Source organism: Leiobunum rupestre, chromosome 11, assembly GCF_980474605.1.
Source record: "Leiobunum rupestre chromosome 11, qqLeiRupe1.1.hap1, whole genome shotgun sequence".
In the NCBI taxonomy this organism is placed as follows: domain Eukaryota; kingdom Metazoa; phylum Arthropoda; class Arachnida; order Opiliones; family Sclerosomatidae; genus Leiobunum; species Leiobunum rupestre.
The window spans coordinates 3,571,420-3,715,598 of record NC_143394.1 but is presented as its reverse complement, the minus strand read 5'-3'; the positions used below and the strand labels follow the sequence as shown (position 1 = coordinate 3,715,598).

The window sequence follows — 144,179 nt, the reverse complement described above, 5'->3', positions numbered from 1 at the left end:
CGAATCATCACATTAACTGAACCCAGAAATATTTATCTCTGTTAATAGTACTCTACACAGCTATTCAGACGTGCTAAGTTTTTAAAGTGATTGTTAAATTAGAATAAAAAAAATAATATGTAAATGATATAGGGTAGATACAAAAAAAAATCTTATTTAAAAGCTGAAGTAATTTTCTTTTAAATTGAACACTACAAATGTAGTTTTCGCATTTTAACTTTAAATATAGACTATTTTACCATTCTCGAGTATCTTGCATATTGAAATTGTTACGCATACAGGGGTGCCATTTAATTTTGGAATAGATCACCGAAATGTTTTAATTAAAATATCTTTTATTTTCTACAATAATTACCCTTTATAAATATTGCAAAATACTCTTTACGTTCAATACGTTTAAATAGCTTTCCAAAATGTAAATATAGGTAGTAAAATACTATAAAAACCCCTGACTCTACGTTCAATACGTTAAAATAGCTTTCAATACGCCAAATATAGGTGGAAAAATAATAGAAAACACACATACTATTATTATTTTTTAATTTTTGGAAATACACAACATCCACCAGTTACTTCGCAATATGACAAATTGGCTGCTCTCTTAGTCCCTAACATATCACAATTTAAACACAAATATATGCGTGGTAACGCTTTTAATACACCTGGAGGAATTCTTATACTTAGAATTCTTTTAGATTGGAAATAAACAGCTTTACCGTACTTCAAACAGATTGAGTATCCGTCACAGTACCATGCTAGCCGTCCGACAGTTGGAACATGAAAAACTGAACCGTCACAATATATACAGAAGTAGTCACCAGTTCTTAATAATGACGTGATTCCGTCTTTCTTCAATTCTTCGACTGATATTGCATTCACTAGTGGTAAATACACGCTTGGTTATAAATTCATATATATTTCGTATAATAGTTTCTAGTGAAGGCTATCAGTAATTAAGAATTAACATTACAACTAAATAATTATGTATAAAAATAATGTGATTTCTAAGGTAGCTTTAAAAAAAATAACCTAAAACAATCTTACTTTTGAGAAATGACTCTTTAATATCAAAAATCGTCTGTCATACTCGGAAACAATTAATTGATCACTGATGTCGTTTCTAATATTTCTTCAGCTTTTAAAGAAAAAAAGAGTTACTCGAGAATGGTAAAATAGTCTATACTTAAATTTAAAGTGCGTTTTAAATTGAAGTGATTCTTATTTTGTATTCCACTTTCACAATGGGAAAAGTGTCTTTCTCAAATGTTGTAGTTGTACTATTGTTAGAACTATTTAAATCCATAAGATAGAATCGTTCAGTACTTTGCTGATATAAAAAGAGGGACTCGTTCAAATGGAAATATTTTTAAACTTCATTTGAATATCATTAGCGTGTAAGTGGTCCATGTACCCAAAATTGAACCGCAAGTTCAGATATGCTAATACATAGAAAATACTATAAAAGCATCTTAACTCTACTTTTAATACATCAAAAAAAAATTCCGATATTAAAATATTTCAAAATACTCAATTAATGTACTAAGTTACGTTAAAAAAGAGCCTATCGTAAACACGAATTCCTCCAATTGTTAAACATAGATTCCAGATTAGATGGTGTATGTATGATGGGTAAGACTCTTGTCAGAAAGATGAATTTTTATTTTAGTACGTTAAAATAAATTTCGACTATACAAATATAGTTTTCGCATTTTAACTTTAAATATAGACTATTTTACCCTTCTCGAGTATCTTGCATCTTGAAATTGTAACGCATACGTGGTTACCATTTAATTTTGGAATACATCGCCAAGCTAAAAATATAAAAATTGATAAAAACTTAAATGGCTACGTCCTCATCATTTTTGGTGGGAACAATCGTTTGTTATAACCATTTTAGCGCGAAGAATCCACACCTGATGTAAAAACGACACTTTTAGCTAGCGAGAGGGGACACCCGCTGTGTCTATTTTACGCGCTGGGGGCAAGGGCCATCCTCTATCTACCCTTTACCCCTTAGGGCCGATATTCCTTAAGACGGATAGCTTTGCGCATCGTAAAAGTGTTTGAAAATAATGTTACACGGGGAAAGTGTTTGTCGGTGAAAATAGTTATGAATAGATACACAAAAGGCTCGACCCATTGAACTATTTGGATTTATTTCATAACGCCACTCGCACGTGGAAAAAAGTGTTTGACAGATGCCGTAGGGGGCCCATTACTCGGGTTTATAGCTACTGGCTGTTTGCATAACATCATGTCAGATGATTCCACCAGCCCTACCGAATAGGGACGATCCCGCCTTTCCCGTTACTCGCCTTATCGCGAGCAATCCTAAAAACGCATTACTAATCGCGTTGATTTTACTTTTAATGGGTCTTGTAGAATTTCTATCTCTTTGGTTTACCAATATGGCCGTCGCTATACACATAACACCGCAAAATTTGACTAATCGCGTGAGTCATTGAGTCAACCCATTACGTCATCCTGATTACGTCATCAAATTATTATCGCTATATAAGGGATTCATCCCCGTCATCCATCGGCAGTACACTACAAACCGTTTCTCGAGCATCATGTCTAAACGAAGCTGTGTAGATAACGTTCCAGCGCCTACTAAAATATCTAAATTTGATCCGACTCAGCGGAAAGTTAACCCTCGGTATTCACTTTCATCCGAGCTTTTCGTTACTACGGGTTTTACGTCTGAGCTCGATATATCTGTAGCTCTATGCAATAAAATCACACACCAGGTCTTTGAAATGTCTTCGCGCGCCTGGGATGATTTATACGGCCACTGGGAACAAATAAATGATCCCCAACGGTTGCCCTTTCGATCACCGTTCCCGCTATCTGATGCGCTAGTGACCGCCGCCATGTCTGACCAAAAAGAATTAACCTTGCAAAGTACGATATCCGAAGCGTCGGTCGTAATCAAAGCGCCGGAAACTCGAGAATTGGACAGACTCAAATATTTCATTAATTCGCACATTCAACTCCTTAAAGTGAACCAAAAACTCTTTGAATTAATGGGTTACGTTATAACCGATAATTATCGTAAAATTTACGAAATATTGTATAAAGAACCATGTGCACCCAACAATTTATTTCTATCGGATGAACATGAAAGGTATGATACCGTTGTCCGCTACGCGTCCAATTACGTAACAGCATTTAAAATTATTGACGATTTTAAAGAAACAGTGGCCAACCAAAATATGTTTTGTGTATTTAACTTTTACAATTTGTTTAATATGGTATCTACCAACCATAAATATATTAAAAATAAATTGTTTTATCTTTAAACGTTTTCATCCGCTTAATGTACTGTAACTTTGAATGTATAAATAAAACCTTATAATTTGTATACACTCTGCTCTTTTTTTCCAAAACACTTTTACCGATGACCGCCCGCTATTTTACGCTACCCTTAGGGGCCCGAAAGTGTTTGTCGGCGAAAACCAAACCAACTCGAATGACAGGGGGGTGACATTCACTATGACGGGTAGGCTGTTTGCATAACATCGTGTCACCGCCATAGGGGGGGGGGCAGATAACCTATTGACCTATAATGGGTTAGCACCTGGGTTTTATGGGTTATAACCCGGGTTTTATGGGTTATAACATCGTAAATCATCTAACCTTTTGACCTAAATTGGATTACCACCTAGGGTAACATCGTAAATCAACCTCGTAAAACAGCTAACCTTTTGACCCGCCGAAAATGTACGCAAAAGGGGGGCCCCTACATGGGGCCCGTTCCACCCTATTTAACGGTTTATAGCTGTTTGCATAACATCGTTATCCACACCTCCTGTCGAATAGGGGCAGATAACCTATTGACCCACAATGGGGGGTTACCACCTAGGTTTTATGAGGTGGTATAACATCGTAAATCATCTAACCTATTGACCTAACCTTTTGACCTGTCGAAAATGTACGCAAAATGGGGGCCCCTACAGGGGCCCGTTTCACCCCCGTTTCCCCCGCCCGCAGGTGCCCCCTTATCGGTAGACAGACCCACTTATCTCTTATAGTATTTAACCGTGTCACTTGGGTTCCTTTAGCAGCTCACTTCGCTACGGCGCATTACCAGCTCATCTAACACGTTGATTTTATAAATAAATTACTTTCATATTTTATTTATTGTTTCTGGTCATTTCATCACTCTGCTGGTTATTGAGATTAAAAGCTCCAATATGTTATGGACCCAGCACGCTTCCACTGCACCATTGATGTTACGACTACGAAGACAAGCACGAATGTTCCTGGTAGTAACACGTTCCTGACGATCAGTATCCTGGTGACGACATGTTCCTGACGATTCGCATCCTTATCACCATGGAAGGGTTTCCGCAGAATGACATTGAGAAGTTGACTGGATCAGGAAACAGGAGACGCTGGACAGTGGCGGCGCTAGGGGATAGGCCAGGTAGGCCACTGCCTACCTTAAAATTTTGAGGGGCCCCAAAATCACCCTATAAGGGGCCCCAAATTGATCTAGAAAGGGTCTCAAAATTGTCCCAAGAGATAAAATTATTTATAAATAACAATGAAACAATTGTCGATAATTAATTTCGAAATTTTTGAGGTATCTTCTAGTAAATAAAACCAGTTCTGTTATATTTGGACTCGTTTTACTGTTAGAACTTTTTTGTTCGTCATGTACATCACTACTTTATTTTATTGAAGCATTTCCTTGAGAAAAGGGGGGTCCCGGGTCGGTGGCCCATTTATTTGATTTACCTACCCTCGCGAAAATACCTGGCGCCGCCACTGAAACTGGAAACGGCAAGTCATCGAGATGCTCACGATTCGAGATGTCTTCGACATAGTCACTGGCGAACGCGTTGCACCGACAGCAGCGTCTTCAACTGCAGCAGAAACAGCAATGATAAAGTATGCCGCCGGCAAGAAGAAGTTTCAAGTAGCTTTCACTGTTGTCTGAACACTCATCTGGTATACGGTGTCCAACAAGATCCGCAACATGATCACGAACTGTGAGGAGCCCAGCGAGATGTGGGATAAATCTGTCGTCCATGCCGGCATTGTGGGCCGATATACTAACGAAAGAAAAAGATGAATATTTTGATGAGACGATCCTCATAGTTTGTATTTTTTAATCGCTGCCACAAGAGGAGTTTCGGGAGTTTGAAAGCGACCTGGCCGTTCTGTTCCGCGTCGGGAAGCAAAGATTCACAATATCCGGCACATAAAAGGTTTCGCTTGCAAGGATTTTTCCTCGTGCAGTTACTAGAAACAAGGACCTAGAGCTCCGAGCTACAGCAAACGTCCTGCGGCTTATACGAGAAGCACAAAGGGAAACAAGTTTTGCGTCTCGATATCACAGTTGAACAACTGGAAAACGTGACATGACTCGCCACAGATCCGAAGAACGAAAGAAAGGCAGATCTACAAGTCTGGCACAAGCGTATGGGTCACTAAGACAAGCGTCACGTAGCAGCTACAATGAAGAGACTCGGCTACGAGGTTGTGGGGTCAAAGACCGACAACTGCTGTGAAGGCAATGTCTTTGGAATGTTGACGAGGCAAAAGCCCCATTGGGAAAAATCAATGAAGGCTTTGCCCCCATTGGTAAAACCGCCGATGTTAAAGGCCGTTTACTTTAAAGCATCCCTAGCAAGAAAGTGTTGCCAGCAGCCTCATTCCAAGTTTATTAGTGAGCTTCGGCCCTCATTGAGAAAAAGCGATCGACGCCACTGACTGACAGCACAAAAGGGCCTGAATCATTGAAAGGCAATGTCATACACACATGAACAAAACGGAGTAGCAGAGCGTGAAAATCGCAGGATCATGGAATCCGTCAGAGCAATTTAGTGAATACCACAACGTAAATCCTAAACCACACGGCACCGACACGTATTGCCGGAAAGACACCATACGATCTATGGACTGGAAAGCCGAATCCGTCCATTAAGCATCTCAAAATCTTTTGAACAGAATGTAACGTACAGATTCCTAAGGTAAAGAGGAAGAAATTCGCAAAGAAGGCGTTGGATATAAAGAAAACTCGGTTGGATATCGGATCTACGTTCCTGAACTCAACAACGTCTTATGGTCTTATATTTTTAATCCAAAATCTCTGGCTTCCATAAGTTATGACTTATACGAGCTTAGGATAAAAAAAGTATGATGAATTATATATAGTTATTTAGCTTTTGTTATTAATCCAAGAATATCCAAGGTTAAGGTATGTTAAAAATTTTTTTAAATGATACTAAAAATGGCTGAATGTATGTAGCAATGCCAATTGCAAAGGCTTAAGTGAGCTAGGTGTATTAAAAGTAATGGAGGTATTTGTATTAAATACGGAAAATTCATGAGGCGATTTGGATTTAATTAAAATTTATTTAACAAAATGAAAATTGAAAACAAACATTTTAAAACGTGATGTTTGAATCAACGTGCGACACTACGTTTCGGGTCTTACAAGACAAAGGATCTTTAAAATAAGCACAAAGAAATAGCATTCAGTAAATATTTCTAGTTTGTTTTACACGCTATTTCTTGTATATTTGAAAGCATTTACATTTATAAATAAGTTTATTAGCAAAAACGCCGACTTTAATCCCTACATTCTTTCTATGCTCTTGAGAACACAGCCAACTGGTGCAGTCATTCGAATTTTTACCTCTCCGAGGGGACAAAGTCCCCTCGGAGGGGTTATACAACCACCGTGTCTGTCTGTGGGTCTGTCTGTCAGGCCTGCGAACGCGTTTGCATTTTCGGTGCAAAGTGTAATCACTGCGTTCGCAGTTTCTCGAAGGGTTGGCAAAACCACCGTGTGACGGTGAGCGTTAACGGATTCATTTGCGGTTTGGTTTGGATGGTGTTTTTTCGCTCACCGTCGTGACGGTTTGGTGTATTACGTTTTTGTAATGTTTATGCGTAGGTTGTGAGTGTTGAATTTGTTGCGTTTGTGTTCTGATGGTTGTGCATGTTGAGTCTGTTGTGTTTTTATGGGCGTTTTCTCTCAAACTTCTTCTTAATGACTTTGGGACGGACCGAGTGCTGAGTGTAATGCTACCTCTCAACGTCCAATGGCAGGGTTTCCACCAGTTGTACACGGTATTCGTCTTAGTATCAATTTGCGATCGCATCGGGCGGGATTTGAACCTGAGACCTCCTGCTTGACAGGCGGATGTTCTACCACAGAACCACTGACACTTGTTGCGCCTTATTGAAAATTAGACCTTCAGCTTTATCGGAAGCGTATTTAATGGAGTTCGAAATTTTGGTTTAATTGAAATAGAATTGAAATTGAAATTATTGCATCGAAGAAATTCTAATTTAGCGTTTCTCTATTGATTAAAAACAAATGCGCCACCCAGGTTTCGAACCCAGACCATTCGGCTTGGCAGTCGAGCGCTCTACCACAGAACCACCGATAGCTGCTTAGGTTCACTGAAATTAAGACACGCATCGTAAGCATAATAGGTAATAAAGTCTTTTTTTATTAATGAATTTATGAAGGCCTAATCTGGTTTTTTAAAGGTTAAATCTTGTTTTAGCGCAGTCAGCCGAGATAAGAGGGTTAAAGGGTAGACCCTGTGGGTGGTCCACTTTGTTAGTTTTTTGTTATTTATTTACGGGTATTATTAACGACCTATATATAGTTGTGTTAATTCAAACGATAATTTAACGTTTATTGCTTTAAGAGCTGGCGGTTAGTCAAGTGGCTCTCGGTGCTTTGTTGATGGTAAGGTTTTTGCTTCTTGTAAATATATTTGGTGTGGATATTTGGATATCTACGATTTCTAACGCAGTCAATGATTTCCTGGGTGTGCGAGTCATTATATGATATTGGAAATTGGACGGCATTGGTCTTTTTCATGCGGTATGTGTCACAACGTCAACTGGAAGTCTACGAGTGTTGAAATAAAATGAGCGTTAAAGATGCGGCAAGTATTTCGTAAGCGAGAAAAATACAATTACCATCTGTAGATATTTCTTTCATTAAAATTTGCTTAGTATTATATTCAACTGATAAACATGTACTGTAAAAAGGGTTAAATTCAATTGTGCATTGTTTTAGTAAGTCTAACTCGCTGTTGTAACTACTTAATTTATAATATTCTGAATAATTAAACTCGATTGTTTCGTCTCAATTATTTAAATTAAAATTAAAATTTTTACCGGGCAGGGTTTGAACCGAGAATACGTTTTTCGTAAATAACTCTGAATTGCGGAGATATCTTTGGGGGTCGTGTCGAGAAATTAATACCACTAGGGACAATGCTTCCGAGGAGAGGTATATTTTGGCTTGCCAACTTGTTTATCTATATACGAAGTTATTTTATCTATGCCCAGAACCGTCGAAACGCATGATGACGTGACTCCCAGAACCGTCGAAACACATGATGACCTGACTCCCAGATCAGTCGAAATGGATGACGACGTGACTCTCAGACCCGTCGAATCGCATGACGACGTGACTCCCAGATCCGTCGAATTGCATGAAGAAGCTGCAGTCGAAATGGATGACGACGTGACTCTCAGACCCGTCGAATCGCATGACGACGTGACTCCCAGATCCGTCGAATTGCATGAAGAAGCTGAACCTCATCGCATACGAAAACGTTTTGTATCGAGGGCTAGTGTTGACGATTCCGATGAAAGACTTTTTTATGTATATGTATAAAAACCATCCACGTTACGATGTTTTTTTCTCATGGTTATATCAGATAAGAAGCTGCCTTGTTTTTTTTATTTTATAGTATATATACTCGCCTGGAGCTCATTTAACCGTGTCACTTAATTGGGTTCCTTTAGCCGCTCACTTCGCTACGGCGCATTACCAGTTCATTTAACATGTTGATTTTATAAATAAATTACTTTTTACCTCTCCGAGGGGACAAAGTCCCCTAGGAGGGGTTATACAACGACCGTGTCTGTCTGTGGGTCTGTGGGTGGGTCTGTGGGTGGGTCTGTGGGTGTGTCTGTGGGTGTGTCTGTCTGTCAGGACTGCGAACGCGTTCGCATTTTCGGTGCAAAGTGTAATCACTGCGTACGCAGTTTCTCAAAGGGTTGGCAAAACCACCGTGTGACGGTGAGCGTTAACGGATGCATTTGCGGTTTGGTTTGGATGGTGTTTTTTCGCTCACCGTCGTGACGGTTTGGTGCATTACGTTTTTGTAATGTTTATGCGTAGGTTGTGAGTGTTGAATTTGTCGTGTTTGTGTTCTGATGGTTGTGCATGTTGAGTCTGTTGTGTTTATATGGGCGTTTTCTCTCCAACTTCTTCTTAATGACTTTGGGACGGACCGAGTGCTGAGTGTAATGCTACCTCTCAACGTCCAATGGCAGGGTTTCCACCAGTTGTACACGGTATTCGTCTTAGTATCAATTTGCGATCGCATCGTGCGGGATTTGAACCCGAGACCTCCTGATTGACAGGCGGACGTTCTACCACAGAACCACCGACACTTGTTACGCCTTATTGAAAATTAGACCTTCAGCTTTATCGGAAGCGTATTTAATAGAGTACGAAATTTTGGTTTAATTGAAATAGAATTGAAATTGAAATTATTGCATCGAAGAAATTCTAATTTAGCGTTTCTCTATTGATTAAAAACAAATGCGCCACCCAGGTTTCGAACCCAGACCATTCGGCTTGGCAGTCGAGCGCTCTACCACAGAACCACCGATAGCTGCTTAGATTCACTGAAATTAAGACAGGCATCGTAAGCATAATAGGTAATAAAGTCTTTTTTTATTAATGAATTTATGAAGGCCTAATCTGGTATTTTTTAAAGGTTAAATCTTGTTTTAGCGCAGTCAGCCGAGATTAGAGGGTTAAAGGGTAGACCCTGTGGGTGGTCCACTTTCTTAACGACCTATATATAAATCTGTTAATTCAAAGGAGATAATTTAACGTTAATTGCTTTAAAAGCTGGCGGTTAGTCAAGTGGCTCTCTGTGCTTTGTTGATGGTAAGGTTTTTGCTTCTTGTAAATACATTTGGTGTGGATATTTGGATATCTACGATTTCTAACGCAGTCAATGATTTCTTGGGTGTGCGAGTCATTATATGATATTGGAAATTGGACGGCATTGGTCTTTTTCATGTGGTATGCGTCACAACGTCAACAGGAAGTGAACGAGTCGTCCACTACCAGATATCTACGGTATCTTCATCAAGGGCGAGTGTTGAAATAAAATGAGCGTTAAAGATGCGGCAAGTATTTCGTAAGCGAGTAATTCCAAAAAGCCTCTGTAGATATTTCATTAAAATTTGCTTCGTATTATATTTAACTGATAAACTTGTTCTGTAAAAGGGTTTAATTCAATTGTGCATTGTTATAGTACGTCTAACTTACTGTTGTAACTACTTAACTTATGATATTCTGAATAAATTAAAATTGGTCGTTTCGTCTCAATTATTTTAATTATAATTAAAATTTTATACCGGGCGGGATAGAAATGGGTTAATATTTTTAACAAATAACTCTAAATTGCGGAGATATATCTTTAAGGGTTATCTCGAGAAATTAATACCACTAGGGACAATTCTTCCGAGGAGAGGTATATTTTGGCTTGCCAACTTGTTTTAACCAAAGTTTCAACTGGATTAGGTAATTCGGTTTCAATTATCGTTTCAAACAATCGTAATTTGGCTTCACCAACTTGTAAATTTTTCAAGCTCGAATTTTCACTGATAAATAAATTGTTTTTCGTCGAGTGAACAATTTTTAAGGGTTTTCGATGACGGCCTACAACTTTATAATAGAAATTTTTTATCTCGCACCTAGTGGTCGAAAAATAATTTTTCAAAATTGGTGAAAAACATTACCGAAAACGCTCAAATTTCTCAAACTGATGTCCCCCGGTATAGAGAATTGACCTTCCAAATTTGAAATCGGTACTATAAATAGTTTTTGAAAAAAAAACACTTTTCCGAGCAAAAAAAAAGACCCTGTATATCAGCTAGGCTAATTCTCAAGGCACCACCTTAGGTCCAATTCATTGAACAAGTTTTAATGCCATATACAATTTTTTTAATTCAAGTTCAGTTTTTATATTTTGTTCTGATCATCACAAATCGTATTTTCAAATGCGACTAATGTTATACTCATAACGGTAATAGTTAGTGTAGGGAGCTGTTGGCTCGACCGCGTGGCATGCAGGGCTTGCCGCCACCCTCCTACGCATTGTAACCCGGCCACCTGAATTAAGGGCTTCAAAAGTCGCATGATGACTTAAGCTAAGGGTGGTGCCTTGGGTGTTAGCCTAGCTGATTATTATTATTATTATTATTATATTTTACGTTCTCTATATTTACTTACAATTTGACGTGTCGCATCAGCCAGGTAATCATTCTGTTCATTTTCGTAACGTAAATCATTGATTTGTTTCAAACTAAGCACAATTTGGTAAAGCTAAATAGCTTGTAATCTATAGGTTAAAAAATTAAATATTCAGAGGGTATAGGTTAATTAATCATATTAATCGATGAGGAAACCAATCGTTGAGGAAAAAATTAATTTTTACCTCTCCGAGGGGACAAAGTCCCCTAGGAGGGGTTATACAACGACCGTGTCTGTCTGTGGGTCTGTGGGTGGGTCTGTGGGTGGGTCTGTCTGTCTGTCAGGACTGCGAACGCGTTCGCATTTTCGGTGCAAAGTGTAATCACTGCGTACGCAGTTTCTCAAAGGGTTGGCAAAACCACCGTGCGACGGTGAGCGTTAACGGATGCATTTGCGGTTTGGTTTGGATGGTGTTTTTTCGCTCACCGTCGTGACTGTTTGGTGTATTTCGTTTTTGTAATGTTTATGCGTAGGTTGTGAGTGTTGAATTTGTTGTGTTTGTGTTCTGATGGTTGTGCATGTTGGGTCTGTTGTGTTTATATGGGCGTTTTCTCTCCAACTTCTTCTTAATGACTTTGGGACGGACCGAGTGCTGAGTGTAATGCTACCTCTCAACGTCCAATGGCAGGGTTTCCACCAATTGTTCACGGTATTCGTCTTAGTACCAATTTGCGATCGCATCGGGCGGGTTTCGAACCCGAGACCGCCTGTTTGACAGGCGGACGTTCTACCACAGAACCACCGACACTTATTACGTTTCATTGAAAATTAGACCTTCAGCTTTATCGAAAGCGTATTTAATAGAGTACGAAATTTTGGTTTAATTGAAATAGAGGAAGATTTAAATTATTGCATTGAAGAAATTCTAATTTAGCGATTTCTCATTTGATTAAAAACAAATGCGTCACCCAGGTTTCGAACCCGGGCCGTTCAGTTAGGCAGTCGAGCGCTCTACCACAGAACCAACGATAACTTCAAGCTATACTGCAAATAAGACACTCATTGTAAGCATAATAGTTAACAAAGTCTTGAATTTTTTTACGAATGAAATTGTGAAGGCCTAATGTGGTTTTTTTACGAAAAAATTATAAAGACTTAATCTTGTTTAATATAATAAGTTGCTTTATTTCAATTTGGTACTTTTGTTTAGGGTTTTTTTAATGAATGGAGTTAAAGATTATTTTCTTCTATTATTTGACGTTTTATTTTTGCGGTTGTATATTTGTTTTATCTTTTATTCTTTTAAAATTATTTACTTCTTCCGCAAAATGGTTCATTTTTTGGAGGAACCTTTTTACTTATTTTTTGTGTATTAATGTTTTGAGAACCTTTACGTTTGGGAAAGGATAATTTTTGACGGAACCTTCAAAGTGTATACGTCGCATTTTCAAAATATTTAATGGTCAAATCTTGTTTTAGCGCAGTCAGCAGATAAGATAAAGGGTAGAACCCGTTAGTTTTTTGTAATTTATTTAGTTTTTTCAGTCGTATATTCTTATCTATTAGGTTTAGCGTATTGGTTTTCAAGCTTAATAATTCATTTATTAACAACATATCGAGTTGGTCTGGTTTTCATCTCGGTCGTAATTTATTTTAAACGTTTTCTCGGCTGATTAAGATGTTTAATGCAGTTCATCAATTGGGTTCGTTTGTGTTTATTTATAAAGAACCCTAACTATTCCCTCTACGGTCATTTATTGATATACGTTTAGTCAAGTGACTTTCTGTGCTTTGTGAATGGTAAGTTTTTCGCTTCTTGTTAATAAGTTTTTTGGTGGTGTGGATATTTGGATATCTACGATTCCTAATGCAGTCATTGATATCCTGGGTGTGCGAGTCATTATATGATATTGGAAATTGGACGGTTTTGGTCTTTTTCATGCGGTATGTGTCACAACGTCAACAGGATGGTTCCGACAGTCTACGAGTCGTCCACTACCAGATATCTACGGTATCTTGATCGGGCGAACGTTGAAATAAAATGAGCGTTAACTATGCGGCAAGTATTTCGTAAGCGACAAAAATACAAATACCCTCTGTAGATATTTCTTTCATTAAAATTGGCTTCGTATTATATTTAACTGCTAAACTTGTACCGTAAATAGGGTTAAAGTCAATTGTGCATTGTTTTAGTACGTCTAACTCACTGTTGTAACTACTTAATTTATAATATTCTGAATAAATTAATCTCGGTTGTTTCGTCTCAATTATTTTAATTCAAATTAAAATTTTATACCGGGCGGGATTGAACCGGGATTACGTTATTAGTAAATAACTCTGAATTGGGGAGATATAACTTTGAGGGTCATCTCGAGAAATTAATACCGCTAGTTGTATTTTAATTTTGATTGTGTTGAGCTTTTGGGCGGTATTGTTGGCTTTAATTATCATTTTTTCGTGTGAAGTGGTTTAAAGAAGGTTTTCTGTGTTGTTATATCGTAAGCGATAAAAATACAAATACCCTCTGTAGATATTTCTTTTATTAAAGTTTGCTTCGTATTACATTTAACTGATAAAAATTTTCTGTAAATAGGGTTAAATTCAATTGTGCGTTGTTCTAGTTCGTCTAACTCACTGTTGTAACTACTGAATTTATAATATTCTGAACAAATTAATCTCGGTTGTTTCGTTTCAATTATTATAATTCAAATTAAAATTTTATACCGGGCGGGATTGAACCAGGATTACGTTATTAGTAAATAACTCTGAATTGGGGAGATATAACTTAGAGGGTCATCTCGAGAAATTAATACCACTAGGGACAATGCTTCCGAGGAGAGGTATATTTTGGCTTGCCAACTTGTTTTATTTTTGGATTCTGGTCATTTCAATACTCTGATGGTTATTGAGATTAAAATCCTCAATAGAATATGGATTATCTGCTATCTTTTAGTAACTTTATTTGAACGCTTCCTCTCCGAACTAGATAACATGGCGAATGTAGATGGTCTCACAATCATCTACACAGACGCGTCGGGTAGGGACGACACAAGCCGCGCGGCCAGTACCCCCGCCAGGAATTTTTAACACACAGGCCCGGTCTGATTTAAAAACCCCCCCTATCTATACAGGGTGTTCACTAAAAAATGAACCAGGGCGAATATCTCAAAATCTGTTTTAGGTGCGATTTTGAAATTTTCAAGTTGTATACAAGATGTAGGGGGAAACCTACTGCGAAAATGTCGATGATCTTGCACCATGTCTTCAAGGTCAACCAAAAACTAACTCGAGAACCGTAAGTGTTAGAAAGTTGGTTCCAATTAAAAAAGTGTTCCACGTGACTTTATAAGTACAAATAACTTTGACCTGCTCGGATTTGTCCAATAGGAAGCCGCAAAATGCTAGATGAAAAACAAGAAGGTCGTTAAGTTGATAACGTGTCGAAAGCGAGGCTCGGGAGCTGATAACTCTAAAGATACTCGTGTTAGAGTACTGAAATTTGCTACACATCCTCATCAGGATTGAGGGTCTTTAGTTTAAAAATTTAAATGACCTTGAATCATGTCTTCAAGGTCATCCAAAAACTAACGCGAGAACCGTAAGTGTTAGAAAGCTGGTTCCAATTAGAAAAGTGTTACACGTCACATTGTAGGTCTAATTAGCTTTGATTCGATCGGATTTGACCAAATGGAAGTCAAGGTCATTTTTGAATGTCTTTGAAGACACGGTTCAACACTACTTTGACGAGAAAGTGGTGATTCACAAATTTCCTATTGATACCTAGTTTCTAAACCCAATGGATCGCGAGATAATGTTTTCACACCTTAAACCACGTCTTCAAGGTCATCCAATTTTACAAAATTGAAAAACTCCCACCATATTGAGTTTGTTTAGCAAATTTCGATGTAACACGAATTGGTTTCGAGTTATGTGCGTTTTCTTTCAATTTTCATTTTAACGACCTTTGTGATTCTGAAAAAAGAGTTCTTCGACTTCCTATTGGTCCAATTCGATCGAATCAAAGCTAATTAGACCTACAATGCGACGGGGAACACTATTCTAATTGGAACCAACTTTCTAACACTTACGGTTCTCACGTTAGTTTTTGGATGACCTTGAAGACATGATTCAAGGTCATTGAAATTTTTAAACTAAAGACCCTCAATCCTGATGAGGATGTGTAGCAAATTTCAGTACACTAACACGAATATCTTTAGAGTTATCAGCTCCCGAACCTCACTTTCGACACGTTATCAACTTTACGACCTTCTTGTTTTTCATCTAGCATTTCTCGGCTTCCTATTGTTCAAATCCGAGCAGATGAAAGCTATTTGTACTTAAAAAGTCACGTGGAACACCTTTCTAATTGGAACCAACTTTCTAACACTTACGGTTCTCGAGTTAGTTTTTGGTTGACCTTGAAGACATGGTTCAAGGTCATCGACATTTTCGCAGTAGGTTTCCCCCTACATCTTGTATACAACTTGAAAATTTCAAAATCGCACCTACAACAGATTTGGAGATATTTGCCCTGGTTCATTTTTTAGTGGACACCCAGTATATTTTAATTTTGAAATGTCCGATTTTAAAGAATTTTCTTGACTATTTTAAAATTATGACACTAATATGTTAATTTAAACGTTTTCTTAGGAAATATAAAATTTTCTGCCCTCGCAATTTAATCAAAGAATGATACTCTTCGATTAGAGCTTTTACCAAATTCGTCAACCACTAAATTAGGGTTTTCTTTTAAACAATTCGACAAATCCCGATTAATGGACAACGTAGCCAGATTTGAAAGTCTAAATTTTCCCATAGTTGTTCGAAGACGTGTTTCTATTCTTTTCAGGGAACTGAAACTTCTTTCTGAGATGGTGTTTGCGACAGGAATGCATTGAACAACCTTGTAGTACTTAACAAAGTCAGGGAAGCCATCTTCCATGGGCATTAAATAGTGGAAGCAGTCGCTTACGCTGTTAAATTTTTTGGGGATAATTAGATTTCTCGCCATTTTAATTTGACCTTTTAAGGAATCAAGGTCGAAATGAAACCTATCGTATGTGTTACAATGTGTTAGGATATCGATTTCGTTTAGGAAGTTCTCAGAGTTAGGGTCAGACGCCATGATACCATTATATAGACCAGAGTTTTCTAATAGCCAGATTTTCATTTCAGAAATAAATTTGTCTATTAATTCGAAATAGGTGGACCTCATCTGGTCTATTAGGGTTTCTGCTTCAGTTTCCCTGGTCCCCGTTGTAATTGTTACCACACTATGTTTTAATCTCCTGTTAGGGATAATTTTACGTTTACGTAAAGCTAATGGTTCGCTGTTACGGTCAGGTATTGCAATAAAAGCCGATCCCGCGATTTTAGTAGCTTCTTCCCAAATAGAATCAAAGCGTTCAGAGTTTCTACGATCTTCTAAGGTCTTGACAGTAGCTTGGCAAATGGCAACGGCTTCCGTAAAAATAACTTTGGAACTTTGTAAATATTCCGAGAGGGAATTTGTTACGCCTAAAACTTCGTCTAATGCAACGACTAATATTTAGTTGTTAAAGTTATGTAATTGGGATATATACCCACGACACTCAGCAGCCTCGTCGGGTTTTCCGTTTTCAATCAGATTCTCTAAAGTTAAAACTACGGAATCGAGTCTATTTCTAAAATAGTGAATCCCTTTTTTTGCTCCACCATCGAGTGTCGCAGCTTTGTGGCATTTTCAGTATGTCGTACCCTAGATCTTCTTGAGAGTTTTAAAATATTCACTTCTAATAACCGAATTGCTTTGAAAGTTGTAAATGGCTTGAACCAAACCAAGTAATTCCCTAACTGTCGATATTTGGGAGCAACAGTCAACTAAAACTAAATTTAAGCGGTGGGCGTAGCAATGAACGTACGGACAATGGGCACCAACTGCTTCTTCTACTTTAACCCTTACTCCTTTTACGTGTCCACTCATTACACAAGCTCCATCATAAGTCTGTGCAACACAATTCTCCAGTTTGAAACCACCCTCTTTTAAAAGATTTATAATTGCCAAGCTGATACTCTCAAAATCAAACTTGTGTAAATCTGTGAACCCTATCAATCGTTCTACGACACCTATTTCTGCTTTAGTATATCGAATACAAAGACTTAACTGCTCTACTCCCGCGTTGTCTCGTGTTTCGTCAGCTATTACAGAGTAGAATCCACCGGATTCGTTGACCTCTTGAACAATAATTTTTCTCACTAAACTTTTGCCAATTATTTCGTTTTGTAGGGTGCTGTGCAAATATTTGGCATTATTCAGCATATTATCGCACTTGGCTTTTAAATCAAGATATTTTCTTTTTAAAAGATCTAATATTGCAATAAAGTTTCCCCTATTCCCAATATTGTCGGCGGATGTGTAAGTGTTCCCCTGAAGTGCTAAATCTTTTTGGGCACATAAAATAATCACTTCCACGTGTGTAGATAGGACCTCTCTGCAGTAGCGGCGCCAGGATTTTTGGGGAGGTAGGCCAACCATTTGGAGGGCCCACCAAAATTATGGAGGCCCCCCCCACCACAATTTTTCAAATCCGTCCACGTGGTATATTAATTGTTTTTTGAAGCAAGTGGTGAAAGTTTTGGGTAAAATGGGTACGCGACGAAAAAAGTAGAGTGATTTATGAATTTAAACATTATTAAAAACTGAGTGTGTGTTGATCCTTTTTTTGTGTACCGATAACACTTAACAAATGAGTGGTTATTTACTTATTTTTACCACTGAATTCCAGTCTATGAATTTACATTCATACAAACAATGCCGAAAATATTTCAAAATTGATTGAAATAATTTTTTTTTCAAAATTGAAAAAAAATATATAAAATTGAAAAATATTGATCAAAAACAGTAGTTTCGATCAAAAATCATAGGAATTGACGGAAATTTATAAGTTGTGTAAGATTTGATTAATGTATAGATAAATTGCGATTTTTTGAAAAACAAAGTATTTATTTTGGTCAATTTGATCAAACTTGACCAAAATGGCAAAATAATAATAATTTTAAAGTTTTGTAAAAATTATATAAAAATAAACTAAATTCGACCAACTATCTCAAAATTGTTTTAAATATTTTTTTATAAAAATTTAAAAATTATAATAACACTAATTTTTTTTATCAAAATCAATAGTTTCGATCCAAAACGATCAAAATTGATGGAAATTTATTTATGTAGATAAATTGCTTTTTTTAAATTATTTTCCAAAACTATTAATATAATCTATAATTTAAATTATTTCCTATTCACTCTTTTACGCGCTCTCCAAATCAGCCGTCATTGTCTTACAGACTCCTAAAACCGGTTTTAGGGGAAACATTTTAACGGTGGAGCTCAAGTACTGTACGAAAATGGCGGCGCCTAAATAATTTCAACTGTTTCCTTTTAATTAATTTTATTTTTAACTATTTTAGATTATACTATTTTTTTAATGAAAATATTTACTTTCGTTATATTATTTATTAATTAAAATTAAATTAAATTTATTAATAATATAAATTAAATTAAATTTATTAATAATATAAATTAAATTAAATTTATTAATAATATAAATTACATTAAATTTATTAATAATATAAATTAAATTAAATTTATTAATAATATAAATTAAATTAAACTTATTAATTAATGCAGGGCTTGCCACCACCCTCCTACGCATTGTAACCCGGCCACCTGAATTAAGGGCTTCAAAAGTCGCATGATGACTTAGGCCTAAGGTGGTGCCTTGGGTATTAGCCTAGCTGATTATTATTATTATTATTATTATAATATAAATTAATTTTAATTTAATTTAATTTAATTAATAATTATATTTTATTATACATTTTAATAACTATTTTACTAATAATTTTAATTTATTTAAAATAGATTACTATTTTACTAATAATTATAATTTATTTAAAATAGATTTCAATTTTACTAATAATTTTAATTTTATTTATATTATTTTCCATAATTTAAAATCAGTTTATCATAAATTTTAAAAATTAATAATTATTTTATATGAAATAAATTATTACAGTAAAATTATTATACTACCTAATTTTTTTAATATTACAATAACAATTAGTTTAATACGTAATTTAATAATTATTACATTAAAAAGATGTAAATCGAAAGTAATTTCTACTAAAAACAAAATTAAATATTTTTAGTATTATTTGTAGTTTTATTTTATTTTACGTGTTTCTACTACTACTGTTAAATATTAAATCATACCAACTAGTTCTTCCACTAGAAATGTGTATTCCATTAAAATGTTACACAGGTTCTTTAATAACTCCTTCGCAAAAAGTTTTTCACAATCATTAAAAGTTGAACTTTTACTGTATGATGGAATTTCTAATTCCACAAATTGCTTTAAACATTGCACATCATTTATCGAATTAATATACATCGCGGATTACTGGTAGCCAAGATTTTAGCATACGCGCCAATTTTCCTGCTGTTTTTTAGGTATTATCGTATACATGAAGAAACCAATATTGACGGTAAAATATACTAACTGAACAAAATTTATTTCGCTATAGTTAATATTTATTTTAAAAACCAAACATTATTATACTATGGAACGCCAAACCGGCAGAAAAGGAATATAATCGCAAATAAATAATAGGGATCGCGAAAAAATGATAAGACCGTGAAAAAATGATAAGATCGCGAAAAAATGATATGACCGCGAAAAAATGATATGACCGCGAAAAAATGATAAGACGACGAAAAAATGATAAGATCGCGAAAAAATGATAAGATCGCGAAAAAATGATAGGATCGCGAAAAAATGATAAGATCGCGAAAAAATGATAAGATCGCGAAAAAATGATAAGATCGCGAAAAAATGATAGGATCGCGAAAAAATGATAAGATCGCGAAAAAATGATAAGATCGCGAAAAAATGATAAGATCGCGAAAAAATGATAGGATCGCGAAAAAATGATAAGATCGCGAAAAAATGATAAGATCGCGAAAAAATGATAGGATCGCGAAAAAATGATAGGATCGCGAAAAAATGATAGGATCGCGAAAAAAATGATAAGATCGCGAAAAAATGATAAGATCGCGAAAAAATGATAAGATCGCGAAAAAATGATAGGATCGCGAAAAAATGATAAGATCGCGAAAAAATGATAAGATCGCGAAAAAATGATAGGATCGCGAAAAAATGATAAGATCGCGAAAAAATGATAAGATCGCGAAAAAATGATAAGATCGCGAAAAAATGATAGGATCGCGAAAAAATGATAAGATCGCGAAAAAATGATAAGATCGCGAAAAAATGATAGGATCGCGAAAAAATGATAGGATCGCGAAAAAATGATAAGATCGCGAAAAAATGATAAGATCGCGAAAAAATGATAAGATCGCGAAAAAATGATAAGATCGCGAAAAAATGATAGGATCGCGAAAAAATGATAAGATCGCGAAAAAATGATAAGATCGCGAAAAAATGATAAGATCGCGAAAAAATGATAGGATCGCGAAAAAATGATAAGATCGCGAAAAAATGATAAGATCGCGAAAAAATGATAGGATCGCGAAAAAATGATAGGATCGCGAAAAAATGATAGGATCGCGAAAAAATGATAGGATCGCGAAAAAATGATAAGACGACGAAAAAATGATAAGATCGCGAAAAAATGATAAGATCGCGAAAAAATGATAAGATCGCGAAAAAATGATAAGATCGCGAAAAAATGATAGGATCGCGAAAAAATGATAAGATCGCGAAAAAATGATAAGATCGCGAAAAAATGATAAGATCGCGAAAAAATGATAAGATCGCGAAAAAATGATAGGATCGCGAAAAAATGATAGGATCGCGAAAAAATAATAAGATCGCTAAAACATTATTAGACCGCATATAAAAAATAAGAACCAGACGCCCTAGGAGACAATATTTTATTTTTTAGAACCTGTATTAGCAGATGGCGTCAGTGTCGCTAACTGACATATTAGCAGGGTGAAGGAGCAAAGGAAGGTAGACGAAACAAAAGGACTGAACGCGCCAGCATCCTCTGGAGGTTATTAACAGCGACCACCGTGCTTCGACCAAACATTTAGAAAAAATGGCAGCCATTGCGAAAGATGCAGCGGTGCCATTTTTCCTCACCGAGCGTGCCCTAAACTTGTCGCAAGGATACTGGAGCTTTCAGCTCTCTTGCTTCGTCTCCCTTCCTATCCTCCTTGCCAGGCCGTGGTATCGGCTCAAGGTTGGTAAAATTTAGACTAGAAAAGTCTGCCTCGAAAAGGGGGTTTAGGTTTATGCGTCGTCTTATTCTAGGTCGGTTACTCAGCCTTATATTGTAGTACATGACGTCACTGGTTCGTAAAATGCTAGCTTTCTCAAAGTTACAGGTGAAGTCACCTGGTTCGGCCAAAAGCATTTTTTATTCGAACATGAGGCCCCGCTGGTATCGTCTCAATGAAAACTTAGCCCCTGCGACCGAGTACGTATTTAAACGGATTCAAGTGCACAGAAAAGGATGGTCATTTTTATATTAATTACTGTTAAAAGTGTGCATTCAGTTTGTATAAAGTTATTTTAATCGTAGGGCCCGCTCAATAATTTCAAATTCTTAATTTGGCCCGCCTTCGAAACTAATTGCACACCACAGTGTCAAAGTATTTCAAATCTAGCAAAACAAACGGCATATAAATATTTTTCGGAAATAAAAAGGGAAACGGACTTTGGGATATACTGTATTTCAACCTTATGTCCCACGTTTCTTGTTTTAATATAAAAATGCTTTTCTTTTATGGGTTAGCTATATTAATTTTTTTGCATCCATTCAGGTCAAAATTAATAAAAATTGAAATTTTTATCATTTTCTCAAACAAAAATTAAAAATATAGCCGTTTTTCAAAAAAAAAGGTAAAATGTTGATATTTTTTCAAATTTTACACAAAAACAAATGTGTGTGAAAAATATTTCTGTGTGAAAAAATATAATTTGTGTGAGTAAAAATTTGTGTGTAAAAATATATTTGTGTGTGATAGAGTATTTCTGTGTGAAAAAAATATTTTGCTGTGTGAAACCAGTATTTCTGTGTGTACATGTTATAAAGGGACTTAGTTATAAGCTTTAAAGATGGACCTACAAGGTAAAGAAATCGGTGATAGGAGAAACGCCAATCACGAACTGTATATAGGGATAGTGAAATGAGAACTTGATTGTAATAAGATTGAGCCCTCTAGTGGCGACTTTTAAAACTATCGAGCGAAGATAAAAAAAATTGCGGTCGATTCGCTTTTCCATAGCGGTGTTTTATGAACCTTGAAAATGAACTTCACGGTAATTAATTTCACTTAACAAATTGAAATAGCTGATCGTCTCCAGACAACGGGGGCGCATTCGCCGGATCGCGACGTTAGTCTCTCTCATTTTGGCCGTGAGAGAAAAACCCTGCGAGCGCAGGAGCGTACTACGTCACAAATTCCAAAGTCCTCTGAGGAGCTAGTAATTCGGGAGGGCTAAGGCGATATTTACGTTTGTCTCATTGTCTGTCTGCCGCAGGTTTTTTTTGAACCACTATGATAAAACAAACATAAATTTTTAACTGTATTATTTTTTTATTACAATTTATATTTACTTTTATATTACAATTTATATTTAATATTATATTACAATTTATATTTAACTGTTTTCATTAAAATTTATATTTCATTGTTTTCATTAAAACTTATATTTAATTGTTTTCATTAAAATTTATATTTAATTGTTTTCATTAAAATTTATATTTAATTGTTTTATTACAATTTATATTTATTTTTATTCTTTTACTTATCATTCTATTTAATTTCATTAGATAAGTACATAAAATGTGTAAGACTTATTTAAAATTCATAAGAAATAAATTATTAATTAATTTGTACTTAATGGTTTAAAAACATACATATTTTTTGTTAAAAACTATTACAAATGATATCATAGCCAAAGCCACTTCTAAACAACCTTATTATTTTACAATTTTTAATTACTCGTATGTTACTCTTATCCGCCCTTCGTTGAGCGTCGCTCTCTTTATTGAAATGTCTTGAACACTCTCTAGCATTTTTAATATTGATGCCTTCTGGTTTACCACATTGTTCTAACTACTTATTTCTATTATTTATATCTCTATGGAAGTTGTTATTTGTAGTATCTTGGTCACTAGTTTCTTGGTTGGAGTTGTTACAACCCAATACGCAACCGCAACACTTCATTATTGGCATAATTGAAATTTTAAATAGCGCAAACTATTCCATATTTATCCTGATATGAAAAATAATTATAAAAATCATTAACGGTAAACCTAAAGATTCATATAGCTAAGAATTGTTTTAGACTTGTTAAAAAAAGTATTATCTGGGATTAATATACCTTTACAGTTCTCAAACAATTACATATTTTAAACTGAGGAATAATTAACAATAAATATTTATTTCTGTACTATATATTCTATTTATTATTTATTTAACGTACCTTTTATCTTCCAGAGTTCCAAAAGTTTATTTCATATCGTGCTGCGGGCCTGCGGCTTTGTTTGCATAGACGCAAAAATATTAGGCCTAACGGAGATTTTCGCGTTGCCGGCGGCCGTCGCGTGGATTCGGACGGGGTGATCTTGTTTCTTCTCTCTCGGAATTTGTGACGTCAAAAGCTCGAGGCATGCCTCTTCTTCCCGCCCCAAAGGTTTTCCCCCCACAACCGGCGCCCAGCGCGTCCGCGTGAGCCAACCTTATAGTGCGGCTAGCATTTTTACGAACCTTGGTCTCCAGATATGTACTAAATACAATTATCAAGTGGGAAACTTTAAAAACGTTTTCTCGCTCAAAAACCAGCGAAAAATATTACACCCGTTTGCTAAGCGTCTAACCTTTTTAAAGTCTCAGATTGGTTAATAGTTTAAAATTTATAAATTTATGGTCAATATCTACTAGTTTTTTTTATTTATGCCGCATTTTGGGGTCTTCGAAACACTGTGGAGGCGTGTGTTGAATTTCACACACAGAAATGCTTGTTTCACACACAGAAATACTGGTTTCACACAGCAAAATATTTTTTTCACACAGAAATACTCTTTCACACACAGAAATGCTCTATCACACACAAATATATTTTTACACACAAATTTTTACTCACACAAATTATATTTTTTCACACAAATATTTTTTACACACATTTGTTTTTGTGTAAAATTAAAAAAAAAATCAACATTTTACCTTTTTTTTGAAAAACGGCTATATTTTTAATTTTTGTTTGAGAAAATGATAAAAATTTCAATTTTTATTAATTTCGACCTGAATGGATGCAAAAAATTAATATAGCTAACCCATTAAACAAAAGCATTTTTATATTAAAACAAGAAACGTGGGACATAAGGTTGAAATACAGTATATCCCAAAGTCCGTTTCCCTTTTTATTTCCGAAAAATATTTATATGCCGTTTGTTTTGCTAGATTTTAAATACTTTGACACTGTGGTGTGCAATTAGTTTCGAAGGCGGGCCAAATTAAGAATTTGAAATTATTGAGCGGGCCCCACGATTAAAATAACTTTTTAGAAACTGAGTGCACACTTTTAACAGTAATGAATATAAAAATGACCATCCTTTTCTGTGCACTTGAATCCGTTTAAATACGTACTCGGTCGCAGGGGCTAAGTTTTCATTGAGACGATACCAGCGGGGCCTCATGTTCGAATAAAAAATGCTTTTGGCCGAACCAGGTGACTTCACCTGAAACTTTGAGAAAGCTAGCATTTTCCGAACCAGTGACGTCATGTACTACAATATAAGGCTGAGTAACCGACCTAGAATAAGACGACGCATAAACCTAAACCCCCTTTTCGAGGCAGACTTTTCTAGTCTAAATTTTACCAACCTTGAGCCGATACCACGGCCTGGCAAGGAGGATAGGAAGGGAGACGAAGCAAGAGAGCTGAAAGCTCCAGTATCCTTGCGACAAGTTTAGGGCACGCTCGGTGAGGAAAAATGGCACCGCTGCATCTTTCGTAATGGCTGCCATTTTTTCTAAATGTTTGGTGGAAGCACGGTGGAAGCTGTTAATAACCTCCAGAGGATGCTGGCGCGTTCAGTCCTTTTGTTTCGTCTCCCTTCCTTTGCTCCTTCACCCTGCTACTATGTCAGTTAGCGACACTGACGCCATCTGCTAATACAGGTTCTAAAAAATAAAATATTGTCTCCTAGGGCGTCTGGTTCTTATTTTTTATATGCGGTCTAATAATGTTTTCGCGATCTTATTATTTTTTCGCGATCCTATAATTTTTTCGCGATCCTATCATTTTTTCGCGATCCTATCATTTTTTCGCGATCCTATCATTTTTTCGCGATCCTATCATTTTTTCGCGATCCTATCATTTTTTCGCGATCCTATCATTTTTTCGCGATCCTATCATTTTTTCGCGATCGTATCATTTTTTCGCGATCTTATCATTTTTTCGCGATCTTATCATTTTTTCGCGATCTTATCATTTTTTCGCGATCCTATCATTTTTTCGCGATCCTATCATTTTTTCGCGATCCTATCATTTTTTCGCGATCCTATCATTTTTTCGCGATCCTATCATTTTTTCGCGATCCTATCATTTTTTTCGCGATCTTATCATTTTTTACGCGATCCTATCATTTTTTTCGCGATCCTATCATTTTTTTCGCGATCCTATCATTTTTTCGCGATCCTATCATTTTTTCGCGATCCTATCATTTTTTTCGCGATCCTATCATTTTTTCGCGATCCTATCATTTTTTCGCGATCCTATCATTTTTTCGCGATCCTATCATTTTTTCGCGATCCTATCATTTTTTCGCGATCCTATCATTTTTTCGCGATCCTATCATTTTTTCGCGATCCTATCATTTTTTCGCGATCCTATCATTTTTTTCGCGATCCTATCATTTTTTCGCGATCCTATCATTTTTTCGCGATCCTATCATTTTTTTCGCGATCTTATCATTTTTTACGATCTTATCATTTTTTCGCGGTCATATCATTTTTTCGCGGTCATTTCATTTTTTCGCGGTCATTTCATTTTTTCGCGATCTTATCATTTTTTCATGGTCTTATCATTTTTTTAAGATCACTATTATTTTTTTACGATCCCTATTATTTATTTGCGTTTCCTATCATTTTTTCGCGATCCTATCATTTTTTCGCGATCCTATCATTTTTTCGCGATCCTATCATTTTTTTCGCGATCTTATCATTTTTTACGCGATCCTATCATTTTTTTCGCGATCCTATCATTTTTTTCGCGATCCTATCATTTTTTCGCGATCCTATCATTTTTTCGCGATCCTATCATTTTTTTCGCGATCCTATCATTTTTTCGCGATCCTATCATTTTTTCGCGATCCTATCATTTTTTCGCGATCCTATCATTTTTTCGCGATCCTATCATTTTTTCGCGATCCTATCATTTTTTCGCGATCCTATCATTTTTTCGCGATCCTATCATTTTTTTCGCGATCCTATCATTTTTTCGCGATCCTATCATTTTTTCGCGATCCTATCATTTTTTTCGCGATCTTATCATTTTTTACGATCTTATCATTTTTTCGCGGTCATATCATTTTTTCGCGGTCATTTCATTTTTTCGCGGTCATTTCATTTTTTCGCGATCTTATCATTTTTTCATGGTCTTATCATTTTTTTAAGATCACTATTATTTTTTTACGATCCCTATTATTTATTTGCGTTTCCTATCATTTTTTCGCCATCCCTATTATTTATTTGCGATTATATTCCTTTTCTGCCGGTTTGGCGTTCCATAGTTCCATATTATACCTTATGTTTAAAGGCCTAGGTTTTCTTCTGCCTGTTTTCCTTTAAGTTTACCTGGTGGTAGGCCAACCGCCGAACACGTTGGCCTACCATAAGGATATTTGCGCGGCGGGAAGTAAACTTAAACGAAAACAGGCATAAGAAAACCTAGGCCTTTAAAAAAAATACCGTTTCGTTAAATACAACATTTGGAAAATTAATTTCCTTGATATTTCCAGGTTTTCTCCTGGAAATTTCCCTGATATTTCCCGGTGCTAAAACACCGTATGTTTTCGTTTAATCGAAAAAAATTATATATCATTATTAAGGCGCTTCCAGACTCAAACGAATTTCCCTGATATATCCAGGTTTTGGTTAAATATTTAAAATTTCCCTGATATTTCCCTGATTTTTTTGGAATTTGATCAAATTGACCAAAATAAATACTTTGTTTTTCAAAAAAATTGCAATTTATCTATACATTAATAAAATTTTACACCACTTATAAATTACCGTCAATTCCTATGATTTTTGATCGAAACTACTGTTTTTGATCAATATTTTTTTTAATTTTTTTTTGTATCAATTTTGAAAAATAATTATTTCAATCAATTTTGAAATATTTTTGTCAATGTTTGTATTTTTTTTATTTTTTTCTCACATTTTTTAAATTTTAGCCATATCGATTCATTTTCACTTATTTGGTTCAAATTGACAAAATGTGATCAATTTTGATTTTTTTCGTCAATTTTTATCAATTTTTTATAATTTTGGTATTTTAAATTTTTTCAATTTTTAAAGTTTTTTATTGTTATTTTCAATGGGAAAATTTTCATTTTGTGTTGTCAAAAACATTTTTCGTCGATATGTCAAAACCGTTGCCCATTGAATAAAATCACTTTAGGATTTTTTCATGTTACATGAAGGTCCAATCCCCCGAGTTTGAACAAAATCGGTGTGTAACACCTCGGGTCGTCTCCTTGTAAGCAAAGATAATATTATCTTTGTTGTAAGTAAAGTAAGTTTAAGAACCATTAACTTGTAAAGATAAAATTAAAGATACAATTTCGATATAGTAGCGTTCAAGAAAAATTAAAACTAAAAAATAATCTACTGTCCAATAAAAGTTACTCGTACCTTTGAAAGGAATAAAAACATCAGTGTCGTTAAGCCAATAACTCGCATTGAATATTGGAAAATTAATAAATAAATAAATTATTTCGCAAACAAATTACAGAATTTTTTATATGAAATAATTTTGAGGCCCATATATTAAATTTTGGAGGCCCCTTAAAGGCCGACTACATAAATCTTCGGTTTACTCTGTCTTTCACTGGAAGTAGGCTTACTGCAATACACGTGTACCATGCAGTACGTCCGCCTACTTCCAGTGAAAGCCAGAGTAAACCGAAGATTTATGTAGTCGGCCTTTAAGACCACTTTTGGAGGCCCCTACCAATATTTCAAGTAGGCCCAGGCCTACCCCGGCCTATTGCTGGCGCCGCTACTGCCTCTCTGTTTCTAATAACGTCTAGTCTATTGATCCACGGGATTTGGATTCCATGTAGTCTAAGTACATTTTGTAGGTTAGTTGGTGAGAAGATTTGCTGGAAGTGAAGTGTTCTTCGAATTGTCTCCCCATATTTTTCCAATCCGAAAATCCCTTTAGAAATGCAGTGTTTCTACTGCCTAAAAAATTACGGCAACAAAAACAATACAGTACTGCATCCTTTGCAACTGAATATTCAATCATTTGATATTTGTCATACCAAGAAGAATTGAAACCTCGATTTTTACCGCCAATTAATCTTTTAGGAAAAGGATTTAGTTTAGGCTGAACTGGAAGGCAATCTTTATCTAGACTAATATCCAAGTTATTCAACGCGTGTAAGCCCATTTCTTTTGAATTGGACACGTTGTTTGATGTATTTTGTGCATGGTTAGAGTTGGGGTTTGCAATTACTTCTGCAATTTCTCCTTCATGAGTTAGTTCCATTTCCATATCAGTACTGACGTTTGGAAGAACTTCAGCAGTATTACTAAAACAGTGACTGTTATCAGTCCCCAAAGATTCTAAACCCTTTCCCAATTCTTTGACTAGGTTTTTCTCAGAACTATAGTTATGGCTTTGCGCCGACGATTTCAAAAAACGTGCCATTGCACCTTTCTGACTACTAACGAAACTATATCTTCCCTTTTCCGTTTTTCTCGTTTTTGGGACCCAGATAAAAATTTTCTGTTACTCATATTTCAAAATGCTACTATTATATACTAATAGTTAAAGCTTTATGTAGTCTTCAAACAGACTTTTTAATAATACCAGCTATATCAAAGCCCTGAAAAAAGCTGTTTAAATATTTTTTCTATAATAGCTAATTAGCCTTAAAAAAGGCTTTTTGAATAATTTAGCTAGAATAGCTAATTAGCCTTGAAAAAGGCTGTTTAAAAATTAGCTTAAAACAGCTAAATAGCCTTTAAAAAGGCTGTTTGGCAAAGTTAGTCTCGGAAGAGACTTTGAAAAAATTTGACTGGGAGAGAATCGAAATTGAGAACTACCAGAAGAAAATAGGAGAAGTACGTATCTGTAGCTTTGAGCTGTAGAAGGCGTCGTGTGACCCACGAAAACACCTTTTTACGCATAATTAACCAAAATGAAAAAGTAGTTCCACTTTTGTTTTGTTTCAACACGGCGATAAACGACGAGAGTAAAGACGCCTTAGCTCATTTAGCAGATAATGAAAAGGACAATATGTTACGATTGTTCAATTTGATAAAAATTTATTATTTAAACGATGTATTCATCCGCGATTTCCCGCCAAACCGTTCTGGCGCGAAAATTCGTGAAAAGTGACGCCTTTCCAATGCTGACTAGAAGCGTACTTCCCCCTATTTTCTTCTGGAACTACCTGTTTGTTCAGGAATCAGGAGCAGAAAACGAAATGAAGAAACGCGCGTTATCTGGGACACGGCCGTCTCGAGATCTGCTTCGCGCTCATAGCGGCCCAGGCGATCGTACGAAAATCGCGTATGGGAAATTAGTTCAAAAACTTCTCACATCGTTTTATGGCGCTAGTCTGGCCCCCCCTTGAGAAAATTCACAGCCATGTTATCGAATGGGAGGAACGGCGCGGAACTTTGGAATTTCAATTATTATCGCGTAATGTGTAATTTTTTGTAAAATATTTTTTTTGTAATATTTAAGTTAATTAATAATAAAAAAATTAAACACCTCTTCAGATTTTTTAACGCAAAGTAAAGTTTTGAAAAACGTTATTGAAATTTGGTCATTCTGGAGCCAGAAGTCACCGTCGACGTTTCTGTATAAAAATATAAACATAAACTCCTTACAGCTGTATTTTTGTTATGTAGTAACTTCCAAAGGCTTGTGTTTTGTATTAATGTTTAAAAACTTAATTGAATTAAACTAGTAAAATAAATGAATTTTAAAAGAAAACAAATGTGACTTCTCTTGAAGATTATGTAAAAGTTTATTATTAAGGTATTAACTTGTTTTTTTAAGAGCCAAAATAAGTTTAATAATACATAATAGTTAGAATATAGGATGATGTATTATAATGATAATTTATACAGGACTAGTTGGAATATTGTTTAACATAGTATGATTATTTATTCAAATATTGACTAGTTGAAATATGGGTTAACGTGTGATAATTTATATGTGTTGACTAGGTGGAATATGAGTTAACATATAATGATGATTATTATTATTATTATTATTATTGATGAAGGGGTGAAGGGCTTTGGGAATGCCCGTTCGCGCACGTCGACCAGAGGTCCATTGTGCAAAACCCGAACCTTAAGACTTAAAAAGTCCAATATCCGACACAAAACGGAGAATCCTCTTGGCCGGCATATTATAGAAATCAGAAGTTTCCAGTTGATGCATACCAAGATGCTCGAATCTTTGGGCCGCGTAGTAATCGCACCTACAAAGCACATGAGAGGCGGTTTCCTCCTCAGCCTGACATGCCCTACAGATTGGATCATCACTGATTCCAATCAGGTGAAGATGTCTGTTAAGGAGACAGTGACCTGTTAGTAGGCCAATGACCAACCTGATATTAGATTTGGAAAGCGAGAGCAGCTCCTTAGCTCTCTGCCTAGAGGGGCCCGAGATAAACTCTTTAGCCTGCCTTTGGCCATCCATCTCAAGCCAAAGCTTGAGTTGACGGTCAGTCATGGAGTTAGAGATAAGGCCGCGAACTATGCTAGAGGGGATAGGAACGGCAGGTTCAGGACCAAAGAACCCAGCCTCTGCCCCCTTCTTGGCTAAGACATCGGCCCTCTCATTACCATAGTACCCCCGATGGCCAGGAACCCAATAGAGCTGAACTTTATTATTGGTGCCTAGCTCCGAGAGGAGGTTCAAACAGCTGTAAACCAGTTTTGAAGAGACCTGAAACTGGTTGAGAGCCTTGAGGGCTGCTTGACTATCCGAATAAATTTGGATAACCTTGCCATGAAGCTTCTTCTTAAGACAAAAATCAACACAGAAGCAGATAGCGGCAATTTCCGCCTGGAAAACACTAGCATAGACACCAAGGCTTTCAAAGAAGCCGAGATTGCTAGTAAGGCAATACATCCCCGAACCTGAGCCAGAGCGGGTCTTAGACCCATCGGTAAACCAGACGATTTCTCCTCTGGCCCCGAGGGTACTATGATTGGCCCACTCTGTACGGCTCGGAAAATAAGTATTGAAGGACTTACTAAAATGCAGCTTCGTAGTCATCAAATCAGAACCCATGAGATATACAGGTAACTGACATGAAATTTCCCGAAAGATCTTGGTGTGGCTATTATCCCAAGTATTCGCCTTCCACCAACCATTCTGGTTGAGCCTATAGGCTCCCATAGCAGCAGCTTCTTCTATAAAAAGATGAAGAGGAAGAATGTTCAGGAGAATTTCTAGAGAAGCACTTGGGGCTGTTCTCATAGCTCCTGTGATGCTGACACAAGCCAGCCTTTGAAGGGTGCGCAGATCGCTCTGCACAGTCTTAATTCGGACTCTTGGCCACCAGACCACTGCAGCATAAGAGAGCAGTGGTCTGATGATCATGGTGTACAGCCAGAAGGCCACTTTAGGGCTAAGCCCCCATGACCTGCTAACTGCACTTCTAGTCCTCCAAAGTAACATCTTGGCCTTCTTAACTACACAGTCAAGGTGAGGCTTCCACGTTAGTTTGTTGTCAAGAATAACACCAAGGTACTTCACCTCCGTGCTTTCCCTCAAAATAGTCCCAAATAAGGAGATATCATTAAAAGAGTTTTGCAGCCTTTTACGAGTAAAAGGAACAAGTACCGTTTTACTAGGATTAACCGTAAGACCAACTTCCCTGCACCATTTTTCCACTGATGCAAGAGCCCTTCTCACTAAATCGCTAGTAGTGTTGGGGAATTTTCCCGTAAAGATGATGGCGATATCGTCGGCATAGCCGAAGCAGCGGCACCCATCCCTGTCTAGCCTCACCAAAAGCTCATCCACAACCAGGCACCACAGCAGAGGTGATAGAACACCACCTTGCGGGCAACCACGGCTGGTGGAGATCATAAGGGATTCACCGAGCAGGGAGGATACCACCACACGATTCGTCAGCATAGCTTTGAGCCAGAGACACAGAGTGTCATTAATGCCAAAGCGCTTAGCAGCCTTCATGATGACTGCGCTGGACACCTTATCAAAGGCGCCCTCAATATCAAGGAAAACAGCTAATGCTATTTCCTTAAAGTTAATAGCCCTTTCAATGCAATTGGTTATGCCATGAAGGGCAGTCTCAGTAGATTTGCCTTTTTGGTAGGCATACTGAGCCGTCGAGAGAGGTATATGAGAAATAACCTCTCCCCTAATATAGTTGTCTACCAATTTCTCCAAAATCTTTAGAAAAAAAGAAGTCAAACTGATTGGTCTAAAAGCCTTAGCCTCGAGATAGTTAGATTTCCCTGGCTTCGGAATAAAGATCACCCTAGAAAGCTTCCAGGTGCTAGGAATATATCCAAGGGCAATACAAGCCCTATAGATTCTACTCAGCATTGGGCAGACAACGTCAATGCCCTCCTGCAACAGAATGGGAAGTATCCCATCCGGCCCCGGAGACTTATAGGGCTTATAAGACTTTATAGCCCAAATAAGTCTCGAGTGCGTGACAATTTTATTCGCCACCGCCCAGTCCTCCCTTTTGGTACGTGCAATCCTAATAGGAAGGGGGTCAGAATCAGTACTGTTTGTAATTCTGGAGTCGGGAAAGTGTACATCTAACATATGAGTTAGTGTCTCCTTACCCGACGAAGAATGACTGCCATCTTTCAACTTGATAGTGTCAAGATGTTTAGTCTTATCGTTGGCCATAATTTTCATTAACTTTGCCGTACTAGGAATATCAGAGATATTCTCACAGAAATTCCTCCACGAGTCCCTCTTGGCCTCGCGGATGGCCTTATGGTACGCAGTGAGGGTTTGCTTGTAGGCAACCCAGTCACCCGACCTCTTAGCATTGTTAAAGAGCCTCCTAGACTCTTTGCGAAGCCTGCCAATCTCAAGGTTCCACCAAGGAACTAGCCTTGGCTGGTTGGCAGACTTCACCGGACAGTTACGGTGGTAGGAGTCGATAATGGCATGTTGCATGCGATCAACAGCCAAATCAAAATCCAGCACCGATGACAGCCTAGGCTTATCATCCTGCAGATGAAGATTTAGATCATCCCTAAAACCAGGCCAATTAGTTCGCCTGGGATTACGAAGTTCGGTACAAACCTGAACCACTTTCATCCTGACTGTATAGCAAATGTGTCTGTGATCCGACAGTGATGGTTCACTAGACACATGCCAGTCATTAATAAGAGCTGCGACATTTTCTGTGCACAGCGTGAGATCAATGACCTCACTTCTGTTACGAGTAACAAAAGTTGGTTCATTGTTCCTATTAAGAATATGGAGTTTCGTACTAACCACATATTCCATTAGTTTATCACCACGATCGTTGCAGTTACTGCTGCCCCAGATAACATGGTGAGCATTTGCATCACAACCTATAATGAGTTTCTTTCCCGACCGCTCACAGTGGTTGACCAGATTGGTCACCTCCTGTGATGGTGGGGGCAGAGCATCATCGTAGGGAAAGTAAGCAGAAGCCAGCGTGAGTTCATCATTCCCATCAGCAGAAGGGGAAATGATTTTAACCACTGCAGTGTCCCTAGAGTGATAGATTGAGAGCGGAAGGGCATGAATGTCCTTGCGTACCAAAATACAAGCTCTAGGAGAAACGGAATTATGGTCATAATAGATATTACCTGCACTATTAAGACCAAGGATTTTACCCCTGGCAATCCAAGGCTCCTGAATAAGAGCAACATCAATTTGCTCCTTAGCAAGCCTTCGACAAAGTACAGCGGAGGCTGCCTTGCAGTGATGAAGATTTATCTGCACCACCTTAATGCTCATGGCGACGGGCCTAGATTGGAGGTTGACCAGTGACACCGCCCCCTCCAGTTGGGGGTGTGGAAACCACACCACTCCCGCTGGTTAGGTTAGTACCACCAGTCTCCCCCACCACTGCTCCATCTGGCTGAGCCACCATGCCTTGGACCTCTTCACCGTCCGAGACACTGAGGTTCTTGATGTCCTCTGTCAGCGTATCCCCTTCCGAGTAATCGCTGAGCAGAGGCTCTAGGTCCTCTAGTCCTGAAATTACCGAGTCGTTAGACTTGGAATCATTAATAGGTGTAGGATTATCCACACCCTCTACAGCACTTACGACTGAGGTTTGATTTGGTTGACTGAGTATCTTAAAGATACCCCTATCCAAACCTGTCTGAGCGGCAAATCCTGCCGCTTTGATGGCGTTGACCGACTCACCATCCATTAGAAAAATCCAACGGATGGCAGCCGGTTCCTCGGATTTGCCCAGCACCTTCCAGCGGCTGGTGTTCAGCGCACCGTTGAAGGCTTGAAGACGCCTGAGGAGCACTTTAGGGTCCTTCGTCCAGACGTCCCTTGTACGGAGAGCGACCTTAAAAGGTTTCGGCAGGTCACTGGCTTTTGTTACCAAAAGCTTCGTTCCCTGGAGAACCTGTTCGTTGCGGTCGAACTCCTGGCTTAACCATTTACCTGTGAAGTCATCCTTACACAGGTAAACCAGGGCACCTCCTTTCAGCTGGAATTGCAGGAATTGAGGAAGAGGGTTACCCGAAGGTATCCCGTCAATCCTCTCCAGAACTCCACGCTGGATGGTGCCCATTTCTGCCTCGGTTAAGCCGTTCGAGGGAAAGCCTTCTTTAATGATGGCCATCCGCATCGAACCCACAGCTTCACTGAAGGTTAGTGGTTTGGACTTCTTGGCAGCCTGTTGTTGAGAGCTAGGAGAGTCTTGATCTGACTCCCTTGTTCTCTTGTTAGAAGAGGAGTTACCCTTTGGAGAGTCGTCTGCCACCTTCTTGTTTGTCTTACGACGCCTGTTCCTCTTGCGAGTACGAGCATTAGAAGCACTTACCTTGCTTCCCTCCGTCGGGGTACTGTCTTTGGTAGACTCCGGCTTCTGATGCTGGGTACTGCCAGAGGCAGACCCTAGCACCATGGGCTCGGTATCCTCCACGACAGACCCACGACCTGAACTTGTGGAAGGGAGGGTAGTATCCTGAGATACACCCTTCCCCTGGCTAGAGCAGGGTGCTGTCAAAGACAGACCCTTGCCCGATGGTTTTTTGTTTTGTTTTTTGTTGTTGGAATTCATAAAAGATCCCACGAGAAAAGAGGAAAGTAGAAGGTCACCGCCCTTAATCCTCTGTCCGGGCGGAAGGCTAAAATACAACGGGGTGTCGCCTGGTTCCCCGAGGGGATCGTTCACGATACCGTAATTTCGCTTCCCCGGTACCACTCAGCCCTCAGCACGATACCACCCACCTTAGCTTAAGGAAGAAGCAGAGCCTTAGTTGGCCAGCATGAAGGGTTGCCCCTCCACCTGTTACTCCCTTCCACCACGAAGAGGTACAAGGTTGCAGTTTATGGAAGAGTATAATGATGATTTATACTGGCATGGATTAACTAACTGTCACTTGGAAGATCTCTATGAATGAAAATAGTGATGGAAACTTAGAAGGTATTTAAATCTGATAAATATAATAAACCAAGGTGGATTTCCCACTGAATGATACACAACTAAACAATAGATAGGAAAAATTTAGAATTTACGACTTGAGTACTTTTGCACAAGTTCTTTCACTTTCTAAAATTTTGCGGACAGAGTTTTGGTAGTATTTGTGATAATTAGGGGTACGACCTTTCTACAAATTAAATCAGCAATTTCATTCGGGTGATTATTATTCAAATCACATTGGATGTAAGGGCATAGAGCAATTTTTGGCCACAAGTGGATTTCAATGTTTTTAAAAATTGCAGGTGAATCCCAAAGATAGGGTACAGCTCTCTCTAGAATGTTGTTACTATATCCAATATTAGCCATTAACATGATAAAGCTTTGCTGGGGATACCTAAGGTTTCCTCTGTCGGATAATTTAAATGGTGAGTCAGAATTAGGCACAATTCGCAAAAATGTTTTTCTTCTAGGATTTGTACTACATAATCAGCCAAGTATGCGATACTTGCTAGCCGTCCAAAGCATTTAGTATGTCAGTAACTTCAGATGGTAATGTAACTTCATTGCCGTTAAAAATAGTGGAAAATTCATCGAGTCTAGTATCAATCATGGCTGATAGATCTGTGAAGCTGTCTTGGGGAACGTTAGATGTTTTAGGTTTTTGACTAAATTCTTTTTCCCATAGTTTCAATACCGATTGGAATGCTTTGCCATCAAATATTGTGACACAATCTAACTATCACAAATTCCGCTATTTATTATCTGAACATTTATCTGCCTGGTCATGATCTCGTAATTATTTTTTACTCGTTTTCTTAATGTTGGCTTTGCTTTTTGCTTTTAATTATTCTCATTATTATTACTATTATTATTTTTTTTTTGCTTACTTTTATACAATTTTTTATATTCTGTTCATTTTTAATCCTGCGATTCTGTAAGTCTACACATAAGTTGGCCTATGCGGCTTTGTAGATAACCTCTAAATAAATAAATAATGATATAGTGCATCTCTTAAGGATGGATTCCAAACTGAATATAGTGGCTCTTGCATCCAGCATGTCATTCCCTCCAGCCATTTGCCTGAGAATGCTGAAAAACATTTCAATAGCATCGCTCGTTACATTTCTTGTCACGACAAACTGGAAACCATATTTAAGGAGGTATGACACGCAAGATATTGTAGACAATGAAGTTATTCTAATAGATTCATATGTTTCCTTTGTCAATATTTTCTTCTCGCAGTCGGTTTGAACTTTTTCTAGATATTGAGGAAAATAATTTTCTAGCAAAGAATGGACACTTGTTCTGATTTTAAAACTAAAGTTTGAGAAATGTGAACTTAATTTAAAGAATAATAAAGCTATTTATTAAATAATATGAATAATATTTTGGTTATTTATTTAAAATTCTGATAAAATAAATGTGAATACTGGTTTAAAAACTTGAAACCTATGAAAAACAAAATAAACTTTGGTTAGGCTTAGCAATTAACTAATATAACTCAATATAAGCATATTACTTTAATTAAATAAATGTTTTAAATGAAAACTTATTAGATAAAGATCAAATCATAAGTTGTATATCCCAAACTTTCCAAAAGTTTTTGAAAAACAATGCAAAAATGATTAACTAGTTGAATTTACCGCCATAGAAAACTATTAAATATCCCGCTGATTTTTTACATTTAAGGGGGGGCTCGGACAGCGCTCCTAGTGTTAAAAAAAGGTATTCGCGGAAATACATAGGAGAGGAAATCTTTGCCTGCTGGGCCGCTATGAGCGCGAAGCAGATCCAGCGTTGCCAGACGTACCATAATTATTGTACAAAACAATAATTTTAGCTAAAAATTTTGGTCGTACCATAATTTTAGGCTTGTACAATATTGTACGCTTATTTACAATAATTTTAAAGTTGTGTACTATAATTTTAATAATTTTAGTTTAAGATGTTTTTTCATGTATCGTCAGTTTTTTATTTGATTATGGCAGTTCGGAGAACTTTGGCTTCGGCCTCGCCCATAGATCTAAGATGTAGATATATTTTGTTCGAAGACTCGCATTCCTATTTTAAAAATTTATATTTGTAGTTTTTTAAATATGTGCAATAAATTTTGGAATACTTATCCTTTAGCGTTATAGTGTAAAATAAGTATAATGCTTGTTTTCCACTGGCGCGCGCAACGACGCGTTTCTCAGCTTTGAAACGTTCAAACGTTTTTACGCGCGTAAAGAAAATAACATTATGACGCGCGCTAGTGGAAAACAAGCTTTAACGTAGATAGCTGAAATTTCAATATTTACTCTATTTTATTTTTGAATTTCCCGCGGCTAACGCTAAAATTGGCCGTGTGAGAATTGCAATAATTTATCCCAAGAATCAATAATTTTTAAGCAAGAATACAATAATTTCGTTTTTTAAGTCTGGCAACGCTGAGCAGATATCGAGACGGCCGTGTCTGGGACAAGTCCGACCACCGAAGGTCTAGGTCCTTTCTCTACGATCAGTGGTCACTGATATCACGTGATTTCGCAAAAGGGACAAAGTGTAAAAAAGAAAAAACCCTAAAGCCCCATTTTCATGCTCGCTGGTCGCGGATAAAATCGTCAAAATTCGCTTCCGCCACTCGCAAGCGTGAAAATAAAGCTAAAATATCTGTTTGAAACAGATCGACGCGGAAAGTGAAAAAGTGTATAGCTGAAGCGGATTTGGTCGATTTTTACCCGCTACCAGCGAGCATGAAAATGGGGCTTTATCCTCAGTACGCTCTCTATTCAAAGTAGTGACTGGTACGATGCTTTACGCTTCGACTTCAGCTCCGCGGGAATTTACCTTCGTTTAAGCGTTGCAAGGGTTTAAGTCGTATTAAAGAAATCTAGTTTCTCACTTTATGCCCCTTTTGTAGAATTCCTTGAAACTAAGCTTATGTTTATTGTGTTGGTTGGAGCTAAGTTATCACTGAGGCGAACAGGTGGTTTTTTTTGCTGCTTTCCTTGCACGACGGACTTCCCCATCCCGGGCCAGTCTTTTGTCACATACTCTATATCAATGTTAACAGAGTACACTACCAAAAGCAGAAACCACAGAGTTCGCTGCCTTTGGTTGTGTACTCAAGTAATATTGATTTCGAGTATAGGTGGTTCAAAAGAGAACGTTTTGTAAATTGTTAGGGCCATTTAGGACTCTTGGAAATTGGAATTGAATGGGAGTTCTTTTTTTAGGGGGCTAGATGACCAGTTTTTAAAAATAAATAAAATTTAAAAATCACATTTGGAGGCCCCAGAGGCAATTGTTTTTAACTTATAGAGGGCCCTAAAATAGGCCTAATTTTTTTAACATAGGCTTGTGCCTACTACTGGCGGGGGCACTGGTCGTACGCAGTGGCGGTACTTTTGTGTTTGCGTTTTTAGCGTTTTTAAAATTCAAAATGGTAAAAAATTGCGTTTTTTCTGCACTGTAAAAACTGATTTCGGGAATAAATAAAATGGCTGTAATATGGGTAAGATAAGAAGCGGGAATTTTCAAAGTTAAAATTTTGCTTCACCCCAAGCCTTAAAATATCAATGTAATTATGAAAATATAACAAAGTACTTTATCACTTAAAGCATTTTTGATTGTGAAAATATCTCAAAATACTTTATCAGTTAAAATATTTGATTTTAAAAATATTAAACAAGTGAATAGAGTGAGTAATATCAATATAATATAATATAATATATCTCAGCACATGTTTGTACAAAATTCTAACTAGGAAATGCTTACTACAAATACGCTGATTTTCGTCTAAGTTCAAGGTAACTGGTTTATTTTCATTGTCATTAGGAATCTTTTCTAAAATTGTCCGTTCCCATTTCCGTCGAAGTTTTTCATTTTTAGGAAATTGTGAAAACTAACTTTAGTTAAAGCAACGTCAGTTTGCTCTTTAGTCGACAAGCAATTTTTGATCAAACAATAAAGAACCATGTTGGAACTAAATAAAAGCAGACAATTCTTTCATGTCAATTGCATTACATGTGTAACGTTATAATTGACCGATTTCAGGGTTCATACAATATTTCAAAAACCATTTTCCCTGATATTTCCAGGTTTTCCAGAGTAGTTTTGAATATTTTCTAGGTGTACTTTTTAAAACAATAGGGGTCTCTAAAATGTTAAAAGCATTACTGTTACACTTTCTAATATAATATAGTCAAGATAGAACGTATGAATTCAATACCAAGTAATAATTTCAGTAATACTAAAACAAATTTTATTTTCCCTGATTTTTCAGGAAAATTTTCATTTTCCCTGACTTTTTTGCTTTAAATAAATTTAACTGATATTTCCAGATTTTCACTGATTTCCATGTTTGTATGAACCCTGGATTTCAAAATTACGTTTTTGCGCGTGACAGTACTTTTACATTGCGAGGAATAGCAGGCTTATTTACCTGCTTTTATACCATAACATGGCTTCGTATTTTCACGCACAAAATGAATTTTAAGATCCCCCAATAAAAAGTAAACAAATAAGCCTTAATTTGATGTATTAAAACGATGGAAAAATCACACGCGCCACCTTTAAATGAAGCAGTTGACTAGCAAGCTGACGTCACACGGGTGGTTTTTTCTCCATATTACCGACACCTGGCGGTTTTCAATTGCGGAAGCTAAGAGCCAATTTAAAAAAAATTAATGTTCATATTACAGACGGCTATGTTCCGAGGCTTCGAGCAAGGCCAAAATCATGTTTTAATACGATTTTAAACACGTGATCGCCAAAAAACGGATAATAGGTGCACATTCCAAATGTCATTTAAAAAAAACTCCATTGCAGCTAAATACACCAACCTTTCACATCCAGTTATTCTGAAAAAATTACTTTTATAAAACTACGAAATTTATAAATTAAAAAGTTCTAAATTTCAGAACTTGAAAAAAAAAAGACCTGAGACACCCTGTATTTAGAATATCATATAAATAGAAAATAACAGTTTATAAATAAAATAGTCCATTTTAATTAACCCTCAATATTACAAATTATATAACGCAATAAATATTATTTACATATTGAAGTACAAAAAGCGTCCTTCTGACATTGTTAAAAAATATATTGATGTACAAATATCTTTGTACATCAGTAGAATATGTTATGTTTGACACTTCAGTATTATTGGCATTTATCGCACAAAAATAAAGTGGTATTTTTAAAGTAGCTCATAATAATAGCACATGATTTTCATACCTTTTTTATAGCCTGCCCATTAAGGGATGCCCTCTTTTAGGGGCATACCTAGAAATTTATAAGCATGTGTAATTATTTACACTCGTATAGAATGACTAAATTGAGACGTTTCTCCCAATCCTCATGCTCTGTCAGTATAATTCGCCATTAAATCTCAATTTGGTCTACATCTCATGTTTCCTAAAACTTATTTTTCCAACGCATGTCATTTTTTCCTTCTCCCATCTTGTGACAGGGAAAACTTGGCTATGAAGCCTTGGATTAGATGAAGCCCATCCACTCAACATATTCATTCTCCCTAAGTATAAATACATAACATTCTTGGTCCAACCAAGTTACAATTACACTGTTATCAAATTTAGTACAATGAATACAACTATGGAACTAATTAATAAATTTACTTAAGTGCCTATACTCATTGCTCCAGAAGATAAATAGTAATCCTCCTGGCCATATAGTGGTTAAAACATATGCTAATGGATATAGCAGATGGAATTTTAAATTTGGTTTTTAAGAAGAAATCACAATGCTATGGCATTCAGGCTTAGAAATTGCATGGTAGAAATATAGAAGGACGATACATGACACAATGTTTCATTTTCGTTTTTATTAAAAAATGGACAGTTAAACTAGAGGACCTAATTAAAAATTACGTAACTTTTGACTGTGCACTTGTATGAGAGATATTACGGTAGTGAAAGCAGAACTATTAATTACTTGCATGAGACCATGAATTGAAAATTTTAATTCATATCTCTGCAAAATTTTCCCTATCCCATTTGCGACCGAAATGAGTCTACGTGGCGTAACAGCACTAGCTTCACAGACAAATTAAGAAGTCATAAGAATGTTTTTTCTTAAATAAACATAAAGATATAAGCAAATGATGCCAAAATTTTATACAAATGCAAGTATCATTATTTTTAAAGACAAATTTACGAATAAAGATGAGGAAAACCTAATAGTGTCTGCTTAAGCCGCTACCTATCTAGGTTTCAATGGCGAACCAAAAGGGATGTTGCGATAATTTTTGGTTGCGAATTGCCACTGGGGCCTGTTGTATTTGTAAAATAACTGCTTAAATCCTTTTAAGATTCATCAGACCATTAATATCTATTATAAGAATGACAGTGGCGTAGCCAGAAATCCTTCAAGGGAGGGGCTCAATCTATGTAAACAACCTGAGAGGGGTCAAGAAGGGGGTGGAATTTTAGTACACTGAAGGGGGGGGGGGGGACTTTGGACAAGGAAACCCTGACCTTGTCTACGCCACTGAAGAATGAGTATAATATTTAATTGTAGTAGAAATAGAAGGCAAGTCATTACCAAACAATTATTTTGCATTGTTATTGAGTAAGCCGTTGTTAGGAATTAACATATTGGCAAAATCAACAAAACACTGAAACATGCCACTTCCAAATCAAACAGGGCTAAGACCTGGTCTAGTATGCAAAAGAAAAATTTTTAAGGCAGCTTTGATGTTACTAATTCTAATTAGTTGGTATACTTAACCAACATGTAATTTATGCTGAATTTACTATCACATGGCGTACAATAATGTGATATTAGTGTTAGATATTTTCCCGCGTCACAAGCTCTCATTGAACAATTGCTATTGACCTATTATGTGGTGTTTACTTTTGATACTTATAACACAGTATCAATATAGTTGCGCATAGAAAATAAGGTAATTTTCACAACCTGCTAATTGCAAAGCCAAACAACAAAAATTAAGACATTTAAAATTTAAAAGTTTTAAACTATATCTACGGTACTATAGATTACAAATAAAAAATAAAAATAAAACCATTAAGTATTTTAACCTATTGATATTTAAAAAAAACCCGGATTTGTATGTTCTATAATGCATCTTTTACAGAATTTTTTTACAGTTCTATATCCTTCAATAGTAATATGACAATCCTGAATATTCAATTGTTGAAGGCCTCGGCAATAGTAGGCTATCGCTTGAATTCCTTTATCAGTAATCATGTCACACGATTTCACACTCAATTTCTTTAAGTTCGGACAATGTTCTGATAATAATTTAAGTCCTTGGTCAGTCACATCACATTTTCCAATGTCCAGAGCTCTTAATCTCGGGCAACTACGAGCTAACATTTCCATACTGTCATCGGAAACTGCTTCGCAGCCTCTGGCATTCAAATACCTTAACTTGTAGCAGTGCCTGGCTATTTGTTTGATGCCAGCATCTGAGATTTGATCACATTTGGCAACACTTAAATATCGGAGATAAGGACCCAGCTTGGCCAATTCGTACATCCCAAAGTCAGTGACCTAAAAAAAAATTGAAAATAAGTTTTTAAAGAATGTACAACAGCACCTTTATTCTTGTACAAATTAATATTTTAGCTGTTAAGGTAAAAGGGTTCTATAAAAACATTTTTGCAGGGGCAGAACAATTGGGGTACCAGTCGATTAAATAGAGGTTTTGCACCATCATCTTGGAGACTTTTAATGTGGTCAGGTTACAATGTCCACATGAATTGCAGTAAAATGTGTCAAGTAGGAAATATCAATATCAGTTACGGGCATTCAGGGGCTTTTGTAAGAGTAATTAGTTTTTGCTGAATATCTTAAAGTGTAAAAACTATTATTAAAGCTTGATTTCCAAAGGCTCTTGAATTAAAATAAAACTGAGCTTCTGCCAATGCGTTTCATTGACCCGTTGAATATCCTCATAGATAAAGCTGGATGAAAAGCCCAAGCCTGACTTTTTACAGTTTCAAGCACCATTGGAAACTTACAAGTGTTAGTGTTATATCTAAAATAAAATAAGTGTAAATAATGAATAGAAACTAAAGTAGGCAACGGCCCCATAATGATGAAGATTTAATCCAAGATTTTTGACAAAAAGGTTTCTCTAAATAGATCTGGAAAATAATTTGGGGGTAAGGGATTAAATAGATACCACGGACTAATTAATGCGCAAAGATATTCCAGTTAACGTTTGCTAGAGAATGTGAGAGAAACTGGGCACAAGATTAATTCCATGCCCTGTTTTCAAGATTGCGTAGATATAGTTTTTGCCATTAGCAAGCGTTTTTGTGTTTTATCTGAGACAGAATATCACTGTGCAATAATTATTAATCCATTGCAAACATCATAATTTTAAGAAAATTATTTCAAAAGCTGAATTGAATTTGGAATTATCACTAAACTACCTAGTGTACTTAGTTGTGATCATTTTGATTAGAAGTGCCAAAATATTTCATTATTTTCTCATTTATTGAAAATAGCGTACTTTAGGGACCAAATCTAGGTTAGATCAACTAACTTTAAAAATTTTATATGTTGAAAGTAGTCTAATATATGTACATACCTGCATACAATCACTGATGCTAAGCTCCCTTAGCATGATGCAATAGCTGGCGACAGCTTTAATACCAATGTCGGTAATTTGTACACATCTTCTTAGGTAAAGGTGAGTCAGTTGGGGACAAATGCTTACAGCATTTTTGAGACTGGAATCATCGAGTGCGTGGCAGTCAGTTAAATCTAAGTGTTGTATTCTCAGTCTCCTAGAAGACACCATGCCCATCGGTTGTTCTAGCTGTGTTTGTTGCTGTTGAGCTTGGTTGGTAGACAAACCCCCTACAGAACCTTGATCAGCATGATCAGGACCGCTGTCAGATGCACTGCAACTTGCCCCTAAAGTAGGGGGTCTCGGGGAAATGTTGGTCAACAGAAAGCAGCCTAGAAATATTGAAAGATTTTTTAAAATATTAATTATCCTTCGAAAGTTGGATTCTATCATAAAGGAAAATAAAAAAATTACCTGTAACTTCTAATCTTTCCAAATTCAAACATTTTGTAACAATTTCTGAAACTCCTGAATTAGTGACATTCCCACAACCCCGTATTTCCAATGAACGCAGTTCGGGACATCGTCTGGCGATGGTATTTAGTCCTTTATCAGTGAGTCTAACGCAACCATTGAGGGCAATCCTTTCCACCGTTAAACACACAGTTGGGGAATCTCGACAGAGTAGTCTGAATAAAGTTTTGAGGCCTTTGTCTACTTGTATTTTTTCACTACTAAGGTTAATATTGACCCATAGCTGGGGCTCCCAAGCTAAAAAGTACCATCGTCGGCAAACACGTGCACAAGTACACAGTTCATTGCTGGGTAAAAATGAAAATATCTTTAAAGTCACTTCGTCCGGTAACTTGTCAAAGAAAGAGCTTCGGGATGTCTTTTTCCCTGAAAAAAAATTTACACACACTGGTAAGACTTAGGAGCAATAATTGACCATTTCAGAAAAAAACTCACAAATGTTTCAAAACTATAAAGTATGTTTTAAATTTACAAAAAATCATTGCAATGCATTATAGAAAGTTGAAATAAATTCCCTAAATTTACGCTGGGAAAGCACTTGAAAAATAAAGAGGTAAATTAAACTCACCTTTATACGTACAAGCTAAAAGCTTATCGGTGTCAGACAAAGCTGTTTCTGTGGTAATAGCACTTCCAAATGAACTGGGCATAGACAACACCGAAGAAATGGGAGATGAACGGATGATTGCATTATCATGGAGTCGCGTTGAATCCATGGGTAGTACAGGGGGATTTGTCCGTGGAAATGACACTCTGGGAGACATTAGATTAGTCCTATTCGTTGGCCAATGAACTCCGGGTTCGCAAAAGAGATTCTGAGAGCCACTGTCATTTCGCAGACGGTTGGTTGAGGAGAAATGAGCTGGAGCATAACAACCTGGGTTTAAATTACTGTTCACTGTTTTATTTGGTTTGGGACTATAGCCGGCTCTGTAAACGGGAGCCACTGGTTGACTCGTTCCTTCAACGGGTCGCCCAGCCAGTAAAGTATGATAGCCAAGATCGTTTCCTGGAGAAGGGGATCGGACATTTTCTTGCCCAAACATCTGGCTGTTTCCAACTTCATTATTATCACAGTCTCTTTCCAAATCAATACAAATGCTTCCAGCTACAAAATGACATGGGAATGGCATTAAAAACATGAAGGCAATAGTTTTACATTTATTCGTAGTGTACTTAATGGGTGGTACGTTTAAAAAAAAATTTGAAACGGTTCATGGAAAAATCCAATAGAGATATAGTTGAACAAAAACATTCAATTGCGTTGGATGGTTTTAGGGAAGGCACAAGATACTGGGCTCATTTAATTTTTTAACTTAGTTTTTAAGCCTTAACCAGTCATTATCCCCAAGGATAAATAAATACATTCCCAAAAGATTAACTCAAACCCTTTAGACGTTTTTATTATTATTTTACCTTATTCATAACTACGATAATTTCCTTTTTGGAAAGGTGTCCTTTACACATTACTGCAGCAAGTTTTAGGAATTTTTGATAGTTTAAAGGAGAAGAGCCGATTAAGGTATTAATTTCCGATTAATTCCATAAATAAAACATATTGGGAGGTGTGGGGTGACGGAGTAGTTAGAACTTTAAATACCAGATTTTGGTTCAGTACTGGATGAAAACTCTGAACTACTCCCACGTTGAGTTTGCAAGATCTCTCCTCACTGGTTAAAGGGGTTTTTCCCAGAGTTTAGAGTTTCCCCTTTCCATAAAGACTTGTTGAGTTTAATGGTAATACATGTAGTAAGTGTAGATAGCTATTGGCCGCGTGACATGAAGGGCTTGCCGCCACCCTCCTACACAATATAACCCGGCTGCCTGAATTAATGGTCTTAAAAGTCGATAGAAGACTTGGCCCTAAGGTTGAGCCTTTGGTATTATAATTAGAGTGACAGTTGCAAACTGGCAAATGAAAAATATATAATGAAAATCGGGCTACCTAGAGACAGTAACGCGAAGGGAGTATACCATTGATTTGGCAGAAAACATTAAAAATTAACTCATTTTTAATATAAAATTGTGCTGATTAGATTTTTTCAGAGGGATGGATCTTACTTTTGGAGCATGAGGGGTTTTGGAAAAGGATAAACATAATCTCAACATAGTAATTCTCGGTCAAGCTTTATAATAAACGTTTTAACACTGATGCACAAGAAAATTTCGTTGTATATCTTTTATTATACTTTAGCAGTAAGCCTAATTTTATTATTTTTAAATTATAATATTAAGCTTACTGCTAAAATAGCTGAAAACCATAAAAGATACATGCACCTAATAACGTGGAAGTTTATGGGGATTGGACATTATATTTAAATACAGGTTTAAATTGTTAACCGCCCCAACTTCCAAGATTTACACCGCCCCAACTTCCAAGATTTACACCGCCCCAACTTCCAAGATTTACACCGCCCCAACTTCCAAGATTTACACCGCCCCAACTTCCAAGATTTACACCGCCCCAACTTCCAAGATTTACACCGCCCCAACTTCCAAGATTTACACCGCCCCAACTTCCAAGATTTACACCGCCCCAACTTACAAGATTTACACCGCCCCAACTTACAAGATTTACACCGCCCCAACTTCCAAGATTTTCACCGCCCCAACTTCCAAGATTTTCACCGCCCCAACTTCCAAGATTTTTTAACCTTAATTCAGGATTTTTAAGGAGATTTAGAAAATTTTCAAACCTTTATTTGGTACATGTACAAGATTTTCAGAAATGTTTGATCCCAAGGAAGTGGATCTAAGACATAATCCCCATAATGTGCGTTTTTAAGACCAAATCTCCCCCAAATGCAATGAAGTGTTGGCATCCCCCAACCCCATTCTTCATAATCTTCGTGGGTGTATATCAGGGATGGCCAACATGCGGCCCGCCATGTTATAAATTGCGGCTCGCTAAAGTAATCGATAATTGTATAGTGGCTCGTACTTAACTTTTATTCATTTTGAATTCTAATTTTAAAATCTAGCGCGCATTTTGTAATGTTGTCGTTCCCTTTGAGAAAACAGCCGAATTGTAACTCTTTGAATTTGGCCCTTGAACTAAAAAGGTTGGCTTGCCCTGGTGTATCATCATTTACTAACATCGTAAATAGTGAATCGTACCTACTGACTTTGAAACTAGTCCCAGTGTACCTACTGAAAACGAAAAAACTATGCTCCATTTGGTCCGAAGTCATCTTTAAGGGGTGATTTTGTCCAATAAGTCAAAGTTAAAGGGGGGATTAAGTCTTGGCAAAATATTGTTCATATTCCCACTGCCTAGACCCGTCACCACAAAAAAAACACATTACCTCTACTGCTGTCTGTTCCACCACCAAGATGCACTTTTCCAGAGCTTCTATCTCCGAAAGACGAAACAGAAGATCGATCATAAGCTGCTACGCTTGAAGTGGAAGTCACTGAATAGTTTTCACTCTGGTCGATAGAATGCCCATCAACCCCTCGTCCAAAATAGAAATCCATGGCAGAGGATGAACTTCAAAAACTTCCTACTATACATGACCTATAAAGAGAAGTTAATCTTCTCAGTTAAAAAATCACAAAGTTGTGTAGATGATTTAAAAATATTACAGAATATTTCAATGCAAGTTCAAATTTAATATTTTAACATTCATTAAAATTTCAGTAAACCTTGGCAAATCATAACGTTCATAGAAGCATCCATAGATGGCTTACTTTTCCCTTTTCAAATATAAACTTATTATCTTATGTGGTGTTTATTGTATATTTAATAACCAGGATTAAATTACTTTGGATCATAAAATGAATGAACACAGGTGTGTAAATTAAACTTTTATTCAATTATGGGCCTTGGCATCAAAGGAATGTCAAAAAAGAATAATTACCATTTCCAGGACACGAGTCAGCTTCAAAATTATGTTCAAGTAAAGTCCATAAACTAGAGAACTTGACCATTTCTTACTATTGCCGCTTTACAAATGTTTATAAAAGGATATAGATAATTAGAATTACTATAATAATTTGTTTAAAATGAGATTAAAAGATCAATTGATTATCTAGGTCTAGTTTAGCCGAAGGGGACATCTCGGAGACTCGGACTCTCGGGGCGGCGAGCTTTAAAGGGGAGGGGAAGGCGACCTTCAATAAACTTGTTCATTTAAACTTTTGTTATAAACCATAACGTAATAACCAATAAACTGAATGACTCATAATCGCTATTTCCACCATTTGAATGATAGAAGTATTTATTAAAACTAAACTTTCAGGTGTAAATCGCCAGAAACAACTTGAAACATGGCTGCAATCTTTAAAATTAGATTTTATGATGTCAACGTTTTAAGCTATTACGTTGTCTGTTATAATATAGCTCTCAAGCAGCAGGGCGATTTGCAGAGGACATGCTAACCACTTCAAATGTAACAATTTCAATTAGTTTTGAAATACTAATGTGATATTAATGAACATTAATATTAAATAACGCGCCTTATAATTTATTTGTGACTTAACAGATGGCGCTAGAGAATGGCGCGTAGTCACCAAAAAAGATGTACGAGTTTAAACAAAAATAAATAGACAATCAATCAGCGTTGCCAGACGTACCATAATTATTGAACAAAACAATAATTTTAGCTAAAAATTTTGGTCGTACCATAATTTTAGGCTTGTACAATATTGTACGCTTATTTACAATAATTTTAAAGTTGTGTACTATAATTTTAATAATTTTAGTTTAAGATGTTTTTTCATGTATCGTCAGTTTTTTATTTGATTATGGCAGTTCGGAGAACTTTGGCTTCGGCCTCGCCCATAGATCTAAGATGTAGATATATTTTGTTCGAAGACTCGCATTCCTATTTTAAAAATTTATATTTGTAGTTTTTTAAATATGTGCAATAAATTTTGGAATACTTATCCTTTAGCGTTATAGTGTAAAATAAGTATAATGCTTGTTTTCCACTGGCGCGCGCAACGACGCGTTTCTCAGCTTTGAAACGTTCAAACGTTTTTACGCGCGTAAAGAAAATAACATTATGACGCGCGCTAGTGGAAAACAAGCTTAACGTAGATAGCTGAAATTTCAATATTTACTCTATTTTATTTTTGAATTTCCCGCGGCTAACGCTAAAATTGGCTGTGTGAGAATTGCAATAATTTATCCCAAGAATCAATAATTTTTAAGCAAGAATACAATAATTTCGTTTTTTAAGTCTGGCAACGCTGCAATCAATCGAGAACCTAACAACTAACATTATATAGGGCACTTTTTTAGTACTATTTTACAGAATTTAAATAATACTTTGAAAATTATTTTTGAGCAACTTATTCAATGAAAATTGCTTTGGAAATAAATAAATCTATTGATAGTAAAACATTAAAGGGCAACGCAAGCTCTGTGGCAAAATAAAGAAAAAGTAACGTGCTTTTTAACCCCCTATACCCACCCTCAGTACTGGCGAGACCACGCAGAGTTTATCGTAAATTTCGCACTTTGCATACATATTCACACAAATGCCAGCTCACTTGTGTTGCCCTTTAAGACTTACAGGCTGTTGCAAAAGCCCTAGCCAAAGTGCTAGCCCATAGAATTTAACATGTGCAATTCTAGCAAAACAGACTTTTGCAATGGGCCCTTAGGTAGCATATAGGAAATGATAAAAGTACTAGAAAATTTAAAATGTTTTTAATATAAATAAGAAAATAACAAAACATAAAATTAAGTAAAAATAAGTTTTGACCTTAACATTTATATAATCTGGTTATCCTTTAAACAAAATAGGTTTTAGTTTATTATTATTTAAGGTCTACTTTATATAGAACAATGGTATTATTCCTTCTTTCGTTAATTTACATACATTAAAAACACTATACATAGCACAAATGCGTTAAATTTCTCCTCAATAACTATAAATTAACTCGTACAGACTGGCATCTTACTCCATGGAAAACAATTTAATTTTAAATAAAGTTTGTAAAAATAATTTATGGAATGTTTTAGAAAAATATATCCTGAAGGAATATTGCACTAAATAAATAAAAATAAATTATTAAACTTAGTATTAAGTACTTCTTTTCCAATACATAAATTTCATGAAGGAATGATTAAATATATCCATAAACTTTTGTTACGAGTAAGGCACCCAGCTTTCTAAAATCAAAAGAGAATAAGAGTGCCAGTTCGTTATATAATATCTAATTGTGAGGTTATGAAAGCTCAGCCAAAAGGGGTCAGTGACTCTTATTAAACTTTCTTCAAAACGTGCGATATATTCAGAGCGTCTGGAAGAGAAATATCTTCTAAACAGATAGACGAAGGATTAAAGGGAAACCTAATGGGGAACGCGTGCTTTGTGTCCATCAACAAAGTGGACGAGCTGCGACTAGCCAACATGGGGTCAGATGTCAATGTTTTCTCATCTCGTTCTTGGAGACAGGCTTGAATTAAACGAGTGAAAGAAACTGGAACTCTTTCTTCGAACTCATCAGCGGGAGTATATAAATTCAAGATTTTTATTATCTAGATGAAATATAAAAGTTTATAGTTCCAATGCAACTTTCAAAAATAAAATTTAGATAAAGCTACTCACTTGAGCCGTGGTTAGTTTATCACACATCGCACAGACACTCTGAGCATCGTCGTCAGTTTTCCTTGCTTGCAACAACTGAGAAGCTTGGATTATGGGCTCCAGTGTCTTGGTAACCTCAATTTGTTGAATTTTCTGGTCTCGACACCACTGCTCCAAGTGACTTAAATTGTATCTAATTTGCATGCCTTTGGACCAGTGACACATGTCCTTCCGTAACAGCAAATTATTTAGTGCTCCAGCACAAATAAAATAGAAAAGCTGAAAAATATAAAAGTAGGTGTTCGAACTTGTTTTAAAAGTTTAAACGAAAATACAACTAGAGCTGGGTTAAATTGCGTAGGAGGGTGGTGGCAAGCCCTTCATGCCATGCGAGCCAACAGCTCCATACACTTACTATTACCGTTAACCTCTACAAGTTTTTATGGAAAGGGGAAATCTTAGAACTCTGAGGGAAAACCCCTTAAATATTCATACCTGCTTAAAAACCTGAGTCACAAGTTCAGGGTCAACTCCGTGCAAATTTAAAATATGATAGAAGCTGTTGAGTTCACGAAGAAGAGCATCCATGGCTTTATGAGGATCAACAGGGGAATCAGTTTCTCTAGCTACACTGGAAGATCTTCCCCTCATAAAAGGCTTGTTTCCAGAAATTCCTGGAATTGCTTCGTGTTCAAGCACCGCAGGAACTGAAATGAAATAAAAAATAAAAAACACTATATTTCATCAAATGTAATTTTATATTGTCACCAATTAATGGTTGCACATTTTCTTCTATAATTTTGATGACAGCCTGATAAATCCAAACAGCTACATCACTTAAAACTTGTCGATACTCTGAGAGGTCAAAATTTCTCAAGCACTGTTCATTTTGTTTCGGGGAATTTTCCGGCTGAAATGCCTGATAAGCAATGAATGTTATTAACGCTTTTAGTCATTCAATCAAAGGGTGTTCTTCAACTTACAACATCTCCACTATATTGTTTTAGATTATGAAGTAATCTGCAAGTATTAGCAAGCCAAAGAACAGTATATTCAATGTCATCGTGCCGTTTCTTAATCACTCTTTTTATAGCTTGCATCCCACTGTTTAAGAGGCTTCGTACTTTCTCATCATCATTTATATGATCAGTGTGGCGTATACACATGAACAAGATATATGCTGGCAATCCAGGAAGAAAATTAACGGCTAATTTTGGCTTCAAGTCATGGATTAGAGCCCGAATTATAACCGACTCTTCTTCTTTCCTATACTCTAACATTCCTAAATATTCAACTTCTTTATGCTTAACAGCAGGCATTATACTGTGAGAAGTATCAGTATCTCTCGTAGTATCCATCGGTGCAGAGTCAAGACCTAGATAAAGATAATTATTGAAGTGAGAAGTAACCAAGACTTAAAAAAATCTGTTTAACTTACCACCTGATTCTTTTGACTTGTTAAGATACATCTTCAAATGTTTTTTTAGCTTCTTAACTTGCTCAGTAAGACTATCATTCTTTTCTCGTAAGTCCTAAAATTGGTATAAAACAAGTCTTACATGTGCCAAAATTTACAAATGTATTGACTGTACATTATTTTCATCCGTTAGCCGATTAATTTCATGTTGGAGTATGGCTTCAGTCTGAGCTTGTGGTGATTTCTTCAAGTTCTGACTGATTAGTTTCTGTTGTCTCTCATTATCTTCTTGCAGGCGAGAAATTTCAGCACGAAGATCTTTGGAGCCAGCTATCTTACTCAATTTCTCAGATTCCAATTCACTTTCGAGATGTCTAATTAGCCTCTTTTGAGACTCAAATGCCATAAGTAACTCTCCGTCTTCATTAAGATCACCCTATAGCAATAAATGAAATACTTTAAATGAACTTATAAGATCAAGTAAGTACTTTAAACTAACTTTGTTAGCGTAGGCCTCCTCAACAACATTTTTTATATCCAAACGTTGATTGGCCAACACAGACCTCATCTGAATGCACTCATCACGACGTCTCTGAAGTTCATCTTGCATCGCGTGGAATTGTTCTACCAAGAAGTTCTTGTTATAAATAAAACTAGGTCGTTGCAAAAACCGAAAACGGCATATTCAATAAAGACTTGAGCGGAGCGAGCTTCAAATCCAGTGGTTAATTAGGCTTAGATTAATTAAACCCAAGTAGAGAAGGAAAAGAGATAAATAATTTAGTTTACCAAAGATTACTGCTCCCCTTTTCTCCCATCTTCTTTGGGTTCAGACGGACAGCAATCTTTTCTCTAAAGTCGCTTTACAAAGCTCCCCTTTTACTTTCCCCCAATGCGCGATAGACAGCCAACTTTCCTGGCAAGTTTCCACAGTGAGACCTACGCTCACTCGCTCCACTCAATTATTTAGACTGGAAATTAAGAGACATACCCATAACTTCTTTCGGTTGGTTACTAGGATCATTTCCCAAAGATACGGCACGGAGACGTTTCAAATCTTCCTTTATTTTGGCATTTTCCATTGTTAATTCATGAAGCTGTTGAACCAACAAATTTGTTAGATAACCCTCATAAGCAGTGATCGTACAGGGACCCTGACAACCTCTACCCAACTCGGGTTGGGTTGTAAAATATTTTGGTCGGGTTTTCCAAATCCAAAAAAAAATGGAAAAACACCAGAGAGAGGGCTTAGCTACAAAAAAAAGGGGAAGGAAGGGGCAAGACAGACTATTCTCTCGTACAAAGGTTGGGTCGTTTTTGGTTTTAATTTTACTTTTAAATAGTTGGCTGTTGAAGCAACTACTCTCGTTCAGGCGTCCGCGACTCCGTGCGTTTGCGGTTACGGTTATGCTGTGGTTTTAATTTTGTCAAAGTCAGTTAAAACGACTTTTCATTATGCCTAAAGTATTGGTTATTTGGGAGCATTTTGAAAAGCAAACTCTACCTAACGACAAAAAAACTGAAAAATGTATACATTGTTGAAAGACCCTTTTAGTGTCCCATTCCAGATCTGGCAGATTGTTGTGATTATTTTAGAAATGTTAACGTTATAGATATTTTAGTTTTGTCACGTTTGTAGTTAGAAAACTCTTAAAAACAAAAATTCCAAAAAACCCCAACCCGATCCGTTTTTCCAGGGTTTGTTCTCTCTCCAACTCAAATGTCACCCGTACAATCACTACTTATAAGTAATGCTGATATAAGAACATTTTCTTACTCTGATAGAATCTTGGGCAAGCTTCTCCTCTTTTGGAGAGTCAAAATCTTTGCTCTCAAGAGTTTTTATTTTGGCCTTCAATTTTTCATTTTCAGCAGCCAAGTCTTTTAATTTTGCATTTAGCTTGCTGAGTATATCTTTATCAACCTTACCAACAACAGAAAGATCCTTTTCAAACATGGTCTATAATTTAAGTTAAAAATTAACAAATTGAATCCAGTTAAAGTAAAATTCCATCAATACCTGATCATATTCTTCTCCAGGGCTGCCCTCCTTACTAGCAGATTTATCCCATGTGATGTCATCCAACTTCAGATGAATATCATCTTTTTCCTTCATGCGGACTGATCCATATCCAATATCCTCAGAGTCCATTGTGTCAGAAACATCATCATGAATCACTTCGGTGGCATCAGTTTGAATGCTTATTAGACTAATATCGGATGCATTTCTATTGTGTGATGGATAAGGGAGCTGAAGTCCCCCTCCACCTTTAGCTCTATTTAATTCACCCTGCATTGAATCGCATCTCTGCTCCATGCGAGCGTACTCTTTCATTAGTTTTTGGTACGCTTTTCGCTCAGATTCAAATTCATCCAACAACATTTTCTTCTCGTTCTCTACTTTGGCCTTCAGTAATTCCTCGTTTCCCTTTTCTTTAATTTTTATTTGTTCATTCAATAAGTCAAGATTTGCTTTTAGTTGATTGTTCTCAACATTCAGACAAGTGATGGCCTCATCTCTTTCTCTCTGCAGGGTTTCTTTTTCTGAAATCAAATCTTTCTTTTCATCTTGCAAATGACCAAGTTCGGCTTTAAGCGCTGCCAATTCTTCCTCCATCGTTTTTACTCGGTTGTTTGATTGTTTTAAATTAGCTTCAATAATTTTAGTTTGCGCAACTTTTTCCGATAATTGTTTAACTTCCACCTCCTTGAGTTTAAATGTTTTATTTTCTTTATTCTAAAAGAGGAATTTATAATAATATTTATATATTTTGGGCACTTTGAATAAATGTGGTGTGGTAAAAAACTACTTTAAGAAAGGGTACATACAAGTTCCTCAATTTTGTGTTGAAGTGATATAATTTTATTTTCTAATCCTTTGTTAAGCTTCTTCACATGTTCCACCGATTTAGCTTCGACCTTCAGTTTCTTTAACTTTTTCTTGGCTAAAAAACGCCTGACACTAGACTGGCATATAACCACACGTTTCAAATTTTTCTGGTATCTTCGTTTTGAGAGAAAGCATCGTGCATTTTTCTGAATAATTACAGCTGCCTTATTTCTCCTAAGTTGCAAATATTTTTGCCTAGCCCAACATCCTCTTGCACGGGCCTGAATTAATAAAGCAGTTTTCTTCAATCTTAAGTATTTGGTATTTGCAAGCCACCTTCGAACAGATTTTTGAATAGCGATAGCTGCTTTGGTCTGGCGGAGAAATTCTGCTTTCCTAAAAAATATTAAATGTCGAAGTTACAAAGCCTACTAAAGTGAAGGTTCAACTGAAATGTTGAAATTTTAAATATATCCTCACTTTCTCGCTAAAAATCCCCGTGCTCGGCATTGGAATTTGAGCGTTCCTCTCTTTAGAAGCAAGTACTTCTTTCTTAGGACCCATCCTCTAATATGTTTTATCACAATCAGAGCGCAAGCTCTAAGTTTTTCAGCTCTAAGCTTTTCAAGGTAAGCTACTTGGCCAGCTCTAAAGAAAATTTTTGTTTTTCCAAATTGAAACTTATCTTCTTCCTAAAAAAACAAAGTCGAAGAAAAAATAAGCACCAGTAGAGAACCAATCAGGGTAAATACTTTAAAAAAAATTATTTCTTTTGTAATTAAAAGGGCTCCAAAGTTTGGTGGCAAAATGTGTGTAAAGTCAGTAAAGTGAGAAATTTACGGTTGACTCTGCCCGCCTCTGCCAAGGCCCAGTGAGGGGTTGGGGGGAATGAAAAGCATGCTCAATTTTCTTTTTTTTGGCCACCAAACTTTGGGGCCCCTTTAAGATTACAAGTTTCAAGTACCCACAAAAATTAAGTTTAATCTTAGAGTTAGGGTTAATCACTACTCTATCAAGTACCCAAACCAAATCAATTACTTGCACATGGCTACTTAATAAGTATAAACAAATTTTTTAAAATGGTGCTGAAACATGCAACATCTCTAAAATGCTAAATTAATATTGTTATAACTTACTGGCTTCCAATGCATGGACTAAAAGCACAAAACCAATTTTAATTTTAACAGAAGCTTATTAGATATTAAAAACTAAAACTAGCATACATACTTTTATCACATTATCCAAAATTTTCTGACACGAGGCTTTCAAATCACCTCGATTTATGTCTCTTTTGCGACTCAGAACTCTATAGCGGTTTAGAAAATCTTGATAAGTCCATCTACATAGAGAATTGAATATTGTAATTACCAATACAAAAGAAAAACCTTTGGCACATCATTTAAAAAAAATTGAAAAACCAAAACTAATTACACACCTTGATGGGAAACCAGCCGCACTTATTCGCACTGTCTCCAACACTCCGCAAGCTCTTAGTTGTTGCACTGCTCTTCTGGGATCAAATTTAAATGCTTCTTTATCATCATTGGGCTTAATACAACGTACATAATGAGGTGTTGTTGCATTTAATGTTGACATTAATAATCCCAAGGAATCTCTAAACTAATAATTCATACGAAAGTGCAGGTATTATTTCATATTGTCCTTAAATATTCCTAATTTGATGTACCATACCTGTGAACCGACAGTTTTCTTGTGTTGTTTCTGAGACTTAGCAGGTCCTTGGGCTGCAGGTTTAACAGAAACCGTTTTTAAACCCTTTGTACCTGTTTTAGTCGCAGAAGCATCTTCAAATAAATCGGCTACCATTTGAACCTTAAATGGGTACATATTAAGTCTTAACATATTTATTTTCCACATCAAAAACCTCTGTACTAACTTGACTAGCTTTCATAATATTGATATGCTCTTCCATAACTGTATCACGATTTTTTTCCAGAAACCCAGAAGATTCATAAGTCACTTGATCAGCAAAGTGTCGAATTAAAAAAGATGTGTTTGAAAGCCTTGGCTTTTCAAAATGTTCCCATTTTTTGCATTGGTCAAAAAGTTTTTCGCACCATTTTTGGTCACTGCCCTTCGGCATCTACGTATAGAAATATTGCAGATGTATTTTGACTTTTAAATTAAATAGTGATCCTATATTTATTTCTTAACAAAAAAGCCATACGAAAATGCAAAATATTTACCCTACATTCTTCATCAAGTAAATCAAGAATTCCTAGTTTGCTTTCAATTAAATCAATACATGGCTGGTTATCATAATATTCAATTAATTTCCATTCAATTTGTTCACGGAAATACTCCTCTTGTTCCAGTTTAAATACATGCTAATTGAAAGAACAAATGATTCAATATGGTGTATTTTTAATTAGTCTTTGAAATTAAAAATAGGGCATATGAATTTTAAACGAACCTGATTAAATTGCTGTTGAAGTTTTTCATTAGCGTAATTAATACAAAACTGCTCGAAACTGTTGGTTTCAAATGTCTCAAAACTAAAATTGTTCCAATAAAGGTAGTTTAGCTATCTCCAAGATTGGTACCAAATCCTTACAACCAAAAAAAGCATGTTTTTACCCATATATATCTAATACTCCAATAAAATGGTGTATTTTATCATCAGAAATAAGTGATTTGTTGATCTCTGCAACGATCCAATCAAAAAGTTTGGCATAAATGTGCTTTGACAAGGCATCCCTCGCAAATTCTGCCTATAGTTAAATTAATACACCACATTGTAATCTACTACCACTAATTTTTCAAAATACAAAGATCAATTTCGGAAAATAGGTTAAAAACATACTTGGTCCGCTGACATGGGTTTGGTTATGATGTCTTTCATGCTTTGAATCTTTCTGTTACAAAGCCATTTGCTCATAGTAGTCGCATCGACGCCCAGCAAATCAGAGAGCACTATCAAATGAGGATCGTTTTTCTGCAAGAAAGCATGTTAAGTAACCTTAAAGAACGGAGTTACCCTTCCCATCCTCATATAAACAAAATATGCTATGAATAGTGTAGTCTATGATAAACTATTCGTTATAGAGCAGTTCCATACATGTCTGTGCGATCACTCAGTAGTTTTGATACTCGCAGGCTTAGACCACTTCTAGTTTTGCATCCTCTTTATTTTTGAACTTACAAAACTGAGATAACTCTGCAAGCTTAAAATAGTAACACTATCTTTAGATTTGAAACTAGGAAGCTAGAACATTTCACACTAAATCATTCCGAATGAGTTTGTAATCTACAAAATTTGTCAAGAAAGGAAAAGGTGGCTCAATAAAAAAACCTGGAGGTGATACAGTCTGACAAAACAACCCACCCCCATTAGCTTGACCTTTAACTGACACTAGGGGCAGTGTCTATCTATTTAGTTTTTTAAAATGGCTTGGCTGGAAAACTCCCTTAAAAGCTAGTGAAGGCCGGGACAACTCAAAATAGAAAAATTCTTAAAACCAACGATTCCTGACATTTCACAGGCCAACATTTCTTATTATTTTCGATTAATGCTAAATCATTACATAAATAAATAAATAAATAAATAAATAAATAAATACAGATAAGATAATTTCAAAGGTAGTTTGGGTAAGACTGCACCAGCAAGCAGTGGGTAATTTTTACTGGTAGAACAGCTACACTATTCATAACACTAAAATTAATTTTCATTCATGTTATGATGTAAAGAATATGAAATCTTTAAAAACTAAATATATAAAACAACCAGAATTGTTCAAAAAGGCCACGGTCAATTAATAATATTAAATTTTAAACCAATTGAAAATTAAAATATATATTGAATAAAAATAAAATACATACAGAAACAAATGAGCTTTCAGTTTCTTCTTCACCAGGAAAAAAATCGACATTGCCAAGATGCAAAATAGCAGCCAATATTCTGAATATTGTAAGTTGTTGAGTTTCTGAGAATCCTAATAATGCAAAAGAGCTTCTAGTCTCTTTGAAGGTCTGAGAATCAGACACTGATGGTATAACAGGCGACTGGCCTTGGTTTGTGTAATGAAAACTTTCACATCCATCTAGAAAGTGTATATTATATTAAACTCAAGCATAGTAAAATCTATACCATTACAAGATTAAATTTTGAAGATAAATTAGAGTGCCCATTAAGCTAAATCAAAAGTTATAACGAACATGTAATGAGCTCCTGATCATTTAAGTAATGGGTAGCTTCATAAGTAAAATAATAACAATAAGTATGACACTTACTATTGATTTAATGCTAATTTTCTAACCAAACCTTTTCTGGCTGTGACTTGAACTCCCGACTTACTGTTTTGGATGACAACTTTTTGATAAAAATTTTGCCTAATATCGGAGAGCATGTTCCGGAGTCGCAAGGGGCTTTTTCTTTGTTTTGATGCCCGCGTGTGAATCATGAGTGATAAAAAAAACATGAGCTCGTGGCTGCGAGAAAAACTTTTTTACTTTTTAACATTTTAGCCTAATATTCCACCTACCTATCGTAAACCTGATATTTCGGCTTAGTGGAAGTCTCGCATATCTTAGACACTAGAGGGCTCTGTGCTGAGAAAACAACTTGATTACGCAATAACAATGAAAATCGGTTTGGCTGTAAATCTCGTTAATTGTCATACTTATTTTTATTATGTTACTTTTGGTAGCTTGTAATTGGCTTTTTACCCTGGTAAAAGTAGAGATAATATAGTACTGTAGATTCGAATTCTGTGAGCTTTCTGATTGATGGTTTTGTAACCAATCATTTATCCATTTCCAGCGCATGACCTCCGAAAAATTGGCCTACATTGGTCACTCGTCTTTAAAGTTGGCCATGGTCTTAACTATAGTTGGTTACTATGGTAACTATGGAGGTAATTTTTTCGGAGTTCCTGCACTAAATAGGTAAACACTATTGATTAAGAGCGAGGCAGTTATTTTGAATCTATGGTACGAGGTTTATATTATCTTTGGTAAAAGTAAAGTAAACATGATCAAGTTATATGCAAGCTAAATTTCAATGTTTCATAATTGAAATTTTTGTAGGGAATATATTTTGCCCAGTTTTTGGATAAAGAAAAATATTATAAAATTAAAAACATACCCAGTTGGAGGTCCTCAAGGGAATCTGATTTATCTTTAGCAGCTGCACACAACTGATAAAAAATATGGTAGTTTCTTTCATCTGCAGCCTGAAAAACTACCCTTGATTTTTCTAAGAGGTAGGTCCTCATATTGGCACCAACAATATTGTACTTGGAATTAAAATCTAGCTCAATATATTTTCCAAATCTTGAGCTGTTGTCATTTCTTGTCGTTTTGGCATTTCCTATGGCCTACCAAAAAACTTTTATATAAGTAACTCAAATTCTTTAAATTAACTTAAGGCACTCACATACTTTAAATTAACTAAGTACATAAATTTAGTATCCACAAATTGGAAGAAAGTAAAACCAATTAATATTATTTTTGTAAAGTAAAACCTGTTTTTAAAGGCACGGCTTGCTGTTAAATTTTTTGGAAACCATTTTCCTTACCAAAAAATAAGTTGGATTTCGGTTTGTATTTAGTTTGTATACACATTATTAGTTGATATTGAGTTGGTATTAAGTAGGCTCAAGTTGTCAGCATATTTCAAGTTACTATTAAAGGGGTAATAAGTTGTTATTCAGTTGGTAGGAAAATACTGCTTTTGCTAAGTTTATAATAGTTGGTTTTTAGTAGTCAGGAAATTACATAATATTTTTAAGTTGAATTTTAGATGTTTCTCTAGTAGGATTTAAGTTGCTTTTAAGTAGTTAAATGTAAATGTTGATTCTGGTTTAGTTGGAAATAAGTTGATTAATAAAGAGGATTTAAGTTATTTTTAAGTAGGCATTTGTCCCAAATACAAACTGAAAACCAAGTTGATATACAAGTTGTCCTAAGTGGTTTTTAGCCAACTTATTTTTTGGTAAGGGTTTTTCTACTATTAGTTATATAGTTTAAACATTGCAACTTAATATTTCCTCATAATTGTTTTTTACACTTCAGAATTTTGTTTTGCTAAACAACACAATCTTTAAAATTCATGTGAAGGGTATTTCAAATAATACATATAAGCTATCAATCTTCCATGGGACAGCCATTATTAAAAAATGACTTTACAGCACATGGGATTCCTACTTATACTATAGTTTCACACAAACTAATAAAACCAAAAAAGTGAGTAATATTTACCTCCATAATTGGATTAGAAGCAAGAACCTTTTTTTCAACATGTGTTTGGGTTGATGAGCCTCCAACAGTTGCAAAATATCTCATGGCATGTTTGGCAGACATTGTTTTACCCGCTCCTGATTCACCACTGACAATTATGCTCTGGTTTTGATTCTCTCTGTTAAAATTATTGACACAATTCATGTGAAGTGAAAACAGTAACATTTCTTAAAACTAAATTGGAAACTGGCAGAATCAAAAACACAAAATGATTTTTTTCTGAAGCTATATAGTACCAAATCAAAGAGTTCTCAAATATTGTTTTTTTTCTGATCAAATTTTTGAATACAGCTAAAGCTCTCTTGCGTTCAGCTCATACAGGTCAGTGAGCATAGAAAACTGAACAAGTCCCTATTATTATTATTAGTGAAAGGGGTGAAGGGCTAAGGACATGCCTGTTCGCGCACTTCGACCAGAGGTCCATTTGTGCAACCCCGAGCCTTAGGATTTAGAGAGCCAGATACCAGACAAAAAAACTGAGAATCCTCTTGGCCAGCATATTATAGAAATCAGAAGTTTCCAGCAGATGCATACCAAGATGCTCGAATCTTTGGGCCACGTAATAATTGCTTGAGTTAGGGCTGTCAAAGTACTCAAAAAATGTGATTACTCGTCTTAATATATTACTCGTACGAGTACCCGAGCTTTTTGCCAAGACTTAAATTATTCAATGTGAACTTGAGTTGATAAATATTCCATCGAGTCAGCGAGTTTTATTTTTGGACCAATCCAACGAGTCCCTAATTTTTGGATGAGCACAACCAGTTTGCCTTTCATTTTTTTATTACGTAGTTACATTGAAATCCCGTATGGGCACTTTGGAAGCTGTTTATTATTATTTTTTTTTGTTTGATTGGCCTATGGTTTGACTGAGGTCACGTCTTTTCCAGGTTTTCTCACGATTTTAGTTTTAGTTTTGATTTCTGCAGTGAAAAGAGGATGATTCTTTGCCCTGGTAACGCGGCTTTAGTTTTGAAAAAACCACAAGTGATACAAGTTAAATATAAGTGATAAAACAATTGTAAGTTCCTGAAACTTGAACATACTATTTTTTTGTAGTATTTTAAATTTTTAATAAATGAATAGTTAATACAAACAATTAATATTACTTCTTGCTAGTGTTACAGTTATTATTTAAAATGGCTCTGACAAATTTAGGAGTCGAATTGCTATTTCGGACTAATAAAATTTAGGACTTGAAGTGGGCTTGACCAGAAAATTATGACTCAAACTAATTCTTTATTACTTAAACCAGCTCAAACTAATTCTTAAGGACTCGAACGAGTACTGTAAAATTGGACTAGATTCGTGAGTCTAATTATCCAGAACTTGAAACTCAACTCAGTCAGTTTACTATAATAAAAATAATATAAAATCATTGCAATTTGCTTATATATGTTTGTTTTAAAGAAAACTATTGGAAAACTATTTGGTAAACTATATTCAAATTACTATTTGATATATTTGATCAGTGATATAACAATAAATTCTCTCATAATAATATTTCACCATAATTAGGGATGCACTGATATGGGTACAGCCGATATATTGGCTATCCATGCCGCAAGGATGCAAGGATCGCTAAGAAGGAGGTTCAGTTATCCTCGGGTGACAAAGAAACTCCTTCACTTAAGAGGCTCAGGTCGGAGGATTCCAATCCCTCGACTGGGTCTTCTCAATCTGCGGTCAAAAAGGCTAAGGAGCGTCCAACTCCTATGTCCTATAGTGACGCAGTAGGGTTGCTTAAGATGGCTGTTGATCACATGCAACAGTCCATAATCGACTCCTACCACCAAAACTGTCCTGCAAAATCTACCAACCAGCTAAGGTTAGTTCCTTGGTGGAACAAAGATTGGTAGTTACTCCAGTTCTGGAAAGGAGACACTGACACATATGCTGGAGGTTCACTTTCCAGATTCTAAAGTCACTGACACAGATGACTTATGATCTTCCTCTTCGGTTCAAAAAAAGTAAAAAGGTAGATGTGGCGAAATATGTTGTCACTCTCCAAGCTTATGTGGGCTATGAACTCATTTAAGCCCTACAAGGCTTCTGGTCCGGATGAGATCTCACCCATCTAGTTGCAGGAGGGAATAGATATTCTCTGTCCTGTGTTGTGCAGAATCTACAGGACCTGTATTGCTCTTGGGCATAAACTGGGCTCTTGAAAGCAATCAAAGCCTATCTTTATTCCTAAACCCGGGAAAACCAGTTATCTCAAGGCTAGACCAATCAGTCTAACTTCATTTCTCCTAAAAGTCTTGGAGAAATTGGTTGACAGATATATTAGAGAAGAGGTTCTTAGTGTTACACCCCTCTCTGATGCTCAGTATGCCTATCAAAAGGGCAAATCTACTGAGACTATCATTCATGGCCTAATTAACTGCCTCAAATGTGCAATTTAGCTCAAAGAAATAGCGTTAGCAGTTTTTCTGGACGTCGAGGGGGCTTTTGATTAAGTCTCTAAGGCTGTCATTCTTAAGGCTGCTAAACGATTTGGTATCAATGACATGTGTCTTTGGATCGATTCTATGTTGACTGATCGTGTCGCGACGGCCTCCTTGCTTGGCGAATCGCTGACGATCACCACCAGCCGGGGATGCCCTCAGGGGGGTTCTTCCCCCCTGCTGTGGTGCCTGGTTGTGGACAAACTCTTGGTGAGGCTAAACAGAAATGACTGTCGCGGCTTTGGTTATGCTGACGATGTCACAATCATCATTACTGGGAAGTTCCCAGGAACAATTTCAGCTATGATGAGAAAAGCTCTCTTCTCTGTGGAATGCTGGTGTAGGGAGATTGGCCTCACCATCAATCCTTTCACTCTGAGGAAGGTACAGGACTTGTTTAATGATATTTCTTTCTTTGAGACAATCTTGGTCGAATCAACTGAGCGAAGATACCTCTCGACAGTAAACTAACGTGGAAGCCAAATCTTGATCTCAGTATCATGAAGGCTAAAAAGTTATTCTGGGGAGTAAGGGGTACCATAAGCAAGTCTTGGGGCCTTAGCCCAAAGGTTGTGTATTGGATTTATACCATGATAATCAGGCCTATGCTGACGTTTGCAGCCGTGGTTTGGTGGCCAAGGGTAGTGCTTAAGTCAGTTCAGGCTGAACAACGCACTGTGCAAAGACTGGCCTGTGTCAGCATTACAGGAGCTATGAGAACAGCCCCAAGCGTTTCTCTGGAGGTGCTCCTGAATATTTTACCCCTCATCTTTATATAGAGGAGGTTGCAATTGAGAGTGCCTATCGGTTACTACATAATGGTTGGTGTAGGTCTGCTAATTGAGAGTGCAGCCACATAAATTGTTTCGGAAATATTCTGGTCCGATCTTATTGATGGGTTCTGACAACATAGCTGCAAAGTTACACTTTTGAAAAGCAGTTTAGTGTTTACTTTTCCAAGTTTTTTAGACCAAGGGTGAAATTGTTTGGTTCACTGATGGCTAAAAGACCCACTCAGGGGTGGGTGCTGGAGTTTATTGTCAGTATTGGAAATGGACTGTGATATTAGGATTATGTCCTACACTGTTATTATGCCTGGCAGACCTGCAAAAGATCGTCTGCTCAGTTGGCTAAGGTGGGGGGAGGTTTATACCATGGATTAAATAACCTTAAAGGGATAGTTCTCTCTAATACATTTTACTATACTATGAGTGGAAGAGGTTCGTTTCAAACAAGGCTGAAAGATATTTTTGCCATCCCCTCAATTTTACCCCTTTTACCGATACAAATCCAGAACAAGATTACTTGACACGGCGCCATCTCGCGTCGGCTTTTGACGAATTTAATATTTTTGCAACGGTTTGTTTTAATATAACATTTGAAATATTCAATCATGGTCAGTATCTTAATGGCTATGGAACTTCCTGGTTAATTGTGGGAAATAAATACTGTAAGCGACCTTTTTGATATTGTTTTTAAGCCATTTATGTATATCACGTAAGGTTTATAGGCTTTCAAACCTTGGATTAATAAGTTCAAACTGTAAACAAGTTTTGAATAGATAGGCATTGCCCTACCAAAATAATAACTTCATAAATCATGCGTACTTTCAAGTTTGGGTTCTGGAATACCTAAAGTTTAGTACGTATAGGCCGAAAACATTGTCTAAGGTTTATTAAATTTGTTATGCGACCTAAAATGTACAATCCCTGATACAAATAACAGCAGACTAAAACGAAATCGTGATTGCACCCCCTTTGCAATTTTTCCCCGTGTATCGGTAAAATCTTGACTTCCGGTCGTTGACACTTTTTGCCACCAGGTTACACCTGGAGCAAATATTGTACCCCAGATAACTATCCCTGTAAGGTTATTTAATCCAGGTTTATACCAATGAGGTAGAATAAATAGAGATCCAAACAAATCTGGGACACGTTTTACTTTAGTTGGAGAATTAGGCTTAAGTTTCAACTTTATCCAAACGAGTTGGTGCCATCTGTTTCTATAAGCAGACACTTTTGCAAAATATGTTAAGGTTTTGTTTACTAATAACACTATAGATGGCACTAACACGATTTGATTTAGTTCATTTCCTAGGCCTAACTCTCCAACTCAACAAATACTGTCCCGCGAAACGGTAGGTCCTGGAAGGCGGATTTGGATCTCTATTTATTCTACCTCCTTGGTTTATACTCTCTCTTATCACATCGTGTCTTCGTGTTGATCAGACGTTAATGATTGTTCTTAACTTATTTTGATTAAATGTCTTAACTCACTAAACGGCGTTTATTAAATGATTTCAACAGTCAGACTAAGAAGTTTGGCTTCTCTGAAAGCCTTCGCGTTTTTGCTACGGTTTTTCAGGCTGAGATTTCGGCCATCTGCTTCTGTGTAGACTTCTGTCATAAGAAGAGGTATCGGGGCAAAACTGTTACTTCTAAGCTCGTTCTCAGCTGTCTGGATCTCCTTTCAGAACTGGGCACCCATAATAGGGTTCGACTATATTGGGTGCCTGGTCATAAGGGGCATTATGGCAATGAGATGGCCGACACTCTGGCCAAGGAGGGTGTGGAGGCTAGGTTCTTAGGCACTGAACCTGCTATTCCGATACACAATGGCCTGGTTCACAGCCATGTGCATGGCACTATGGCTGAGAGACAGGTCAGGCTTTGGCTTGAGACAGATGGTCAGAGGCAGGCCAAGGAGTTTATTAGGTCCCTGCAAGCTTAATAGACATCTGCACCTGATTGGTATCAGTGAGAGAACTATGTGCAGGGCATGCCTTGCAGAGGAGGAAACTTCCTCTCATGTCCTTTGTGTCTGTGATTCTTATCCTGCTCAAGGTTTGAGCATCTTGGTATGTAATAGGCTGGAAACGAGCGATCTTTCCCAACTCTTACTAATACTAATTACTTACTACGCATTTACAAGGAGACTACCCGAGGTGTAACTCACCGATTTTGTTTAAATTCAGGGATTAAGTAGACCTTCACGTAACTTAAAAAATGGGCTTTAGTTTTACCATGGCAACCAAAAACGTTTTTGACAACTAAAATATTATATTTCTCTATGTAAATTAACATATTAAAATCGAAGATTCTAAGGGTCCCCCATTATGAAATTATTCAAATTTTTTTTTAAACCAATTTGGTTAATTTTGGGTAAATATCAAATTTGATATTTACCCACAATTAACCACCTTTGTTTAAATTTTTTTTTTAATAATTTAGGAATCTTCAATTTTCCTAGGTTAATTTACATAGAATATTTTAGTTGTCAAAAAACGTTATCATAAGGTAGTTAATCGAGCATTTTATTATTTTTAAATGTTTTTCCTGAAAATATTTTTCGAATACCGATACTAGAAATATAGGCCGACATATCGGTGCATCACTAACCATAATGATTTAAATATTGGATTTGGTATTTGAAGAAGATATAAAATAATTTGATATTTAAAAAATGCTATTTTCACAAAATGTATTTTGAAATTCGAAATTAAAGGGAATATAACCTCAACGCATCCTTTATGGAAGATCCCTGACAATTTGAGAAAGAATTCACTAACTAGTGCCAGAAATATCTAAAGCCATATAATGCAGCGGTCAATATTGGAACTGTTGGTTCTATTCCTTTAACAAAACTGTGTTAATGCCATTTTTCGAATAAAAATATTAAATTTTACCACCACTCTTAAGAGTGTAATGGATTTCACCTAAAATGAGCAAATTAAACTTACCTCTCCATTTGAGTATAAGCTTCTTCAGCAACTGCAAAAATATGAGGATCAAGGTCCCCCATGGCTTGGCCTCGATAGGCCATGATGGTGTCGGTATTGTATATCGGAAGATCTTCATACGGATTGATGGCAACAAGAACAATTCCGCAGTATGTGTATATGGCATTGTGATTACAAAATCGGATTTTCAGATTATTTAACACTATAAATAAGGGAAAATTTAAATTTAATAACCAGGAATAACAAAATGCGGAAATTATTCATTGTCTCTAAGCATGTACACCACTGCTACTTCATAGACTGCTCAACCACAGTTGCAATAAAAATTTTCTTAAAACTTTCATAAGATAAGTTTCAACCTAACATCATAAAATTATTCTCACATAACAATACCTGGTAGTTCATACCTCAAAACTATTCACTAACATAACAATACACAAAAATAATAATAAAAAAATCCCCGATTAGTAGTAAACTAAGACTGAACTTATTAGTTTGTGCCAAAAACTAGTTTAAATTTAACAAACCCAAATTTACCCATTTAGCAAAAACCAATATAGATCTGCTTATTATGCCTATATCATTACTGCCCTCAATTAATTTCTTTACCTGCTGGTTCATGAAGATAAGAGAGTGATGTTAGGTCATTTTCTCCGATTAATATTTCTGGATTCTTTAGATGCGGAAGCTGCTCAACTTTGTCAATTTTCAGTTCTATTGTCTGAAATAGAAGTATTTGGAAACTTAATTATACCATAATAAAGCATCTTTGGTTTCAAAAGCACTATTGCTAAAAGCATTGAATTAAATGTAAGGATGCTATAGAAAAATAGACTGGGCTTTTCCATGTCTAAAAGGCTGGGGCTGCACAATGGACCTCTGGTCGAAGTGCTAACGTTGGAAACCACCCAACCTCTACTAATAATAATAGTCCCCTAATGTTGTGCAGCGCCCTCTTATGTAAAAACATTTCAAGAACCTCATTGGAATCAGTGGGAGCCCTATGTGCAGGGCATGCCTTGCAGTGGAGGAAACTTCCTCTCATGTCCTTTGTGTTTGTGATTTTTATATTCAGCCTCAAGGTTTGAGCATCTTGGAATGCACAGGTTGGAAATGAGAAATCTTTCCAATATTTCGGTGAGGCAAATATTGCACTTTGTTTCTGAGACAGGGTTTTTCTAGGTCTAAAAAGCTGGGGCTACACAGTAGGCCTCTGGTCGAAGTGCTAAGTTGAGCCTGAACCAACCACTCAAACCCTACTAATAATAACAATACTTAAGGAAAATGAATATGTAGAGACAATCCACAGGTACAATGTTTAAATTTTCGCTTGTCACAAGAGAAATGAAAGAAAAAAAGGAGGTGGTGCGTGCATTTCAACTTTTTCAATTGTGTGATAAAAAGTCAGTTTGAGGTAACCAATGAGATACCATGCCAATTTGACTAACTGGTACACTGGCAGACTATGTGATGGATTCGGATAAATGCAAAAAATTGACTAAACTTATTAATTATATATTCTTGCCTGTTCTATTTAAATTTTTCACCGAATATCCAATTAGTTTGATGGGCTCGAATCAATTTTAGACATCCAACTGCCACTTTCTTGAGAACTTTTTAAAAGCTAATTTTTAAATTGTGATCACCATTCAACGATGCAATACCAACTTTGTTTTGAACACTTTTCTTCTAGGGGCATCGCTAATAGGACATTTACTGCCTTTCAGTTGTTAACTATATCAGTTGGTACTTCTATCAATTGTCTTGTGATAAACAGTTTTCAAAAGAAAAACTAAAGTATGTGTGAAATTTCTAATCTTACTTCTCCATTTTCGAGCTGAACCAGCAAACATTTTTCTTTGAAGTTTTCCACAACTTCCCCGCATTTCCAAATATCTTCGGAATCCGGTATCCATACTCTCGCACCCTGTAAGTGGAAAAATATGTTAATGTTTGTTCACTACCTATAATATTTATTCAAAAATTATAAAATTTCCATCGATAATTTAAATAGTGTGCAACCCGACCTTCTTGATATTACCAATGGCTTGTAGTCGAGCCATTTTCTATGCTAGTGTTACTGGAATTTTGGAATTTAATAACCAGAGAATGGTCAAAAAAGCACGCGCCAATTCTAAGATAAAGATCTTAGAACTTCCTTCCCTAACTTCAAAAGCATAGGCGCTTTGTACACGTAAAAATAACACTTCCTGAAAATTTTATAAGTTTGATAACAAAGATTACGTAGAGCTTGATCATAATATAGTGTTGACACTAAACTAATTGATTTAAAACCACCTAGAGAAATTAATCAATGCAAGTATCAATAAGGCATAACTTTGGAACCCAAACTGGAAGACAAATCAGTAAAATTTGCTAGTCCAATGAAATTCTAAGGTAAATGATTTTCTATAACCAATTATTGATTTTAATTAGGGTAGTTGATTGTCAATTCCAATATTAGTCAGACAAAAATGTGTGGATTTAACAACTACAAAAATGCTCATCAATGAGCTTCGGAAAAAAGTACACACTTTTGGTTCAGACTTCACAATTCCAATTGGACTAGCATCAGCTAGCAAATAAGCTTAGAATCTTAACCCCATTGTTGTGGAAATACTGGATATCCACAATTAAAAAACCAAAACTGGTAGACCATTTTAACGAGAAGAATTAAGCCACCAACAGTCATTGAACTATGAATTAAATAAAACAATGGTAATAGGACCCTTAATTTTTATAAGAAAAAAAGGGAGTACATTGGCAGACTGCCTTTGAGGCAGTTACAAAATTAAGACCATTTGGCACGCAAGCTTTTTACCAAAATGCAGCAAAAGTAGTCAATATACAATTAACATAAGTTACTTTTTTAATCCCAATTCTTCCACTATCTGTTGTCTACTTATGTGAAGCTCACCTCCCCTTGCAATGATAGTTTATAATTTTGTCCAAGGCAATTCATTATCGATAATTGTCCAAAATAGACAATTTTACATTTCCTGTAAGGATCACTGCAGGCTGCATAACACTAACGAATGAAGTCAACCAATGATGTAGGTGATAATCATGATACACATTTTCAAGATTTTCATCATTTAAATAAAGACTTCAATATATATCATCAAGTTTTTGAACAAAAATTTCAGGCAGAGCCCATGCCTAGCTAACGCTCCCCAACTCACTACTATGACCTATGACACTGCAAAGGGATTAAGTTAGCTCACAATCAATATACAGGTAGCCATACCACCCAAACACAGACTCATTAAGTTAAGGCGGTATGGTTAATAAATTCACTAAATAAAATAACATAAATATATAATTACTTTGGCATATAACTCTATTGTTGACATGGCTTCACCTGGGCAAGTTGAAGTTCACTTCTGAACAGACCGAGCCTTGGTTTTATAATTAAAATAGCCCTCGTATCATTTTAACACTAAAAATAATTTAAATAAAACATCGAAAAATTATAAAACCGAAAGTATTTAAACTATGATAACACAAACTTAAAATATTCTGTCATTAGGCGCACGTAACAAAAGTTTTCTTTCATTTGACAATCACGAAATTCACGATTACAACTTTACTAAATCTTGACAACGACAGCCGCTAACACCCGCTGGGCGGCTGGAGCTACCTACTTCCGGAAGTTCAGGGATACGCCTCTATTTCCACTCGAAATATGAAGGAAAAAGGCATGTTCTTTTTTTTTTAATAAATTAACTTGGTTTTCTTGTTTCTGTTCGAATCATAGATATAGGAAACGTATATAAAGGTCTAGATAAAATATTTCAAAGGGAGTGAATACGGAGGTGACAGCTAGCAGAAACGCGTAATTTCTGCAGGCTATCCTTATAAGGCGCTATCTATCGGTAAGAAAGCTCGTGCTATCGTCACGAGAGTCATTGTCTCCTGCTAAAAATTATACTAAAAGTCACCAACAGATGGTGTCTAAAAACTACGGCCTGTGGAAAAGTCAAGCACTTAGTACTAAAATGCTAGAGATCGCGCTCTTGGTCACGTGCCTTCCTCGGTGTCTACTAGGTCACCTAGGTGCCAATTGCGTATTTTATGTTAAGCTGGTTTCACACTGGACGGAAAATATGCCGGAAAGACGATAATAAACGCCGAGCTGAAAATTGATTCCCATTCGATATACCGCTAACGTTCAACTTTACGCTGCTAATTTTCCGTCGAGTGTGAAACCAGCTTTAGGCTCAGCCTTGGAAATAAGGTTTTTTTTAAACTGGTCCTTATGACCAGTGACCCCCTAGCATATGAATTATTAAACTGGTCCTTATGACCAGTGACCCCCTAGCATATAAATTATTAAACTGGTCCTTATGACCAGTGACCCCCTACCTTATGAATTATTAAACTGGTCTTATATAAAATGTTCTAATGTCATAAAGTTATATTATGTTGGTAACATTAACTTTACACGTATTCAAAATAGTTAACTTTATTTTATGAGTACCACAAGAATAGTACAATATAGTACTATCTAACCTAAGACTACTACCATAGCCTAGAAGACCCTCGTAATTTAACGTATTATCTCTCTTTCTCTAGGACCCGTAACTCCAGAGTCCCGGTCCGTTACCGCGTAGCCAGGTAGCCTACCGTACTCGGGGGAAAGCGAGACTAGAGGATTGAGGGTTTGAGGCCAGAGGGGGGTTACAGTTCGACTCGTTCGAGGGATGCGAGGTTGCGAGCGAAGGGACTCTACATAAAACCTCGACGTGCGGCTGCGGCGGTACTAAGCGGAGTCGCTGTACATAGAAATCCAGTGAATAGGGAAATCAAAATTGATATAAACCGTCGATTAATAGGTCATCTCCTATTATTTGGAATTATTAAACTGGTCACCTGTTTTTTTTGTTATTATTTCGAATTAATAAACTGGACACGGTGACCAGTGACCCCCCAAATTTTTAATAAATAAATTGGTCTAAGCGATTAATTAACTGGTCTTTGACCACCTGACCACCGTTATTTCCAAGGCTGGCTTAGACGCCCTGAAATTTATCAAGACCTTTATATACATTTCTTATATCTATGATTCGAATAGATCTAGATTACGACGACGACCTAATATGTATTAATAGACTAAAACTTTTTTATAACTTATAATTTTTTTAATTTGTATATAAATATATAGAACTAATATATTCATTACCTCATTTCACAATAAACCTTTATTTTATTAAGCTGGTTTCTTTTTTTACGCCAACGTTATATTTCTAACAATTTCAATGTGGCTCTTACGCCAAAGCTTGACCTGTCTCATCCACAGAGCCATGCACAAAGGAGATCCGAACAGCTAAGAACGAGCTTAGAAGTGATACTATACGAATTAAGGGCCTTAAGGGCAGCCTGGCTGTCCGAGAAAATTTGAACAGACGTGCCCTGATACTTCTTCTTAAGACAAAAGTCTACACAGAAACCAATGGCAGAAATCTCCGCCTGAAAAACCGTATCAACTATCAAAAACACAAAGGCTCTCAAAAAAAGCCAAACTTCTTAGTCTGCAGTTAAGCCCAGCTCGCACCCCTGAGTGAGTCTGGGAGCCATCCGTGAACCCCTGGTTCCCAAAACTGTGTTGCTTATTATTTGTCGAAAGTAAATGCCGTTGTGACACTGTCACTGTGCATGCTTACTATACGGTTATCTGAGAATATGGTCGTTTTATAATCTATAATTTCACATGTTGTTCATACTAAACTGATCGCTTCGATTTTCGTTATTTTTTCCAAACAATTAAGATCTCAAAATCGAAAAATCCCAGAATAATCCTATGGGAATTTCCCGAGCTTGGCAATCGAAAGCATCGTCTGTAGCTTTCATATTTATCCGCCGAGAGATGACGCGTCGGGCGTAGCGTAGTCAATCTATCGCCTCTCAGACAGGCCCCGCCATAGACGGCAGAATTCTAGGTACCTATGAGATTTCTATGAGCCTAGCTGATTCTTATTATAAAGTAACGTGGCTTTCTGTTTTCAATGTTACTCTAACGTCACAACCTCTTACTGTTACAAGTCTATGAGCACGTGCTACAGTGGCGAGGAATGTAGGTTTTTCTAGAACGCAAGCAAATTGCTCGTGTGAATAATATACTAATAAAGCTGTGTCTAGTGACGCAAGTGTGACATTTTAACAAGCTGGACAAGACAACTTTTTATTTCATAACATCATATGTAACATAATTACTCATAAGTATGCCATAAAAGCATTTTCGTTAATGAAACCTTGTTCACGGGATATGACGTAAATTACGTCACTTACAACTCCGTGACGAAATATACGTCATAAACTTTAGTGATTAGAAACGGAAAGTAGTGATAATTCCTCGCGCGTTTCTGGCTTTGCCCATGTCAAGTTTAGCTCGTGCCTTGTGATCACATGATTTCATTTCCATGGTAACCTTTTCAATAGCGCAAGGATTATAAGCATTTTTGCATTTTTGGGTCCGCTCAATGTATGTTCCGCGTGAAACAAGGTCTCATTGAATTTTTTTCAATAGAAATATTATACAGAGGCATACTTATGAGCAATTATGTTACATATGATAACATCAACTATAGATTCTTTTATGGAGAATATTCGTGGGGGAATCCATAGCTTGACATAGGAATATGAATGACCCGTATCCATCCTCCTAGGCTTGACTACATGGGGAGGGAACCCGTTAGGGGAGAGAAATTTCAATGTTGGAGGCATAGGTAGTACGGCCGTGGCGGCCGCCACATGGGAGATTGTAAAGGGGGGGGGGGGAGAGATACGTTCGTATAGCCTTCGAGCTTAGGAAACGTAGCGCCATCTGCCTTATTATCCATCAACTAAATATGTGAAGAAATAGCAGACCACCTTTGAATTTCATTTTTTTGGGTGGAAACTTTCAAATGTTGTGCAAAGATAATTTTGAACGAGCAGACAGCTTTCATATATTCAATTTCAAATTCAACCGGTAGGCGGCGATACATGTGGCCAAAATTTAAACTACGCACGAAGCCTATAATTGGTCAAACGATTTCATAATTTAGTCATAGCAACTCTAAAAAGTTATCTGGCGGAAATGGGAGGAACGTGTAGTAATTTAGCGTGACTTTATTACATCACAAACTGTTTCGTGTACGCGTTTCCTACAAAAACTCACCAATGCTTTCTTCCCTGTATGACTGGCTAAAAGCATATTTAGCTTAACAGTCTCTACCTTGTAAATAAAAAAATATGAATACACTCAACCTGTCTAATGTGTATATGTAAGCGAATAACTTATAAGATCAAGTTTTTTAAGTGATTTCCTCTTGAAAGATTTCCAAAAAGCGAGACCAGGGAAAGACGATTACATTTTAAGTGCCTGAAGTTGCCCAAGATCAAGTTTTCCCGTCATGGAGCGACAGATCTGTTGACCCGTCATATTTTTAGGCTCGCAACCGGTCGACTGTTTCATGCTCCTTGCCTTAGCGAGTCACCAGCGGAGTACCGAATCTCATCACGTGTTGCTCTGAGCCTCTGAGATTGTCAGTCAAGTGGGAAAACTTACCACCGGGAGGATAGAAGGTTTCCTTCCTCCAAACTTGCACTCGGAGTTTCTGTACACTCTTTTACAAGTATCCCCCCCCCTTTTACAATCTCCCATGTGGCGGCAGCCACGGCCATATTACCTACGCTTCCACTATTGAAATTTCTTACCCCTAACGGGCCCACTCCCCATGTAGTAGGATTTCCCCATGAATATACTCCGTAAAAGAATCTATATAGCTAAGCTAGGATCTCTGCTTACCGAAGCCAAAGAATTTAGACCCCAGGAATGGAAAGAAAAACCGTTAATGTCTCGGTTTCGAGTTGACGGGAGAACGTTTTCGTTGTGAAATTTCCAAAGTGATAGATTCAAATTGATTTTTAAACATGAGTGAAAATATTAACGGAAAACCATTAGATTTATATATATTTTTGTTATATCTAACTAAATGAAAAACTGCATTAAATTAAAAAAACAAAGACATTACAAGTTAGCTTATGCAAAGATAGTATAACTACGTACCCTAGATTCGAAATCAAGCTCCTTACGCGTAAACGCAGGCATGGAGGTGGGAGTGCTACCGCCATCTAGTTAAAACGTGTTTATTGAAAATTGTGCCGTGGTTTTTGACTTGCGGTTTTCCAGATACCAGATATTTTTGGCGTTATATAGAGTAATATCGGAGTGACGTATGTCGACGTCACCCATCCTTTTTCCTATCGATAAAAAACAGCCCTCAAAATGGCGGCCATAGCGATATTACTCTATTGTTTTAAAACAATAATGGATCATACCTATAGCTCTATAAAGGTTTCTAAACAAAATAAAACTAAAGGTGAGTAATATAATCTTGGGTTATCTATTGAAATTTTACGCTTTCATCATAAATGTATCATAAACATTCGTATTTTTCAAAAACTTGTTTCGCGGGGAGCAGATTTGATTGGATCTCTAGATTAATATTCCCAACTCAATGGAAACGCCGTGATTTCCAATCTAGGTCCTAGGGTACGTAGTTATATTATCTTTGGCTTATGTACTGGTTTTCACGGTTGTCTGCTACTTAATCATTTCGATAAAATCGCGGCGTAGTACAGTAAGTCAGTAACTGACGTGCCATTATTTTACTTATGCCTAAAGCTTTTTTTCGCCACGTCAATTAATTTCATTTTTTATCAACCAGTTGGTTATATCATGATAAATTAAATACAATGATAGCTCTTAGGAAGACCCAGCACTTAACTCCTTGGATCAAATTCATTATTGGCTTCTTCACTGGAGTATTATTGGCATCTTATTTAAAAACATTTATCACAAATGGAGGGGGACCACTATGCTCTTATGAAGAAAACATGGAAAAGAAAGTTACTGTGAATAGGCCAACAGAAAATACACTCCGATATACAACAACTCCAACCTTCAATAATGTACCTCGCAAATTAATTTTTGTTGGTGTGATGACAGCTCAGAAATATTTAGATTCTAGAGCACTAGCCATCCATCAAACTTGGGGTCCAACTTTGCCAGGAAAATTGATGTTTTTCTCAAGTGAATCATCTCAAAGTAATAAAAACTTGCCACTTGTTTCTCTGAAAGGCGTAGATGACTCATATCCACCACAGAAGAAATCATTTTTGATGTTGAAATACATTTATGATAACTTCCTAAATGATTTTGAATGGTTCATGCGCGCTGATGATGATGTTTATATCAGAACTGAGAAGTTGGAAATGTTTCTTCGATCCATAAACAGCAGCAAAACACAGTTTATTGGTCAAGCTGGGGTTGGTAATAAAGAAGAATTAGGACAACTAAGTTTAGACATAGGAGATAATTTTTGTATGGGAGGTCCTGGAATTATTTTTAGTAGACAAACCTTAAAGTTGATGGTTCCTCATATTCGATACTGTTTAAAACATCTCTATACTACTCATGAAGATGTGGAGGTGGGGAGATGTGTTAGAAAATTTGCTGCAGTTTCCTGCACTTGGTCTTATGAGGTAAATAAAATTTTTACCAGTTTAACTACCAGTATCAAGTGGTTGAAAGTTTGTCAAAATATGATAAAAAATAAAATCTACAAATTTGTCAATAATCAGCGAATAATAAACAATCTAAAAATCATGAAATCGGTATAGGATCACAAAAATTACTGAAATTAAATTTCTCACTTTTTAAGTGTGCTACCCCTTGGCTGGTATTTGGGGGGGGGGGGGGGAGCTTATCTTGCACAGTTAAAACTTGTTACAAATCTTTAAACTTTGTGATAAGAATAACTTTGTTTTTGTAACTTAGATAAAAGTGAAGAAATTTGTGAGGGGGTTTTTTGCCTAAGAGGGGCATTAATTGCAGGCATTTGCCTCCCACTTTGAATGAAAATATTTGTTGTTGTTGTACCATTTACAGATGCGGACAATTTTTTACCACAACTTCAGTGGAGAGGTCGCCACTTCTAACCAATTACGAACAAAAGAAATTCACGGAGCCATAACTCTTCATCCAATCAAACAGCCCAAAAATATGCACCGTTTGCATAGATATTTTCAAGGTCTTAAGTCCCAAGACCTTCGTTCTAAAGCGTTACAGCTCCATAGGGAACTTTTGCAAGCCTCAAACACCCTTAAAGAGGATCCAGATGACTGGTTGCGATCCTATAATGAACTTTCTGATACAACTAAATTAGGTATCAAACCAGATATCAATAATTTTCGTCCCAACACGAGTAAAGAAATTTTACTCTGGGATTTTTTCACTAAAAGTCATTACTCGAGTAAAAATAGAAATCCAAAAATACGATTGCAAAGTTCTTTCAGAGAGGGATTAGATGACACCATTATGGAAGTTATGGAGACCATCAATAAATTTTCTAAACAACGTGGTAGAATTATAGAATTTAAGGACATCTATTATGGTTATTATCGAGTTAACTCATTCCTTGGGGTGGATTTGATATTAGATATGCTGTTAACGTACAAAAAATTTAGAGGTAAAAAAATGACAGTTCCTGTTCGAAGGCACGCTTATTTGCGTAGACCATTTACATCGATTGAAATTTGTGCCTTGCCTAATAATTACACAATTGCAGTGGGAGTAGGCAATGAAAACCAACATTCTGCTCCAAAAATACATAGTCAAAAAGAAATACACTTTATAGTTCCTTTATATGGTAGAATGGAAACCTTTGTGAGGTTTATGTCAAATTTCGAAAATACATGTCTTATGAGAAAAGAGGCAGTTAAATTGGCAGTTGTACTATTTCTTGATAGTCAACAAGAGCAGGACTCTGCCAAAGAAGCGAAGATACTCATAGATTCCTTAAGAAATAAGTATGCTAGCTATGCCTTAAAACTAATTGAAGCTAGTGGAACTTTCTCTCGAGCTTTAGCCTTAGAAATTGGCGCCAAACTTTTTCCAGCAAATGCGCTGCTTTTTTTCATTGATGTAGATATGGTTTTTGATGCGGGTGTTTTAAATAGAATTAGAAAAAACACAATTATGGGGAAAAGGAGCTATTTTCCTATAGTTTTTAGTCAGTATGATCCTATTTTTCTCCGTGATACTTACAAACTCCCAGATAATCCATTTACAATTAACGAAAATATCGGATATTGGAGACAGTTTGGGTTCGGTATAGCGAGCCTTTACAACAGTGACCTTCAAGCAGTTGGAGGTATGGATACCACTATCCAAGGTTGGGGGAAGGAAGATGTAGATCTTTACTCAAAACTAGTTACTAGTGAAATTGAGGTCTTTAGAGCTCCGGATCCAGGCCTGATTCATATATTTCATCCTATAGTTTGCGATCCTAGTCTTAGTGCTTCCCAGTATGAAATGTGCCTAGGTAGTAAAGCATCCAGCATGGGTACTGCAGAACATTTGGCAGAACTGTTACTCAAACAATACAAAGATTATTTTTAAGGTTCGTAAAATATTTCCTGAGCAGGCAAAGCTAACCAACTTTGTAGCTGAAAATTCAGGTAGGATGGTACATTACCAAGAGAGACCTCACACAAATATACCAGTGAATATATTTCACTATGCTTTAATGCCAAATTCTTCAACTTATATATGCTCTTAGTTTTTTATAAAAGGACCAAGTCTTTTTAAAATCATTTAATACTATAATTTCAGCTGGTTCTAAACTTATGCCAAATTTTAACCATTGAGTTTTTTATAAACTTGCATACCTATAATATGAGTAATTTTGATTGTCTATAATTTTTTATATACGTAATACATAGAGCTTCTAAAATTTTATTTTTTCAAAGAATTTTAAATAGTAATTATTACTTTTGAATTTTTTACTGGTCAGACTATGGTGTAGGTTTGAACGTTTTTATAAAATGAAAACAATTTTTTTTATAAAAATTTTATAAATCTGCCTTCATATAAAATCTCAAAAGAAAAAAATTCTACCACAGAATAAATAATGAGGAAAAGCCCTGATATTAATTGTACTGTTGAAAACATATCTGACCAATCAAAAAGCCAATTGAATAGTTAATGGTTAAATGGAATTTCACCATTGAAAGATGAGGTAAACCAAACCCCATTATGATGTGAAACTTAACTCACTTCGGTTTCCCATCTAAAAAATTACTGACATATATTTGTAATTATTAGGAATTTGTATCAATTTACACGAAATCCATCATTGTTTCATTATGTTACATATCTTTTTGGCATACTGATGAGTGATTGTTACATGTGGTCACATTTTATAAAAATGTGTACAGCTATGACCAAGTTTTAATATGGTGTGGTGCATGTGCCAAAGGTTAAAGTAATAGATGTTTCCATAAAATCCATTAAAGTGAAATATAGTTTGTTCTACCATGACAAAAGTAATGTTCTGAAGCGCTCAAGGTGGTCGAGAGGATTTTATGGAAAGAAGAATTGTTGTATAAAAGAATGTACCTAAGCTACATCATCACCAAGTACAACATAATTCCTAAAATTTAATTACAAAATATTTCTTTTTTACGGCAGTAGATGGGATTTGCTAGTTTTCAAAATTCGCTTGTTATTAATTCTGTGTTATACTTAGATTATTTTTGTCCAAATATTTTAAATACTCATTGTGTTAGATAAGCGAGCTTAAGAATGTGGTATTTTTGATCTTCACAAGTTTTGAGTACATACCAAAACCAATTTTTGCAGGGTAATGATTTCTAGAAAATATGAACAATATTTAGTGTATAACACTAAATTATTCATATTCTTGAAGAAAAACTAAATTCTCAAGAAAATTAATGTCAAGCTATAATAATAAGTACAATAGCCCTATTTTTAATATTGCCACTGTATGGTCATTTTATAATAGTAATTATGAAATAATCTGTATTGGATATTCATAGTAAGTTTAGAAGATACGTTTTTACAGAGAAGTTTAAGATGAAGCCCTACCAATGTTTTGTACAGGCATCTGAGACTAGATGGGGTAAGAACTCCCTAAACTTCACACTGCATTGACTATAGTTAGGATGAAATAAATATTCTCCAGCCTTAGGTGAATAAAAACTAGTACCCTTCAAAACAATTGACTTTTATTTAACTCATATCTCAGCTACCGAGAAAGTAATTTCAAAAACGAGTTGTAATAAATTGCTTTTATATACTTTATTGCATATAAGGCCAATATTGGTATAGATAACAATAGCAAAAGTTACCATATAATAATAGGCTGACTTGGGCCTATTAATAAATATAATATTTAAAATATAACTTAAGGGTTAATCAAAAATTCTTTCCTAATAAATTCCAAGTTGGCTTTGAATCTTTGACTAAACACCCAAGCTTGGACAAAAAAATGCCTTTTTTGTAGGGTATTGCCTAATTTAACAATTTTGGCCAAATACTGTATTGTCATAAAAACGAAAAAAAAAAAACAATATTTTTACCTATACAATATCATAGACCGGTTCCACCAAGATTTTCAAGAAACCCATCATAAAATTAGAGGTTAGCGAAGTAGACTTTTAAGCTTCATGAAAGTAAAGGTATCTACACTAAGAGAAGTGCTCTACATAGTGGTAGAAGAATTTGAAACAGCCTACCATTGGAAATTGAAGCACAAGAGAACACTGAGGCTTTTAGAAATAATATTTTAAAACATTCTTTTAGATTTTAAGTATTTTTATCTATAAACATACCTCCATATTGAGTAAATTCTATTTAATGCCACCAACGGACACAACTGAAAATCAATCCTTTTCTATTAATATTATATCATTATTATGATTGTGTTATTATGTATCTTATAGAATTTATAAATGTCATAATAATAATTGATGTTCCTACAATTTTTAAAATTAAATAGTTTAAAATGTCCTGCTACTCGAATAATGACTATTTAATTTGTTATTATAATTTTATTTCAGGGTAAAAAAATCTGTACAATTATCATATGATTCCCAAAATGTACAAGCCAATTTCAATTATTACTTGTTTTTGAAGGTTTTTATTTATCACTGCCAATTTTATCTTTTAAAAAATTCATAACTTCTGGAGAATGCAAAAGTGCCTAAAATAAAATATTTTTGAAATTTTAAAATTTACAAGTATTTTTTCATAATTTGTTCTTTTCCAACTAATTTTACCTTTTTTTTCTCACTGAGAACTTCGTCTAAAATAGTGTTTTTCAAACAGTGGTTGCCAAATGTAGATCTTCCAGAACCATCAGAATTTAAATCTTTCGAGTTAGTTGCTGCTGACTCACCACAAATATCTTCATTCCCATCTTGATCACAATCCTCGGTGTCAGGTTTTAATTCATTTTTAGAATTTTTCCTTTCTGCAGTTTCATTTGAACTATTTGTATCAGAGTTTGCAATATCCATTTTTTGAAACTTTGTAAAAACTACAAAAACATTTTTTGATTCACATATTATATTCTGCATTTAATTTTAAATAACATTATCTGGGTTGCCACAGGTCAGAGAATAGTCTGGTTATTTGACAAAAGGTCTAAAAAGTAAAGGAATTCAAATAAAACTAATTAATTCAGCGATTCTTACTAAGTTTCTTAACAGTTCTGGTCATTTAAAAATATTTTAAATCCAATGTTGAAATTAAATACTTTTTAGTTAAAACATATACTTAATATTAAAATATTTGCTTAATTAAATTCATTTACTTATGATAAAAGTAAAATATAAAGTTAAAAATTGTTTAATTTTGGTCCTAAAAAGATGAAATTTGATTCCGAAAATATTGTGGCAACCCCAACTTAAACGAAGTCCGTAAATGTTTTTAAATGAATTCCAAAAAGAAATACCACACTTAATTGCTAACTAGATAAAGAAATAGAAGAACATCCCTTTTCACTTAATTTTCAACAAAATAATTGAAATTAAATAATTGTAGAGTAAACAAATTATTTCCTAATAAAATGAGCCCATGTATGTGATACTAAGCTCGTCTGAAAGTCTGGCTGACAACGATCTCGGCCTCCAAAACTGATAATTGTAATAAATAACATCACGTGGTTTCATTAAAACTGAAATAGTCGTACAGTTCAATTTACAAGGATCCGTTGGGTCTAATACAATCAACCTATAACCATGGCTTTGAGCTAACCATACATTTGCAAAATCTGAAAATGGGTAAACATATTGAGGAGATTCTGGCCCATCGATGAACAAAAACCTCTGTAACGTTACTTCACTGTTATTTGGAACGAAATAAGGCCTGTGAAACACCTGTCTCATAACCCTAGCTGAAGAAACCCGGTTTAGTTTCCAAAAAATATGTAAGTCTCTGGAAAATGCATCATGGGTGGGTACTGATGCGTTGTTATTCAGCAAATCATCTAAAGTTCGGATACGATCATTGTTTGAAATAAATTTTGCAGTTCCTCTGGTAAGGTAGTCTTTGTTGTTTTTATACAATTCAATCAAATCACCCAATGTAACATCCCGCTCCATAAAATCTCTAACGAGAAAAGGCCTTTCGTTAAAACAATATGCTTTACTGTAATTGTAAAGACCAGTAAGGTCCACTATGGTTCTAACTCCTTCACATGGCCAACAATCTAACAGAGGTTCATTGTACAACGGGTTCTTGAGAAGACATTCTTCTTCATGCCACTCCATCAAGGCAGTGTATCGTCTAATTACAGGAAGACTCCACAAACGAACGGATCTCATAATGGGATATATTAGTTTTTGGGAGTGACGCATGACAAATTTTTGAGTTGGATTGTGACACGAAATCATGAAGTAAAGGACAATAGCCACAAACAAAAGTTTTAGCACAGCTAATAACCCTGTAGTAAGGATGTTATACATAAATAATAAATTTGATGGAAGAGTATACAATAATTGAGATACATTTTTTCTGGTACTAGTACTCGTTATTGGTTTTTCGCAAGATAAAAGTTTCACCAAGCAGTTGCCATTTGAGCAATTGCATTTTAAAATATCATTAATTTCATTGTCTATCACATCATTTTGGATATTCCATCCTTTTGCCAAAGTCTTAATATCTTGAAATTCTTCAACAAATTCCCTCAATACGTTGTGATTATTCTCTACTCGTACCAACCCCATTTTAATTGTACCAATCAAGGTTCCTGGTACAAGCTACTTTGTCAGATCCACTAAATTATCAGGTACCTGTACCAGAAAAAAAAGAAAATATCATAAAAAGTATAAAATACTAATTATTTTGCTCTGTTTATATCTCAGTGGCCCATACAAACTAGGAGAGACAAATGTTTACTATTTAAATAAAAAAATTTATAACTGGAAATTTTATATGTTTTTATCCTTTTTGATTAATTATTGACAGTAAAAATAACCAAATAATCTTTATATTATATAATAAATCAACGTTAATAAAAATATTTCTTAAGTAATTAAAGTTGAATTTTACAAACTAATGACATGGTGCTCAGCTAGCCACCATCTTTCCACATGGTTTAAATTCCCCTGTATCACTGATAAATGGGCCTCAGGCATATTGCAATGCAGGTAAACAGCTTATTATTATTGCAAATGTACAAACACATCTCACAGTTATGAGAATTTTGAAATCACGAGCAAAAAGAGTATACTATAACCACTGTTATTGTTTTATTTCTACTTTTTTTTCTTTCTATTTTATAGTAACATCTCTAGATATTCTATTCCAGCTGATGAGTGGGTGTCAAAAATGTCAATTTTTTACAATATGTAACTGAACAAAAACCAGCCTAGAACTGAAGTTTTTTTCCTAAAAATGTATTTATTAAGGTAAATCTACACAAAAGAATAAAACAATGCGAATTAGGGCAGCTAATACAAATTGTCGCCAAACAAAGCCCCTGTAGGGAAAATGTTCAATACGGTGGCTGCTCACCAATAGCTTCATGGAGTCTATGACAGTTAACGTGAGTGAGAGAGAAACCATTATGACTGAAAGAACCAAGAGATATGATGGCGATTGCTTTAATACATGTAATGATTCTCTAGACCAGAGCATTTTGATTTCTCTCTTAATTAAGCCCGAGTGACAGCCAAGAGAGGTACTGAAGAAGAAGAAGCCGAATACTAAGCCTAAGGAAGTAAAATCCCAAGACTTATCACCAGACCATGATGTCAACAACCAGCCATCGTCTCGCGACAAAAATGGCAGCTCAACTAGGTTTTCTATTTTAGTAGTCTTGTTTTTAAAGAATGGAGCGGGTAGTTCCCAATAGGTTGTTGATAATGGGCGTCGTGCTTATTTGAAACTAATTGGTATTTCAGAAAAAGTTAGCATTTGGTCTACCCAGTCAACCACGCCCCCCCCCCCCTTCCCCCTCAGGTAATCAATTTTTGATTCTAATGAAATATCTCTCCATCAACAATTACACTGCCTTACCTATCAGTCAGGACTGTATTATTTTAAATCTTTCTATAACGTAATGTTATTTCATTAATTTAACACTGTTTAATAAGTATATACATGCAAACCGAGGTTAAATATCATAATTCGGCGTTTTACTTTGTCTATAAGCTTCTAGCGGACGACCAAAAACCCGCAAATTTAGCAGACAACTAATCTTCCTAATAAAAAGTTAACACGGACATTTAAGTACACACCATAGAAATCTCATAGGTAACTAGAATGCTGCCGCCTACGGCCGAGCTTGACGCCAGTTCGCCTTGAACCTTCAGCCAATGAGAGGCCGTAGAGTGGTTCCGCCAAGGAGGATAATAATCCTCCTTGGATCCGCTACTATAGCGGGAGATAGGTAACGTCATTCTCTCTGGTGACATTAAATTCTTGGCAGAACCACTCTTTGAGCTCTGTGTGGCTGAGATCTGGCTATCGTCTGCCACGGCGTTTGGCCCATTTGCCAGTTACACGGCAGCATTCTAGTTACCTATGAGATTTCTATGGTACACACAATCCCACTGACGTATTAACTTTAATTTAAATATTAAATTTAAATTTGAACAAATTTCCAATCATCTTGAATATGAACTTAATAAACCCAAGAGGAATGTTATCGGAAAAGAATTATTCGAGTTACCTGGTCTTGAAAAAAAGGTAGCGAACAAGTTTTTAGAGTTACCTGGTCTTGAAAATAAGGTAGCGAACAAGTTTTTCGAGTTACCTGGTTTTGGAAATAAGGTGGCGAAACGCAAACACTTTCATTTAAATTAATTTTTATAAAAACCAAGTTTTTCGAGTTACCTGGTTTTGGAAATAAGGTAGTGAACAAGTTTTTCGAGTTACCTGGTTTTGGAAATAACGTAGCGAACAAGTTTTTTGAGTTACCTGGTGTAGGAAATAAGGTAGCGAAACGCGAACGAGTCTTTCCTGACCTTGAATAGAACACCCGGCTTGAACTATAGATGGCGCCAGGTTTCCGGTCTATAGTTCAAGCCCGGGGTTTTCAACTAGAATTAGGGTGACTTTTGTCTGTCGTGCATATTTAAACCAAAAATTACGGAAATATTACAATTTTTTGACCGAAATTGGTTGAAATCGTTATAGTCTTCAGTCTTTAGGACCCCAGTCGAGCCCATTAGGCATGTAATTAATTAACCGGTCGATTAATTTTTTATTTTTAATATTATTAATTATATTTTTAATATTATTAATTATATTTTTAATATTATTAATTATATTTTTAATATTATTAATTATATTTTTAATATTATTAATTATATTTTTAATATTATTAATTATATTTTTAATATTATTAATTATATTTTTAATATTATTAATTATATTTTTAATATTATTAATTATATTTTTAATATTATTAATTATATTTTTAATATTATTAATTATATTTTTAATATTATTAATTATATTTTTAATATTATTAATTATATTTTTAATATTATTAATTATATTTTTAATATTATTAATTATATTTTTAATATTATTAATTATATTTTTAATATTATTAATTATATTTTTAATATTATTAATTATATTTTTAATATTATTAATTAAATTTTTGATATTATTAATTATATTTTTTATATTATTAATTAAATTTTTGATATTATTAATTATATTTTTTATATTATTAATTATATTTTTAATATTATTAATTATATTTTTTATATTATTAATTATATTTTTATATTAATAATTATATTTTTAATATTAATTAATACTATCAAGAATGTATTTATTTCTACTCAGGGAGAATGAATATGTCGAGACTATCGACGGACACGTTGAGGCCCTAACCCCGTCACGCTAAGGGGGGGGGGGAGGAAAAAAGGAGGCGGTCTTATTTTTTGCGTCCTCGCAGCAGCGTTAACGCGTCAAAAAACTTAATTTTTAAGAACCAATGAGATTGCAGTATTATTTGATTTTATTAAAGCGGAGGGGCATACCGGGGGGCCCAACGGGTGGAATTGGAGAAACGCTAAAAATAATCTCGACATATTCATTCTCCCTGAGTATAAATAAATACATTCTTGATACTATTAAAAATATAATTAATACTATTAAAAATATAATTAATACTATTAAAAATATAATTAATACTATTAAAAATATAATTAATACTATTAAAAATATAATTAATACTATTAAAAATATAATTAATACTATTAAAAATATAATTAATACTATTAAAAATATAATTAATACTATTAAAAATATAATTAATACTATTAAAAATATAATTAATACTATTAAAAATATAATTAATACTATTAAAAATATAATTAATACTATTAAAAATATAATTAATACTATTAAAAATATAATTAATACTATTAAAAATATAATTAATACTATTAAAAATATAATTAATACTATTAAAAATATAATTAATACTATTAAAAATATAATTAATACTATTAAAAATATAATTAATACTATTAAAAATATAATACTATTAAAAATATAATACTATTAAAAATATAATACTATTAAAAATATAATACTATTAAAAATATAATACTATTAAAAATATAATACTATTAAAAATATAATACTATTAAAAATATAATACTATTAAAAATATAATACTATTAAAAATATAATACTATTAAAAATATAATACTATTAAAAATATAATACTATTAAAAATATAATACTATTAAAAATATAATACTATTAAAAATATAATACTATTAAAAATATAATACTATTAAAAATATAATACTATTAAAAATATAATACTATTAAAAATATAATACTATTAAAAATATAATACTATTAAAAATATAATACTATTAAAAATATAATACTATTAAAAATATAATACTATTAAAAATATAATACTATTAAAAATATAATACTATTAAAAATATAATACTATTAAAAATATAATACTATTAAAAATATAATACTATTAAAAATATAATACTATTAAAAATATAATACTATTAAAAATATAATACTATTAAAAATATTAATACTATTAAAAATATTAATACTATTAAAAATATTAATACTATTAAAAATATTAATACTATTAAAAATATTAATACTATTAAAAATATAATACTATTAAAAATATAATACTATTAAAAATATAATACTATTAAAAATATAATACTATTAAAAATATTAATACTATTAAAATATTATTAATTATATTTTTAATATTATTAATTATATTTTTATTATTAATTATATTTTTAATATTATTAATTATATTTTTATTATTAATTATATTTTTAATATTATTAATTATATTTTTATTATTATTAATTATATTTTTAATATTATTAATTATATTTTTAATATTATTAATTATATTTTTAATATTATTAATTATATTTTTAATATTATTAATTATATTTTTAATATTATTAATTATATTTTTAATATTATTAATTATATTTTTAATATTATTAATTATATTTTTAATATTATTAATTATATTTTTAATATTATTAATTATATTTTTAATATTATTAATTATATTTTTAATATTATTAATTATATTTTTAATATTATTAATTATATTTTTAATATTATTAATTATATTTTTAATATTATTAATTATATTTTTAATATTATTAATTATATTTTTAATATTATTAATTATATTTTTAATATTATTAATTATATTTTTAATATTATTAATTATATTTTTAATATTATTAATTATATTTTTATAATATTATTAATTATATTTTTATAATATTATTAATTATATTTTTATAATATTATTAATTATATTTTTATAATATTATTAATTATATTTTTAATATTATTAATTATATTTTTAATATTATTAATTATATTTTTAATATTATTAATTATATTTTTAATATTATTAATTATATTTTTAATATTATTAATTATATTTTTAATATTATTAATTATATTTTTAATATTATTAATTATATTTTTAATATTATTAATTATATTTTTAATATTATTAATTATATTTTTAATATTATTAATTATATTTTTAATATTATTAATTATATTTTTAATATTATTAATTATATTTTTAATATTATTAATTATATTTTTAATATTATTAATTATATTTTTAATATTATTAATTATATTTTTAATATTATTAATTATATTTTTAATATTATTAATTATATTTTTAATATTATTAATTATATTTTTAATATTATTAATTATATTTTTAATATTATTAATTATATTTTTAATATTATTAATTATATTTTTAATATTATTAATTATATTTTTAATATTATTAATTATATTTTTAATATTATTAATTATATTTTTAATATTATTAATTATATTTTTAATATTATTAATTATATTTTTAATATTATTAATTATATTTTTAATATTATTAATTATATTTTTAATATTATTAATTATATTTTTAATATTATTAATTATATTTTTAATATTATTAATTATATTTTTAATATTATTAATTATATTTTTAATATTATTAATTATATTTTTAATATTATTAATTATATTTTTAATATTATTAATTATATTTTTAATATTATTAATTATATTTTTAATATTATTAATTATATTTTTAATATTATTAATTATATTTTTAATATTATTAATTATATTTTTAATATTATTAATTATATTTTTAATATTATTAATTATATTTTTAATATTATTAATTATATCTTTAATATTATTAATTATATCAACAACATCATTTAAACCCTGTCACTGATGATCGTACAGCACCGACCCTTAATACAATTGTCAAAAAATCTATAACCAAGGCTTCTTTGGCTCCGTCCACGGCAACAGATGTTAAACGGTCAGTCAGAGATAGTTATAGTGGAACTAAGACTCAATCTAAATTGCGAGCTGTCGTAAAACATGTGAAACCCAAAAGAAAGGCCCTAGCTTTTTGTCAACAGGTTTTCTCCAGATTTATCAGAAACTGAACTCCAAGATTTTCTCATTGAAGACACCCACTTGAAAACTATTATATGCGTTAAACTAAAGACTAAACACCCAAGTTATTCCTCGTTCCATGTCAGTACTGACAATAATGGCGACGTACCATCTCGGTATACTTGGGATCGTCGCCGAAGGAGCTGTGGCATTCCCAATAGCGCCTGGTTTGCGTCCCCCATCCAGTTGGCACTGTCGGAGTTTTTCTGTAAAGTCTAATTTGGATTTGTCAATCTGTTTAGGCTTTCGTTTCCGTTTGTGACGACTCTCTGCTGGTAGCACTGGATCTTTCACATCCTCGGGTTGGTTTGTGTCTTGGTTAGAGATGGTTAGTCTGGCGAATTCCTCGATAATGTCGTCCGGATGGAGTAACAGTTCATCGGTAACTTCGCTTGTTTCAGTGTTGCTGCTGCAGGGTTCAACTCTCGCGAAGGGTTGCGTTCTCTCTGATAAAGGATTTGTTGGACGGTGGTAAAAGTTCCGTTGTCTTTTAGGTAACAGCCGTATTTCTGGTCCCAAAACGTGTACTGCGCTCGTCGTCGCACTATCCAAAGCCAAGGGTTGGTTTTGGGATATGTGGGGTGCAGAAATCGTGGTTGGCATGGTCTTCATCAGTATAGTAGAAGTGGAGTTGTCTCTATAACTCTTAGGGTGGGTTAATCATCCATCATCCCGGTTGGAAGAGCTCCGGAAAAAACTGAATGCTTTGACATTTTCTGATTCAGATTCCCGTGATTGATTCTGGCTTTTTCTGGTAAGAACGCTTTCACTTCGATCCAAGCAATCGTATGGGTGAGGCAAGGGAGTCCTCACACCAAGATTGAGAGATTCTGCGCTATACGTTGCTCGATTAGTTGGGGTTCGAAAAGGAACTTCCTGAGGCAAGGGAATCCTCAGTGCAAGTTCAGCTCCCGGTGATTTATATACACCTTGAAAAAAGAAAGTTTCGTTAGGAAGAGGTATTGAGAAGTCCTTCTTACCTAATCTGTTTGGTAGTGGTTCTGGAGGTCTATCTGGCCATTTGGTAATTATTGCCTTCTGTAAGAGTTTCACTGTTTGCTTTGTTAATTCATTAGTTTCGTTGGCTTTATCGGAGTCAAAGGCACACAACGACTTGGTCGTTGACGTCTGGACCGGAAGGTTGTGAGGATTGGTTGGCACTGAAAAGACGTCAGGGGTGATGCTGGAAAACCTCGGTCCAGGATCTATTTATGGCTTCCATTGACATTTCTCGTCTGTCTCTGATTTTGCTCGAATAGTAGGAAGAGGTGTTCGAGGCCAGGAAGTCGTCGACATTAGCCCGGCCTGCTCCATCGGTGGATATAACTTAGTGTTCCGGCCGTCAGACGATGATGATATAGCGGTAATCATTGTGACCGTTGGCGTTTCCGTGATGGTTGTGGTACCGAACTCTTCTGAAGTTGGAAGAGAAACACTAGTTAGTACAGAGTTGTTGGAATAAGTTACTTGCTCTTTCTTGGCATCGGTTAAATTGTCGGTGCCCGGCTCTGGCGTGGTTGTTTTCTTTGCATGGTCTCTAGCTGTTAGTGGGATAATCAATTGATTTCCATTAAATCGAATGATAAGGTTACTGGATCTGCAATCCAAACAGGCTCCCATCTCGACCAACCAGTCGTATCCTAGTATGATAGGAAAGGATGACTCTTTCAACAGGTATAAAGCAAACTGAAGCGTTGGTCCGTTTGGACCGGTGAGTTGCATCGCCCTGGTTACTGGTCCTGCTTTCTCTGCGTATACATGTTGAGTGGCTAGTTGAGACCTGCTTCTAGGCAACTCGTAAATAGGATAATTCGGGTATAAGTTCTTGAAGACTTCAGTGTCGATATAGGAAAGCTGAGATCCGGTGTCCACAAGTGCTTGAATCGGTTGGTTGTTTAGATACACAGCTACGTAAGGGCTACCTTCGTTATGCTTTCCCTGAAGTAACTTCTTTCCTTGCTTGATGGTAGACTCGATTATAAGCGGATTTATAATCGAAGGAATGGAAAACGGGTTTCTTGCTGTAACAGAACTAGAATTGTTCATGGAGCGGGTCGGGGTAGTACCCTTGAAAACAAAAACTTCATTAGTTAGATCTTTAGTAATTTCAGTACCGTTACCAAAGTCTCCAGCGTAGTCAACTTTAGGTTTTCGAGCCTCAGTTGGTGGTGAGGGCATTTTGTTGACAGTTTCACGTTCTAGAATTTGTTTTTCTGATGACTTTGTAGTAGGAGTTTCTACATAAGTATCAGTCTCTGGTTTTCATTCGCGACGTAGATTGTCCGAAGAGTATGGATTGATTTGGGCTATTGAACTAGTAGGAAAGTCCAAAAGTTGATTTTCAGAATCCGTTGGTGAATCGTCGTAGTTTGGACTCGATCCAGAACTATTGGATCCTCTGCAGTTGTTTCACTCATTATCGGCGAGTGGGTTTCATGAGGTGTCTGGTCATGGCTCGGGTTACTGAGTTCTGGTCTGGCTCCTAGTACAACGCCCGCTTGAATTAGGGTAGGTGGTGGCTGCTGGTTTTCTTTAATGGCAGTCCTCCCTTCAACCTGAGACGGCTCCTGTAGTACCATTATACTGGTTATTGGAAATTCAGGTTCTGAATTCCTTTGGAATCCTGTTGGTATAGTGGGCGTAGGGTGAGGTGGAACCAACTCCATTCGTTGATTGGACATTTCTTGGAGGGACGAAATTCGTGGGTCCCCGGTTGCTTGTATTGGCTTTGCATTCTCTGGGCAGTAGCGACTGTAGTGCTCAGTTGATCCACATCGATAGCAGGCTCCAGCTACTCTAGGCGGTCTTTGCAATTGTTGGTTAGTAGTATACCCAATTTGCGGCCTGGTCCTTGCCGAGGGTTGGTATGGCTCAGGACCTCCAAATGCTTGGACGATCGGTTCAGCATTCATGACGGCCATCTGTAAATCTCGTAAGGTATACATTGCATTAGACTGTAATAAAGCATTATATTTTGGTAAGAGACCCATTCGAATTTGTTGTATAATCATGATTTCCGAGGGACGATTAGTATCGGATAGCTGATTATATAAGGCTATCAACTTTTCTACATACCTCTCTGCCAATTCTCCAACTTTTTGTCTGGACTCGTAAATGCGACACCAGATTTTATTATTATAAAAGCCTGTGAGAAATTGCTGGTCAAAGAGGGTTTCAAATTCTCTCCAGGATTGTATTAGAGCCCTATTTCTACGGTACCAGGTCTTGGCTTGACCTTCAAATAGTAGTGGTAGGATTCTAAGTAGATCATCTTCGGATATGCGCATGGCATCTTGGTATTCGAGTAAACTATCTTTAAAGTCTTTAGGGTCGGAATGTTCATCTCCACTAAACTTAATATGAGTGATTTTAGGTGGTCTTGAAACAGGTATTTGCCAATAACTTTGACTAGGGGCAACTGATGGCTGTAGTAATTGTGGTTGGTTTTGGATTGGTACAACCGGGGGTATAACCGGTCTATTATGGGCTGCAACTTGCGGGTTGCCTGTATAGCTTGATACATTACTAGCTCTAGGGATAGATGTAGGGTATACCAAATACGGGGGTATTGGTTGTTGATTACTGAACTGGGATAAATTAGGTGGCTGGGATGGGTTGGTTTGTTGATAACCAGGTGGAGGGTTCACCTGTTGAAAAATTTGTGGCAAGGGTGGGGCACTATACAGCAAGTTCTTAGCTACATTACTTTGCGAAACTACGGGATAATTTGGTTGGCTTAATTGAGTAATCGGGCTAGGAATTCCACAATTACCGGAATAACTCGCAACTGTCGGTGCAACACGTGTACCCACCGGGCCATGGTATGTAGTAATAGGCACAAAAGGCGTACTCTGTTTAACGCTTGGGAAATTACTACCTAGCGGAGGTGCGGGAAATTGGATACTAGTCGTAACAAGAGGGGTTTGGGATTCTGTGGTCTGTGGCGTAGTAATTACTGGACTACTAACAGCTTCCGGCCCTCTTCTCCCAAGGTAATTAGGTAATCTTGGAGTATTTATCCCTTCCCTTCGTCGAAATATATTACGAGCGTGATTTCGATCACTATCGGAAAGTTCTAATTGTTCTAGACAGCGGGCTAAATCACTAGATGCACTCGCTTGCGCCATAGGATTGTTCATAAAATGTGCCTGATTTTCTAGGGGTATGTTGACATTGTTAGGAGGTGAACTAGATGGAGAGAATGGCTCTGGTCGAGCTCTCCAAGACATTGTTACGGTAAAACAATTTACACATTTAAATAATTTGAAATACACATTGTGGCCCTATTTGAGTTTAGGGTAATTAAAGCTCGTGGGGCTACACAACTTGTATCAATACTTAAAACAATTTGACTAAAAGTATTTATAATTTGTTTTTCATTTATGCTAATTTAGAGTAACAATAGTTCAACAATAGAAACACTTGCATTGTTTGATTCTAATTTATACACGACACTTCATAAAGTCTTAACACTAAACGTCCTTAACACACTGGAATCAATAGCAACGTGGGTGCGCTCATTTCAGGGAATTTGACAATCGAGGATCTACACATTTTGGTTCGGTACACTCGGAGCATCGACACAAAGTAACTTTAGCCTCTTAATTACGATTATTATTCAGAAATTCTTAACAATTTGTTTAATAACTTGACACCGTAATTTTTCACTCTCTTCTTCAACAGCTTAAAATCGGTTATCCTGCCGATTGCGCCACGTTATAACGACTGCTTTCGATTTGGGCGAAAATTTAGGAAAATCGTGCCGATTGTTGTAGGAGGGATCTACAGTTCTTTAAATTTCGCCACTCCCGCGCAAATAAATTAACGAGAATCACTCGTCCGCCGTTACATCGAAATTTATATTATTCGGGATAACCGTGCTAATAAATTGAGGAGTTGAGTTAAAACAATACAGTTCAAGGTTCAATTAAATATAGATTTTATTCTGGTCTTTAGACTTTAACTACAATTCCAACCTAGTATCAGTTTAAGTACGTTTCTAACAATTATCTTATTGTAGCCACTGAATAATTATTTAACCATTAACATACACTTTTCAGTATCACACTTTTCAAGTATCACAATTTAAGTGAAAAAATAGTCTTACGTTGTTCTTCCGGTCTTTTGCCTACGGTCTTGACCACGCACTTAACACAATATGGTTCAAACACAATAACGTTAATAATTCACTTTGAATCGAACAAACACATGGGCTCTCAACTGTACTTTGGCCCCGGGCTCTCTTTTCACCGGTCCCTCTGGGCAGTCCGACAGCCTCTCGAGTCGTCTCCAATCCTTGATTCTCTAAATTTAATATGACCGGGACGGCTTTATATACTGCCCCCGTGTTGACTTAAAAAATATAATTTAAAGAGAATAAGGGGGGGGGGGAGGGGTTGATAAACAAAGGTGGTCTTTCCTGACCTTGAATAGAACACCCGGCTTGAACTATAGATGGCGCCAGGTTTGCGGTCTATAGTTCAAGCCCGGGGTTTTCAACTAGAATTAGTGTTCGGTTGTACACATCGTAATTTTGTATAGTACATGTATCTATATTCGTTTTCAAATGTTTATATAGCGCACGCGCGCGTGAAAGTGAGTTTTTGGTTGCTGTTAAAAAAGGTGTTATTTTGCGCGTGTAAAAATAAATTAACGGCCAGTTCTGTTTTGAAATAAGAGGAAAAAGGTTTACCGGTTTTTATGTCGGAAAAGTTCGCGTCTTTTATTTCGCTGTTCACGACATTTTTTGGTCCGTCGAGCCGGATACATTCGTCAACTTGATTATGTTCCTCAACTAATCATCGAATCGGCTATCTTTCCGTGAGAGACAGTGAAAATTAGCGTGGATTCTCCGTTGGAAACCGTTTAAACCATCGATCATATCCCGATCGTAAACGAATCAACATAAGTCATCATGGATGTTCTGGTGAGGAGAAGAGCAGCTATCAAGGGACAGATCACCAGGATTGAAAATGCGGTGGGTCAAACAGCAACGAATCTATCTGACGTCGCCTTGAAGCTGTATGTAGACAAGGTGGAAAAACTTTCGAAAGACTTGGATGAGGTTCAAGATGCCGTAGTTGCAAATGTCGATCCCGACGACGACGATTTCGCGGATCACGAAGATGAATACAACCCCCTAATCGCTCGACTCGAAGATCTGACAATCCTACTCGTCACTGAATCGAATGAAAGAGCAGCAAACATTCCAGTGAGACAAGTCAGACCAGCTAGTGATGTACGTTTACCGAAGCTGGAACTTCCATCATTCAGCGGTGGTTACGTCGATTGGCTTCCATTTCACGATCTCTTCACGGGCACCGTACACAACAACGAATCGCTCACCGGAGCTCAGAAGTTTCAGTATTTGAAGTCATCATTACGAAACGAAGCAGCGCTCCTAGTTCAATCTATTCCGGTAACTGACGCTAATTATCTGGAAGCTTGGGATATCTTAAACAATCGGTTCAACAATACCCGGGAAATCATCGATGCACACGTAAAACGTCTCTTCAGTCAAACTAACGTCATCCAAGAATCTTCATCCGCTTTACGAACGCTCATCGATACCACCGCCGAATGCATAAGGGCGCTCAAGGTTCTCAAAGAACCAGTACAACATTGGGACTCCATACTACTTCATCTTGTAAAGGAAAAACTGGATTCAGAATCTCGCCGACAATGGGAACTTTCCCTGAGGGGGACCGAAAGACCAACTTTCGAGGATCTCGTTACATTTCTTGAACAACGGGCCAGAGCCTTAGCAGCAGCTCCGCCTACAACTACTGCAATCAAGTCGAAGCCTCCATTACATCAGAGACCGAGTACAAAGGCTCATCATGGTGCTCTGAGCGAGACGTGTCACTTTTGCAACGAAATACACTCTGTATACAAATGTACCAATTTTCTGAATGCATCTTCGGACGAGCGTTGGAACATGGTCAAGAGGAGTGCCATGTGTTTCAATTGCTTACGAACCGGTCATCAAAGCAATGACTGCAAATCTGGTCATTGTAGGAAATGCAACGCACGACATAACACACTTCTACATCAAGAAAAGGAATTAACGAAGACGAAGGCAACCTCCGGTGTAGTTTCATGCCCATCTCGTGAAATAATTGGATCAACCCAAGTTATCTTGGCAACCGCAATGGTCCAAGTCAAGGGACTTGACGAGCAACTTTATCCAGCCCGAGCGCTTCTGGACTCGGGTTCTCAAGCCAGTTTCATCACGGAACAATTCACGAGGAAACTAAGATTGAAGCGAACACGTTTCAACGTCTCGGTTGACGGAATTGGAGCAACCGGAATGAACACCTCTCAAGGCAGTGTCATGGTGAATATTCAGTCAAATATCATTAACACGTCGGAGGTCATCGTCGAGGCAATCGTCCTGAAAAAGGTCACGGATTATTTACCTAACAGTCCGTTCGATCCTGGAAATTGTCTACATTTGAAAGGCTTAACACTTGCTGATCCAACTTTTCATAGCCCTGGACAAGTGGATATTTTACTAGGTGCTGACGTGTATCTAGAGCTCTTACAAGATGGCATTTGCAAGGGGAAAGAAGGTCTTCCAGGTGCCTTTAATACTCTTTTCGGATGGGCAGTTTCCGGTCCATTGCTGATGTCCGGAAGAAGTTCGAAAATAAAGGTCCACCATTGTACATTGGAAGCAGATTTGAAACATCTTTGGGAGCTAGAAGACATCCAGCCTCGAAGAATACTATCTCCAACAGAAATTCAATGTGAAAAGAACTTTGAAGAATTACATACACGTGACTCTACAGGAAGATTCACTGTACGATTACCAAAGATAAACGATGCACCAAAACTTGGAGATTCTAAACAAATGGCAATCCGTCGATTCTCTCACTTAGAACGACGTCTACGTGTTAACCCGAATCTCTATGAGGAGTACCGCAAGTTCATGGGGGAATACATTGCCCTTGGACATATGGAACTCATTCCCTCGAATGAAATAAAAATCGAAACCAATCCATCTTACTACGTGCCTCATCATGCGGTATTCAAAGAAGACAGTACCACCACGAGAGTTCGTGTGGTGTTCGACGCCTCTGCCAAATCTACAACTGGAGTTTCCCTAAACGATCATCTGCTAGTGGGGCCAAAACTTCAAGATGATTTGGTCAACCTCCTTATTCGCTTTCGTCAACATCGCATTGTAATGAAAGCAGACCTTGCCAAAAGACTTCAGTCAGAAATCATTCAAGCTACATCTCAAGCAGGATTTGAAATAAGGAAATGGGCGTCGAATGAAGCTGCATTATTGGATACACTACCAGCCAACATGAAGGATTTACAAAAGCCACTATGCATCGAGAACAACGAATCAGTCAAGACTCTCGGCCTATATTGGACTCCTTCGGCTGATAATTTCTCGTTTATGGTTACTTCTCCAGCGTCAAGAAGTTCAATCACTAAACGTACGATTCTTTCGGATACAGCAAGGATATTCGATCCTCTGGGACTGTTGGCACCAGTAACCGTTCGAGCGAAACTGATGTTACAGGAAATGTGGCAGCTAAAATTGAATTGGGATGAGCAACTTCCCCAACCACTTGAAGCTAAATGGAGGTCGTTTCGAACCGATTTACCAGAAATTGAAAACATTACGGTTCAACGGCACATTTCGCAAGCTAATGCTACAGACATTAGCCTGCATGGATTTTGTGACGCATCGGAGAAAGCGTACGCAGCTGCCGTATACCTGAAGACGGTGAATAACAACGGACAAATCAAAATACAACTGATCGCTGCGAAAACAAGAGTCGCTCCGCTCAAACAAATCACACTTCCGAGACTGGAATTATCTGGTGCATTACTTTTGGCTTCTCTGATTCAACTGATCAGGGAGTCATTGAGATTGAATATAGCTGATGTTCATTGCTGGTCGGACTCAACAATCGTCCTAGCTTGGTTGAAAGCTCCACCGCAACGTTGGAAAACGTTCGTAGCCAATCGAGTGTCAGAAATCCACGAGAAACTACCGAGAGCGCAATGGCATCACATTTCAGGAGACAGCAACCCTGCAGATTGCGCTTCTCGAGGAATATCCGCTAGCGAACTGGGAAATCATGGTCTCTGGTGGCATGGACCGCAGTGCCTTATTTTCGCCGCAACAACGCAAGAACTACATGAACTCTCAGAGCCAAATGAATGTTTATCCGAGGAAAGACGAATTATTTCGTTAGTAACGCATCATCAAATGGATTTCACGCTCCTTTCCAAATTTTCAGCGCGTAAAAAACTCATTCATATCACCGCCTACATTCTACGTTTTGTCTTCAATTCGCGAAATGCGACAGAATTGAGGATTACTGGACCTTTATCGAAGGAAGAGAACGAAAAGGCGCTATCCCATTGGATTCGGGTCGTCCAAAGCAACAGTTTTAACGAAGAGATAGCTTGCCTTAAACAAAACAAAGAATTACCACGGAAAAGTAAAATCCTTTCGATGCGTCCGTACATCGATCAAGATGGGATTCTTAGAGTTGGTGGCAGACTTTGCCACTCCAACTTACCATACGAACAAAGGCATCCGGCTCTGTTACCGAGACAGAGCAAATTAACAGAACTTCTAATACAACACGAGCACGAGAAACATTTTCACGGAGGTGCTCAACTACTAACTTCTGTCTTACAGAAACGTTATTGGATCGTCGGTCTTCGTGATGCCATACGTTTCCATATCAGAAGATGTGTTTCATGTGTACGACAGCAGGCAGTCACTGTAAAGCAACTTATGGGCGATTTACCACCAGCGAGAGTAAATCCTGCTCGGCCATTTTTGAAGTGTGGAGTCGACTACCCAGGACCATTTACCCTTAAACTAATGAAGGGACGAAGTCACTTCAGGTTTAAGGGATACATTGCCGTCTTCGCTTGCTTTACCACAAGATCAATTCATCTTGAACTTGTCAGTGACATGACCACCGAAGTATTTCTGGCAGCATTGAAACGCTTTGTTGCTCGACGAGGAAAATGCGCCGACATTTACAGCGACTGTGGAACCAACTTTACAGGAGCCGATCGAGAGATGAAAACATTCATCAAATTCATAGTCTCTACAAACAACAACGATCAAGTATCACGATGGCTCGCAGACGAAGGAATTAATTGGCACTTCAACCCGCCTGCAGCGCCACATTTTGGAGGCCTCTGGGAAGCCGGGGTGAAGTCCGTCAAGTATCATCTGAAACGAGTTCTTGGCACCATGGTTCTAAACTTTGAAGAAATGCAAACGCTTCTTTGCCCAATCGAAGCTTGCTTAAATTCACGTCCTTTAACGGCGTTAAGCTCGGATCCAAACGACTTCAATGCGTTGACACCTGGACATTTCCTAATCGGAGATGCACTCACCGCAATACCCGAACCCGATCTCACTTCTGAAAACGTCAACCGCCTGTCACGTTGGCAATTGGGCCAACAAGTACTGCAGCACTTTTGGAACCGTCGGCGAAATGAATTCCTCTCTCGCCTTCTACAACGTCCAAAGTGGACTACACCAAAACCGAATCTACGAGTCGGCGACTTGGTCTTGCTCAAAGATGAAGATTTACCTCCAACCAAGTGGAGAATGGCAAGAATCACTGAACTTCATCCAGGACAAGACAATCAAGTTCGCGTCGTAACTGTCAGAACCTCTGACAAATCACTGAAAAGACCCGTAGTTAAATTATGCCAGTTACCACTAGACTGATTTTAATGGTATTCAAACTGTTTACTAAGGGTTATTTATGTATGCAAATGTAACTTTTCGGACTTTTACTATCTCATTTGAAATTCGTTATTTCAAGGCGGGCGGAATGTTCGGTTGTACACATCGTAATTTTGTATAGTACATGTACCTATATTCGTTTTCAAATGTTTATATAGCGCACGCGCGCGTGAAAGTGAGTTTTTGGTTGCTGTTAAAAAAGGTGTTATTTTGCGCGTGTAAAAATAAATTAACGGCCAGTTCTGTTTTGAAATAAGAGGAAAAAGGTTTACCGGTTTTTATGTCGGAAAAGTTCGCGTCTTTTATTTCGCTGTTCACGACAATTAGGGTGACTTTTGTCTGTCGTGCATATTTAAACCAAAAATTACGGAAATATTACAATTTTTTGATCGAAATTGGTTGAAATCGTTATAGTCTTCAGTCACTCATATTTTCCCCCAGTTGAATCCATTAGGCATTAGGACCCCAGTCGAGCCCATTAGGCATGTAATTAATTAACCGGTCGATTAATTTTTTATTTTTAATATTATTAATTATATTTTTAATATTATTAATTATATTTTTAATATTATTAATTATATTTTTAATATTATTAATTATATTTTTAATATTATTAATTATATTTTTAATATTATTAATTATATTTTTGATATTATTAATTATATTTTTAATATTATTAATTATATTTTTAATATTATTAATTATATTTTTAATATTATTAATTATCTTTTTAATATTATTAATTGTCTTTTTAATATTATTAATTATATTTTTTATATTATTAATTATATTTTTTATATTATTAATTATATTTTTTATATTATTAATTATATTTTTTATATTATTAATTATATTTTTTATATTATTAATTATATTTTTTATATTATTAATTATATTTTTATATTATTAATTATATTTTTAATATTATTAATATTATTAATTATATTTATAATATTATTAATTATATTTTTAATATTATTAATATTATTAATTATATTTTTAATATTATTAATTATATTTTTAATATTATTAATTATATTTTTAATATTATTAATTATATTTTTAATATTATTAATTATATTTTTAATATTATTAATTATATTTTTAATATTATTAATTATATCAACAACATCATTTAAACCTTGTCACTGATGATCGTACAGCACCGACCCTTAATACAATTGTCAAAAAATCTATAACCAAGGCTTCTTTGGCTCCGTCCACGGCAACAGATGTTAAACGGTCAGTCAGAGATAGTTATAGTGGAACTAAGACTCAATCTAAATTGCGAGCTGTCGTAAAACATGTGAAACCCAAAAGAAAAGCCCTTTTTGTCACCAGGCTTTCTCCAGATTTATCAGAAACTGAACTCCAAGATTTTCTCATTGAAGACACACACTTGAAAACTATTATATGCGTTAAACTAAAGACTAAACACCCAAGTTATTCCTCGTTCCATGTCAGTACTGACGAATCCGAGTTCTCTAATCTTATCGTTACTAATAATTGGCCAGAAGCTTGTTTATTTATGGAATATAGAGGAAAACTGCACGAAGATCAAAAATATAACTACACAACTCCAGAAATTAATAATGACGAATAATATAAGAATTGGTTATCAAAATACGCGCGGACTACGCACTAAATGTGATATATTTTCTTCAAATATAAATGCATCACCGAGACATGGTTTAACAACACACATTTTAACCTTGATTATTTTACTAACACTGACCATGATATCCGTGGAGGCGGTGCGTTAATTGCTGTAAAAAATTCTTTTACTGTAATACGACGAACAGATTTAGAAGTGATACCTGAATGTGTGTTCTTGAAAATCAAAACAAGTTGGCAAGCCAAAATATACCTCTCCTCGGAAGAATTGTCCCTAGTGGTATTAATTTCTCGAGATAACCCTTAAAGATATATCTCCGCAATTTAGAGTTATTTGTTAAAAATATTAACCCATTTCTATCCCGCCCGGTATAAAATTTTAATTATAATTAAAATAATTGAGACGAAACGACCAATTTTAATTTATTCAGAATATCATAAGTTAAGTAGTTACAACAGTAAGTTAGACGTACTATAACAATGCACAATTGAATTAAACCCTTTTACAGAACAAGTTTATCAGTTAAATATAATACGAAGCAAATTTTAATGAAAGAAATATCTACAGAGGCTTTTTGGAATTACTCGCTTACGAAATACTTGCCGCATCTTTAACGCTCATTTTATTTCAACACTCGCCCTTGATGAAGATACCGTAGATATCTGGTAGTGGACGACTCGTTCACTTCCTGTTGACGTTGTGACACATACCACATGAAAAAGACCAATGCCGTCCAATTTCCAATATCATATAATGACTCGCCAAGCCGAATGGTCTGGGTTCGAAACCTGGGTGGCGCATTTGTTTTTAATCAATAGAGAAACGCTAAATTAGAATTTCTTCGATGCAAAAATTTCAATTTCAATTCTATTTCAATTAAACCAAAATTTCGTACTCTATTAAATACGCTTCCGATAAAGCTGAAGGTCTAATTTTCAATAAGGCGTAACAAGTGTCGGTTGTTCTGTGGTAGAACGTCCGCCTGTCAATCAGGAGGTCTCGGGTTCAAATCCCGCCCGATGCGATCGCAAATTGATACTAAGACGAATACCGTGTACAACTGGTGGAAACCCTGCCATTGGACGTTGAGAGGTAGCATTACACTCAGCACTCGGTCCGTCCCAAAGTCATTAAGAAGAAGTTGGAGAGAAAACGCCCATTTAACACAACAGACTCAACATGCACAACCATCAGAACACAAACACAACAAATGCAACACTCACAACCTACGCATTAACATTACAAAAACGTAATACACCAAACCGTCACGACGGTGAGCGAAAAAACACCATCCAAACCAAACCGCAAATGCATCCGTTAACGCTCACCGTCACACGGTGGTTTTGCCAACCCTTTGAGAAACTGCGTACGCAGTGATTACACTTTGCACCGAAAATGCGAACGCGTTCGCAGGCCTGACAGACCCACAGACCCACAGACCCACACACAGACCCACCCACAGACAGACACGGTCGTTGTATAACCCCTCCTAGGGGACTTTGTCCCCTCGGAGAGGTAATTAACTCTTCGACGTCTCTGTTAATTGGCAACATCTACTTTTCGCCAGGTTGTGATACCAAGTTATACGAGGATTTCAGTGAATTTTGGCAGAGAAACGCCCCATATATAAAAAATGATATTATTACTTTAGGTGATTTCAATTTACCTAAGGTTGACTGGTTGAATGAGGACACAGCTCGTTGTTTATATTATACGCGGAAAAAAGCGATCAATATTTTCGACATTTGTTACGCCAGTAACCTTCAACAAATTAATTCTTTAAAAAATTATTTTGGTAATACTTTAGACTTATGTCTCACTAATATAAATTCGTGTAAAATGTATCCTTTATCTGACCCCTTTGTACCAATCGATGTTTGTCATCCACCTTTTATTGTTGAGTTTGCGAGAAATATTGAAAACACTATACCAGTTAATTATGAGGAATTTAATTATTCCAAAGGCGATTACCATCTGCTTTACAAATATCTCCGTGATTCTGATTGGTCTGATTTCTGTATTGATTCAGATGTTGATAATTGTGTTAATTTACTTACCGATAAAATTAATTCGTCCATGAACTTATTTATTCCCAAAAAATTGCAAAAAACTCATAAAAATTATCCCAATTGGTTTTCAACGGAGCTTATTACTTGGATTAAACGTATAAAATATTTCCACAAAAAATTGAAACGAACAGGCCGTTCCTCGGATCGTGACCAATATTGTGATCTTCCCGCTTCTTTAAAATTCATTTTAAATAGAGATAAAAGTGTTATGACAAATAATTTATGTGACATGGCTTTGAAACATCCAAGAATGTTTTGGAAATATGTTAATCGCAATGTCAGAAGTGAACCCATGGATATATATACGACTAAAATGTAACGGTAAATTTGTTACCAGCCCCGTTGAGCTCGCTGAAACATTTTTAAATATTTTTTCTAATTTAGCAGTTGACACTGTTAAATTTGACCAATAATTCGATTACGATACCACTAAATTATTTTCAAATACCTATAGTTCAATTATTCCGCGAGAAGACGATATAAAAAATTCAATTTTAAAGTTAAAACTTACTTTTTCTACTGGTATTGATAAAATACCTCCCTTCATCGTAAAGGGGTGTGGTGACATTTTAGTACCGTTACTATTACATACTTTTAATTTGTCCCTAAAAAGTAAAAAATTTCCTTCTTTGTGGAAAAAAGTTATCGTTAGTCCCATTTTTAAAAGTGGTTTCGCTGCTGACCCCAAAAACTATCGTCCAATCTCGTTACATTGTGTGTTTGCCAAAATTTTCAATAGCATTGTACATGAGTACTTATCAACATGGTTTAGCACTTTTCCAAATCCATGTCAACACGGATTCACAAAGGGAAAAAGTGTAGAAACCAACCAAGTTTCTTTCCTAAATAATTTAGTGCCAAAAAAAGTATATAACCAACAGGTAGACGTAATATATTTAGATCTGGCCAAAGCATTTGATAGAGTGTCGCGCAGTTTTCTCCTAAAAAAATTAGAACGGTACGGCCTGCATGGTTTCATTTTGGATTGGGTAAGAGACTATTTAAGTGATCGGGTTAATTTTATAAAATGTAATGGTGTTGTCACAGATGTAAATTACCCTGTTAAGTGTGGCGTACCTCAAGGATTGTTAAAAATTAAATTCATGCCCCATTTTTTTGTATATAAAATAATTAACATGTGTCTAATTGTGTACGTTTAAAATTGTTATTAAGTGTATAATTGTGATTTGTGTAAATTTATTAACTTGTGTATTTTATTCTTGTAATTGTATTTATTTAGTTTTATATTTTTCGAGTTTCATTTCATTGTTATAATTTGTATTTTTGGCACTTACTGCCATATTGTTGGGGTCCTAATCCCTTCCGACGTCACGAGTTTGGAATGTTTGGGGAAATTTTGAATGGGTCTTGACCAATGGGAGTGGGGAGTAGCCTCGCTGCCCAAGATCCGGGTTTTTGTGGAAAAATTGGCCTCGTTTTTCTGGCCGTTGAAGAGGCAGTTGTAATTTTGAAAGAAAGAAGAGCGGCGGTTAAAAATTCTTTAGCTACCTTTATTTTGTGCGCCTTTGTTCGGTAGTTAGCGGTTTTGAAAATAAAATGGTTTTGGTTTGAATTAACTTAACGTGTTCATCATTTCAATTCTTGATCACCCCTTAAGAGTCTCTCGTTTTTCAGTCGGCGAGTGACTTTAGTGTACTTTATCTAATTGCTCTCCCCCCTTTTGCGTTTAAGCTTTTTCGCAACATTTTTTGGTGCCGAAACCCGGGAACGGTGATCGAGTGACGAAGTGGTGAGTCGAACGTGCGGTTAAATTAATTTGTGAAGCGGTATTAATATTAGTTAGAACTATGTCGAGTGAAGAGAAAAAACTAGCGCGCCTAGTTAGCCAGCGGGGCTCGGTAAAAACGTGGATAACTAAAACATTAGACAAGGTCGAGGCGAGTTTGAAGTTAGCGGAACCGGACGTAAACTCGCTAGAAGATTGGATCGGAGTTTTGAACGCGAAAGAAAAGGATCTTTTAGGCTACGACAAAGAAATTCAAGAATTCATGGAAGGCGAAAAACTGGAAGCGGAATTAGAGGTGACAATGATGTACAACGAGCGGCTTATCATCGTGCGGAATCAGGCCATTCGATACGTGCAGCGGCACCAATCGTTTCATCAGTCGGCGTACCAGCGAGGCCCCCCGGATCTCAGGCGCGAGGAGGACAACCAGTCTATAAGGAGCGTGGCGACGGCGACCGTTCCTACGGTGCGCCTCCCGAAATTGGAGATACCACGGTACGACGGAGACTACCTCAAGTGGCAAGCCTTCTGGGGACAATTCAAAACGGCGATCCACTCCAGAAAGGAAATTGAAAAATTAGATAAGTTTGTTTTTCTTAGAAGTTATTTAGAAGGGAAGGCCGCTAGGGCCATAGCGGGGTTAGCAACCACGGAAAACAATTATGACGCGGCAATCGAGCTTATTCAGGATAGATTCGGGAGACCGGAACTTATTATTGGTAAACATAAGAACAATCTCATTCAATTAAAACCAGTTACGAACTCAAATGACATTCAGGCTTTAAAAGATTTGTATGATTCTTGCGAGGTAGAGGTACGAAGCCTAGAGGCGTTGGATGTAAATGTTGATAGTTACGGTAGTTTTTTAGTGCATATTATCGGCGGGTTACTACCCGAAGACATTGTATTAGCTTTTGGCAGAAGTCAGGTTCATAAGCGATCAGAATGGGAATACAGAGATTTATTGAATTATGTACAAACAGAAATTACGTGTATGGAAAGAGCGCGCTCCCTTAAAAGAACCGAACCTCAATCTAAAATTGTCCGGGATAGACCAAATTATCAAAGTAGTAACTATGGTTCTAAACCAGCGAGATATAATAATAATAACAGGAGCGGGCTGCCAACGGCAGCGTCTTTAAGTGTAGGGGTCACTCATAAAATTCCTAATGTCAGAAATTGCCCTTTTTGTGACAGCGCGGATCATCCCCCACACCTGTGCGAGAAAAGTGTTACGGAACGTAGGGAAGTTATTTTAAACAAGCGGTTATGTTTTATATGTTTAAAAGGTGGTCATATGGCGGCTAGTTGCCATCAAAAATGGCGTAGATGTAGATTTTGCGGGTTAAAACACCACCAGGCGGTATGCGTCAGCAACGAAAATAGTGCTCCTAAACAACCCGAATCGTTCGTGAGACAGCCGGCCAACCCCACGGGGGGAGCGGCCGTAACAAGCGCGTGCGTCGAACGTCCCAAGAAAATGGTACTACTTCAAACAGCGCGAGTGTTAGTCACCGACACGCGAGGAGAAAAATTAAAGTCGCGCGTGTTTTTTGACAGCGGTAGTCAAGTTAGTTTCATCAGCGAGAGTCTGTCGCGAAAGCTCAATCTCGAGGTCCTCGGCGAAGAGACCGTGGACGTGCATCGGTTCGAAGGCGGATCGCCCATTCGGTACAGGCGAAAAATCGTGCGGGTAAATTTGAGCAACCCCCGTCATCCTGAAAAGCGGTTTTCTATCGTCGCGTTGGAAGCGCGAAACATCTGTAACGCGATATTCAATTCGCCGCCACCAGACGTCATCGAAGAAATGGCCAAGCGCGGTCTACAACTCGCGGATGCGGACGAATCGGCTTTCGGAGTTCAAGAAGACGCTCCCATCGAAATTTTAATCGGCACGGATTACCTCTGGTACATCATCAACGACCAAGAGACGGAAAGATTAGGACCGGGTCTCGTCGCGTCAAATTCCCTCTTCGGATGGACAATCAACGGTCCGACTAACTCTACAGCGCCTTCTATCGGAGTCAATTGCGTAACGGTAATGCGGGTCGGTATCGACGAAGGTCAACTCTCCTCTCAACTACGATCGTTCTGGGAGTTAGACGCCCTCGGTATCGTCGACAAATCAACTAATCAATCGGAAGAAAATGAACAAACAATGCTGGCCTTCGAGAAATCAATCGCCTTTAAAGATGGCAGATATCAGGTAGCTCTTCCTTGGAGAGACAACGTAGAAAAATTGGGTGACAACTTCGAAGTAGCCGGTCGTCGGACGCGGAATCTACTCACGAAACTGAAGGCGAACCCGAGCGTATTTGAAAATTACAATGGAGTCATGGCGGAGCAGATCAAATCCGGAATCGTGGAAAAGGTCCCAGACAACGAATTGGTACCTCCAGCGGGGAGGCCAGCGTATTACCTTCCACACAGAGCGGTACTACGGGAGGGAAGCCTTACAACCAAGCTCCGGATCGTTTACGACCCGACCAGTTTTGCGAAAGGAACGCTTTCGTTAAATGACTGCGTGAAATCGGGACCAAACCTCCTACCGAATATGTTCACAATCTTGGTCAGATTTCGGGAGAAGAAAATTGCGGTGATAGCCGACGTCGAGAAGGCTTTCCATCAAATAAGCATCGCGCCGGAAGATCGGGACGCGCTCCGATTTTTATGGATTGGATTGGAAGCGGATGAAGATAAACAAAAGCTCGAGATCTATCGGCTAAAAAGAGTGCCCTTCGGGGTGAATGCGAGCCCCTTTCTACTTTCAGCCACCATCAGGCATCACGTCCAGGGCTATAAGGAGAAGTATCCTACCACGAGCGAAGCGATTCTCAACGAATTATACATGGACGATTTTTTATCTGGTTCGGATAACGTCGAGAATGCCTATAAACTGTCAAGCGAAGCCGGGACAATTTTTTCGGAAGCTGGTATGACGCTACGGAAATGGAGGAGCAACTCCGCGGACTTACTAGAACGGCTTGGCGTTAAGAAAGAGAATAACAAGGACCCCCAAGAAAGTTCAGGCAAAGTGCTGGGCCTCTCGTGGAACGAAAATAAGGACGTTTTGCACTTTGATCACAGCGCGCTTACGGCATTTCTGGTTGATCGGAAGAATACTAAAAGATGGGTCCTGAAAGCGGTAGCGCGAGTATTCGACCCTCTGGGGTTCCTGACGCCTTTCGTCATGAAGGCTAAATTTATTTTCCAAGAACTTTGGACGGAGAAGAGCGAAGGGGATCTAAAACAGAAACGGGCCATCGCGTGGGATGACGAACTGCCACCGGAATTGTCCGAAAGATACAACAATTGGTGCGAGGACCTCCAAAATCTTCAACTAATTAAGATTCAGCGCCACATTTTTGAAGGAAAACGTAAAGAAGTAGCCCCGGAGCTACACGTATTCGTTGACGCGAGCGAAAAAGGCTACGGAGCGGTCGCCTACGTTCGGTACCGGGAGCCCAGCGGGAGAGTTCGTACCACCCTCATCGCCTCGAAGGGCCGAGTCGCGCCACTGGAGAAGAAATTAACCCTGCCTCGGCTGGAATTGATGGGCGCCCTTATTGGATCTCGTCTCGCAAACGCGCTAATACCAACATTTTCCGAGAAATTAGAACACATACGGTTTTACACGGATTCGACGATAGTACTGAGGTGGATCAGAGGACCACCGAAAGAATTTTTACCATTCGTCGCGAATCGCGTAAAAGAAATTCATCAACTAACGGATCCTCTAAATTGGAGACATTGCGAAGGAAAAACTAACCCGGCGGACTTGCCGACTAGAGGAAAGTCCTTAGTGGAGTTATCTAAAAGTCAACTTTGGTGGTTCGGACCAGATTGGTTCGTAAGCGGCGGAGAACTCACTTCGGGAATTCAGAGCGGCAGAGTGGATACCAAACTAGCGGAAATAGAGCTGAGGGCGGCCTACAGGGATGCGATCCAAGCCGTTTGCGTCATTCAAAATTCTATTGGTCCAGTACTGGAACTGGCCAGGTACAGCGAGTTAAAAGTGGTTCTGAGAATCACGGTTTGGATAAGGCGATTTGTAAAAATTATCACGGGGAAACGATCGAAAGAACCACTGTCGCCCATAGAAGCGGAAGAGATGATCGAGGCGGAGGAATACTGGGTTCGAGTCGTCCAAGAACAATCGTACGCGGGTGAAATGGCTAATTTGACGAATCAGAAAATGGTTCCGAGAGAGTCGTCACTTCTAACTCTCCAGCCGCAGCTTGACGAGAAAGGAATTATGCGCGTAGGAGGCCGCTTGACGGGAGACAATTTCACCTACGCGGAGAAGCATCCTCGTATTTTGGCGCCAACTCATCGCTTCTCCGAGCTCCTGGTCAAGCATCATCACGAGCGGTTGATGCACGGCGGAGTAAATAGCACATTGGTCGAAATAAGGGAAAGTTATTGGATTCCCCGGGCCAGACAGCTGATTAAAGGGGTCATACACGTTTGTCCCGTATGCAAGAAGTTCAAGGCCAAGCCTTCCAGCGTCGTCATGGCGCCCCTACCGGCAACAAGGACTACTCCGGGGCCACCATTTGAAGTGACTGGAACGGATTTCGCGGGTCCTCTCTATTCAAAGGACATGGACAAATGTTACGTGGCGCTTTTCACGTGCGCGGTAACGCGCGCGGTACACTTAGAACTGGTGTCGGATTTATCGACGGAAAAATTTCTACTCGCCTTCAGGCGTTTCATTTCGCGGCGCGGAATTATTCGGGTTATGTACAGCGATAACGCGATGACTTTCAAAAGAGCGGACGCCGATCTTGCCAAATTGTTTGAAAATATCAGGAGTCCGGAAGTAATAAATTTTTTCGGTGTTCACAAAATTTCGTGGAGGTACATCGCCGATCGCGCCGCCTGGTGGGGTGGGTTTTGGGAGCGACTCGTTCGCTCTGTTAAGGTAGCTCTCAGAAATGTGCTTGGGAAATCTAGATTAAATTTTGAAGAAATTCAAACGGTACTAACCGAAATTGAAGCGACCATTAATTCTCGCCCACTCACTTTTGTTTACGGGGACGCCAAGGAGCCAATACCTTTAACCCCCGCCCATTTCTTAGTCGGTCAGAGGTTGACCGTACTACCTTCTCAGGTTTTCGGGAAAAATGAACGGTTAAATCCCAAAGAGGAACAATTAAAAATTCGGTTAAAACACCGTCAAAGTTTGTTGGATCAATTTTGGACAAAGTGGAAGAGTAATTATATGTTGGAACTGCCTTCCGCGCACAATGTTAAAAAATGTAAACCTACGAAAGAATTAAAAATTGGTGATTTTGTTTTAATTGAGGAGCCTAAGCTTCCTCGCCTAATGTGGAGATATGGTATAGTGGATGAGTTTGGTAAAGGAATTAGATCGTGCATTGTAAGATTACCAAATGGCACTAAGATTAGACGGCCTGTGCAAATGTTATACCATATAGAGTATTAATATTTAATTTTCTTATTTTTCTTGACCATTCTGGTCAAGGGCGGGAGTCTGTTAAAAATTAAATTCATGCCCCATTTTTTTGTATATAAAATAATTAACATGTGTCTAATTGTGTACGTTTAAAATTGTTATTAAGTGTATAATTGTGATTTGTGTAAATTTATTAACTTGTGTATTTTATTCTTGTAATTGTATTTATTTAGTTTTATATTTTTCGAGTTTCATTTCATTGTTATAATTTGTATTTTTGGCACTTACTGCCATATTGTTGGGGTCCTAATCCCTTCCGACGTCACGAGTTTGGAATGTTTGGGGAAATTTTGAATGGGTCTTGACCAATGGGAGTGGGGAGTAGCCTCGCTGCCCAAGATCCGGGTTTTTGTGGAAAAATTGGCCTCGTTTTTCTGGCCGTTGAAGAGGCAGTTGTAATTTTGAAAGAAAGAAGAGCGGCGGTTAAAAATTCTTTAGCTACCTTTATTTTGTGCGCCTTTGTTCGGTAGTTAGCGGTTTTGAAAATAAAATGGTTTTGGTTTGAATTAACTTAACGTGTTCATCATTTCAATTCTTGATCACCCCTTAAGAGTCTCTCGTTTTTCAGTCGGCGAGTGACTTTAGTGTACTTTATCTAATTGCTCTCCCCCCCTTTTGCGTTTAAGCTTTTTCGCAACAAGGATCTTCATTAGGACCACTATTTTTTAATTTATACATTTACGATCTCCAATTTCATGTTATTCACGCTAATATCTAACAATTCGCCGACGACAATAAAATTGGCCGCGCAATAAGAAACATCACAGATTGTCACTAATTACTTCAAAATGACTTGAACTCTTTAAATAATTGGTGCTCAATAAACAATTTGCCGATAAACCCAACTAAATCGGTACTTGTATCGTTTAGTAGGAAAACCAATACGATTTGGAATTCATATCACTTAAACGGAATAGCAGTATCTCGACATGATAGCACCAAAGACTTGGGTGTTATATTTGACAAAGGCCTGTATTTTCATAGTCAAATTCATAAAACATTAGGTTCCTGTAAACGCTTGTTGGGTGTAATACTCAAACTCGCGAGAAATATAAGATCTTCTCGTCATTTTGTTTTACTATTTCATGCCCTTGTTCGCTCAAGAGCGATGTTTGGTTCCTTGGTTTGGGGTGGTTGTAGCGACTACCTTTTGTTAAAAATTGAATCAATTCAAAGAAAATTTATCGACAATCTTTATTTCTTCTTTTTAAAAAACACTTGTAAATACAATTATTTAAATATGCTCAAAGATTTTGGCTTAAACACATTGTACAATTCTCGTAAGCAAGTGGAACTTGCATTTTTGTACAAATTCGTGAATAATATAATTCCTTGTCCTAACCTATTATCACAATTAAATCTGTCTGTTCCAAACTACGCAATTCGAAACACAAGTTTGTTTAAAACTAAAATATGTTCATTGGACCCCGTTAACCGAATTCAAAAAACCCCTAATAAATATGCTTCCACGATTGATATATTTTCCTGCAAAATTTCCGACCTTAAAAACTTAAATTTTTCATAACTATTATTTCTTTTTAATGTTACTTCGATTTAACAGAATATTCATTGTTTTTTTTTGTTTTTTTTCTCTGTATATGTCTTGGGCACACAGCCTTCTTTGCGTGCTTTTTTGACCATAACATGTAGAGGTATTTTCACGCGAAAATGCATTTTAAAAGCCGTCAATTTTAATTTAACCAAGGCTTAGCTTATTTTGGCCTAATTTTAACGCAATTCGCGTGTGATTTGAGGTATAACTTTGAAACTGGATGTAGTTATTAGGATGGGCATTGCGGATATTTTACCAGACTTAATTTTAATTTAACAAAGGCTTAGATTGTTTTGGCCTAATTTTAACGCTATGCACGTGTGATTTGAGGTATAACTTTGAAACTCTATGTAGTTATTAGGATGGGCATTGCGGATATTTTACCAGACCTAATTTTAAATTAACCAAGGCTCAGCATTTTTACGCAGTCTTATTATTTTGGATCCGATTGACTTCTAAATTCCGTTTCAGTTTTAATCTATATAACTGCTTTACCTCTACATTGTGTGCACGTTTCAGCTCTGTCAGGTAAACAGGGGGTGCAACAGCCCCCCTTTTCCGATTTTGAGCGTTAATTTACGCAGAGTACGAAAGTTCCCAAAAATCTCCCGGCTAAAGCGTTATTAATAGATTAGTTCCTATTGGATTTGAGATACTGAACACAAACTTAGGATACAGATAGGCCTAAAGAAGCTTACGTCTGACGCTTTGCTTAACTCTTTTGACAAACGCCAAGGCTTAGAGAAAAATTAATATTCTTCGTAGTTCCTATTGTATTTGAAATATGGGGCTTAAACTTTGAATATAGGTAAAGGTGGTTACGTTTGGCTCTATGCTTAACCATATTAACACGCGCCAAGGCATATAGATCCTACACGAATTTTCCTCGTAGTTTGGACTGGATTTGAGATACGGGGGCTCAAAATTTTAATACAGTTAAGAAGCTGAAGTCTGACCCTATGTTTCAGTCTTTTAACCCGCGCCAAGGGTTAGTGAGCGTATGCGAATTTTCTTCGTAGTTCCTATTGGATTTGAGATACGGAGCTCAAAATTAGAATACAGATAAAGAAGCTTCCGTCTGACGTTATGCTTAAACCTTTTGACACGCGCCAAGGCTTAGAGAATAATTAATTAATTCATCCATCCATGTGGAACTAATATTACGGCCTTGGTCGACTTGTTACCTCTCTTCCGAAATAAAATCCCTTTTAGGTCAGAAAATCCCTAAAAAAGGATAAAATCCCTCAAATAACGCTTTACCATAATTATTTATATGGGTGCCTGCATTATATATAAAGGTCTGAACATTTAAGTAAATGAACTTTCAAGGTACGACAGAGATGGTGATACTTTCGTCATCCACCAAACAAAAAGCACGGTCAAAGACACATCTAATCGGCGCGCTTCCCGCCATTCGAATGAGCATTCTAGTTATTTTTCCGATTTCTGTGGTCTTGATATTTGGTTATTTTCTTCAAATTTAAAATATTATATGATAATTTTAAATACCTCAGCGTGCAGGGATATGAGGTAATGTATTCGAAAATGAGATAAGTGAATGTATTTAAAAATGAGATAAGATGAGCTAAATAAAAGAAATGAGAATAATGTGCAAATGGAGTGTTTTTAAAATTTGAATGTTAGTGGGAGATGAGCTGTACATATATCTTAAAATTAGCACGAGTGAGAGTTTAATTCTCCAGCCTTAAAATAACAGTGAGGGATGGGGTGAGCTTAATTATTATATTGTGAAAGTGATCGAGTTGAGAGTGTGAGTGAAAATTTTATATAGTAATAAAACTTAGCTTATTGAGTGCGAGAGAATATACTCTGCTATCCATGAGTGAGTGTGAGTTACTTTTAAAGGCGTGTGTCCATCTCTCTCCGCAGCACGACCGCAAATTTGTCGGCTCTTACCAGAGAGTGTAAAGATTATGAGAGGCGTCTCTCTTTCAAAAAAGCGTACTAACTTTTTTTTCCCAAAAATGTCCACTACTACCGTAAGAGCGATGGCGCCACCAGTGGCGCCGTTCTCACAGCGCGTGCGTTTCGATGTTAGGTTTAAAAGAGACGCAAAAACTTTCCAGATTTTTAATGCTAGTTTTACAAGGTTTTTAAATAATTTAGTGGGTCTGGAGTATATTCTTTTGTTTTAAATTGTAAAATATTGAAAACAAGAAATCCTTGTTCATCTTTTTTTAAGTTTCCAAAGGAAAAAGACTGGTAAATTCGCATTTTCATTAGATAGGCTTATTGGCATATTAACTTAATATAAAGTTTAGTTCTATTTTGTGGCTGAAAAATGTAAATAATGATGGGCTTACAAATAAAACTACGGAATATTTACACGTTAACCATATAATTTGCGCGAATAATTTCATTGATGCCAGTTTCATGAATATTAGAACTAAAAATAGGCTCACACCATCCGCTGTGCCAACAATTTTCAGTCTTAATGATTCTACACCATTGGAAATTTCAGAAAATGGTAATTTCAATTCAAGCCTTGCTACTCCTCTGGGAAGATCTAAAGGATAAAACCAAAATTAAGTTTTTATTAACGGACAGGATTAGCCAAGATTTTGTAGATAATTTTCTTGGATCTATAAGACAGAAAGGAGGCAACCGCGAGTCCGTGATCATCCCAATCCACAACAATTTCGAGCTGCATACAGGGCGGCCTCTGTGAATAATCTCTTGAAACCACCGGATTCTAATTTTGAAAATCTTGTAGTCTCGCAAAGCCAGGGGCAATGTTCCGATGAAGACTTAGAATTTTGTAATTCTATTGGAAGTCCAAACCTGCTAAAACAAAATGTTCTTAGTTACATTTCAGGATATCTAATTCACCGCTGCTACTCAAACCTTCAATGCTCTTCTTGCATAAGTCAACTCAAAAAAGACAATCCAATTGTTGACCCAACAAATCTGCTCTTTTACTTTAAAGCTTTCAAAACAGCAAAGAATTCTTCTATCAGCTGCTCAGCAGCCTCATCGTACCAACTGATAGTTTCTTCAAATTTGTAACGGAGACAAATGAATTAAGTATTTGACACCAGTTTTAAGCTTTTATCGCACATGACAAATATTAAAGGACGTTTGGAGAGATTCATCATTCAAAGAATTGACAAGAAATATTTTAAAGCTAATGAAGATTCTCCATGTGCAACTGCATACCAAAACATGATATCTTTTTTCATAGAATTCTGCATACATAATTCCCTTAAAAAACAAGATCTCAACCATGAATACACGAAAACCCAGAAAAGATTAGATAGGAAACTGTTAAAAATACAACATTAATCTCATTTTACCAACTTCAATGTTTCCTCGTATTTTTTAATTTATAACGCTCTGTTCTCGTTAAGCCTCGGCCATTTCATAAAATTTCCAATGAAATTCCTTGGTTAATCAAACAAATAATTCTTTTAGTATCAAAATATTATAAATAGTCCGCTTTCTTGTACTTACGTTTCTTTATTTTTCATGGAATTGAATTTTATTAATTTTAAATTAGCATAATTCAACTATGTTTAACAGCCATGACTGATGAAAAACTTTCCGGATGTTTACAAAATTTAAAAATTTTCCAGTAGCGACATCGTGTGTCGGATAGTATCGTAACCTCTCCTATGGGCGCGCGCTCTCAAAATCTTGTACGAAATTTTAACGTTACGGGAATAGGAAGAGACGCCTCTCATAATCTTTACACTCTCTGCTCTTACAGTCGACCAAAGGGACAAGGAATGATCGTTTCGATTTCGGAAATAGGGTTTGAATTAACACCCTCTCACAGTCAGCCGAGGCCCTTTATATATATATTTATTTAGTAATTTTTAATTTTAAGGCATCTTAATCTATTTGTTAATAGTGAGCCTTCGTATAACATATCCAGACAGAATATTGGATAAGTGGACTGGAAAAGTTACGGCTCCTCTACCCCAGAAACGTCTTTTTATGCCTTCGTTATATCAATGTAGTTCATTATTTATTAAAGTTAGAAATGCCGGCCTTACAAATATGATAGAAAAATGTGCACTCTATATATTGCTTATAGATTCATCCATCTCGGACATCAGGGTCATTATTTATAATTATCCAAAGATAATTAAGTTTTTACCTCACATGACTCCTTTTCAACTTACAAATTTGTAAAGCTATCAAACCGATCGGTTTTTTAAATATGGCATTTTGCTCAAAACAATTCAATGTATGATTTGAGATCATTTTGATTCAGATATCTTTATTACTTTTAAAAATAATGATGTTTAAAGTTAAAATTTGTTTTTTTGGGAAAATTGAAAAGGAGTTTATTTGCCTGTAATTTATTTTCTAATTATCGTATCGATTTGGGAACATTTGATCGAATTTCATTCACCCGAATGATCATTTGTTCGACTTTGAAAACTCCCCAGTAGCACATGAAGTCGTTTTAGGGTCGGGGTACGGTCGAAAAGTCGCTTTATAGTCGACGACCAAATGCCGACCTAAAAACGTCCGAACGTTTTATAACTTCTTAGAGTTCGGACAATCGATAATTCGAACCTTTGAAACACAACTCGAACGACGTAATCCCCAACAAATGTTATATAAAGTTTTTCGGACACATGAAACAGCATTTTGGACAAATGGGCCATAGCCCGGTAGCAAATTAGAGTCGGGCCGACGTTGGCAAAAGGTACTAAACACTAAAGTCGGCCGACGATCGGCCGACCTTTAGATTTAGGGTCGACATGTCCTAGGGGTAAAAGGGTCGGCCGCCTACAAAACGACTCTTTACCGCCTTTTAATAGACCTAAGAACCGACTCCGAAACGACGTCATCCCGACTTAGAATGTACTGTATAATTACGTCGAAACGACTTACTTTTTGATATTTTAAGTGACTTAAAATGACCAAATAAACCATAAATATAGCTATATAAATAGCTATATACATGTATGTGGTTGGACAAGTCCCATTTGTTTTATTAAATCGCCAAAGTTTCACAGTTTTGAGCGATTAATTGGCAAAGTGCGACCTTAAATCGACTCTTTGTGCTACATGGGTAATAATTAAATGTAAGGTCTATTTTAAGTCGGATAGTGGTCGGCATACCGACCATAAATAGTCCCAAAAAAGGATTTACGGTTTTAGTGTCGAAATTTAAATCTAAAAAAATAACTTCCTTTCTGTATTATATTTTTTCGAAAAAGATTATATATTCAATCTGAGAATGTTTCCTTATTAAAAATCTCTCAGCTCAAGTAGGTTACATTCGTATAGCTAAATATGTTAGGCTAAGATATTATTAATGAAGATTTATTCGTTACTTTTACTAAGCCCCAAGAAACTCTAGAACTCTGTACTCTACCCTAGTAGCACAAACCTGGCGTTTTAGAGTCGGCAGTGAGTCGCGGAGTCCATATAGTGTCGGCGTCGTTTTTAAGTCCATATTTTTCAGTTGCCCGCCAGTTGAGACGATTATATTTTTTAGCCGACGGTAAAACACCCGATTAGCCGCCACCTGCATATTTTAATTATAACGCTGATGCAATTTTGAATATTTTATGATGTTTAACTACTAACCGATTGCGCCAGGCGCAATAAGAAAAATTAATCGTTAAAAACTAAATATGTCTTATATTTATACAATCATAAATTAAATAAAAATTTAAACATTTATAATTTACCGTCGGCTAAAAAAGATAATCGTCTCAACCGAAAAATATGGACTTAAAAACGACGCCGACACTATATGGACTCCATGGCTCACAGCCGACTCTAAAACGTTAGAGTTTTGTTTGGCCGGATTCTAAAACCATTATTATTTGTTAACAAATACGCACTTTGCAGCCACAAATATTTAAAGGAATTTAGCTTTGAATTTTGCGAGTAACATCATATCCCTATATCCCCTGTAGCACAGCCGGTCGTATTATAGTCGGGTTGTAGTCGAAAAGTCGGTTTTAAGTCGAAGACAACAAGTTGGCAAGCCAAAATATACCTCTCCTCGGAAGAATTGTACCTAGTGGTATTAATTTCTCGAGATAACCCTTAAAGATATATCTCCGCAATTTAGAGTTATTTGTTAAAAATATTAACCCATTTCTATCCCGCCCGTTATAAAATTTTTATTATAATTAAAATAATTGAGACGAAACGACCAATTTTAATTTATTCAGAATATCATAAGTTAAGTAGTTACAACAGTAAGTTAGACGTACTATAACAATGCACAATTGAATTAAACCCTTTTACAGAACAAGTTTATCAGTTAAATATAATACGAAGCAAATTTTAATGAAAGAAATATCTACAGAGGCTTTTTGGAATTACTCGCTTACGAAATACTTGCCGCATCTTTAACGCTCATTTTATTTCAACACTCGCCCTTGATGAAGATACCGTAGATATCTGGTAGTGGACGACTCGTTCACTTCCTGTTGACGTTGTGACGCATACCACATGAAAAAGACCAATGCCGTCCAATTTCCAATATCATATAATGACTCGCACATCCAAGAAATCATTGACTGCGTTAGAAATCGTAGATATCCAAATATCCACACCAAATGTATTTACAAGAAGCAAAAACCTTACCATCAACAAAGCACAGAGAGCCACTTGACTAACCGCCAGCTCTTAAAGCAATTAACGTTAAATTATCTCCTTTGAATTAACAGAACTATATATAGGTCGTTAAGAAAGTGGACCACCCACAGGGTCTACCCTTTAACCCTCTAATCTCGGCTGACTGCGCTAAAACAAGATTTAACCTTTAAAAAATACCAGATTAGGCCTTCATAAATTCATTAATAAAAAAAGACTTTATTACCTATTATGCTTACGATGCCTGTCTTAATTTCAGTGAATCTAAGCAGCTATCGGTGGTTCTGTGGTAGAGCGCTCGACTGCCAAGCCGAATGGTCTGGGTTCGAAACCTGGGTGGCGCATTTGTTTTTAATCAATAGAGAAACGCTAAATTAGAATTTCTTCGATGCAATAATTTCAATTTCAATTCTATTTCAATTAAACCCAAATTTCGTACTCTATTAAATACGCTTCCGATAAAGCTGAAGGTCTAATTTTCAGTAAGGCGTAACAAGTGTCGGTGGTTCTGTGGTAGAACGTCCGCCTGTCAATCAGGAGGTCTCGGGTTCAAATCCCGCCCGATGCGATCGCAAATTGATACTAAGACGAATACCGTGTACAACTGGTGGAAACCCTGCCATTGGACGTTGAGAGGTAGCATTACACTCAGCACTCGGTCCGTCCCAAAGTCATTAAGAAGAAGTTGGAGAGAAAACGCCCATATAAACACAACAGACTCAACATGCACAACCATCAGAACACAAACACAACAAATTCAACACTCACAACCTACGCATAAACATTACAAAAACGTAATACACCAAACCGTCACGACGGTGAGCGAAAAAACACCATGCAAACCAAACCGCAAATGCATCCGTTAACGCTCACCGTCACACGGTGGTTTTGCCAACCCTTTGAGAAACTGCGTACGCAGTGATTACACTTTGCACCGAAAATGCGAACGCGTTCGCAGTCCTGACAGACAGACAGACCCACCCACAGACCCACCCACAGACCCACAGACAGACACGGTCGTTGTATAACCCCTCCTAGGGGACTTTGTCCCCTCGGAGAGGTAAAAAGCCGACTTAAAAAGTCATTAACGTTTTAACGACGAAAATATGTAGCAACGCACCTAGGACTTTTTGGAGTCGGTATGCCGATGCAAAGCTGATTTCAAATAATAGTTCATTTGCCGACTTTAAAACGACTAAATTTTGAAATCTACTATCGGAGCGCCATCTTTGGTCCCGTTTCGTAACTATTAGAGATAAATTGTTCTTCCGCTTTCCGTTGATTTATACGTGCCGTAACGGTTTCTAAATATTTTATATGAAATATTTTACAATTTTATTTAAAACATTTAAATTATCTGCATACAGTATCAAGATAATCTTCTAAGGCAAGCTTTTTCATTGACATTTCATTTTAATTTAAGATAATCTTCTTATAAGTGGAGGATTGGAATAGAATATAAATTAGGCCTTGGTTTTCTTTTTTTACAACGTCATATGGTCATATTGACTAGCAGTGAAGCCAGTTTAAAGCAATAAAATATACCAATAAGGTTCTAGCTTTTGTTTACAATGTAGTGACTAGCTTAATTAAATTAATAAGTGTGAATTCGGTTAAATTAATTTTTAAATTTCTATTAAATGCAGAAGCTGTTCATCCATTGCCGTAATATCGTAAAACTATTTGACATTGAAGAAGTTATGAAATCTTAGGTAAAACACACATTTGAACTACATGTAAAACTTTTAAGAGAACTGAGTTTTTCGACGATAGCTCTGATTTGAATAATGGGAACTACATATTTTATTATCACATTGCATTTTTTTAACTGTCACTTAACGCTATGACTTTAAAGTTCCTTTATTAAAATTATAAATATTTGGATATACATTATACATGTTCGTGCCTCATATACACATTAAATACACGAATTATTTAATAAATCTTATATTTTCCATTAGAATAAAAAATCTAAGACGAAAGATATGCATTGCGTTTTGTTTAGTACGTTTCATTTCAACTTTAATGTGAATTTTATTACAATTTTTTTATATAAATAGGACTGCATGGACTAGCAGGTATAATTTCTATTTTACGTTGATAGAATGCCAATTTTTTTCTAAACATCGTTTACCTTAAGCAAAATATCATTGTTTAAATTGGTAGAGATCATAATTAGAGTTCGCAAACAGACGGGAGAGAGGCACAAACTGACGGGGGAGAGGCGGCAAACAGACGGGGGAGAGGCGGCAAACAGACGGGGGAGAGGCGGCAAACAGATGGGGGAGAGGCGGCAAACAGACGGGGGAGAAGCGGCAAACAGGCGTGAGAGAGGCGGCAAACAGACGGGGGAGAGGCGGCAAACAGGCGGGGGAGAGGCGGCAAACAGGCGTGAGAGAGGCGGCAAACAGGCGTGGGAGAGGCGGCAAACAGGCGTGGGAGAGGCGGCAAACAGGCGTGAGAGAGGCGGCAAACAGGCGTGGGAGAGGCGGCAAACAGGCGTGGGAGAGGCGGCAAACAGGCGTGGGAGAGGCGGCAAACAGACGGGGGAGAGGCGGCAAACAGACGGGGGAGAGGCGGCAAACAGACGGGGGAGAGGCCACAAACAGGCGGGGGAGAGGCACAAACTGACGGGGGAGAGGCGGCAAACAGACGGGGGAGAGGCGGCAAACAGGCGTGGGAGAGGGGGCAAACAGGCGTGGGAGAGGCGGCAAACAGGCAGGGGAGAGGCGGCAAACAGGCGAGGGAGAAGCGGCAAACAGGCGGGGGAGAGGCACAAACTGACGGGGGAGAGGCGGCAAACAGACGGGGGAGAGGCGGCAAACAGACGGGGGAGAGGCGGCAAACAGGCGGGAGAGAGGCGGCAAACAGGCGTGGGAGAGGCGGCAAACAGGCGTGGGAGAGGCGGCAAACAGGCAGGGGAGAGGCGGCAAACAGGCGAGGGAGGGGCGGCAAAAGTTTGGTGGACGCTAGAGGTGAGTCGAGCACCCGGTTAAACCGAGTCCCGGCCAAGCCGCGCTTTGGCCGGGTGGGTAGAAATGTTGTCCGCCCTGAAATGGGCGGGTCTTTAAATTTGCTTATCGGGTGGGCTCAGGTTCGGGCGGGTTTCAACTATGTTGGGCTTGGGCAAAGACCATATATACGCTTCGCTAAATAGACAGGCGTGTTCAATGGCTCAACTTGCATACAATAGCAGACGCTGGTCAAAATTTTCCCCGCGCTTCAGAGTGCTACTAGTGGCTCCTCTAACGGCTGGCCAAAGGCTTCTCCCGTGTTTCGAAAGTGTTAACAGGTTTTTTGTATGGAGACGCCTGTCTAGGAAGTGAAGCGTATATATAGTCTTTGTCCGTAGAAGTCCCGCTCGCTATGCAGTAAAATACATAAAATTACATTATGAGATATCCGAAACGAGTTTTTTCGGACCTGAACCGGGTACCTGGTTAACCGGGCTGGTTTTTCAAAGTTGATTTTGGGCGGGTACGGGCTCCGGTGGGCTTTGGCATTTTCGGGCCGGAAGTGGGCGGGCATTTTTAATGACATCTTGGGCTATCGGTGTATTAAAAATAATAAATAAATAATTATTATATTTAATATAATTATATTATACATTTTTATAATTATATTATATATTTTTTATAACTATATTATATATTTTTTATAATTATATTATATATTTTTTATAATTATATTATATATTTATTATAATTATATTATATATTTTTTATAAATATATTATATATTTATTATAATTATATTATATATTTATTATAATTATATTATATATTTTTTATAATTATATTATATATTTTTTTATAATTATATTATATATTTTTTTATAATTATATTATATATTTTTTTATAATTATATTATATATTTTTTATAATTATATTACATATTTATTATAATTATATATATTTATTATAATTATATATATTTTTTATAATTATATTATATATTTATTATAATTATATTACATATTTATTATAATTATATATATATTTTTTATAATTATATTATATATTTTTTTATAATTATATTATATATTTATTATAATTATATTATTGAGCGTAGCTCTCACTGTGGAAACTGGCAGAAAAAGTGGCTGTCCGGTCCTAGTTGAGCGTAGCTCTCACTGTGGAAACTGGCAGAAAAAGTGGCTGTCCGGTCCTAGAGAAGCTATTGGATGAAACGAAAAGGGGCGTTTCGGAAAACGACTCGAGAGGGAAAAACGGGTGATTGTTCCGCGCTTTAAAAAAAATTGGTATTCTCTCACTGCGATGAATTGGGGGGAAAAAAAGTGGGGTTTCGGAAAACGAGTCGAAAGGGAAAGAGTGGTTAATCGGTCGTGTTGGGAGGAAAAACGACTCCAGAAGAGCCGGCGCCAGAAAATTGCTGTCTGACGGAGCCACGAGAGGGGAAACAAGTGGGCCCGGCAGTCCCAAATAATAGTTTCACACGAGCCAAGCTTTACGAACACACGAATAGTAGTATAACCGGTAACGGAAACATGAACAAATAAAATAAACGGTCGAGAAAAACCGCTCGAAATATTTTTGTGGGTAATATGGGAACCGCTCGAAATATGTTTGTGGGAAATATAGGGGTGAAAATTTCAAAAATTACCCAGAGTGGTTGGGCTAAAGGGTTAAAAAACCAACAGAAGCGATTTCACCACGTTTAGAGATGCACTTACGAAAACCCATGCCGCCCCCTCCCCTCCATTCACACCTAGGGGCTCAGGGAAGGTGATAGCATAGTTCCCAAATTCCACAGAATGGCTGGGCTCCGAAGAGTCGCCAACAATAGATAGGAGCGCTCGGTGGGAGAGTCGCCATATCTTACCCTCCCCCACCCGAATGGAAGCGAGAGGCAAGCGCTGTTGCGGAAACCGTGTGCGAACGAAAACGCCAAAACGCCAGAGACGGAAACGCCAGAAGATCGCCGAATCCCGATTGCCCGACTTGCTTGGTTATTGGTTGTCGAACGCGCGTGAATTTTAGGGACGAAAATCTGGTTTAACTATAGGAGAATATGGCTAGCTTTCTACGGCCTTTCCCTCTCTGGTTTAAAACGCGAACGTAGGAGGATTCTACCGTGGCGTAAGAGAACGACGTTATTGCGGACTGTAATAATCCTACTGTGGCGTACTGGCGTTAGAAAACGGCGTGTTTGCGAACGGCGGCGGCGGCGGGGACCGTAGCGGCTACGGGAGTTTTACTCTATCCTATACTAGGCTCGTGTAAAACTAAAAAGACTCAACAGCTGACAATGACCGAAAAACACAAAACGTTTAAATGAGTTTTGAAATTTATATTTTTATTGACCGAAAAACATAAAACGTTTAAATGAATTTTTAAATTTATATTTTTATTGACCGAAAAAAACAAAACGTTTAAATGAGTTTTGAAATTTATATTTTTATTTAAAAAAAACAACACGTTTAAAAATTTATTTTGAAATTTTACGTAAAAGAACATTTAAACAATGGGCCACGTCGACGTCGACCTCAGATTCCACACCGGCAAGTCGTTCCCCGCATCTTATAACTGTTTCTCCACTCATTAATGCAAACGAATTGAAATAAAGAGTAATCTTTAACAAGTTGGCAAGAAAAAATATACCTCTCCTCGGTAGAATTGTCCCTAGTGGTATTAATTTCTCGTGATAACCCTTAAAGATATATCTCCGCAATTTAGAGTTATTTGTTAAAAATATTAACCCATTTCTATCCCGCCCGGTATAAAATTTTAATTATAATTAAAATAATTGAGACGAAACGACCAATTTTAATTTATTCAGAATATCATAAGTTAAGTAGTTACAACAGTACGTTAGACGTACTATAACAATGCACAATTGAATTAAACCCTTTTACAGAACAAGTTTGTCAGTTAAATATAATACGACGCAAATTTTAATGAAAGAAATATCTACAGAGGCTTTTTGGAATTACTCGCTTACGAAATACTTGCCGCATCTTTAACGCTCATTTTATTTCAACACTCGCCCTTGATGAAGATACCGTAGATATCTGGTAGTGGACAACTCGTTCACTTCCTGTTGACGTTGTGACGCATACCACATGAAAAAGACCAATGCCGTCCAATTTCCAATATCATATAATGACTCGCACACCCAAGAAATCGTAGATATCCAAATATCCACACCAAATGTATTTACAAGAAGCAAAAACCTTACCATCAACAAAGCACAGAGAGCCACTTGACTAACCGCCAGCTTTTAAAGCAATTAACGTTAAATTATCTCCTTTGAATTAACAGAACTATATATAGGTCGTTAAGAAAGTGGACTACCCACAGGGTCTACCCTTTAACCCTCTAATCTCGGCTGACTGCGCTAAAACAAGATTTAACCTTTAAAAAATACCAGATTAGGCCTTCATAAATTCATTAATAAAAAAAGACTTTATTACCTATTATGCTTACGATGCCTGTCTTAATTTCAGTGAATCTTAGCAGCTATCGGTGGTTCTGTGGTAGAGCGCTCGACTGCCAAGCCGAATGGTCTGGGTTCGAAACCTGGGTGGCGCATTTGTTTTTAATCAATAGAGAAACGCTAAATTAGAATTTCTTCGATGCAATAATTTCAATTTCAATTCTATTTCAATTAAACCAAAATTTCGTACTCTATTAAATACGCTTCCGATAAAGCTGAAGGTCTAATTTTCAATAAGGCGTAACAAGTGTCGGTGGTTCTGTGGTAGAACGTCCGCCTGTCAATCAGGAGGTCTCGGGTTCAAATCCCGCCCGATGCGATCGCAAATTGATACTAAGACGAATACCGTGTACAACTGGTGGAAACCCTGCCATTGAACGTTGAGAGGTAGCATTACACTCAGCACTCGGTCCGTCCCAAAGTCATTAAGAAGAAGTTGGAGAGAAAACGCCCATATAAACACAACAGACTCAACATGCACATCCATCAGAACACAAACACAACAAATTCAACACTCACAACCTACGCATAAACATTACAAAAACGTAATACACCAAACCGTCACGACGGTGAGTGAAAAAACACCATCCAAACCAAACCGCAAATGCATCCGTTAACGCTCACCGTCGCACGGTGGTTTTGCCAACCCTTTGAGAAACTGCGTACGCAGTGATTACACTTTGCACCGAAAATGCGAACGCGTTCGCAGTCCTGACAGACAGACACACCCACAGACCCACCCACAGACCCACCCACAGACCCACAGACAGACACGGTCGTTGTATAACCCCTCCTAGGGGACTTTGTCCCCTCGGAGAGGTAAAAACTAAATTATTTATCTCGCTTTCCTTTCTCTACTTGAGTTTAATTAATCTAAGCCTAATTAACCACCGGATTTGCATCTCGCTCCGCTCAAGTATTTGTTGAAAATTCCGTTTTCGGTTTTGCAACGTCCTAGTATATTTATTATAATTATATTATATATTTAAATTAACGAAGATACTGTCCCCCGCAAAGATTCCATTAAAGACCTCGGAGTTTATCTAAATAAAGGGTTATACTTCCGAGAACACGTCCATCACGTTGTTAATGGTTGCAGAAGACGAGGGGTTAGACACTCTGCGAACTCACGAGGAGACGACCCGAGGTGGTTCTCACCGATTTGGTTCAAAGCTGGGGGATTGTTAGACCTAGATGTATCATGAAACCCATTAAAGGGAAAAGTTACGCTGGGCTTCCGTTTTGCCATGGCAACCAAAAATGTTTTTGACAACATAAAATGAGAAAAAGTCTATGTAAAATAACATGCGAAAATTACAAATTCTAAGGGTCCCCCCTTTGCAAAACTCCAATAATTAAAAAAAAAATATTTTTAAAAAAATTGTAAATTTTACATTTTTGGATTACTTTGGACAAATAGGGGGAATAAAAACCATTTTGGTTGAACTCGAGCTAATTTTAATAAAAAGGTCGAAATTTTAGGTATAATACAAAATATTTGTAAAACTTATGCCGTGATAACTGCCATATATTTTCGCCGATAAATCATAAATTTCTACATTACATTATCTGAACGATGTAAACAGATTTTTATATTTCGATATAAAAACGACGCCATTTTATAAAATGGCGGATACAAATATAAATCATGGTGCAATAAGTTAGGTAATTTGTATCCGATTAACCTGAGATTTTCTACGTTACATTATCTCCCCGAATGAATTCGTACTATAGATTTGTATAGAAATCCGACACCATTTTGGAAAATGGCGGATATCAATAAAACTCATCGTGCGATAAGTTCCGCAAATATTCGTCGATAAATCAAATTTTCTACGTTTCATTATATGCCCGAGCTAATTAGACCTATTGGTTTTCCAATAGTAATCCGACGCCATTTTGAAATATGGTGGATATAAATATAACTTATGATGCGATAACTGCCGAAATTATTTGTCGATTTACGTGAAATTTTCTTCATTACATTATCTGATAGAATAAATAAGCCCCTTACACTGTGATAGAAATCTGACGCCATTTTACAAAATGGCAGATATCAATATCTCATAATGCGATAACTGCCAAAATTATTTGTCCATTAGTTTGAAATCTGCCATTGGCAAAATAGCGCATAACAATCTATCCCTTGATTGTTATTAGAAAAATTATCGGAAAATTTGTTTAAAATGGGTATGTTTCGGCAAATTCAAATAATATTGGATAAGTTCTTATATCATTGGGTTAACTGAAATAATTAAGGTTAGTTTCACATTAAATTAGGAAAGGAATACATTTAGGAAAATTTGTATAATTTGGGTAAATTTAAATAACGTTCAATTAGTTCAAATTACATTGTCGACATTCATATAAATTGGGAGAAATTCAAACTATATTTGGTGTTTTTAATATTGAGTATTTTTAAATAATTTTGATTAAATTGGAACAATTTTGATTAAATTTTTTTAATATTGAGTATTTTTAAATAATTTTGATTAAATTGGAACAATTTTGATTAAATTCTAATAATACATGGTTAATTGAATTAATAGTGGGCAAATTTAAATAATATTGTGTATATTTGAATATATTGAGAAAATTCCAATAATATTGTGCAATTAACATAATTTTGTTTACAGTCTATTAATTTTAACTAAATACAATTTATATAGTGTAAGTTCATTTACCATTGGGTGAATTATAATAATTTTGGTAAGTTCATATTATAATAAATTTCGGAAAAATGTATATAATAATAATAATAATAATAATAATAATAATAATAATAATAATAATAATAATAATAATAATAATAATAATAATAATAATAATAATAATAATAATAATAATAATAATAATAATAATAATAATAATAATAATAATAATAATAATAATAATAATAATAATAATAATAATAATAATAATAATAATAATAATAATAATAATAATAATAATAATAATAATAATAATAATAATAATAATAATAATAATAATAATAATAATAATAATAATAATAATAATAATAATAATAATAATAATAATAATAATAATAATAATAATAATAATAATAATAATAATAATAATAATAATAATAATAATAATAATAATAATAATAATAATAATAATAATAATAATAATAATAATAATAATAATAATAATAATAATAATAATAATAATAATAATAATAATAATAATAATAATAATAATAATAATAATAATAATAATAATAATAATAATAATAATAATAATAATAATAATAATAATAATAATAATAATAATAATAATAATAATAATAATAATAATAATAATAATAATAATAATAATAATAATAATAATAATAATAATAATAATAATAATAATAATAATAATAATAATAATAATAATAATAATAATAATAATAATAATAATAATAATAATAATAATAATAATAATAATAATAATAATAATAATAATAATAATAATAATAATAATAATAATAATAATAATAATAATAATAATAATAATAATAATAATAATAATAATAATAATAATAATAATAATAATAATAATAATAATAATAATAATAATAATAATAATAATAATAATAATAATAATAATAATAATAATAATAATAATAATAATAATAATAATAATAATAATAATAATAATAATAATAATAATAATAATAATAATAATAATAATAATAATAATAATAATAATAATAATAATAATAATAATAATAATAATAATAATAATAATAATAATAATAATAATAATAATAATAATAATAATAATAATAATAATAATAATAATAATAATAATAATAATAATAATAATAATAATAATAATAATAATAATAATAATAATAATAATAATAATAATAATAATAATAATAATAATAATAATAAAAATAATAATATTAATAATAATAATAATAATAATAATAATAATAATAATAATAATAATAATATTAATAATAATAATAATAATAATAATAATAATAATAATAATAATAATAATAATAATAATAATAATAATAATAATAATAATAATAATAATAATAATAATAATAATAATAATAATAATAATAATAATAATAATAATAATAATAATAATAATAATAATAATAATAATAATAATAATAATAATAATAATAATAATAATAATAATAATAATAATAATAATAATAATAATAATAATAATAATAATAATAATAATAATAATAATAATAATAATAATAATAATAATAATAATAATAATAATAATAATAATAATAATAATAATAATAATAATAATAATAATAATAATAATAATAATAATAATAATAATAATAATAATAATAATAATAATAATAATAATAATAATAATAATAATAATAATAATAATAATAATAATAATAATAATAATAATAATAATAATAATAATAATAATAATAATAATAATAATAATAATAATAATAATAATAATAATAATAATAATAATAATAATAATAATAATAATAATAATAATAATAATAATAATAATAATAATAATAATAATAATAATAATAATAATAATAATAATAATAATAATAATAATAATAATAATAATAATAATAATAATAATAATAATAATAATAATAATAATAATAATAATAATAATAATAATAATAATAATAATAATAATAATGATAATAATAATAATAATGATAATAATAATAATAATAATGATAATAATGATAATAATGATGATAATAATGATAATAATGATAATAATAATGATAATAATGATAATAATGATAATAATAATGATAATAATGATAATAATGATAATAATAATGATAATAATGATAATAATGATAATAATAATGATAATAATGATAATAATAATAATAATAATAATAATAATAATAATAATGATAATGATAATAATAATGATAATAATAATGATAATAATAATGATAATAATAATAATAATAATAATAATAATAATAATAATAATAATAATAATAATAATAATAATGATAATAATAATGATAATAATAATGATAATGATAATAATAATGATAATAATAATGATAATAATAATAATAATAATAATAATAATAATAATAATAATAATGATAATAATAATAATAATAATAATAATAATGATAATAATAATGATAATAATAATAATAATGATAATAATAATGATAATAATAATGATAATAATAATAATAATAATAATAATAATAATAATAATAATAATAATAATAATAATAATAATAATAATAATAATAATAATAATAATAATAATAATAATAATAATAATAATAATAATAATAATAATAATAATAATAATAATAATAATAATAATAATAATAATAATAATAATAATAATAATAATAATAATAATAATAATAATAATAATAATAATAATAATAATAATAATAATAATAATAATAATAATAATAATAATAATAATAATAATAATAATAATAATAATAATAATAATAATAATAATAATAATAATAATAATAATAATAATAATAATAATAATAATAATAATAATAATAATAATAATAATAATAATAATAATAATAATAATAATAATAATAATAATAATAATAATAATAATAATAATAATAATAATAATAATAATAATAATAATAATAATAATAATAATAATAATAATAATAATAATAATAATAATAATAATAATAATAATAATAATAATAATAATAATAATAATAATAATAATAATAATAATAATAATAATAATAATAATAATAATAATAATAATAATAATAATAATAATAATAATAATAATAATAATAATAATAATAATAATAATAATAATAATAATAATAATAATAATAATAATAATAATAATAATAATAATAATAATAATAATAATAATAATAATAATAATAATAATAATAATAATAATAATAATAATAATAATAATAATAATAATAATAATAATAATAATAATAATAATAATAATAATAATAATAATAATAATAATAATAATAATAATAATAATAATAATAATAATAATAATAATAATAATAATAATAATAATAATAATAATAATAATAATAATAATAATAATAATAATAATAATAATAATAATAATAATAATAATAATAATAATAATAATAATAATAATAATAATAATAATAATAATAATAATAATAATAATAATAATAATAATAATAATAATAATAATAATAATAATAATAATAATAATAATAATAATAATAATAATAATAATAATAATAATAATAATAATAATAATAATAATAATAATAATAATAATAATAATAATAATAATAATAATAATAATAATAATAATAATAATAATAATAATAATAATAATAATAATAATAATAATAATAATAATAATAATAATAATAATAATAATAATAATAATAATAATAATAATAATAATAATAATAATAATAATAATAATAATAATAATAATAATAATAATAATAATAATAATAATAATAATAATAATAATAATAATAATAATAATAATAATAATAATAATAATAATAATAATAATAATAATAATAATAATAATAATAATAATAATAATAATAATAATAATAATAATAATAATAATAATAATAATAATAATAATAATAATAATAATAATAATAATAATAATAATAATAATAATAATAATAATAATAATAATAATAATAATAATAATAATAATAATAATAATAATAATAATAATAATAATAATAATAATAATAATAATAATAATAATAATAATAATAATAATAATAATAATAATAATAATAATAATAATAATAATAATAATAATAATAATAATAATAATAATAATAATAATAATAATAATAATAATAATAATAATAATAATAATAATAATAATAATAATAATAATAATAATAATAATAATAATAATAATAATAATAATAATAATAATAATAATAATAATAATAATAATAATAATAATAATAATAATAATAATAATAATAATAATAATAATAATAATAATAATAATAATAATAATAATAATAATAATAATAATAATAATAATAATAATAATAATAATAATAATAATAATAATAATAATAATAATAATAATAATAATAATAATAATAATAATAATAATAATAATAATAATAATAATAATAATAATAATAATAATAATAATAATAATAATAATAATAATAATAATAATAATAATAATAATAATAATAATAATAATAATAATAATAATAATAATAATAATAATAATAATAATAATAATAATAATAATAATAATAATAATAATAATAATAATAATAATAATAATAATAATAATAATAATAATAATAATAATAATAATAATAATAATAATAATAATAATAATAATAATAATAATAATAATAATAATAATAATAATAATAATAATAATAATAATAATAATAATAATAATAATAATAATAATAATAATAATAATAATAATAATAATAATAATAATAATAATAATAATAATAATAATAATAATAATAATAATAATAATAATAATAATAATAATAATAATAATAATAATAATAATAATAATAATAATAATAATAATAATAATAATAATAATAATAATAATAATAATAATAATAATAATAATAATAATAATAATAATAATAATAATAATAATAATAATAATAATAATAATAATAATAATAATAATAATAATAATAATAATAATAATAATAATAATAATAATAATAATAATAATAATAATAATAATAATAATAATAATAATAATAATAATAATAATAATAATAATAATAATAATAATAATAATAATAATAATAATAATAATAATAATAATAATAATAATAATAATAATAATAATAATAATAATAATAATAATAATAATAATAATAATAATAATAATAATAATAATAATAATAATAATAATAATAATAATAATAATAATAATAATAATAATAATAATAATAATAATAATAATAATAATAATAATAATAATAATAATAATAATAATAATAATAATAATAATAATAATAATAATAATAATAATAATAATAATAATAATAATAATAATAATAATAATAATAATAATAATAATAATAATAATAATAATAATAATAATAATAATAATAATAATAATAATAATAATAATAATAATAATAATAATAATAATAATAATAATAATAATAATAATAATAATAATAATAATAATAATAATAATAATAATAATAATAATAATAATAATAATAATAATAATAATAATAATAATAATAATAATAATAATAATAATAATAATAATAATAATAATAATAATAATAATAATAATAATAATAATAATAATAATAATAATAATAATAATAATAATAATAATAATAATAATAATAATAATAATAATAATAATAATAATAATAATAATAATAATAATAATAATAATAATAATAATAATAATAATAATAATAATAATAATAATAATAATAATAATAATAATAATAATAATAATAATAATAATAATAATAATAATAATAATAATAATAATAATAATAATAATAATAATAATAATAATAATAATAATAATAATAATAATAATAATAATAATAATAATAATAATAATAATAATAATAATAATAATAATAATAATAATAATAATAATAATAATAATAATAATAATAATAATAATAATAATAATAATAATAATAATAATAATAATAATAATAATAATAATAATAATAATAATAATAATAATAATAATAATAATAATAATAATAATAATAATAATAATAATAATAATAATAATAATAATAATAATAATAATAATAATAATAATAATAATAATAATAATAATAATAATAATAATAATAATAATAATAATAATAATAATAATAATAATAATAATAATAATAATAATAATAATAATAATAATAATAATAATAATAATAATAATAATAATAATAATAATAATAATAATAATAATAATAATAATAATAATAATAATAATAATAATAATAATAATAATAATAATAATAATAATAATAATAATAATAATAATAATAATAATAATAATAATAATAATAATAATAATAATAATAATAATAATAATAATAATAATAATAATAATAATAATAATAATAATAATAATAATAATAATAATAATAATAATAATAATAATAATAATAATAATAATAATAATAATAATAATAATAATAATAATAATAATAATAATAATAATAATAATAATAATAATAATAATAATAATAATAATAATAATAATAATAATAATAATAATAATAATAATAATAATAATAATAATAATAATAATAATAATAATAATAATAATAATAATAATAATAATAATAATAATAATAATAATAATAATAATAATAATAATAATAATAATAATAATAATAATAATAATAATAATAATAATAATAATAATAATAATAATAATAATAATAATAATAATAATAATAATAATAATAATAATAATAATAATAATAATAATAATAATAATAATAATAATAATAATAATAATAATAATAATAATAATAATAATAATAATAATAATAATAATAATAATAATAATAATAATAATAATAATAATAATAATAATAATAATAATAATAATAATAATAATAATAATAATAATAATAATAATAATAATAATAATAATAATAATAATAATAATAATAATAATAATAATAATAATAATAATAATAATAATAATAATAATAATAATAATAATAATAATAATAATAATAATAATAATAATAATAATAATAATAATAATAATAATAATAATAATAATAATAATAATAATAATAATAATAATAATAATAATAATAATAATAATAATAATAATAATAATAATAATAATAATAATAATAATAATAATAATAATAATAATAATAATAATAATAATAATAATAATAATAATAATAATAATAATAATAATAATAATAATAATAATAATAATAATAATAATAATAATAATAATAATAATAATAATAATAATAATAATAATAATAATAATAATAATAATAATAATAATAATAATAATAATAATAATAATAATAATAATAATAATAATAATAATAATAATAATAATAATAATAATAATAATAATAATAATAATAATAATAATAATAATAATAATAATAATAATAATAATAATAATAATAATAATAATAATAATAATAATAATAATAATAATAATAATAATAATAATAATAATAATAATAATAATAATAATAATAATAATAATAATAATAATAATAATAATAATAATAATAATAATAATAATAATAATAATAATAATAATAATAATAATAATAATAATAATAATAATAATAATAATAATAATAATAATAATAATAATAATAATAATAATAATAATAATAATAATAATAATAATAATAATAATAATAATAATAATAATAATAATAATAATAATAATAATAATAATAATAATAATAATAATAATAATAATAATAATAATAATAATAATAATAATAATAATAATAATAATAATAATAATAATAATAATAATAATAATAATAATAATAATAATAATAATAATAATAATAATAATAATAATAATAATAATAATAATAATAATAATAATAATAATAATAATAATAATAATAATAATAATAATAATAATAATAATAATAATAATAATAATAATAATAATAATAATAATAATAATAATAATAATAATAATAATAATAATAATAATAATAATAATAATAATAATAATAATAATAATAATAATAATAATAATAATAATAATAATAATAATAATAATAATAATAATAATAATAATAATAATAATAATAATAATAATAATAATAATAATAATAATAATAATAATAATAATAATAATAATAATAATAATAATAATAATAATAATAATAATAATAATAATAATAATAATAATAATAATAATAATAATAATAATAATAATAATAATAATAATAATAATAATAATAATAATAATAATAATAATAATAATAATAATAATAATAATAATAATAATAATAATAATAATAATAATAATAATAATAATAATAATAATAATAATAATAATAATAATAATAATAATAATAATAATAATAATAATAATAATAATAATAATAATAATAATAATAATAATAATAATAATAATAATAATAATAATAATAATAATAATAATAATAATAATAATAATAATAATAATAATAATAATAATAATAATAATAATAATAATAATAATAATAATAATAATAATAATAATAATAATAATAATAATAATAATAATAATAATAATAATAATAATAATAATAATAATAATAATAATAATAATAATAATAATAATAATAATAATAATAATAATAATAATAATAATAATAATAATAATAATAATAATAATAATAATAATAATAATAATAATAATAATAATAATAATAATAATAATAATAATAATAATAATAATAATAATAATAATAATAATAATAATAATAATAATAATAATAATAATAATAATAATAATAATAATAATAATAATAATAATAATAATAATAATAATAATAATAATAATAATAATAATAATAATAATAATAATAATAATAATAATAATAATAATAATAATAATAATAATAATAATAATAATAATAATAATAATAATAATAATAATAATAATAATAATAATAATAATAATAATAATAATAATAATAATAATAATAATAATAATAATAATAATAATAATAATAATAATAATAATAATAATAATAATAATAATAATAATAATAATAATAATAATAATAATAATAATAATAATAATAATAATAATAATAATAATAATAATAATAATAATAATAATAATAATAATAATAATAATAATAATAATAATAATAATAATAATAATAATAATAATAATAATAATAATAATAATAATAATAATAATAATAATAATAATAATAATAATAATAATAATAATAATAATAATAATAATAATAATAATAATAATAATAATAATAATAATAATAATAATAATAATAATAATAATAATAATAATAATAATAATAATAATAATAATAATAATAATAATAATAATAATAATAATAATAATAATAATAATAATAATAATAATAATAATAATAATAATAATAATAATAATAATAATAATAATAATAATAATAATAATAATAATAATAATAATAATAATAATAATAATAATAATAATAATAATAATAATAATAATAATAATAATAATAATAATAATAATAATAATAATAATAATAATAATAATAATAATAATAATAATAATAATAATAATAATAATAATAATAATAATAATAATAATAATAATAATAATAATAATAATAATAATAATAATAATAATAATAATAATAATAATAATAATAATAATAATAATAATAATAATAATAATAATAATAATAATAATAATAATAATAATAATAATAATAATAATAATAATAATAATAATAATAATAATAATAATAATAATAATAATAATAATAATAATAATAATAATAATAATAATAATAATAATAATAATAATAATAATAATAATAATAATAATAATAATAATAATAATAATAATAATAATAATAATAATAATAATAATAATAATAATAATAATAATAATAATAATAATAATAATAATAATAATAATAATAATAATAATAATAATAATAATAATAATAATAATAATAATAATAATAATAATAATAATAATAATAATAATAATAATAATAATAATAATAATAATAATAATAATAATAATAATAATAATAATAATAATAATAATAATAATAATAATAATAATAATAATAATAATAATAATAATAATAATAATAATAATAATAATAATAATAATAATAATAATAATAATAATAATAATAATAATAATAATAATAATAATAATAATAATAATAATAATAATAATAATAATAATAATAATAATAATAATAATAATAATAATAATAATAATAATAATAATAATAATAATAATAATAATAATAATAATAATAATAATAATAATAATAATAATAATAATAATAATAATAATAATAATAATAATAATAATAATAATAATAATAATAATAATAATAATAATAATAATAATAATAATAATAATAATAATAATAATAATAATAATAATAATAATAATAATAATAATAATAATAATAATAATAATAATAATAATAATAATAATAATAATAATAATAATAATAATAATAATAATAATAATAATAATAATAATAATAATAATAATAATAATAATAATAATAATAATAATAATAATAATAATAATAATAATAATAATAATAATAATAATAATAATAATAATAATAATAATAATAATAATAATAATAATAATAATAATAATAATAATAATAATAATAATAATAATAATAATAATAATAATAATAATAATAATAATAATAATAATAATAATAATAATAATAATAATAATAATAATAATAATAATAATAATAATAATAATAATAATAATAATAATAATAATAATAATAATAATAATAATAATAATAATAATAATAATAATAATAATAATAATAATAATAATAATAATAATAATAATAATAATAATAATAATAATAATAATAATAATAATAATAATAATAATAATAATAATAATAATAATAATAATAATAATAATAATAATAATAATAATAATAATAATAATAATAATAATAATAATAATAATAATAATAATAATAATAATAATAATAATAATAATAATAATAATAATAATAATAATAATAATAATAATAATAATAATAATAATAATAATAATAATAATAATAATAATAATAATAATAATAATAATAATAATAATAATAATAATAATAATAATAATAATAATAATAATAATAATAATAATAATAATAATAATAATAATAATAATAATAATAATAATAATAATAATAATAATAATAATAATAATAATAATAATAATAATAATAATAATAATAATAATAATAATAATAATAATAATAATAATAATAATAATAATAATAATAATAATAATAATAATAATAATAATAATAATAATAATAATAATAATAATAATAATAATAATAATAATAATAATAATAATAATAATAATAATAATAATAATAATAATAATAATAATAATAATAATAATAATAATAATAATAATAATAATAATAATAATAATAATAATAATAATAATAATAATAATAATAATAATAATAATAATAATAATAATAATAATAATAATAATAATAATAATAATAATAATAATAATAATAATAATAATAATAATAATAATAATAATAATAATAATAATAATAATAATAATAATAATAATAATAATAATAATAATAATAATAATAATAATAATAATAATAATAATAATAATAATAATAATAATAATAATAATAATAATAATAATAATAATAATAATAATAATAATAATAATAATAATAATAATAATAATAATAATAATAATAATAATAATAATAATAATAATAATAATAATAATAATAATAATAATAATAATAATAATAATAATAATAATAATAATAATAATAATAATAATAATAATAATAATAATAATAATAATAATAATAATAATAATAATAATAATAATAATAATAATAATAATAATAATAATAATAATAATAATAATAATAATAATAATAATAATAATAATAATAATAATAATAATAATAATAATAATAATAATAATAATAATAATAATAATAATAATAATAATAATAATAATAATAATAATAATAATAATAATAATAATAATAATAATAATAATAATAATAATAATAATAATAATAATAATAATAATAATAATAATAATAATAATAATAATAATAATAATAATAATAATAATAATAATAATAATAATAATAATAATAATAATAATAATAATAATAATAATAATAATAATAATAATAATAATAATAATAATAATAATAATAATAATAATAATAATAATAATAATAATAATAATAATAATAATAATAATAATAATAATAATAATAATAATAATAATAATAATAATAATAATAATAATAATAATAATAATAATAATAATAATAATAATAATAATAATAATAATAATAATAATAATAATAATAATAATAATAATAATAATAATAATAATAATAATAATAATAATAATAATAATAATAATAATAATAATAATAATAATAATAATAATAATAATAATAATAATAATAATAATAATAATAATAATAATAATAATAATAATAATAATAATAATAATAATACTAATAATAATAATAATAATAATAATAATAATAATAATAATAATAATAATAATAATAATAATAATAATAATAATAATAATAATAATAATAATAATAATAATAATAATAATAATAATAATAATAATAATAATAATAATAATAATAATAATAATAATAATAATAATAATAATAATAATAATAATAATAATAATAATAATAATAATAATAATAATAATAATAATAATAATAATAATAATAATAATAATAATAATAATAATAATAATAATAATAATAATAATAATAATAATAATAATAATAATAATAATAATAATAATAATAATAATAATAATAATAATAATAATAATAATAATAATAATAATAATAATAATAATAATAATAATAATAATAATAATAATAATAATAATAATAATAATAATAATAATAATAATAATAATAATAATAATAATAATAATAATAATAATAATAATAATAATAATAATAATAATAATAATAATAATAATAATAATAATAATAATAATAATAATAATAATAATAATAATAATAATAATAATAATAATAATAATAATAATAATAATAATAATAATAATAATAATAATAATAATAATAATAATAATAATAATAATAATAATAATAATAATAATAATAATAATAATAATAATAATAATAATAATAATAATAATAATAATAATAATAATAATAATAATAATAATAATAATAATAATAATAATAATAATAATAATAATAATAATAATAATAATAATAATAATAATAATAATAATAATAATAATAATAATAATAATAATAATAATAATAATAATAATAATAATAATAATAATAATAATAATAATAATAATAATAATAATAATAATAATAATAATAATAATAATAATAATAATAATAATAATAATAATAATAATAATAATAATAATAATAATAATAATAATAATAATAATAATAATAATAATAATAATAATAATAATAATAATAATAATAATAATAATAATAATAATAATAATAATAATAATAATAATAATAATAATAATAATAATAATAATAATAATAATAATAATAATAATAATAATAATAATAATAATAATAATAATAATAATAATAATAATAATAATAATAATAATAATAATAATAATAATAATAATAATAATAATAATAATAATAATAATAATAATAATAATAATAATAATAATAATAATAATAATAATAATAATAATAATAATAATAATAATAATAATAATAATAATAATAATAATAATAATAATAATAATAATAATAATAATAATAATAATAATAATAATAATAATAATAATAATAATAATAATAATAATAATAATAATAATAATAATAATAATAATAATAATAATAATAATAATAATAATAATAATAATAATAATAATAATAATAATAATAATAATAATAATAATAATAATAATAATAATAATAATAATAATAATAATAATAATAATAATAATAATAATAATAATAATAATAATAATAATAATAATAATAATAATAATAATAATAATAATAATAATAATAATAATAATAATAATAATAATAATAATAATAATAATAATAATAATAATAATAATAATAATAATAATAATAATAATAATAATAATAATAATAATAATAATAATAATAATAATAATAATAATAATAATAATAATAATAATAATAATAATAATAATAATAATAATAATAATAATAATAATAATAATAATAATAATAATAATAATAATAATAATAATAATAATAATAATAATAATAATAATAATAATAATAATAATAATAATAATAATAATAATAATAATAATAATAATAATAATAATAATAATAATAATAATAATAATAATAATAATAATAA

General features: G+C 32.6%; 5 protein-coding genes across 9 annotated transcripts; 2 read left to right on the top strand and 3 right to left on the bottom strand.

Annotated features, from left to right (window-relative positions):
• Window positions 1-41,227: 41,227 nt before the first annotated feature.
• On the bottom strand, window positions 41,228-49,402 carry LOC149921142 (uncharacterized). The gene is made up of 6 exons (XM_090163364.1): window positions 49,100-49,402; window positions 48,545-48,756; window positions 45,808-46,347; window positions 45,180-45,605; window positions 44,724-45,097; window positions 41,228-43,678 (listed from the first exon to the last, which is right to left on the bottom strand). Exons 2-6 carry the CDS (start codon window positions 48,714-48,716, stop codon window positions 43,214-43,216), a joined length of 1,977 nt encoding a protein of 658 aa, XP_090019490.1. The 5' UTR covers window positions 48,717-48,756; window positions 49,100-49,402; the 3' UTR covers window positions 41,228-43,213.
• Window positions 49,403-50,935: 1,533 nt separating this feature from the next.
• Window positions 50,936-72,088, bottom strand: didum (dilute class unconventional myosin). Its single transcript, XM_090164321.1, has 29 exons — window positions 71,979-72,088; window positions 71,796-71,908; window positions 70,292-70,396; window positions 69,079-69,190; window positions 68,470-68,671; window positions 62,245-62,401; window positions 61,130-61,361; window positions 59,866-60,086; window positions 58,850-58,981; window positions 58,624-58,757; window positions 58,460-58,541; window positions 58,233-58,373; window positions 57,923-58,129; window positions 57,718-57,858; window positions 57,461-57,645; window positions 57,253-57,364; window positions 56,506-56,717; window positions 56,025-56,421; window positions 55,216-55,932; window positions 54,973-55,155; window positions 54,187-54,292; window positions 53,695-53,819; window positions 53,371-53,631; window positions 53,217-53,310; window positions 52,762-53,153; window positions 52,547-52,697; window positions 52,274-52,485; window positions 51,800-52,057; window positions 50,936-51,729 (listed from the first exon to the last, which is right to left on the bottom strand). The coding sequence occupies exons 2-29, from the start codon at window positions 71,820-71,822 to the stop codon at window positions 51,454-51,456; spliced, it is 5,574 nt and encodes a 1,857-aa protein (XP_090020447.1). The 5' UTR covers window positions 71,823-71,908; window positions 71,979-72,088; the 3' UTR covers window positions 50,936-51,453.
• A 5,022-nt stretch (window positions 72,089-77,110) lies between these two features.
• Window positions 77,111-80,232, top strand: Chsy (Chondroitin sulfate synthase). Its single transcript, XM_090162818.1, has 2 exons — window positions 77,111-77,997; window positions 78,404-80,232. Exons 1-2 carry the CDS (start codon window positions 77,209-77,211, stop codon window positions 79,913-79,915), a joined length of 2,301 nt encoding a protein of 766 aa, XP_090018944.1. The 5' UTR covers window positions 77,111-77,208; the 3' UTR covers window positions 79,916-80,232.
• A 2,127-nt stretch (window positions 80,233-82,359) lies between these two features.
• LOC149921139 (uncharacterized) lies at window positions 82,360-86,022 on the bottom strand. 5 transcript variants are annotated; one of them, XR_016477181.1, is made up of 4 exons: window positions 85,841-86,022; window positions 83,664-84,612; window positions 82,597-83,591; window positions 82,360-82,520 (listed from the first exon to the last, which is right to left on the bottom strand). XR_016477181.1 is itself a non-coding variant. In XM_090162820.1 (3 exons), exons 2-3 carry the CDS (start codon window positions 82,834-82,836, stop codon window positions 82,458-82,460), a joined length of 303 nt encoding a protein of 100 aa, XP_090018946.1. In that variant the 5' UTR covers window positions 82,837-82,845; window positions 85,831-86,022; the 3' UTR covers window positions 82,367-82,457. The 5 variants fall into 5 exon arrangements, 2 of the variants coding, with proteins under 2 accessions (XP_090018946.1, XP_090018945.1); XR_016477180.1 differs by having other exon boundaries at window positions 82,597-84,612; XR_016477182.1 differs by lacking the exon at window positions 85,841-86,022 and having other exon boundaries at window positions 82,361-82,520; window positions 82,597-84,263; window positions 84,328-84,375.
• A 21,022-nt stretch (window positions 86,023-107,044) lies between these two features.
• Window positions 107,045-112,299, top strand: LOC149921138 (uncharacterized). Its single transcript, XM_090162116.1, has 2 exons — window positions 107,045-112,244; window positions 112,295-112,299. Exons 1-2 carry the CDS (start codon window positions 107,045-107,047, stop codon window positions 112,297-112,299), a joined length of 5,205 nt encoding a protein of 1,734 aa, XP_090018242.1.
• The last annotated feature ends 31,880 nt before the right edge of the window (window positions 112,300-144,179 follow it).

Bases quoted from the DNA above. Each gene is read 5' to 3' on its own strand.
- LOC149921142 (XM_090163364.1), bottom strand. From the start codon at position 48,716: ATGGATTTCTATTTTGGACGAGGGGTTGATGGGCATTCTATCGACCAG. The intron at 45,606-45,807 runs GTGAGTTTAATT...ATTTTTTTTCAG, and splicing joins TTTAGCTTGTACGTATAAAG to GGAAAAAGACATCCCGAAGC. The intron at 43,679-44,723 runs GTATGTACATAT...ATTTTTTTTTAG, and splicing joins GCATCAGTGATTGTATGCAG to GTCACTGACTTTGGGATGTA.
- didum (XM_090164321.1), bottom strand. From the start codon at position 71,822: ATGTCAACAATAGAGTTATATGCCAAA. The intron at 70,397-71,795 runs GTAATTATATAT...TTCCACTTACAG, and splicing joins CAATAGAGTTATATGCCAAA to GGTGCGAGAGTATGGATACC. The intron at 54,293-54,972 runs GTAAGAAAATGT...TTGGTTCAACAG, and splicing joins TTGCCCAAGATTCTATCAGA to CTTCATGAATTAACAATGGA.
- Chsy (XM_090162818.1), top strand. From the start codon at position 77,209: ATGATAGCTCTTAGGAAGACCCAGCACTTAACTCCTTGGATCAAATTC. The intron at 77,998-78,403 runs GTAAATAAAATT...TACCATTTACAG, and splicing joins CCTGCACTTGGTCTTATGAG to ATGCGGACAATTTTTTACCA.
- LOC149921139 (XM_090162819.1), bottom strand. From the start codon at position 84,546: ATGGGGTTGGTACGAGTAGAGAATAATCACAACGTATTGAGGGAATTT. The intron at 83,592-83,658 runs GTAACGTTACAG...ACCCATTTTCAG, and splicing joins TCGTTCCAAATAACAGTGAA to ATTTTGCAAATGTATGGTTA.
- LOC149921138 (XM_090162116.1), top strand. From the start codon at position 107,045: ATGTCGAGTGAAGAGAAAAAACTAGCGCGCCTAGTTAGCCAGCGGGGC.